We start from the raw sequence: 140,866 nt of genomic DNA, 5'->3' as shown, positions 1-140,866 counted from the left end.
GAAGGAGAGGGTTGGTAATAGGGGAGAAGAGTCACACAAGGCGGGGAAAGCCAGGTAGGTCATTCACACTTAGCTTTTGTCTGGGGGTAGTATAAACCCTCCGGGGGTGGGTAGGTGGGTGGGTGGGTGGGTGGATGGATGGAATGGATGGAATGGATATTTTGAATGACGGACAGACGGATGTTGAGATAAATAGATGGATGTGTTTGCCAGAGCAGTCAAGATCCTTGGTTGCAAACAACTAACCCCAATTGAGGCAGAAAATAAATGTTTGGGACACGGGGTAGTTCACAGACTCTACAAGAAAGATTTGAGCAGAGGAGTGACATGATCTCCCTGACAATGTTGAGCTGTGTGTCTTCCATTTAGCCCTTCAGGTCTCTCCCCACCCTTCTCCACCCGCTCTGTGCCCAGGAGGCTGACCTGTATGGGCCAATTCAATGTTTTTCTTCTCTGGCAGGAGATCAGAGGGAAGGAAGAGTGTGTTGACAAGGTGTTTATCTTCCTGTCCCCTCTCTGCCAGGTCACCACAGGTTGACTGTGTCCCTCTGCCCAAGGCCACAGCTGCTGTCAAGAGAATCTCTTCACACTCCAGATTCCAAAAATTGCTCCCTTCCCTCCTCCCTTCATCCCTTATCTCTTTGTCCCTCTTCCCTTCGTCCCCTCATCCCCTCATCCCTTCATCCCCTCGTCCCTAAGGGTGGTATTATGTCCAGTCCTGGGGCACCATACCATTCCTTTTCCTAAATGCAAGCTACACTTTTGTTAATTGTTCTTCATGAAAACCCCCTCAAATTCCTGCCCCCGTTGACTGATCCATCTTCACATATGTTTGGTGCCTGGTTCAGTGTCTGTTATGTTAAAGGAATGGATGGGCAAGCAGTGGGTGGTTGGATGGATGGATGGATGGATGGAAGGATGTTTTAATGAATAGATGGATATTAGATGTATGGGTGTTTTGGGTGAATGAATGGATGGTGGGGCATGGATATTTAGACGGATAAATGGATGTGAACTTGGAGGGAGGGTCGGGGGGAGACAGAGGGATATGTAAGGGTGGAGTGTTCCAGAGAGAGAAAATATGCATAAAGCAGCTGAGTCAGGAGCTTGTCTAGAGTGGATATTTGGGTGGGTAGATGGATGTTAGATGGATAGATGTTTTGGATGGATGGATGAATGGATGGATGAATGGATGAATGGATGGATGATGGATGATGGATGGGTTTACAGAGCAATCAGGATTCCTGGTTCCAAACAACTCCAATTGAGACTGAAAATATTCGTGATACTGGGTCGTTCACAAAACCTACAAAAATGGAGGCATCTACAGGACTAAGCGGCAGTCTGGACATCAGAGGAGCTCTATTTGGGGGCCACTCTTGGTTCGGCTCATGGCAGACCTGGGGCAAGTCCGTTAGCTCCTCTGGTGCCACAGTTCCTCCCCGAGGCAGAAAACATGGAGGTTAACAATGTGGCTGCTAATCCACAGGCTGGAGTGGAGCTGGGGCCAGAGATCACGGTCATTAAGCCCTGCCTGATGCCAGGATGAAAGGGAGTCTATAAAAGGAATTGAGCTATTAGGGCGGAGGTGGGTCAGGTCCCGCTGCAGGCAGCGGCTGGCGAAGGCCTGGGGGTCCCGCTACATGAAAGTGTCACTGCGCAGGCACGCTGTGATTAATCAGCACTGTCATTAGTCCTCCCATTACCAGCTCGCTGGGCCTTCCCCAGGAGGACGGCTCATAAAAGCCCCCTCCCCACCATAACCTGGAGAAAATCTCAGGCTCATAAAATGGCCCAATCCGTCCACCGTTCAGCCTCCTCTGCACTCGCAGGAGTTGTACGCCCGCCGCATGCCACGCCCTCCTCCATGTGGTATCGCACAGACTCTGTCATCACAGCCCTGAAGGTTCAGGACTGCTGTCCCCTTCCTGACCGATGAGTCAAGGAACTGAGACCCTGGTGATAACGTAGTGGCCGAGACGTGACAGATGCCAGGATCCTGATGTCAGGTCTGAAGGCCTTCCACCTGATGTCAGGTCTGAAGGCCTTCTACCCCTTCTGGGCCTTTCCTCACGCACTGTCTTGGGACCAGGGAAGATTCCTGGGAGGTGGATGAGGTCACTGCCTTGTATGCTCTTTCTTTCCCTCCTGCCCTCCCGAATGGATTCACCGCCTCTGTTTCTCGGAGAAGATTCTGGTTTCCACCAGCTGTAGAGACAGCGTGGCAGGGTTTTACCAACCCTCAGATAGACAGAGCTTCAGAGCGTGTGCGGGGAGAAGCAAGCAAGACGAGTCTTTGTGCAAATTGTAGAAATATTGGGATTCTCTTCCAGCTATGGTTGTCCTCCACTACAAATCCATCTCTCCCTTGTCCCGAGGCTGCCAGGCTGCTGGGGACATTCTACATTAAGAGTCATGCCACCTGGGATTTTATGGGAGACCACCCACATCTGGAGAACCATACCTCAGCCTTCCCATCTGAGGAATGGGAACAGCTCACTTCCTTAAGACCAAGAGCATGAGAAAAAGCTTCTTTCTCATTTAATTCCCCCTCGGTAACTGCATCCAGCCATGGCTTTGGCAATTCATTCGTTCGTTCGTTCATTCATTCAATAAATACTTTTCGAGCACCTACAATGTGCCCAGTTCTGCTCTAGGCCCTAGAGATAAACTCAAGAATAAGACGCAGCTACAGATGATGGATTATGGAATTGTACACCTGAAACCTATATAATGTTATTAACCAAGATCACCCGATAAATTCCATTAGCGGGAGGGAGGAATAAGACAAATCTGTCTGTCTGTAGGCAGCGGGTCCCTAGTTCCTTCAGGTTCCCCAGGAGCTCTGTGGACCCACACGCTGCAGGGCTGTGGTGTGACCAGGTGGAAAACACTTGCACGTCTTGGAGCGCGTTTGAAAAGCAGCAGCGCTCTGTTGCTGTTTTCTGCTTGATTTAATCCAGCTAATGGATCCTGTGTTCCCATCCGCTCGCCAGTATGGTTACACATGGCCCCACAGCTTCCTTGTGACCGACCTCCAGGCATTGTAGGTCCCTGAGCACCATCCTGCTCTCCTATTTCTCCATCGGAAAAATGGGATAATGGACACACACACACACACACACACACACACACACACACGCCTCCCAAGGACAGCATCAGGCTCATGAGACAAAGAGACCAAGGCGCTGAGCTCCCTGAACAAGGTGGGGGCAGGAGCCGAGGGGCCAGCGTGTGGCCGCTGCCTGTGACAATGTGGCTCTCCTTCCTGCTCACAGGAGCCCAGGAAGTCTCAAAGGACAGTGGGCCCCCCCAGGGGGAGGCGTTGGGAAGGGGTGAGGTCCCGGTGTGAGGAATGGAAGGGGCGATGAGCACGCCTTTCCCTCCGGGTCACTGGTTCCAACGCAGCCAGCAGATCTCAACCGAAAGTCCCTGCCATCTGTGCCGTGACCTCAATCCATTTGCTCTCGTGCACATGGTAACTGTGGCCCCGGCGGGCAGGCTGGCACGGACCGCAGCTGAATGTGGGTCATTCCCAAGAGCCCTAAGGGCTGGTCTGGGCCTGGACTGGGGCTTGGGGTAAGCAGGGAAGGACCTGGAACTTTCCACCTAAGACCCTGGCTGTAGGGAAGCAGGGGGCAGGTCTGGTCCATTAGGATGCTTGGCAGGCTCTCTACCATCCCTCTGCCCCAGGCCCCAGCAGTCACACTGTGTAACCCCCCATTCCCAGGAGCAGCCATCGGATAAACCAGAGCAGAGCACAGGGGACACAGGGTCCGTTTCACACGATAATAAAGGCTGTTTATCAAAAAACGACTGTGTGCTCCTTCCCTGTCACCTCATACGTCCTCGGCCCAAATCCGGGAGACATACTCTGATTTTCAACTTACAGATGAGGAAACCGAGGCTCAGAGAGGCGAAGAAATCACCCAAAGCCACACGGCAAGAGGCGGTAGGCCAGGACTGGAACTCAAGAAGCTCTTGATCAGTGGGTACAGGCTGAGATGATGAAAAGGTTCTGGAGATGGATGGAGGTGTGGTTGCATAACAATGTAAATGTACTTGATGTCCCTGAACTGTCCCCTTCAAAACAGTTAAAATGGTAAATCGCGTTACATATATTTTACCAGAATATACTTAATGCATTAAAGCTATCACCAGCCGAAACCAGTTTGGCTCAGTGGTAGAGCGTCAGTCTGCGGACTGAAAGGTCCCAGGTTCGATTCGGGTCAAGGGCATGTACATTGGTTGCGGGCACATCCCCAGTAGGGGTTGTGCAAGAGGTAGCTGGTTGATGTTTCTCTCTCATCGACGTTTCTAGCTCTCTATCTCTGTCCCTTCCTCCTCTCTGTAAAATATCAATAAAGAATATATTTAAAGATATCACCAAAAGGGGGGAAAGTATAAAATGTACATTCCCAAGGAATCAGATGTGATCCTAAACAGCCGGAAACACCCACGGGAGAAGTGGGGGTGTATCCACACAATAGGACACAGCAGGTCCATATGGTAATACAGGAAAGCCTCTTAGGAATATCATTAAGCAGCAAAATAAAAGTGGCTACAGGTTTATAGCTGCAGTATGAATCTAACACACACACACAAGTACCGTTATTTTCTGTTTTTTTTTTTTTGTGTGTGTGTGTGTGTGTGTGTTGTCAGTTGCGCTTGTTTGAAAAACATAAATTTGTTCCAACGTGATTGAGATATTTGGGGACAATGTAAACTGAACCGAATTTTGTGTCTGACCCAGGAACACGGGGTCCACGCCAGATATTGCACCCCGCCAAAGTGACTGCCCAGGAACACCCAAATCACACCCCCCCACAGACACCTGGCGTCGGCCTCGTGCGTGTTGGCAGCTGCACCCAACCACGCCTGGCTTCCACAGCCTGATCCCACGTCACTTCTCCACCACCCATAGAAGTCTGAGCTGCAAGGCTTCGGACGCCGTGCCCATAAGAAAAGCTCAAGCCCTGGCCAGTGTGGCTCAGTGGATAGTCCTGGGTTCGATTCCGGTCAGGGGCATGTACCTTGGTTGCGGGCCCATCCCCAGTAGGAGGTGTGCAGGAGGCGGCTGATCGGTGTTTCTCTCTCATCGATGTTTCTAACTCTATCCCTTCTCCCTTTCTCTCTGTAAAAAAAATCAATCAAATATATTTTAAAAAAAGAAAAAGAAAAGAAAAGTTCAGGACTTTTCCCAGGCCGACCTCCTCCTCCTTCAGAGTGTGTATGCATTTCCTAACGCTTCACGGATGTCGAACGGGCTGTCGTTCTTATCAGGGTCCTGTGTCTCGTAGGTCATTGACCGAGTTTTCCAGGAGCGCCCTGTGGCCCTGACTTTCCCAGAAGCCCCGTTAGTCCCGTGTGGTTCTGCCCAGCTGTGGTTTTAGAAGGGTAAATGCCACGTGACAGCAGAATGGACAGTACACACTTTTTCCCCCCTAAATATACAGGGGTTCGGCAAAAGTAGGTTTACAGTTGTGAGTATGGGAAACAGTTTTTATTTGTATATTTTTCCATACCAATGACCATAAACCTACATTTGCCCTCCCCTGTTTATACATACACACACATTTATGCCTGTGTGTATATGTGAGGATAGAGTCTAAATTGGTAATAATTAATTTATCATAAGGGTGGGGGTTGGAGGAAGGGGTCTTATCTGTAGAGAGTCCGTTGTTTGCAGGGATGTTACTACATTTTTTTAATACACACAAATGTCAAATCATTATGCTATACACCTGAAGCTAATGCCATGTTGTATGTTGCATGTCAGTTGTGCCTCAATCTAAATAACAAGATTTCATTAATTTTATTCATTGTGTAGCTAAATTTTCTATTAAAAAAAATCCATATTTCCATCCTCACGTTTATAGCAACACTACTTACAATAGCCACGAGGTGAGAGCAACCCAAGTGCCCAGCCGTGGGAATGGATGAGCACAGCAGGCAGAGCGCACAGCGGAATACTAGGCAGCCTTTAGACAGACAGAAACCCCATAGCTACTGTGCCTGGATGAGCCCCGGGGACACGTGTTAAGTGAAATAAGCCAGGCACAAAAGGACAAACACTGGAGGATTCTACCAACGTGAGGCACGCAGGAGTCAAATTCATAGAGACAGGAAGTAGAATGGTGATTGACAGGGCCTGGGGGAGGCGGGAACAAGAAGGTGTTCAATGGTTCCAGAGTTTCAGTTCTGCAAGATGAAAGGAGGCCTGGAGGTCTCTGTTTGGTAGTGGTAAGCGTATCGGTGAATATACTTAACACTCCCAAACCTTACACTTGGAAATAAGATGGTGCCAGCCAATAAGGCTCAGTGGTTGAGCATCAACCTATAAACCTGGAGATCACGGTTCAATTCCTGGTCAGGGCACAATGATTCTCTCTCATCACTGATGTTTCTAACTCTCTCTCCCTCTCCCCTCCTCTCTGAAATCAATAGAAAAAAAATTAAAAAAAAAAAAAAGAAGATGGTAAATTTTGTTGCATGCTTTTGTGTGTTTTTTTAACACAATTTTTAAAATTTAAAGGATCCAGAGTAATAAACAAAGATCCCACCTAAAAAGTTATTCTAATAAAGCAACACACACACACAGGCTATCCAGAAAGACATGGGCCGGCTCACTGCCCGCAGCTTCTAGAATGAGGCGTGGGCCCGTGGAGAGAGCGAACACTGGCTGGTCCACTCTGGTCAGTCAGCCTGCACGGCCAGTTGGTTGATTGATTGGCGAAGGCACCGTGCCCCACCAAGAAGCCTAACATGAGACGGGAGTCAGGAGGATGCCATAAATAACACGTTAACGACACGGCTGTTCCGTTGCAGGCCAGGCATCCAGGGCCGGGCTGCGTGGCTTTGTCCCCATGAAACCGGACCCCGCCGGCCTCGCAGAGGTGAAAGGTGCCCAGAAGCCTACGACCCGGGCAGGCAAGCGTGGGGCCCAGGGGCTGCAGGTCAGTGAGCACCCCTAGGCCCTGGCCCATCCGGCGCCCCCAGATGCCCGGGGGGCCTGCCAGCTGCTCGGGGAGGCGGGGATGGAATGGCAGGGCTGCGTGTGTGCGTGCTGCGGGGCGGGAGGCCGGCTTTGGCAGGCCTGCGTGGGAAGCTGGCGTAGCACCTGCCCCTGAGGGTGTGGGAGCAAACCCGCTCTCCCGGGGCCGGAGTGATCCTCAGGCGTGCCCTGGGCCCCGGCCACCGCCTTCCGCAGCGCTCAGAGGCGTGGCCGCGTCCGCCACGCTCCGGAGCAGGGCACGGGTTCCAAGCCCTGTGAGCCGCGGGGAAGGAAAGGCCGTGGCAGCCAGCGGGTCCCTGCCAAGGGCACTGGGAAGCGCCATCTCCTCGCTCAGAAACCCTTTCCGCCTCTTGGCCTGCACGGCTCTCAGCAACCTCAAGACTCAGCTAATGACTCCTTCTCCAGGAAGCCTTCCCGGCATGCTTCTCCATCCTGTGCCCCCCTCCTCATCCCCCATCCCCCACCCCCGCTGTCGAAGAAGCCCTTCCCATTGCATCCCCCGTGCCCAGCCCACGGCCGGGCACAGAGCAGCTGGTGAAAGCAAAATAAGACGGGAAGAAAAAGGAGGCTTCCTGATGCAGAGCCACTGAGCTAAGAGACAAGAGGCAGAGGGTCTTAACCGGAAGGAATCGGAGAGGGACCGAGGGGGCTACCCATTTCTATGCTGCTTATTCTTTTCTTTTCTCTTTTTCTTTTTTCAATTAATTTCTTGATTGATTAAGGTATCACATATTTGTCCTCAACCCCCCATTCCAATCTCCCACCCCCACCCCCACTCATGCTCCCACCCCCCTATTGTCCTTGACCACTGGTTAGGCTCATATGTGTGCACATAAGTCCTTTGATCTCTCCCTTTTATCCCCACCCTCCCTCTGAGGTCCAACAGTCTGACCCATGGCTCCTTATCTCTGGGTCTGTTCTTGTTCATCCGTCTGTTATTCACCATTTCCCCTAGATTGCTCTTTTCTTGAGAATCTTATTAAAATAAAAAAAGGTCAGGACCACTTCCTTCAATGCACACGCTCAGACACACACACAGCCTTCCCAGGGACTTATCCTCATAACGTCAAATGGAGCTGCCACAGGGTCCCGCAGTTCTCCTCCAAGCTGAACCCCCAAGAGAAATGAACAGCTACCCTGTTTCCCCGAAAATAAGACAGTGTCTTATATTAACTTTTTTCTCCCAAAGTTGAGCTAGATCTTATTTTCAGGGGATATCTTATCTTTCCATGCGCTAGGTCTTATTTTCGGAGGATGTCTTATATTCGGGGAAACACGGTACCTCCAATCAAACCTCGCGCATTGGTGTTCACAGCGCACCCCTCACCACAAAGGGGGAAACAGCCCAAACGTCCATCACGGGTGAAGGGTAAACAAAGCCGACCCATCCATACGGGACTCTCACCCAGCCACAGCGAGGAGCACAGACCAGCCGTGCTGTCCGCGGAGGAGCCCTGCAGCATGATGCTCCGTGGATGAAGCCATACACACAAGGCCACACAGTGTGTGTGATGTACATAAGTGACCAGAGCGGGCCAATCCGGAGAGAGAACACTGGTGCGTGGTTGCCGAGGGCTGGAGGCAGAGAATGGGGCCCAACTGCTTAATGGGCACCGGGGTTCCTTTTTGGGGTGACGACTGCTTTGAAACGAGAGAGATGGTGGCTGCACAAGATTGTGAACGTATTACATGCCCCTGACGTGTTTGCTTGAAAATGGCTAATTTCATGTTACGAGAATCTGACCTCAATGAAAAGAAAATCCAAGGAGTTCAAGTTCTTCCCTCGCCCTCTTCCTAGACCCCCACGTGACGACCCAAAGTAGCACCCCTCTTTCCTGTCGCGGTGGGAGAAGGTCCAGGAGGCAGCAGAGAGGTTTCTGCTCTGAGATCTGGAGCGAGAGCCTGGGTCTCCGACTCCCTGTCCAGTGCTCCTTCTGCATCCCTCCGGCACGCTTCTCAGGCCTCGCTCTGCTCCCGCCAGCCGGGTCCCCCTGCCTCAGTTTCTCCACTTACAACACTGGGAGCTTGGGCCAGACATGGCACCTGTATTGTATGATGTACACAGGTCTCTGGCTGAACATTAATGTTTATTCTGATCGTTGTGATTTTAACGCATCCTAGAAAAAGCAAAACCATTAGCAAGTCGACGTGTCAGTGCTAGAGACGCGAGGGGTGTGTGTATCAGGGTTTCCCTCCTCGGTGAATGTCTCGTCCACGCTCCGTTTCCTCTTTAGAACATGTTTGCGTGTGCCACGCCGAAGCCAGAGGCTCGGAGCTGCCTGCCTCCCTTATCGCTGAGAAAACGGATGCGGGCTGCCCTGGGAATAGAAGTCGGCCTGTCCGTGTCACGTGACTCAGCTCCAAGGCAAACAGGAAGAGAAGAATCCCATGGGCGGTGTCCTCCTGGGGACGAGGGGGCGAAGAAGGAACGTAATGAACTGGAGATCGACCTATGAACCTGGAGGTCACGGTTTACTCCCAACCAGGGCTCAGTCCCCAGTGTGGGGTGTGCAGGAGGCAGCCGATGCATGATTCTCTCTCATCATGGATGTTTCTATCTCCCTCCCTCTCCTTCCTCTCTGAGATCAATACAAATATATTTTTAAAAAGAAAAAAGCATGGGCTGCGTGGCAGCTCTGACATCTCTCCTCGCCCAGCTAGTCACGGCCCCGGCCTCAAACGTACCAGCCGGACTGGCAGAGAGGTGGGTGAACACGTAACCGTTACCTCCAACAGCCCGCACTCCACACGGGGGCTGTGGGAGCCCTGGGGCCCATCACAGGCCCTGGGATCCCCCAGGCCTCCAAGGACGCCTTCAATGCCAAGCGCTGGGCTGGCTGCCCTGCTGGGAGGGGCCTGAAGGGAAGATGGTAGGTGTGCCCGCTCTAGGGGAGGTGCCTACCCTCCAGCAGGCCCAAAAAGGTCTTTCGTGAGCGCCCAGGCATACCTCTCCGGTGGCGGAATCTGAGGCCGGGTGACAGGTGGCAGGAGGAGACGTCCATGGGCGGTGGGGGACTTTGCCAACATCGGCCAAGCACACCCCGAGGCAGCTGCCGGCTGGTGCCACATTTGAACAGGCGCACGATTCTGTCCCGGGCGAGCGCATGCTGGGGGTGGTCACGTTCGGCCTGGCTGAGCGGGCTGGAGCTCCCCGCCCTTCCAGAAGTTACCTTGCCACGCACCCCGTCCCCCGAGTTCACCCCACGCTTGACGCAGCGGAAGGCACACAGGCGTCCGGCTCTCTCCTGCCCAGCTGTGTGGCCCGTGCCCCTCGGCTCCGACCTGGGAACCCGCCGTCATGTAAGTCCACGGCAGGTGGCGCACAGTAGGTACTCACAAAGCAGGAACTATTGTTTTAAGGACAATGTGATTCCCTTTCCAACCTACCCCACTGATCGAAGGAGGTGGCGTTTGAAGTGACAACAGACAAAGCCCAACAAAATAGAGAGAGAGAGAGTGTGTGTGTGTGTGTGTGTGTGTGTGTCTCATTCCCCCTGGGCTGGTGGGGAGGGGGATGAGAAATAAAAAAAAATGAGCGTATTGGGGAAGAGAGAAAACTACCCTGTTTTCCTTTTGGTTACTGAGTCAGGCCACGGCACAACTTCCGACGCCGAGTTACAAACCGCAGGCCGAGCGGAGCGGCCGCCTCCTGCCCACGTCGCTTCTCCGTGCTCGTCCCCTCCCCCGCCCCTGACCACAAGCCCTGACACTTCCTGGTGTGGCCTTGGAGTTACCCAGTTTGTCAAGAGGGACTCTGAGGAGGGCGACGTGTGAACAGGCTGTGAGATTTCCCCAAGCAACTGGTCTCCCCATCGCGAATGAAGTTAATCCGGGGGGTTTGTCTTCTCTTTCCCTGCCTCCTGCGAGGCCGCAGGACCACCGAGAGCGGTGGGCACCGGCCAGCAGCCTCCTCCTCAGCAAATAGGGCACCTCCCCCCTCCCCACCCCTCCCACCCTCTCCCACCCTCTCCCACCCTCTCCCGCCCCACCCCGCCACCATGCAACACCAGTAATAAAATTCCCATTTTGCTTCCAGCCGACCATCCAGGGCATGTGCCAGGGTAAATAGATCTCCTTTCTGTGGCTTCCCCCTCCTCCGCCATCTCCGCCTCCCCTCCCATGTTTGGGCTGTTTTGATATGTCATAACATCGTGTCTGTTTATCTGAAATATTTCCCCCTCAAAACGCTTGTTTCTTCAACCCAGCTGACATGTTGATACAGCGCCTGACAGCTGAGTGACTCCGATTGAAATAAAATGTAACGTAAACACATTTGCATAGAGTTTATATACAAGCCCGGGTCTGGGGAAGGAGAGGAAATAAGGAGATTAGAATCGGAATTTCTTATCTCACATCGCCCGGCCTCCGTTTGTTCGGGTCCCTCCCTGCTCTCGGAATGCGCAGGAGTTCAAGGGGGTGACCTGCCAGGGGGGGTTGGAAAAACTTCCTCTACAATTTCTGCCCACGGCCCTCCTCCCCGCTGTGCCTTTGAAGGCCTGAGTGGGTTTCTCCGTTAACTTCTTCTCTGGTGTTCTTTAATTTCCAGTTCTGAGCGCCTTAGCCCGATATACCCAGACACCTGCTCCGTGTGTCTGGGGAGCCCTTCCCCGCTTTGAGACTTTCTCTAAATCAAGCGGGCGGCTCGGAAATTGATCTCTTGGGTTCTTGCAACAGGGGCCTTGCCTGGATTCCTTCTCAGCTGGTCCCGAGCTGGGCTGTCACAACTCAGCGTGTCTCCCAGCTCCCCCGGGGCCTTCGGGAATGGAACTCCATCCAACAACCTCTCATGTTTTCGTGAAGGAATCAAAGTAACACCCAGAGAACCCAGAGACGGCCAAGGCCTCCATCCTGGGCTCACTGAGCCTCCCACAGCCTCCAGACCCCCCTCCGACAGCCCTCTGAGCAGCTGCCATGAGCTGAGCAGACGGAGCTGGCTCTCAAGATGCTCCTCTAGCCAGTGGTTCTCAAAATCCGGTCTCTGGGGCGGCAGCGGCAGCACCACCGGGGAACCTGTCAGACATGCAAATTCCCAGGTCCCACCCAGACCTGACACTTAAAAAACCTGGGGGCATGGAACACAAGAGCTATAGATGGGCCCTGGCTGGGTGGCTCAGTTGATTGAGCATCATCCTACACATCAAAAGGTTGCAGGTTAGACTCCCGGTCAGGGCACATACCTAGGTTGCGGGTTTGATCCCCAGTGGGGGGTGTGCAGGAGGCAGCTGATCGATGTTTCTCTCTCATTGATGTTTCTAACTCTCTATCCCTCTCTCTTCCTTTCTGTAAAAAATCAATAAAATAAAAATAAAAATAAAAATAAAAACGAACCACGGCGCTCAGCGCGAACCACCGAGTCTCAGTAATCCTCTGGGAGCTTTAACCCCGTTACTGTTGGGTCCCGCTCAGACCATGGAGTCCCTGGGGCAGGGCCTGGCACTGGTGGCTCTTAAAGGGCCGTGGAGCTGTCCAGGGGGGCGCTTGTTAAATGCAGATTCTGGTTCAGGGATGGGGGCGGTGAGAAGGGCGATGCTGCTGGTCCGAGGACCGCGCTTTGAGTAGCCAGACGCTGCCCTGCTTCAAGCACAGCCCTTCTCTCGGGGCCCATCTGCCGCTCCCCCCGCCCCCCGCACCCCAAGGAAACAGCACACGGGTCTGACCCACTGCCACCACGCGGGTGCGGGAGCGGCTGTGTGCAGGGAGGTATTTACATGGCCTGTGGAGAAAACGAGTATCAAAGCACAGCATTTGGCTAGAGAAACCCAAAGGCTGCTGAGAGGTAGAGCCAGGCAAATACATTTGCATACAGTTGAGCTGCCACAGTTACAACCCGCCTGAGGGCGGGCAGCGCTGGGCCTGGGGCAGCTGGCCGCTGGTGAATGCAGAGCCTGTTCCACGGAGCCCCCACTTCCCGCCGTCCAGGCTGCTGCTTGTAGGCGGGGCCAGGTGACAGGGCATTACCTGGTGCAAGGGCCTGCCCATTCCCTAGGGACCAGTTTGCACGCAGATGGGCAGCCAAGAACTGGTCATGTAATCCCAGCACTGGCCCGATACCCCACCCCCCTACCCGGGGCAGGTGCTATCACAGCCCCTGTGAGTGAGGGCACATGAGAAAGCAGGAAGGAGGGGTCTCCAGGGCTCCTACACCTACTTCATCCTGGCAGCAAGCAGGCCGTGTACTGTCTCCCCTTCCGGCCTGTCCCCCACGCTGCTCCCGGCCACAGGAGGCCATCCCCAGCACCCCTCTCCTCCTGTGTCAGTCACCACCCTCATCATCCCTACTCCAGCCAGGAACTGAGCACCTGAAATGCACCACAGACCTTGCTAAGGATGTCATGTGAATTAGCTCCCGACATGCCACCAGGTAATTTGGAGCCTTCGTAACAGATCCGGAAGCAGAGACCTGGGGAGGGAGAGGGGCTGGCCACGACCACATCACAAGCGGCACAGCCAGCAGTGAAACCGGGTCGCTCGGACTCAGGAGCCCGTGCTCTTACTATAGCCTCTGAGGGTCCGATCCAAGCATTCCCTCATCCGGGTCTCCCACGGGTCTCCACTCTCAATGCGCAGGCCCTCCCGTATGTCCCCAGAGCTCTGTGGACTCTAGCACAGCGCGTGCTGCACCCCGAGGCTCTGCCCTTGCTGGTCCTTCCATCTGGAACAGAATGCTCTTCCCCATGAGTCTTAGGTCTTCACCTCATGCAAGTCTCTATTAGTTTCCTTTTGCTGCTCTAACTTAGTGCCTAGAAACGACAAAGATTCTTCCTCCTACAGCTCTGAGGTCAGGAGTCTAAACGTGTGGGTCAGGCTGTGCTTCTTCCAGAGGCCGAAGCGGAGGATTTACCTCCCAGCCTTCTCCAGCTTCTAGCGGCTGCCCGCATTCCATGGCTCCGCTCCCCACTTCCCTTGTCCTCACATCTCCTTCTCTGGTCTTGACCCGCCTGTCCCCTTCTTATTAAGGATCTCGTGATTGCACTGATCCATCCAGACAATCCCCCAAATATATATATATATTTTTTAATTTTTTTAATTTTTTTATTTCAGAGAGGAAGGGAGAGAAACATCAATGATGAGAGAAAATCATGGACTGGCTGCCTCCTGCAGTTCCCCTACTAGAGATTGAGTCCCCAACCCGTGCATGTGCCCTGACTGGAAATCGAATCCTGACCTCCTGGTTCACTGGTAGACACCCAACCACTGAGCCATGCCATAACTTAATTGTATCTGCAAAGTCCCTTTTGCCAGGTGAGGCCCCACATTCACAGATTCTAGGGTTAGGTTGTGGAGGCTTCTGGAAGGCCATTATTCTGCCTACCAGCATTTCCTACCTCTGACCCAAACCAGCCTCCTCCTTCCTTCTCTGCCTCTTCACTCCTTCTGTCCCCCACAGCACTTGCTCTCTTTGTCATCCCGCAATTCCTAGTCTATTCACAGTCAATGTCCCTCATGAGAAGAGAATCCATGAAGCAGGGACCTTGTCTCTTGTTCCAACTCCCCCGGGCTTAGAACAATGCAGGCACACAGTAGGTGCTCAATAAAGCTTTGAAAACGAACCATGGTTGATGTCGTCAAGGACTGTCCACCTGCTCTTCACCGGACGTGGGGACCGCAAGGGCAGATTCCTGACCACTGGCTCTGCCCCGCACCCGCCAGCCCCCGGACGAACTGGCAGAGTACCGGCTCGGCGCGCACCGCCCCCACATCGGCAGGCAGAGCCACACACTAAATCCACACAGCTGAGGAGTGTCCCGACACCCCCGGGGCTCCCGAGGGGGGAACTATAAACACGCAGAGGAAAATGGGGTGTTGGTGACGTCACTGCCGCCCTGTGAGTCGGCGCGGGCCATGGTTCCCGGCCCCGGCCCCGAGTTCTTTCCCAGCCTTGTCAAACAGCCCGTGATTTATCCACGTGCCTCTGGTGCATCCGTGGCCAAGCATGTGAGGGGAAGTGAAACCCTTCCAGGAGTGGCAACATGACATGTTTTCGACCCTCAAACTCCTACCAACTGAATTCCACCCACACCCCACGCCGTAGTGGCGCCTTACACCTACCACGGGAGAAAGCCATGTGAGAGGAAGAAACTGAATCTATTTCGTTTCTCTGCTCAGCGCCCTTCTTGTGGGGGTCCCCTTTTCCTGGCATTGTCTCTTACTAGCTGTGTGGCCTCAGGCAAGTTGCTTAACCTCTCTGTGCTTCAGTTTCCTTCCCTGGGGTGTGAGGATAATAAGGGTAACCAACCTCACTGGGCTATTGTGAGGGTGAAGTGACTGGATGCATGTAAAGCTCTGAGCCCGACACAGAATAAGCGCTCCAAGACTGGAGGAACTACGTCACATGTGTCAAACACAAGGCCCGCGGGCCAAATCCAGCCCGCCAGGCCTTGCAATGTGGCCCGCACTGCGCTGTCATCACTGCACTCCGCTGTCAGTTTATGACATTGTCAGTTTATGACTGTTCAGTAAACCATTCGGCCCGTGATTTAGGCTGGATTTTAGATTTTGGCCCCTTCTCTGATTGAGTTCGACACCCCTAAACTACGTGGACGGTTCCCCTCAAGTTAAACATCAAATTACCATAGACCCAGCAAGCCTGTGTTTTTTTTTTTTATTTTAATATATTTTATTGAGTTTTTACAGAGAGGAAGAGAGAGGGATAGAAAGCTAGAAACATCGATGAGAGAGAAACATCGATCAGCTGTCTCCTGCACACCTCCTACTGGGGATGTGCCTGCAACCAAGGTACATGCCCTTGACTGGAACCCAACCTGGGACCTTTCAGTCCACAGGTCGACGCTCTATCCACTGAGCCAAACCAGTTTCGGCAAGTCTACTCTTAGGTAAACACCCCAAAGCAATGGAACTTATGCCCACACGTTGTTATGTGAATGTCCAGAAGAGAATAATTTGCAACAGTCAAAAGCAGAGTCCTCACCAGCTGTGATGGACGTGCAGGGCTAACAACCCAAATGCTCACCAGTGGATGGATAAACAATACGTGGTCTAGCCATACAGTAGAATAGTAGACAGCCATAAGAATACTAATGAAAACTGATGCACTACAGCACGGAGGACCAGAGAAAATGCGATGCTAAGTGCAAGAAGCCAGTCACAAAGTCGTCTATTACACTATTCTATTGGTATGAAATGTTTGAAGTAAGCACATCCATAGAGCCAGAAAGCAGATGAGTGGCCTCCGAGAGCCGCAGGGGGAGAATACGGAGGGGTTGCTATGGGAATGCTTCGGGGAGCAGATGGAGGTAGTGGCACCACACTATGACGTGCTACCTGCCCCTGGATTGTCCTTTCATGACTGTTGCTTTGTTCAAGGTGTTCTTTCAACCCAAGGTTTCTCAGCCTCGGCACTGACATGTGGGGCCAGATCATTCTTTGTTGTGGGGGGTTGTCCCTGTTCGTGGTAGGATGTTTAACGGCATCCCTGACCTCTACCTCCTGGATGCCAACAGGACTCTCCGGACAGTGCCACGTGTTCGTTGGAGGGGCAAACTCTCTCCTGGTTGAGAACCACTAACCTGATTAAAAGTGATCTCGTTGTTTACCTGTAAACACTCCCCTTGGTCCCCTACCTTTTCCAGCCCCTTGCAGTAGGTGACAAGTTCTAGCCAATGAACTGTGGCTGAAAGCTATGTTGATGCAATGAAACGCCCAGGCAAGGTTCCCTAGTCTCTCCCCTCTCCTGTCACAGTGTTCCACCTGTCTATAGGATGGCAACACCTCCCTCAGCCTGAGTCACTGTGTGGAGCAGAGTCCTCAGCAAGCTGCGATGGATGTGCAGGGCTAGCAAGAAGCTACCTTTGGCCCTAGCCAGCTTGGTTCAGTGGATAGAGCGTCGGCCTGTGGACTCAAGGGTCCCAGGTTTGATTCTGGTCAAGGGCACATGCCCGGGTTGTGGGCTTGATGCCCAGGAGAGGGCATACAGGAGGCAGCCAATTAATGATTCTCTCTCATGATTGATGTTTCTCACTCTCACTTATGTTTCTCTTTCTCACTCTCCTGTCTGAAATCATTAAAAAAATAAATAAAAATCTAACTTTGTTGAGTCAAGCTGTTGAGATGTTGAGGTCTGTTTGTTACTGCATCATAACCTAATCTATCCTGAGCCTTAGAAAAACTCCTCTTAATCTTTAAAACCTAACCTAAATCTTGTCTTCTCAAAGAAATGTGTGTGTTTGTTTTTTATCCTCCAGAAAAAGTGACTCTCTCCTCCTTCTGTGTTCTCTATCTTGGAGATACTTCTACTTCAACTTTTATCACAAGAATGCACATCTTTTAGGAGTCCCAGCTTGTCCACACCCTCATCACTGACAACCTGGCGAAAGAGGTGTGTTTATGTTAGTTAATTAGCTAGTTAGTTGTTAATACCATGAAACCCCTCTTCATTAGCCCTTAGCTGTTCAAAATGAGAATAAACCTTTGACCCTTTCTGGATCTATCCATTCTTTCTCCCTGAATCCCGAAACACAGAAACATTGGTCAATCGGTATCAAATGCTGGAAGTGACAGGAGTCCTGTATCGTTGGAGGCGGAGAGGGCACTGGCAACCATTGGATGCCGAACCAGAGAAAACTATGCTTCAAAAAAAAGAAGAAAGAACCAGCTATACAGAGATAAAGAAAGATTAGATACCAGGTGGCCCTAGGGAGACAGAGAAAGTTGCATGGAGCCCTGACTTTCCAGCTGGGCTTTAGAAATCAGAGTTGAGCCCCTGGCCGGGTGGCTCAGTTGGTTGGAGCATCATCCTGTTCACCAAAAGGTAATACCTGGACAGGGCACATTCCCAGGTTGCAGGTTCAATCCCCAATCGAGGAGGCAACTGATCAATGTTTCTCTCCTTTTCTCACTCTCTCAAAAAATTAATAAGAGAAAAATTAACTAAAAATATTTAAGTGGTAGCTTTATGTTATGTATATTTTACTACCTTTTTCAAGCAAACCCACCCACACATGTGCGGTCCTCTGAGCTTCTAGGACCAAATGCTCACACGTGACGCCCCGGCCTGCGGATCACCCAGAGTGAGAGGAAAGGAGCCGAGTGGAGGGAAGGAGCCAAGCGCAGCTCCCTCCCAGGTCGGCCCAGCAGATCCCTGTCCTCCAAGAGCACTCTAGGTTCAGCCAAGCCCCAAACACATTTTGCCTACACATTTTGCCTACAGCACTGCATTCCGGCTGTAATGAAATTACGTGTGTGCGCGCGTGCGCTTCCAGGGGAAGGGAGCAGGATGGTTTTAATTTATTTACACTCAGCAGCGCAGAGCGCAGTAGGGTGGTGGCCGTTTGATATAACTGGCATTTCGCGAGGCCTCAGTTCTCCTTTGGTAAGAAGACACCAAGGTTAGCTCGGACTAAATGAAAGTCTGAGCAGAGAAGGGGCTCCAACCACGGAACTGGCCAAAGGAATGCATTCCCCACCCACGTCGGCATGAAGTAAGGCCCTGGTTCCCGGAACCCAGGAGCTGCCCACCAAATTCAGAAGCTCATGTTCTGCAAAATCAAGCAGCACCGCGGTGAGGAGTGATTTAGGAAGAGAGGAGAGACCTTGGTCAAGCACCTACTAAGTGCAACCTCTCTCTCTCTGGAGCAGTGACCTCCAGTTGGCGACCTCAGGGACCTCCAGTTGGCGACCGCTGCTCTGGAGCCACTTTCATCTTTCCGCTTCCCTCCCCCAGGTGCATTCCCCCTGCCTTTCTCTCTCCTAAGCTCCCAGGACCCTTCTTTTGCCTCTGCAATTTGTCTCCTGAGCCCATGCAGCCCAGCTGGCTCACTTCTCCCATGGCTCACTTCTACCTCTGTGATTTTCTAAATAAATAAAGAACCTACTAGGATGCCTTGAACTTTATACACGGTCTCTCCAGCCAATGCCATCTTTCTGGTGAGAAAACCAGGCTCAAAGAAGCAAACTGACTGGACTAAATTGTTAAGTGGAGCAGATGGGCTTGAATGCAGGTCTGAGGCCAGCACCGATGTTCTTTTAGTTTAACCACCTGTTGCAGTCACTAGAGCTGTGTAACAAATCGCCCTGGAACTTCTGGTGCAATTTATTGTGCTCACAGACTCTAGAAAACCTGGAATTTAGAAAAGACATACGGGGTATTGTAAGCTGAATGGGATGTGTGTGTGCCCTCACCCCCCAAAAAATATGTTGAGCCACTAACCCCCAGTGTCTCACAGTGTGACCAGATTTGGAAATGGGGTCTTTACAGAAGTAAGCGGGTTAAGATGAGGCCCTTGGGGACAGCTAGTCAATGTAGGGTGTCCTTATAAAAAGAGGAAGTTTGAACAGAGACTCAGGCTCAGAGAAGAGAGGAGGGGAGAGACGCAGCAGTCGGGTGTGGCGATGGAAGACGGGAGCGATGGATTCACAGCAGGAACGCCCACGATTCCTGAGAAGCCAGAAGAAGCTGAAGACAGCAGGAAGGATGCTCCCCCCCCCCCCCCCCCCAGGTCTCAGAGGGCGCACGGCCCTGACAACACCTTAATGGTGGAACACTGGCCTCCGGAACTGGGAGTCAACGAAGCACTGCTGTCTTTGCCCCCACACCGGTGGCAGCTGGTTCTGGCTGCCTGGGAACCTCACACACCAACTAGGGCAGAAGCCAAAGACAAAACTGAGGATGAGGGCACCCCGTATCCCGTCAACTCGTCTCTTCTCCTCCGATCTGCTTTAGACTTGCGTTTCTGCGCACAATCTGATGGGAACAGAGGTTTCCATGGCTGCAGAGCCGTTTGCTTTTGCCAGGTGGGGTGAACGCTGCGGTCCCGGAGAAGCAGGACCCACCCGGGGCACACGGTGCCTCAGCAGCCGTCCTAAGAAGAGAACACCAAGGTTCTGGCTGCCACTCCTGCTTCCTGTCCCCTCACCTCCCATTGGGGGTGAAGGCCCAGCCAGCACAGGGGGGGAGCAGGAAACGCCACGTGCTCCCCACAGTGGGCGCACTGTGCATGCCCCCCCGCCAAGCTCCTTTGCCCCCAGCTGGACCCCTGCATTTTGCCAGGGCTCCTGGATGGGAAGGTGGTGCCCTCATTGCATAGAGCACCCAGGCTCCCGGCGGCCGGGCACCAGGTCCGGGCGGCCCTCCCCGCCCTGACCTTCCGGAATACCCTCTCGCAGAGGTGACGGTGGAAGCTGGCAGCGCAGGCCCGGGCCACAGGGTTAGGCCCTGATAACCCCACATCAAAGCCGCTTGTCAGCAGGCCCAGCTGAGAGGCAGCCAAGACAAGCGATGAGGCAGCTTTATCTTCCCACGGCTGGGCCCCAAGAGGGGGAAGGCGGGGAGGCGGGGAGGGGGGGACGCTCTGCGGTTCCCGGAAACTATTTCTGGCCACGGGAGCAGGTGCCTCGGCTCACTCCAGGTCCACCCAGCCCCGCTCCGGCCCTCGCATGAGCCACGCGTGGCTTCCTCTGCTCTGTCATCCACTACTTTCCATTTGTATCTAGACATGCGCGAACAATGAAGATTGCTCTGCTCTCCCCTGAATCATCACCATCTTCTCTCTCTCTCTCTCTCTCTCTCTCTCTCTCTCTCTCTCTCTCTCTCTCTCTCTCTCACACACACACAAAAAAAAAAAAAAAAAAAAAAAACAGCTGGCCTGCAATGCACATGGCTGCCACCTCTCCTCCCATCTTCGCCATCTTTGCCTCCATGCACACAGGCTTCCTCCACCTCCCCTTACACACAAATTCGTCTGCACGTGCTCACACACACACTCACACTCACACCTGCAATTTCCAAACTCAAGAATCCAGAGTCAGCTGCCAACTCCAGCAATGCAGGCCCTCGCCTTCCTGTCCGAGGTTATGAGCTGCGGGGCCGTTTCCACCAGCTGATGCCTGGGCTGCTCCTCCTTGCAAGGTGCTGACTCCTCCATCTGCAGCCGAAGGCAGACCCAGGCCCTGCTCCTATCAGCCGGGCCGCCCACAGCTGCCCGGTTCCAATAGGGTAATTTGTTTAAAATGTATTTGCAATGATTTCAGAGAGGAAGGGAGAGGGAGAGGGAGGGAGAGAAACATCCATGATGAGAGACAATCATTGGCTGCCTCCTGCACGCCCCACACTGGGGATCAAGCCTGGCATGTGCCCTGACCAGGAATCAAACAGTGACCTCCTGGGTCATAGGTCGATGCTCAACCAGTGAGCCACGCCGGCCGGGCTCAGAAGGGTACTTGGAATCCCGTTATCTCAACACTCTTACAAAAGAAAGGAGGGATCTGCCAACCACCCCTCAGCCCCTGATATATTATCTGTGAGATTCCAGAGCCTTCTACACACCGGAAGTTCCAATTTCTCTCTCTGCCCTTGAACTCACAGGCCATCTCTTCACCATGTGTCCAGACTGGGAGCAGGTCAAGGACATGGGTGCCCTTCCCGCCGTGGCCACCTGCAGGCTTCAGGCCTGCAACGGAGGAGGACTGGCCGGGACGCGGAGACGGAGCACGAGGGGAAGAGCCGGAGGCACAGGAAAGGACAAGAGTCCTTACCGAGCCCCACTGGGGGCGGGGCCCCACTTCCCGCCTGTGTGGGAACCATAGGGAGAGGCTGTGGGGCACGCGCTTAGCACTGAGCCAGGCACACGCTGGGCACTCGATGCCTTTCAAATGCATCTCTCTTAACCACCTTCATAACCTCTATGACACATATCCCCATTTTGTAACTGAGCAAAAGGAAGCTCGGAGGGGGTTGGTGCCAACCACCTACCTAATCACAGCCCAGAGCCAGTATCTCCCCGCCTCTCCCCCTGCCCCCGACCCCCCCACCCCCCGGCAAGGTGGCAAGGTGGTTCATCACAGAAAACTGTGGGACATTCTTTTGCTTCCTCCATAGAATAATGCAAAATCCTGGTTGTGGAAGTGTGTTTTGTTCCAGCTTCTTTCAGGCCTGGTAAAATCAAACTTTCTGAGTATAACATCCAATAGGGCTCAGACAGGCCTGACGACCCAACCACTCACGTTATGGATTAAACAACCGGCAGCAAGAACACGGGGCTGAGTAATTTTCCTACCCTCACCAACATTTCTTATCAGCGCCACAGTGTCTCAGTGCTGCTCTGGGAAGACAAACGTCCCTGTATTGGAAAGAATCATAATGCAACTGTGGTCCATCATGATGTCACTACCAGAGGGCGGGCCTATGATCCAAGCTCAGCCAATCAGATATTCCCTCCCAGGCACTGGCATTGGAAGCAAGGAATGGAGGTTTGTAGCTCATTCATGTCCTCACCTAAGTCCTTAAATCCCTGCCACCCAGCTCTCCCGGATCCTATGTGGCTCTTTTCGGAGACTTTGTTCTTCTGTTTCACAAGCTCCCTCATATCCTTCCTTTATAGTCCTTCTCTGCATAAGGTAAAGTCACTTTCTGTTGCTTGAATCAGAAAATGCTAAGTGATGCAGGAAGGCACCCAGCCAAGCTCACCCAGCAAGACACAGGGAGAGACCAGAGCCCACTTCTGGTTCCCAGTCTGTGACTCCCTCTGGGGCCTGGAAGGGTTTAACTGGGCTTAGTTCTTTCTTCCATCCTCTACATCACTTAACAGCTCTAAGCTTTAGGTTCCATGTCTGAAAAATAGGGATATTCAGTCAAAGAACTAAAACGCTGACCTATGAAATTGCAAGTCTTACAGATCAAATAATGGGCAAATATACTGGCAGTATCATATTAGACCTGCCCAGACCCCAATCCCAGTGTGTGGGGAAGAGGCTTTCCCCCACACCGACAAGCAATGCTCCGGACGCCGTTTAACTCAATTCCACCACATCTCCCCGGTACAGCACCGTACCCCACCGGTGGGGGGCTCGGTCCCACAAGTCCGCTCCCCCGCACGCACTTCAGATGCCAGTTGCAAGCCCAGGCTGTGACCTATGCTTCTGCCTAACCAGCCACGTAACAGGGGTTCCAACCACCTCCTACAGCTCAGGATGTCAGTTTCAAGTCCAGGTGGTTACATGTACATCTAACAGAGTGGCTATAAATCAGAGGTTCCCCGGATCCCTCTTCGGGCTTGATTACTTTACTAGAGCAGCTCACAGAACTCGGGAAATCCATGACTTACCAGCTAATTGTAAAAGGATGTCGCTGAGGAGCAGCCAAATGGAAGAGATGCTCAGGGCAAGGTTCGTGGGAAGGGACACAGAGCTTCCATGCCCTCTCCAGGCGCACCCCTCTCCCCAAATTTTCACCCGTTCACCAACCCGGAAGCTCTCCAAACACTCTCCTCATGGGTTTTCACAGACAGAGTTGATTAACTCGTTGGCCATCAGTGAGTCATCTTAATCTCCAGGCCCTCTCCCCTCCCTGCAGGTTGAAACTCAAAGTTGCAACCCTCTAATCACGTAGTTGTCTCCCTTGGCAACCAGTCCCCATCCTCAGGTGCTTCCAAGAGTCACCTCGTTCACATAACAAAAGACACCTTCATGGCTCTCATCACGTAGGAAATTCCAGGGGTTTCAGGCTCTCCTGCCAGACGCAGGGATGAAGACCAAATACACGCTTCTTTCCATAAATCACAGCATCCCAGTCACCACCGGCCCGCCTCGTCTCACGGGGCCCTCATTCTCGGCGGCGGTATGCCCCTCTCTCTCCAAGATCTTACTCAGAGCTTTGGGAAAGTAATAACTCGCATAACTCAAAAGTCCGGGTTGGATTCCAGCCGCAGACAAAGCTGGATCCGTGTACTCAAACGACACCATGGAGAACCCCACACCCCATCTCTCACGTAGTTGACGGGCTCTTCCCCCTCCTGGAGGCAAAGAAGATTCGCAGAAGCTCCAAGCTGACAGCCCCGATCAAAACAGAGTTCCAACCTCTTACCCATCCTATCAACAGTCTGTAGGCCGCCCAGCTTTGGCCAACAGTCAGCATGCCCGGATGGGTCAGGCCTTGGTCATGTTCCCAGCCCAGGCCTTGGGAACGGAGGTTACCCTCACCTTCATTGTATGGACCCAGAGCCAAGGAGGATCAGTTTCCAAAGGGGATGTGGGGTGTGTGCGACACAAAAGTGAGACCCTGAGCAGGAAAACTCCCAGATGTGCACCTTCTACATGACCTGCTGGTCAGCCCCACAGCAGCAGAGTTCAAGGACCTTGGTCACACATACCTGCGTCCAAAGGCTGCCGCCACCGCTTTCGAGACCTTGGGCAAATGGTGACCTCGCTGAATATCAGTTTTCTCATCTGTAAAGTGGGTAGAAAACTAGTATCAGCTTGCAGAAGTATAAAGATTTAGAAAGAATGCAAACATAAGAAGACATCTGTCGCATCGAAGAGGATAAGTACAGTAGATAGTGTTATTTCAAAAAATATCTCAATTCTCAACGTCCATGAATAGTCTAATTCCTGGCTTCCAGAGGGGATCTCTTGGCTTTCTCCCATTTTTTCCTTATTTATGTTGTTTTGCCCTTTTTTTTGTTGAAAACACACACACACACACACACACACACACACACACACACACACACAGTTAAGCCCAACACATGACAGAACGGAGGAGGAAGAGGCAAAGATGCAAGGAGTTCATTTACATGTAACTGCCAGCAACCAGAGACGAGTGTGGTGAGAAATATGCAAAAGGCCTGAAGATGGAAAGGGGACACTGACATTGTCATTTTCCCAGTCACATGGAGACATCTCTTTCAGCCCTAACGACAGGACACACAGCACATCTGTCACAAGTTGTGCAATGTCTCCAAGCAGAAGCCACATAAATCGAGTCTCTGCTCAGTGACAGCACTGGCTGAGGTTGCTGTGGGCTTTGCTCTGGGATTTTTTTCCTTTTCTCTTTCTCACCAAGGCACTCTGTGTTTGTTACTGTCTTTGGGACATTTGTGCCTGTTTCTCCCCTTTTGTTCTTCTTCCCCCAAGAGTTGGCTGCATGTCCATTGTGACGCTCCCAGGGCCCCCCAGGTCCCAGGATGCAGTGTGAGGCCTCCTGCCCAGGCCTGAGGGTCCGCCCTGGATGCTGACTGTCCAAGCAGAGTCTGCTTCTACCCACCGCCCCGTGGCCAATGCCCACCCAGGAAGGCTGTGAGTTAGTGGCCCAGGTGGTATGCGGTTGAGCTGACAGCTAGCGGGTCATGGGCCAAGGGCTGATGGAACCTTTGGCCAGTGAGTGGGAGAGAGAATGGCCCAGTTTGGGGGATGTATTTGGGCCCACCCAGGGGCCTCAGGAGCCTAACTCAGAAGCCCCATCTCTGCTAACTGAGTTGGGAGCTGGTTCTTGGAATTTCTACCCACATCAGTGGGGCCTGAGTGATGGGAACTCAGCATCCCCAGCGGTTCTCGGCTGGACTTACTGATGAAACTCCTCGTGCTGGGACCCAGCTCACCTTCCCACAGACCCCCAGGGGCAGCCCTCCTTCCCGCCTCCCAGGGCAACACCAGCCCCACGGAGAGCAAAGCGTGGAGACGCAAGGGACACACCGAAACCTCGCCTCCTGGGACAGATCGGGAGTTCGAGAGTGGAAAACCTGAAACCACTCAATCCGGGTCACAGACGGAAGCATTCTCCGTGGACAATGGCCACCGTCCATGAGCAAGAGGACCCAGCACCACATTCTGTCTGGAACTTTCCATGCTAGTCCCGGGCAAACCATAAAGAGCTGGCCACTCCAACCAGGAGCCCCACTCGGATTCGTGTCACCATTCTGAATGGTGTCCTTTTACACACTGACCCGTGAGGAGTCCACTTTGTTGGGAAGGAAAGAAAATCAATTTGCCCTATCACGTCTACTCCATCCATCTTTTCCAATGGAAGGGAAATTGGCAGAGCCGTGGTGGTGAGCGTGGGCTCGAAGTCAGACGCAGCGGATTTAAATCCTCGCTCTCCTCTATGAAATGGGAACGTGCCTAATCCGTGCCTCGTACGTAAGAAGGATGGATGGAAAGTGCTGAACACAGTGTCTGGCTGGGAGGAAGAATGCAAAACCATGAGCTGTTATTATTAGAACTTTCCATCTAACCCCGGCTCAACCCAAGTCCTCTTGATCTCCTGCTACTTAGAGCTTTTAATCTATTGGCATTTCCCATTTGATGTAGTTCTTTGAGGAGCTTATGGAATCCCTCCCCCAACAGAGTCCCTTTCGCTGATAAAGCCTATTTACAAAGGTTCCTCTTTGCAAATCTGTAACTGAGAAGATCTGGAAAACCTTTGACCAAAGAGACTAAGGTGGTTGAATATGAAAGAGAAGCATAGCAATCTAGCCTTTCCTCAAGAAGGAATGGGTTAGTCATCTCTAGGGGAAGGGCGTTTTCTAAGATGTTTATTGACAGAGATAATGTACATAAAAGCCTGTGCCCGGCCAGCATGGCTCAGTGGTTGAGCATTGACCTATGAACCACGAGGTCACAGTTCCATTCCCTATCAGGGCACATGCCCAGGTTGTGAGCTCAATCCCTAGTAGAGGGTGTGCAGGAGGCAGCTGATTAATGTTTCTCTCTCATTGATGTTTCCATCTCTCTATCCCTCTCCCTAAAAAAAAATTTTTTAATCAATAAAAACATTTTAAAAAGAAAAAAAAAAAGAACTAGAAACTATCCAGGGTGTCCATCAACAGGAAAAAGGATAAATTGTGGTTTATCCATACAATAAAATACTACCCCTCAATAAAAAAAAAGAGCATAGATGATACTCAAATGCATTATGCTGAGTGAATTACGCCTTAGAAGTATCAAGGTGTGGAACAGGCCAAAGGAATCCAAGGTGGGAAAAATCTGGATATAGGTTGCCTAGGGCTGGGGCAGGTGAAGGGTGTGATGGTGATGGTGATGGTGATGGTGATGGTGATAATGATCTTGATAGGGTTTGGGTAGGACAGGTATTTCAAAAATGTGTCAAAAGTCAAATCATTAAGATGGGTGCATTTCATTGTGTGTACGTTTTTCGCTTTAAAAAATCCTTAAACAAAGACTGAGCTCTAGTTAATGATACACTTGCAGAGGCATTGGTGGATAAGTAGCTGATATGTATGCAGAGGTGTTTGGGGATAAATAACTGATATCTGCAACTTTCAATGCAAGAATGTAGAAAGATAAATGGATGAATGAAGAGAGGTCATTAATGAGTAGCTGTGTGATAAAACAAATAGAACAAAATGTTAAGTATAGCATCCACTCAATAGCCATATGGGTGTTCCATATAGAATTGCTCAACTTTGTATACAGTTAAAACCTTTCATTAAAAAAAAAATGCATTCACATGCAAAGCCGAAGCTCTGGCAAGGTCCATGGGACCTGGCCCCTCTCACACTCCCTCCCCCCCTCTCCCAGCACCGATGAACAGTGCCCTTTTCTATGGTGACCAACAGCTTTCAACCACGTACTTCCAGCCACAGCAACCTCCTCACTCTTCCTCAAACATGCCAGCCATGCTCTGGCCTCTGAGCCTTTCCCCCACATTTCACAGCCTGTGTCACCTCCTGACTCCTCTCTATCACAGCACTTCCTCCCGCCATGCTGCCCCTCGCCTGTTTCAGATGCCACCGTCCTCGATGCGTGAAGATTGTATCCCTGCCGCCGATACCATCTCCGCCTGTTTGTTGCCTATCTCTCCCTCACCCCCATGTACCCTTCTTCCCCCCCCCCATCCCCCGCAGCAATGTGGGCACCTGGCTTTGCCAGCACCTAGAATGGCACCTGGAAGACATAGTTCTCAATCAATACCTGTTCAATAAAGGCATGAATGAGTGAGATACAGACACCAAGGCTGGCTGAGAGCGGGTGGGCGCAGTGCTAAACCATTCACCTCCGTTGTCTCATTTAATCCTCCCCACAGGCTGCCCTCTCCATTGAGAAGATTAAGAGATTTATCCAAAAAGGAGTGTCAGTACCAGGAGAGTCCAACCCAGTTCTTTTGTCTCAAAGACCCAGAATCTTTCCACTCCCACACGGACAGGGCGGGTGTGGGAGGAGGAGGCGAATGGGAGGAAGTGTGTCAGTGCGGCCTCGGGGCTGCCTTTGCCCACACACAGGCCAAATGGGGTGGCCAGCACTACGGGGTTCCCAACTGACAGGCCTTCTACTTCATGGCCACTGTTAATAAACTGCCTTTCCGCCGCAAAGATGACCTGACCCCTGCTCCCCAACATACATCTTTCCTATGTGTTTCCCCTTACACACAGGCTGCATCGATTGACCTTCACAAGGCGTCTTTTTCTTTAAGTGAACATCTTACACATCTCTCCCAAGAACATAATCGTCCATTGGGCAATATTCTCTTAAGTGTTCCACGTGTTCCTTTCTCCACGATTAACTAGTCCACGTCTGACCATCAGGTTCAACACATGAGAAAACAAAGTTTCACCGAAACCAGTTCAGTGGATAAAGCATCGGCCTGCAGACTGAAAGGCCCCAGGTTCGATTCTGGGCAAGAGCATGTACCTTGGTTGTGGGCACATCCCCAGTGGAGGGTATGCAAGAGGCAACTGATCGATGTTTCTCTTTCATCGATATTTCTAACTATCCCTCTCCCTTCCTCTCTGTAAAAAATCAATGAAATATATTTTTTTTTAAAAGAAAAAGTTTCTCAGCCATGAGACAAGACCCAGTAGGCTGTTAAAAGATGACAGAGCTATATTATCTTGGCCAAATATACCCTAATCTTTAAGAAATATTTGCAATTATTACAGGTGATCTGTCAGTGACTGGGTGTTTGAGAAATTCGAAGTGCTTACGCACTGAGCACCTACCGTGTGTCAGGCATTGTCCCAGGCACTAGGGGACAAGGAGCTGGGGCGTGTACTATGTCCCCTGCCTCAGCCACTTCCTGTGTGACCCTGATGGGGTTACTTGGACACTCTGAACCTTAGCTGACCCATCTGAAAAGTGGGGATAATTATGCAATGTGTATAAAAGGTCTAACACAGCTACCAACACACACCAACACAGGAAAACGATGAGAGATCCATGCCGGCATCTCCCTTCCCTCCTCCCTCGCCCTCCAAGGAGACGCTGACACATGCTTGGGTAATTCTGACTTCTAGGCAGACTGGCTTAACTGACCACAGACGACTTAATTCTATGCCTGAGGATGCTCACAGAGGAGGTATTTTTGTCTCCACGTTACCGAGGGCACAACGAAAGGCCAGAGAACAAGTAATCTGGCCAAGAGAGCACAGCTCTTACATCTTAGAAGCTTCCTGAGTCTTGGCTTGCTTATCTTGTGGCCGAGAAAGATGGATTCCAAAGGAGGAAACCCGGGAAGACTGCTTGGAGGAGATGGTAATTTCAAGAGTCTATCAACGCGGTATGAACATTCGTCTTCTCTGAGACTAAACTTAACATCCCACCCGGAGCCTGCATCCTGGAGTCCATAACCCAGAACTTCTTGCCACTTGCTTCCTGGCTTTGGCATTAGCCACAGTGGACCTCCACAGAGATTCGGCCTCTGGACACAAGAAAAAAGTCTCAGCTATGCAAGGACTGCCATCCAAAACCACCCAACCCCGCGCCCCGTTGTCCCCACACCCAACGAGATTCGAGGAAGACTCTGAGAACTCCCTCCCACAGCTTAGTTATGTCAGACTTACATTGTCACTTGGTGACGGGTTTTGGGGGGGTTGGGGTTTGGTTTTGGTTTAAAAAAGGGGGGGGGGGAGGAAACCAGCAACACTGAAGACACTGTGCTCGGGATGGGCAGCTCACCTTGCTAATGGCGTGTTCTGGCTGCTTACGGGTTACGTTTGTTTGGAAAGGGTTTCTCTCCTCTTCCTCCCCGGTCCCGGGGGCCGTGTGCGCGGTGAAAAGGATAGGGCTGGGCGTGTAAGACTTCTCTTTCCCCCTCGGCTGTGTTTATCCACCCAAGAAAGTATTTTAAGTGCTTTGTTTCCATTATGCTATTCTGAGCCCATTACTTGGTGGGGTGATTAAAGATTGCTTTTGGCAAGAGAAGAGAAGAGAAGTGTGTGTTACTCCATGACGGCTAGCCTTTCCCAGGCAGCCTTCAAAGGGCAAAACATAAACACATGGCACACAAAACACATAGCGGCTTGGTAATGGGAGCCCTGGAGAATGTCTGGCCCTTCACCTTCGCCGGCAATCTGAGGCGCCGGGACAGGGGGCCTGAGAGAGCTCTTTCTAGAACATCGTGGAAGCTCCCAACCTCTTGGGGTTCTTCCACCACCCCCCTCGCCTGGGTGTTCCTAGACCCTGTCTTGGGTGCCTGGGGTCTTCCTAAGACATCCCGCCTTCCACGTGGGTTTGGATCCAGCCCTGAACGTGACAGATGAGCTCTCGCTTCCATGGGCTTCCAATCTCCTCCAGCGTGCAGACGGGGCGGGCGGGCGGGCGGGCGGGCGGGCGGGCGGGCAAAAGCCCAGAAGCCTGACTCCACCCTGATAGGTCTCAGGGGGCGGAAAGGGCATGGAGTAGGGACCTGAACTCCTCCCGAGGTCAGGGAGGACTCCCTTGGATGTGCAAATCCGAAAGATAAGCAGGCGCTGGGGAGGGCAAGGTCTAAACAGAGGCAGCAAAGCGGAAGAGCAGGGTGGATTCAGAGGAGGAAGAGAAGGTGGCTGGCTGCGCCCAGAGAACGGGCCAGAGGGGCAGAGAGATAAGCGGGAGGTCAGAGATTAGGGTGCCCCGCCCGCCAATATAACCCATCATAGGCGCTGAACAGGTTCGTGGCCATTGGGATAGAAAGAGGAAGTGTCACTGTAGACCGGAAGGAGCCTGTCCCTGCTTTCTTTTTTCTTTTTGATTAAATGTTGACTATATTACAGATGTCCCCTGCAGAGGCCAGAGTGCGTGGCCAGCCTGACAGATCCCTGCTTTCTTACCTTTTTTTAAAAATTACTTCTGTGAGCCCATGTATTCCTTTTTTTGTTTTAGTTTTGTTATTTCAGAGAGGGAGGGAGAGAGATATATAAACATCAATGATGATAGAGAATCATTGATCCAGCTGCCTCCTGCAACCCAGGCATGTGCCCTGACCAGGGATCGAACCGCAACCTGGTTCAACCACTGAACCACACTGGCTGGGCTGCCTTCTTAATAGCTGAGTGGCCTTGGATAAGACGTTTTTCTGCTGTGAGCCTCCATTTCCTCATCTGTCCAATGGGAAGCGTTGGTCCGACCCCCAGGGACCCCGTGGGACCCCGATGGAACTCAACACCTGTAGCTTCCTTTCTTCTTCCCTATTCTTGTTTCCCTGGGCATCCTGGGAGGCCAGCAGGAAGCCCGTCCACCTATCACTTGCTCACGTGAATGAATGCCCGAGGCCTGTGGGTGCCCCAGACAGGCCAGGGGGCTATTGCTGGCCGGGGTGTGATCCTCTTCCTGGTCCCTCGGGGCACTCAGAGGACACCCTCCTCTCCCGGCCTGTCTCCTGACTGTGGAGCCGAGGAGATAGAGGGGCGAGGTCTTCCGAGCCCAGCATTCTGCTCCCTCCGGGGCTGGGAAGGGCCAGGGTCTAGGAGGGTTGCAGGCTGTTCAGATGCATTTTCCCTGAACGCCCTCCTTCAAGTCAAGGGCCTCTCGGATTCAAAATGGCAGCTGCAAGTTCAGGCACGTCCAGGCGCTTGAAACGTCTAGGAATCCATCTCTTGTGAAGCCAGCGGGGTAGCTTCAGGAGCGCCGACTGCTTGGCGGGCCACGTACTGCCTGCCCCAGGCCCGAGTGCCGCGCCACGCTGGGCGCTGGCGTCCACCCCTCTTCCTGCCATGGGAGAGAGGTCCCCCCGGCTTTGCAGAGCTGACCAGCGGAAGCGGCCAGGGTCTTCCCCAAAGTCTCAGGAACGAAAGGGCGAGCAGCACTGATCCCCCGTTCCTTACTCCCTAACTTTCTTTTTTTTTTATTTTTATTTTAGTGATTTTTTACAGAGAGGAAGAGAGAGGGATAGAGAGTTAGAAACATCGATGAGAGAATCATCGATCAGCTGCCTCTTGCACACCCCCTACTGGGGATGTGCCCGCAACCAAGGTACATGCCCCTGACCACAATCAGTCTGCAGATCAACGCTCTATCCACTGAGCTAAACCGGTTTCGGGCTACTCCTTAACTTTCCTCCTTCCGCCCCCAAACGAGGTAGCCGGGGTCCCAGGGAAGACCGTGGCATGCTCGGTCAGATGAGGACCTCCAGGTGGGGGTGTTCGGTTTCTAGAGACTTCCAGGCGACCAAAGTTAAGCAACATCATCCATCCCAAGGCACTGGGCCGCCCTCATTATAGTTCTGGAAGATGTGATGTCACGATAAGCCCCATTTACTAGGCACTTACTAAGTATTAGACACTGAGCTAAGCGAGGTGTATTTCCTCCTGTGGTAAATTTAAGAACCCTACTGAATGGCTGTTCCCATCATCATCCCATTTCGCAGATGAGGAAACTAAGGCTCAGAGGCTTTACAACCACAGACACATGCAGAGCCAAAGGTGATGTTCCGTCTGGCTGACCCCAAGCTCCCCGTGACCCACACAAGGCCGGCTCAGGTGCCTTCACTTCTTGACAAAGGTCGTTGCTCCAAAGGACTACACCCAAATCCAGTCAAACCCGGCCCCGCCAAACCCTGGGGCCCAGCCCAGGCTTGCACATTCCTCCCCACCCCACCCCTAGGCCTCAGTTTCCCCACCAGTGGAACAGGGAACTGGATTAGACTAGCCCCTCTGTCTAGTTCAAATCCTGACAATTACAATCCAACATCAAAGCCGCAGCCCCCTTGTCCTCACCCCCATCTCAGTCCCGCATCTTCCTTAGGACGTGTCTCCCTTCACATAAAACTGGATGAGGCCCTGGCTGGTGTGGCTCAGTTGGTTGAGCATCATCCCGTTCACCAAAAGGTCGCCAGTTCGATTCCCGGGCAGGGCACATACCCAGGTTCAATCCTGGGTCGGCGTCGGGCATGTGTGGGAGGTGGGAGGCAGCTGATGGATGTTTCTCTCTCACATTGATGGTATAGAAAATAAAATAAAATAAAATGGATGAGGACTTTAACAGACTCACCCTGCTTCTCTTGTTGATTTCAGAAAGGGACGGGGGATATCTGAAGTCACAGGGCGGAGGGCCTGCAGGCTCCTTTCCTTCTGGAAGCCTGGCTCGCTCTTTTCCTGCCTGGAATTCCCCTCCTGGGACCAGCGTCAGAGCCTCGGCCCTGCCATGGTCATCAGAGTTCTGGCCTCCAGGAATTTCACCCCATCTTGACTGGGAGCTTTGGGAAAGGGTAAAAACCCAAATTTTCAGAGCCAGAGAGAGCTGGGTTCAAATCCCAGCACTGCCATAAAGCAGCTGCATTTCCCCTGTCCCTGTGGGAGATACAGTCAACACCGATGAAGGTCCTACTGTGTGTCAGGACCTGTGCTTCAGGGCACAGTACCGGACAGAGAGACACGCTCCCTGCCATGCTGGAGCTTGCTTTCTGGTTGGAAAAGTGGGAAAGGGAAGAAGGTGAGAATACAGGAGGTTTTTCCGTGGTGACTAGAACACGGTAAAAGAACGGGCAACGGTGGGGGACCACGTTTTGATATGGTGGCCAGCAAAGGTCTTCGTAAGGAAAGGGCATCTGAGGAGAGACTTGATCTTGGAGGCCATCATGCGAAGGGCTAGAGAAAGCGCATCCAGGCGGAGGGAGCAGCGAAGGAGCCTGCTGTGCGCCAGGTCAGAGTCTAGGTCAGCGCGGCTGAACGGGGAGAGGAACGCAGGCCGAGGCGGGAGAAGGGCAGAGGCCAGGTCACAGAGGGCTTTGCAGGTCACGGGACAGAGCTAGGGTTTTATTTCAGGACCACGAGAGGCCACTGGAGGATGTTAAGGACCTTCTTTTCTCTTTCTCCCAAAAGCAAACTGTTTTAAGAAACTGTCAAACTCCTCCCAAGTGGCGGTGCCATTTTGCGTCGCGCCCGTTTGTTCCACGTCTTAATCGGCACTTGGGACGGTCAGTCTCCTCCAGTGCAGTCACTGTAAGGTACACAGTGGCATCTCAATAGAGTGTTAATTTTTACTTTCCCCGAGGACCAACTGTTCTGAGTACTTTTTCATGTGTTTTGACTATTCACAAATCCTCCTCCGTGGAGTGTCTGTTCGGATCTTTTGCTCATTTTTAAATTGGCTCATTTGTCAATTTACCCTTGAGTTGTAGGCCTTCTTTTAATATTCTGGGTCCATGTCCTTTTGTCAGAGAAATGATTTACAGGTATTTTCTCCCAGACTATGGCTTGCCTTTTCATTTTCTTAACAGGGTCTTTCAAAGAGCAGGAGTTTTGAATCTTGATAAGAGTCCAATTTATCATTTCTTTGTATTTTCTGCGTTAAGCTTTTTGCCTCCTAATGGGGAAATCAGTGGCTAGTCCTAGTCCACAAAGATCTGCTGGTGTCTTCTCTTATAGTAGTTATATAGCGTCAGCTTAGTGTTTAGGGTTAGCTTATACTGTTTACATTAGGTTTGAAGAATTAAACATACATCTCAGCAATTCCACTCTTAGACATATGCCCAAGGGAGAAAACCGGGTGTCCACCAAAGGCATACCCTGGAATTTTCCTCTCTGTAGTATTCACAATAGGCAAACGCTGGATAAACCTAAACGTCCATCCACTGGTGAATGGGTGTACCGTAGTGCTTCCATCTGATGAAAGCTGCTCATTGGACAAACCACCAATCCACACAACAACATGGTGGATCCCAAAAGCACAGGGTTGGGCCATACATCCAGTTCACGCGAGATGATGCCGTTGAGCGAAACTCTAGAAATCATCTAGAAATAACAGAGAGCAGGTCGTCCGGGGATGGAGTGTGTGGGAGCAGGCGGGCAGGTGACCGAGGAGCAGCAGGAGGAAACGGAAGTCACGGAGGACGTTCTATATCTTGACTGTGCTTGTGGTTATAGGGATGCAAACATTTATCAAACCCATTGAACAGTACATTCGAAATGGATGCATTTTACTTTTTGTAAATTGTGCCTTGATAAAGATGATTTCAAAAAAATAAATAAATAAAAGAGAGAGCATAAGACATGCTTGTAAAAATGGGTCCAGGATGGGGTCCGGAAGGAGAGTTAGCCACTGAGTCTCCCAGTGGGGAGTGAGGATAACGGGCCAGGATGGAGGGAGCATGCTACCCTTAGGTTGTTTGTTATTTTCTCTTTCCTGCCTTGTCCTCCAATGGGCTGGGGGCAGGATCTCATCTGTAGATCAATGGACCACTTCCTCCTCCCCTACTTCTCTGCTGAGTCATCCTTCAGGGTCTTCCTGGGGATCAAAGCTTTGGCTTCCTGCTGGCTGTTACCGACAGCTGACATCCACGCTCAGGAAACGTGTCACGGGGTCCAGGTGATTCTGAGGTCACCGCCACCGGGCTCCTGGCCCTCTCTCCTTTGGTCAAGTCTCTTCCCTTCCTTTCCAAACTTTCTTCCCGACCTGGCGTCCAATGGCAATGGAGGGTGACACCAGAGAGTGAGACACACCTTTTGGTTTCCTAGAGGTGCTCTAACAAGGTGCCACACCCTGGGGATCTTAAAATAGACACGTATTGTCTCCCTGCCCTGGAGACCGGAAGTCAGAAATCAAAGTGACAGCAAGGTTGGTTCTGCCTGGAGGCTCCACGGGCAGATCTGGTCCGGCCTCTCTTCTCTCTTCCGGTGGCTGCTGGCGTGGCTGGCGCTCCTTGGCTTTGTAGCTACATCACTCCGTTCGCTGCTGCTGTCCTCCCGTGGCCTTCTCTCCTGTGTCTGTCCATTTCTGTCTTCTAAGGACACGTCCCTGGATGCGGGCCCCCTGGAGTCCAGTGTAGCCTTCTCTAAACTCACTTGCACCTGCAAAGACCCTGTCTCCAAATAAGGTCACATTCACAGGAATCTGGGTCAGGGCCAGAAGATAACTTTTTGAGGGACACAGTTCAACCCAGTCAAGGGGCCTTATTTTCTTCCTCCGACATCAAGTAATTCCTTCCAAAGGGAAGCTCCCAGGGGCCAGCTGGTGAAGAGAGGAGCGAACTCTGGATTGTGAGTCACGGAGATGTGGGGTTCCATTAGCAAAGCTGCCACTAACCTGCTGTGTGATGCTTAACAGCCCTTGACACCTCTCTGGGACCTCATTTCATCATTTAAAATATTTTTTTAATTTATTTCAGAGACTGGAAGGTAGAGAGAAAAAAAAGAAACATCAATGATGATGTTTCATCATTAATCGGCTGTCTCCTGCATGCCCCCAACCGGGGATGGAGCCCTCAACCCGGGCATGTGCCCTGACCGGGAATCAAACCGTGACCTCCTGCTCCATAGGTTGACGCTCAATCACTGAGCCATACTGGCCGGGCAAGGTTTAAAAATATATATTATGAGAGACTTTTCCAGGACATATCCTAAAGCATAATGCCCCACTTTCTTCTTAAAATAAACAAATCAATCTTTGATTTTGGAATAATTTCAGAATGACAGGAAAGTTGCTAAAATAGCACAAGAATCACCATCTACTCAGCACGCACTTTCTCCTCATGCCATCATCTTGCATTTCCAAGGGCACTGCTCAGAACTAAGAAGCCAGTGTTGGTTCATTGCGATGAATTAAACTCCCCGTTTTATTCCTTTTTCACCCCCTTCTCCGCCCCGTGGAGCACTTTCCCTTTGGGATACACACCCCTTTCTCCCTCTCCCCTGGCCTCTCTCTCAGAAACGGCTGTTGGCTTCTTGCTCTATTCCGCCCACCCGCCTCATTCTGCAGGTTCTGGTTTGTCGGGGGGGCCTCACCTGGTGCGTTTAGTCTTGTAAACGGCCACCCTCCACCCGCTCTTCCTCTTTCTGTTGTAAAGTCTAGTTCACATCATCAGAATGGCCACTGGCACTTCCTGGAAAACTTGGCAGAGCCTTTTACTGTATTTCTAAAAAAGGGCGCCTGTTGTGTGTGTGTGTTTTTTCCAGCCCACCCCCACCCCAAACGTTGTTTGTTCTTTTATGGCTGAGGATATTTATCTCCTGCCTGCTTCAGAAGTTTATGGGCCTGGCTGCCTTTGAAATCCAGGCCAAGGTCAGTAGCCTTTCGGCTGTGATGTCACAGTGTGTTGCCTTGGTTACAGCTATGACATCATCAGACAAAGCTGGGGGCTTAATGGGACGGGGCGGGGGGGGGGGAGGGCTTTGAAACGAACCCTTTCATCTGTGGTCCTCTGGGGGGAAGTTTTGAGAAAACACAAGAAGCTGAAGGAGATAGTTAATAAGATTTACTACCCCCGCCCCCCAAAAAAAACATGCCACAGACCCCAGAGTCAGGCCACAGTCAAAGGCCACAGACTTCTAAATGCGAAAAGCTAAAGGGACAAATGCATTCCTAGGAAGCCACAAGAAACACACACTCACATATGTACGCGCACACGCGAGCACACACACGCATAAGAATCCACCCCAATCATCCAAATTGCCTCTGGATGGAATGTATTTCACGAGGTGTCCCTCGGTCTTTAATCTAATCTAATCTCGCTGGTCTCTCCCCCGGCATAAAAGCAGACAGTACAGGGAGGAATGACGAGCCAGGAGCGCCTGGCTTCATAAAAGGAGGAGAGAGGGAGAACAAAAGCGGGGCGGACACTCTGCAGACAGTTCGTGCCATTACCACGGCATCCTGAAACATGTTCCTCTCTCTTTTGTCCTTAGGGTCAGGAGAAGGGAAGGGGGGAGGGGGGAATGTGCTTTTATTGTGAACATGTGTAAAGGGGACTTGGCCACATAAACCCCGTGCCCACAATCCATACATTTGTGTAATCATTAACGTGAGATCAGAGACGCAGGTTTTGCCAAAAGGCCGCCGTCCGCCTGCGGTGCACCGTGTGGCCCGGCAGCCAGCCTCCGAGCGGAGGGTGCGTGGCCCACGCTCGCTGTAATTAAGCCCCTGTCATCTAGCGGCAGAGCAAGCACCAGGCGGGCTTATACCTCAAACACGGTCTCCAAATGTTCTTTCCTGGCAGATCTTGTAAGGAAACTTTAGGCGGTGGGAATGTCAAGACATCTGTAATTAAATCGCAAAGAAAAGTGGGGGGGAGAGGGGACTGGGGGCCAGTTTTAATTCTGTCTCTCCCTCCGGGAGACCCCACACCACTCTCTCTGACCCATCCCGTGGCCTCGGTCCCCAACCTTGGCACCCCCCTCTGCGAGGGGCTCCAGGAACACTTTGGCGAGGCCAGGAGCCCCTGGGAAAGCTGACTGACTGGAGCGGTGGAGAAGGCGGGAATGGCGGGTCCAGGCGGTCTGGGGCCAGGCCCATGCACGGAAATCAGTGAAATTCAAGGTCGGAATCCTGCCCTATTTTGGGCCTGGCGGTCTTAGGAGGAAAGCAGGATGGAGCGCGGGACCTCGGGGCTGCGTTTCCAAAGACATTCATATTGCAAGGAAAACCAAAGCGAGAAGAGGGAGCTAAGGGGGTCCCTCCGAGCCACAGAGGGGCCACGGGGAGGTGCGTGCTTTCTGGGGCCTGGGTCCCCCCCATCTGGGACCCCCCCATCTGGGTCCCCGCCCCCCATCCTAGGCTGATGCTGGGAGCAGTGTTGTGCCTGCCTCATTTTATGTGTGAGCCCGGGCCTGCCAAGTATGAACATGAGTCTGCCCGCCTGGAGTCCTTGGCGCATCTCGTGTGCAGTGCCTCTCCATGCGTGTGACGCGGTGTGTCTGAGCTTCGTGCCGTGTGTTTCAGAGGCCCCTACGCACTGGCCGCCCCCATGGGGGCATTGATAGCTGCACAGGAACCCCAAAATAGACCAGTTTCTATACGTGATGATGTTCCGTTCCAGCCACCGGCTCTCCTATCTCCCAAATACGGTCCTAGGGTGTTCACCATGCAAAATGCCTCATAGATCTCAGGTCAGCTAGAACCTGGAGACTTTTCTAGAAAGAAAGAGGAGAGGTGGGGAAGGGAGGCAGCAAAGAGGGCCCTTTGGATGGAGCCCCTGCTCCAGGACTCCGACTTACGGTCGATCGGAGGGATCGATCCGGTGTTAGGGGCTGTCACCTCTGCCTGCCCTCCCCCCCACAATCCCCACTCTCTGCCCCGAGTTAACAGTCAAGCACAGATGGAGCCCGCAGGTTCGATTCCCGTCAAGGCACGATGGGAGGCAACGATCAAGGTTTCTCTCTCTCATCAGTGTTTTGTTTTGTTTCGGTTTCTCTCTCCCTTCCTCTCTCTCTAAAAATCAATCAATCAATCAATCAATAAAAAACATTCCTCCTGTGAGGCTTAAACACACACACACACACACAGATGGCCCTGGGCCCCTCCCATCCAGGGACCACAGGCCCAGGCAGGGTAGCAGGGATTCGCAGCGGGGGTTAGGGGGTTGGGGGGTTGGAAGAAGGAGCCTCAAGAGACGCCGACGCCACACGTGTCCCGCCATGTGATGGAGGGACATCAATGCACTTTTCCGGCCCCTGATTGACTTTTTTTTTTTTATTAAATATATTTTATTGATTTTTCACAGAGAGAAAGGAAGAGGGATAGAGAGCTAGAAACGTCGATGAGAGAGAATCATCAACCAGCCGCCTCCTGCACACCCCCTACTGGGATGTGCCGACAACCAATGTACATGCCCTTGACTGGAATCGAACCTGGGACCTTTCAGTCCACAGACCGACGCTCTACCACTGAGCCAAACCAGTTTCGGCCCCTGATTGACTTTTAATCGTGTTTGGAACATTGTGCTCCTCACATACCAGCTGAACTCCCTGTCGCACTCAGAACTGTTTGCATCATCCCCGCCTCTGTCCGCGGAGCCCCAGTTAGTGAGGACGGGAGGGGCGATCTGATCCACAAGGTGCATCCACAGAGCCTGCCCCCCAGGCCCACCGGGGCGTCCCCCCTGCGCCGCCCCTCCCGAGGGTACGCGGGCCTCCAGACGGCCGGGAGGTGGGACCTCAGGCAGATTTAGGTGTGGGCATAGGTTCGGTGCCTACTGTTTGCATGCAGAAGCCAGCCATTCGCCGGCGCTCTGAATGCCAGCACTCACCGGGCACTGAGGCTGCAGGGACGAGGGCTGTCCCGTCTTTAAGCAGCGCACGTGGCGTTTAGTACGTGCCAAGCGCCATTTCGTCCACTTTGTGAAGATTCTCTCAGGGAACCCTCAAAACCACCCTCGGAAGCTGGTCCTGTGATTGCTCCCAGCCTACGAGTGAGGGAATGGACGTGGAACCAGGAAGAGGGGCCTGGCCAAGCGGAGCTGATTCATGAGCAGCAGAGGCGGGACGTGAACTCGAGCCATGGCTGGCAGTGGTTCTCATCGCGGGACACTGGGCAGTGTCTGGAGACATTATTGCTGTCCCAACCCGGGTGTGTGTGTGTGTGTGTGTGGAGGGGGTGCTACTGGCATCTACAGGGAGGAGGCCAAACATACAATACGCGGGGCAGTCCCCAACACAGTATCACCAGCCCCCAAACTCCCTGATTCGGAGACAGAGGAGCTCGGGCTGGGGAACTGATGTCTGACCCCCGTGCCCCAGCCCGGGGATGTGTCCTGGGAACACGCTGAGCCCATGGGAACTCTGGCGAGCACTTTTTAAAAAATTTTTGTTAATCCTCACCCACTGATATATTTTTCTGTTGACATTTTTTTTGGAGAGAATGGAAGAAGGTGGAGGGGACTGAAAGAGAGAAACATCGATGTGAGAGACACATGTCATCGGCCAATTGTCTCCCATTCACACCCCGACGACGACAGCCAAGGATCTAGCCAGCAACCATGGTATGTACCCTTGACCGGAATCGAACCCGCAACCCTTCAGTCCATGGGCGGGTGCTCTAACCATTGAGCCAAACCGGCAGGGCTACAATGGGGTCTTTTAAAAGCACAGATTCACTTCCCTGGGCTCCCGGGAGCTAGATCAGGCCAAAAGTGGCCCCATTTCTGCTGATAAAGTGTAAGCAAAGATCCGCTGGGGCCTGAGGGGGAGGATTTCAAAGTCTTACCAGGCCCAGGCCCTGTGCCGCTCCTCGCTCCTTCCCGTCTGGATGCAGATGTGATGGCTGGAGCCCAGGCAGCCATTCTTGAACACGCAGAAGACAAGCCCTGGAAGAAAATGCCGCCGTGCTAAGAATGGCACAAAAAACACACACACAACAGAGTCCTGATCACCTCCCGGGACAGCTGGACCAGTGTCAGTGGCCGCCGACCTCTGACCTCCCTCGCCTGTGAGAAAAACAAACCCTCTTTGTTTAAAGGACTGTCAGTCCGGCTCCCTGCTACCGGAGGGCTTCCGGGCGGATTCGCAGGCTGGGCGGAGGGAGGGGAGCACCTCCGTGTGATGGGCCGGGGGTGGGACATAAAGATCCCTCCTGATAAAGGGTCGTCAACACCTCCAGTAAGCCAGGGAAGAGCAACTGGAAGCAATCGAGCCGCCCAAGCGCGGGGGGAGCAGCCAGTAAAGCATCCTTATCAGGCAGCTCGGCCTCACCCTACGGAGGGATGGCAGAGACCAGTCTGCGGACACGGCCCAGCCCATGCTGGCTGCTGGGACTCTTTAAAGCAGGTTTATCAGAGGATGTGGAAAGAAATTTCTAGAAAGGCCTTCGGGAAACGGTGGACAGTGGTTGCCGTGGGGCTTTCTGCTGTCTCTGCTCTTGGTGTTCCCTGTATGATGTCCGCAGTTTATCCCTTTTTTCCCCGAATGAAAACTGTCACGATCAGCCCCTGCGACGTAATCTCGTTTTCGCGGAAAAATGCAAACGCCGGCCGGCGTTTGCCGGGAAGATATATGGCCGCGCATGAGGAGTGAGCCCCACGTGGCGGGATTACAGGTGATTTTCATTTTCTCCTCCTGCCTTATCTGCCTTTTCGGCTTTCCTCCGTAATGGATATATATGGCTTGTTTAATTTCTCAAGTTCTGTTTCTGAAGAGCTACTCCTCTCGTTGTGTTTGCCAAAAGCCTCAAAACCTCCCCCGGGGAATGTTTAAATCCGATCAAGATCTCCTTGTCCCGGCAGCCCCGGGCCCGGACGGCTGCGCCGTGGACCCCGGCCTGCGGGAGGGTGTGAAATTAGGCGCCGGTCGCATCCCCGGGCTCTGGTCACTGTCAGCTCCGCGCAGCTGGCAGCCCGCGGGGGCCCCCTCCGCCGCCTCATCCCGCCCCGCTGGTATCGCCTCTAAACCCCGGAGCGGGAGAGAGGGTGATAAGAGGAAAATGCACCCTGTGATACCAGGGATAAGGAATTCTCGAAGATAAATCACGCCGACCCACCCTCCGTGGGACACCTCTTGGAAGGAGAGCCATAAAAACATGGCAGGCCAAAGCATGTGCGGAAGGATGACGGCATGACATAACGACAGAGAAATATACGACCGGCTCAGCAGAGGTGGCTGTCGGGGGGGCGGAGGGGGCGGCAGGCTCAGAGTTCAAGCATGCCCGTAAAGGAATGGCACAGCCAGGGTGCCCCTCGGAGAGAGATCTCCCTCCAAACCCAGCCTGGCCCCGTGCCCCCAGAGGCGGCGGCGGCTCAACTACTTCTGAGAAGCCAGGAATGGAAGGAGGGACCCAGAGGGGTGGATGGAGACACCTTTTCTAACGACTCAAGGCTCAGATCTTCCCCCAGCTTCCCTGTGGCGCCCCCGGGGTCCTGGAAGAGCCAGCCCAGGGAGGGACACTCGTGGCGAAGGAAGCGCCCGGGCTGGGGCAGGAGGGACCTGAGAGGGCCCAGTGCTGCTGTCTCGCAGACCGAGCTCACACACTACCCGGCCTCCGGTTCCCGGGTCACGTCGGGGCCACTGATCAAAAGGACGCAGCTCGCTCCTCCGGCCCAGGGTTCCCTCGGGGGAGGGTTCACAGCCACTGGCTGCGTGGCCGTGTGGCTTCCATTAACCCAGAGGTTGGCGCTTCGGACTTCCCGAAAAGTCGAGCATCCAACGCCGTGAATCACGAGAAACCAGCCCGGTGAGCTTCCTCCGACCGAGCAGAGCCGTGGAACCGGCAAGACAAGCGGCCTGGGTTTGCGTGCCCGTGGATTCCGGCGGCGAGGACTTGGAGCTGGGCGCCATCGCTGCTCCCGGCGCCCTCCAGCCCCCGCCTCTGGGCCGGGCACACCTCTCTCCTTCGTTCCCAAACGGGACGATGCCATGTGGCGGGGTGGGGACTGCAGCCACCGCAGAAGGCACTTTCCAGCCTGAGACCCTCGTACACCCAAGGACTGACAGCACCAAGACCGAGGACGGGTTTGCTCCTCTTGATTCCCAGCCCAGCGCCACGGACACAGATAACCATCAACCCCCTCCCAGCATCCACCAGGGCTCCCATAGACCCTAGACCAGTGGTCGGCAAACCTCGGCTCTCGAGCCACACAGGAGGCTCTTTGGCCCCTTGAGTGTCCTAACGCCACTTCTTCAAAATAGACTCGCCCAGGCTGAAAACAGACTTCTGCGCGTGGGCCACGAAGTTTCACTCGCACTGTCCGTGCGCGCCCGCACATGGTATTTTGTGGAAGGGCCACACTCAAGGGGCCAAAGAGCCGCCTGTGGCTCGAGAGCCGAGGTTTGACGACCGCTGCACTAGACCATCTGAAAAGACTGTGTCTGTGCGCACGTGTCCACAAGCCACCCTCTTGTTTTTTTTTATATTATTATTTTGTATTTATTTTATGGACTTCAGAGAGGAAGGGAGAAGGAGAGGGAGAGAGAGACAGAATCATCAATGATGAGAGAGAATCATTGATCGGGGCTGCCTCCTGCATGCCACCCACCGGGGATCGAGCCAGCCTCCCAGGCATGTGCCCTGACCAGGAATCACACTGTGACCTCCTGATTCATAAGTGAACACTCAGCCACTGAGCCACACTGGCCTGGCCCACTCTTTTATTTTATTACTTTATTTTTTTAAATATATTTTATTGATTTTTTTTTTTTTACAGTGAAGAAGGGAGAGGGATAGAGAATTAGAAATATCGATGAGAGAGAGAGAGACATCGATCAGCTGCCTCCTGCACACCCCTAACGGGAGATGTGTCCACAACCAAAGTACATGCCCTTGACCGGAATCGAACCTGGAACCCTTCAGTCCGCTGGCCAACACTCTACCCACTGAGCCACACCGGCCAGGCGCACCCTTTTATTTTAATACTCAGCTTCTGTGTTGCCCGAAGTTCTGCATGGAAACAAAGAGAGGGTCCTCTGAAACGGAGAAGGAAGCCTCACTTGGAGAAATCAGATCAGTTGGCGGCCGGGCCTGGGTTCAGCGAGAGGCCAGTCTACCCAGAAATGTAAACCAATTCCAGCCAGGGCCAGGTGAGTGCTCACCAGACAGACGGATTGGCCCCTGTCAGCACAACTCGGACGCACACACTGAAGCATGCACCGTGAGCGTGCGCGGCACGCACACACACACACACACACACACACACGTGCACGCACACAGGCGCACACTCATTTTGTGCTTAGCTGTCATAAAACTTAAGACACTTATATGGGGGTGAAAGGTCGGGAGGGGGAAAACATTATTTTCTGTTATTAATTACACCTTATCCGTCCTACATGTGCTGCGCTCGTCTTAGATAAAGTTTCAGTTCCATTTTATTGGGAAGCCTCTGGGAGCATGTAAAGAGGGATTTTGGACGGAGACAAAGGAAATCGCAGAAGTGGCTGGGGTGGGGGTGGCGGAGGGGGAGTGGGGCTCATTCGTTCTCCTGCTCAGAAGCCAAGCGGCTCTCCTTCCAGGCCGGAATCCGCACATTCTTGGGGTAGCGCGCACTGCCAGCGCCACCTGGACCCGGGCCCCACGGCCACGCCGCCCTGAGCGGGCTGTGGGTTTCCTCACCGGGTCTCCGGCTGCCCGCCCCGCCCCGCCCCGGCAGCGGCTGTGGGGACCCCTCTCTCTCGGCGTGCCCACGTCCACAAGAAACGAACACGACTCCCAGCTCACGGAGGCTCCAACATGACAGACAGACAGAAGGCCATCCCACTCGGGGAGGGAACTAGCCAACACCCAGGACGCCAAAACCCGAGGTCCGCCCTGATCTGAGTTGCCCCTGAGCCTCAGTTTCCCCAGTTTGGACACTCGGGGAAAGAGCACCCACAATCACACCGATCTCGGCACCCACGGCCCTGCCAGCAGGGCCGAACTCCGCCTTGACGGCAGCAGGAGAAGGCGCCCTTCCGACAGCTCCGAGATAACACGGTGGGAAGCCATCGGGGCCACGGATCACGGCGCAGATATAATTTACGGTTATTAATATGCTCTGCCCTGTCCTTGCCCGGCCCCCTGGGCTGCCAGGCGAGCCTGTGCTCTGTCACGTGCACCCGAAGACAGCCTGCTTTGTCCCTTCTCTCTCCTTGTTTCTCATCACCCAGCTCCGGTTCTGCAGCGGAGCCTGCAGTCGGTTCTCGGCCGCAGCTCGGGGCCATATATTACCCCCTGTCCGGGGCCGCAATCTGGCTTCTGTCTCCCAGGCACCCTAGCTCGCCATATGCCTTGTGCTCGCTCGCTCGCTCGCTCGCTCGCTCTGGACCAGACACCGGGCTGCGTTTAGCTCGGGGGCCGGCCTGGACGGCGCTCAGCAGCTGCAGCCGGGGTGTTCCCTTCCTCCCACTTCACGTCTGAGAAGACTGACTCTCAGGGAATGCAGCTTGGGGTCTCCCAAGGGTGTCTCCCTCCAAACCACCGGGGTCCCCTGCCTCCTGACCACATAGCGTCGTTCAGCTCACACACAACTGGGGCTCCAGAGTTGGGGCCCTTGGATGAGATGGCCCTGTGGTCTTGGGTCAATGAAGCATCCGCCAACCCTCGTTCTGATTCCAGCCATCATGGGACAGGAGGAGGAAGAGGAGGAGGAGGAGGAGGAGGAGGAGGAGGAGGAGGAGGAGGAGGAGGAGGAGGAGGAGGAAGGGAGGGAAGAAAGAGGCAGCCTACAGTGGGTTGGTTAGTGGGTTGGTCAGTTGGAGTCTCTATCTGCCCATCAGACTGTCTCCTGGGGGTTCGGCCAGGAATCCAGGCCTGGGGGCCCCACGGAGTCCTGCCAGTGACCCAGAGCCCCGGCTCCCTTTGATCCTGCCCCAGCCGCCCGCCCTGACGGAGCCCTGCCTGCAGCCCCATGGCTAACGTGCGGTATCTCCCTATCTCAGAGGCATCCCCAGGGCGCCAGTCCTGCGGGGACTGCGAGGCCTGATGACGCCGATAGGGAAGTCCTCGGGCTGGGGGGTCGGTTCGCGGCATTTCCAGTTTCCTATCTGCGCGCACTTGTTCTCCGGCTCTGGCTCTGCGTCTCCCCGCTGGTGCCCCTGTGCCCTGTGTGTCTGCTCCCTTTGCGGGTGCCGGCTAGTGGGTCTGACCCTCTCCGGCTCCTTTCCTTCGTATTCTGAGTGTGGGTCTCTCTGCTTTTCCTCCTTTCTCGGTCCTAGTCTCTTCTGCTTCTCTCTCTCTCTCTCTCTCTCTCTCTCTCTCTCTCTCTCTCTCTCTCTCTCTCCTGCCCTCCCTCTCATCCTATCTCGGACCCTCAACCTGTCTTCTTCCTCGCCTCTCCATCCTAGCCTTACTCATCTTTCCCTTTCTTTCTTTCTTTCTTTCTTTCTTTCTTTCTTTCTTTCTTTCTTTCTTTTTGGTCTGGGACTCTCTCCCCCTGCCTTCTTTGTTCTCACCTGATTTTCTTTCTCTGTGTCTGTTTCTGGCCAGTGGGGTTCACCTCAGCCCAGAGCCCACCCAGGCACACGGCTCTGCCTGCGTGAACCCATCGGCCGTCTCCACCACCTCCTCTCCATCACCTCCTCTCCACCACCTTCCTTCCATCACCTTCCTTCCACCACCTTCTCTCCACCACCAAGAACGAGCCTGGGGTCACAGAGGACCAAGGTCATTTCAAGTACCTGAGGTGTTGGGAGAGAAACGGCTGCTGAGTGGGGTTCCTGGGAGGGTTGCTCCGTGGGGGGTGAACAGCCTTGCTCGCCCTGAGAACCTTCCAGGCCGGCTAATCAATTCCCAACTCACCATGCCAGCGCGCTGGGCTGCCAAGCCCACACGGGCGGGTTGGCTCTGAGCGGCCATGCTTCCCCGTTACTGCGGCCAAGAATGTCCCTTTGGCTAACCCTGCGCTCCTGTACATTCGGAAACTTAGGACCCAAATGGGTCCATGCACATGGGGGACCAGGTCTCCTGCTACAATGCTGCCCCAGCCCCAAAACACACACACACACACACCTACACACACACACACCCCTACACACACACTACACACACCTACACACACACCTACACACACACACACACACCCCAACACACACCTACACACACACACACACCCCTACACACACCTACACACACACCTACACACACACACACCCCTACACACACACTACACACACCTACACACACACCTACACACACACACACACACACCCCAACACACACCTACACACACACACACCCCTACACACCCCTACACACACCTACACACACACCTACACACACACACCCCTACACACACACACACACACCAACACACATACCAACACACACACCTACACACACCTACACACACACATCCCTACACACACACCCCTACACACACACCTACACACTCCTACACACACACACCCCTACACACACTACACCCCTACACACACACACCTACACACACACCTACACACCTACACACACACCTACACACACACCTACACACACACACCTACACACCCCTACACACACACTACACACACATACACACCCATACACACACACTACACACACCTACACACACACCTACACTCATACACGCACATACACCTACACATACACCCCTACACACCCCTACACACACCCCTACACACACACACCTACGCACACACACACCTACTACACACTCACCTCTACACATACATACACACACACACACACCTACACACACCTACAGACCCAGTGTTACCAAGAGCCCGCCTTTGAGGAGTCACTTTCCTCACCTCCTTTCTCTGTGTTTATACTTCTCAGTGGGCCCGGGGGCCTTATTCATCCTCCTATCAGAAACCAGAAAAGAAGGTTTAGATTTAGGGGTCTTCAAACTACGGCCCGCGGGCCACATGCAGCCCCCAGGGGAGTCTGATCCGGCCCGCCAGGTTTTTTGGGCAGTGAGCGCAGCCGAGGTGTTACAGTAGGAATCAGTAGTTCATATAGTCCGGCCCTCCAGCTCTCTGAGGGACCGTGATCTGGCCCCCACTTTAAAAAGTTTGAGGACCCCTGGTGGAACAACACCTTTTCCAGGTCACCCAGCGGGTGCAGTGGGAGCCCTGCTACCATCTCTGTTTTTTTTTTTTTTTTTTTTTTTGTCTGTTTGCTTGTTAATCCTCAGCCGAGGATGTTTTTTCCGTTGCTTTTCAGGGAGAGTGGAAGGGAGGGGGACAGTGAGAGAGAAACATCGATGCGACAGAGACACATCCATTGGTTGCCTCCTGCATGAGTCCTGACTAGGGGCCGGGGATTAAACGTGCCATCCAAGATACGTGCTGTGAAACAGGAATCGAACCCACAACCCTTCAGTGCACGGGTGATGCTTTAACCATTGAGCAACCGGCCAGGCTGATCTCTCTGTTTCAGAATGTATTTCTCAATTGCTCTTTTCACGGTAGGAAGGGGGCAGGAAACCAGACTGAACGCTTCTTTCTTTCCTCACTTTCCTCCCACTGAACTGCATCAAAACTGCTGTGGTGCTGTTTCCACACTGGCCATTCCCAGCCACTCCGCTTCCAGAACCCAGAGCAGAGCAGAAACGTACGGCTTTTTTTTTTTTTTTTTTTTTTTTTTTTTTTTTTTAAATACTGTTTTCCCCTCTATCTACGGGCGAGAGGCCTTCCGGATATTTAGGTTTCGGAAGGCAAGCTTGGCATCGGCATGGTTTTCTGCCTTATTAAACCTTCCAGAAACTGTATCTCTCTTAAGCATCCGGGGGAGGCTCTCCCTCCACCCCGGCCCCCTCCAGAGGACCCTCTCCAGGGGACCCCCACGCTCCCTCATCCCATCTGCCAGAGGCCGGAGCCAAAACACGTCCCAGGAAGAGCCGGGAAAGGAAGAAGCGGGGCAGGGAGAGAGATGTCTAATCATCCCCCGAAGCTTTGAAAAGTATCCCGAGCAAATCGAGTTTGTCTCAAGCACATCCAGCATCTGACGTCTAATGGGAGCTGACCGGCCTAATGCGCCCCATGCACGGCGGCGTAAAAGGATCCTTCCCCTTTAAGGGCCTGTTGACCGTCGGTGAAGGAGAAAAACAGTTGTTATGATTCAGAAACTCAGGATGAACCCAATTAATCAATGCTGAGATGATTTGAATCATGTGGCAAATGCTTGGTCACCTCTCTGATATCCTATCCCCGGCCCTCCGAAGATGCAGACGTGATTGATGTCACCTGTGACCACCGCGTCTCCAGGCAAGACTACCCCCCCCCCCCAACCCCAAACCCGGCAGACAGAGAAACAAATTAGATCCAAAGCCGGGGGGGATCAGTTTCAGAGGGGACAGGCCCGAGGCTGGGGAGGAGGTGGTCTCTGGGGGGTGCCAGGCCCGGGGAAGACAGAGGCCAGACCCTGTGGGGGCTGGGAGCGGGGGCCGTGGGGATGGGGATGGGGTGGGCGGCCCAGTCTGGAAGGGCTGGGTCGGGCCCTGAGCACGCCCGCTTCTTGGAGACAGGATCTTTTTTTCTTTTTCTTTCGTGTAAAAATAATTGCTGGAGCTTCCCGTGCCTCTTAGGGTTACAGCCAGGCGTGTCTGCGCTGGGCCTGTGCTGGGAGGAAGGGGGTCTGAGAGGGAGAGAGGGGGTGGCAGGGAGTGTTAATCAGAGTTATTTGGACTGCTTTGATCGGCTCTGCCTGTCACTCGCTCACACACACAACACACAGTCACCACACACACACACACACACACACACACACACAGTTTTTACTCAACTCCAAATAGCTCTGGAGTTTACCAACTACACCATGTTCCTGCTGTCTGCTCCTCCTCCCCCTGTCTCCTAATTCATTCTTTCCTCTCTCTCGTGTCTCTTATCTCCCCCTTCCTCTCCTACCACCTTTCTTTCCCCCGTTCATTCCGCTTTAGGAAGAGGGATGGGAGGCTCCCGCCTCCCAGTGTCCGGGAGAGACAAGCCAGAGACGGGGGAGTCCCCAGTTTGGCATCTTCCTCGCCCATCTCCAACGTCTGTGCCGAGTCCCTACACCTATCTTCCGCCCAGAGCACCAGCGCCGACCCTGACTCCTGGGGAGCATGTTCCCCAAGGTTGGCCCTAAGGTGACCCTGCCCCCCAATGAGGTCTCCCGGAGCCATCCTGCCATCAAGCGCCCCCTCCTCCGAAGTCGCTGGACATACAAGACTGCCCAGACCCTATTTGCCTTGTGCAGGCTGCAGCCTAGCAGCCAGCCCCCGGCAGGGTGCCGAGCACACAGTAGGTGCTCTAGACATCTGTCAACACAGTAGGTGCTCTAGACATCTGTCGGAGAACAGAAGGGTGATGCCCACCCTTTCAGTTTGACATCCCCCGACGACTCTGCAAAAACGTGCTCGTTTTAGAAAAGAATTCCAGCTGAAAACGGTTTGGCTCAGTGGTAGAGCGTCGGTCTGCGGACTGAAAGGTCACAGGTTCGATTCCGGTCAAGGGCATGTACCTTGGTTGCGGGCACATCCCCAGTAGGGGGTGTGCAGGAGGCGGCTGGTCGATGTTTCTCTCTCATCGACGTTTCTAGCTCTCTATCTCTCTCCCTTCTTCCTCTCTGTAAAATATCAATTAAAAAATATATATATATATATTTTTTTTTAAAAAAGAAAAGAATCCCACCTCGCCACCTCCCAGAGGGAACGCCAGGCCCACAATGCAGACTCTAGGCCCCAAAGAGGTGGATTCAGTGGCTCGGGGGCGGGGTGGTCAGCAGCCATCCCAAGCGACGTGGACCCACACACGCCTCAGACCACTCTCTGAGAAGCTCTCCCGGGGGCACAGGGAGCCCCCGAAGGTGTGGGCATAAGAGCATGGCTTTATGGGGCTGAGAGACGGTCATGCTGGCTGTCGTCTAGCCCCGTGGTCGGCAAACGGCCGCTCACGAGCCACATGCGGCTCTTTGGCCCCTTGAGTGTGGCTCTTCCACAAAAGACCACCATCTGGGTGAGTCTACGTTGAAGACGCGGTGTTAGAAGAAGTTTAAGTTTAAAAAATGTGGCTCCCAAAAGAAATTTCAATCGTTGTACTGTTGGTATTTGGCTCTGTGGACTAAGGAGTTTGCCGACCAAGGGTCTAGACAAGGAAGTGGCGGGGCCCTGGCGGGTGTGCTCCGTGGTTGCACGTCCTCCTAGGCACCAAAGGGCTGCTGATTCAATTCCCTGACGGGGCGCATGCCCGGGTTGTGGGTTCAATCCCCAGGTGCGTTCGGGAGGCAGATGATCCATGTGTCTCTCTCACACGGACGTTTCTCTCTCTCTCTCTCTCTCTCTCTCTCTCCTTCCCTCTCTCTCTAAAAATCAATACTTTTTTTTTTAATTTAGAAATTTGTAGCCACAAGGTTGGAATGTACCTGGGGACAGTCAATAAAAGGAAAAAAAAAAAAAAAGGCGCCCTTTCCTTGTTATTTCCTCCCCGCTCTGTTCCCCAAAGCCCCTCAGTAGCCCCCCCAAACCTCCAGTTCCAGCAGCAATCCCCACCCCAACCTGCAGGGTCTGCAGGGACGGGGCTCCAGGCTTCTCCCTCCCAGGGCGCTGGAAAGAGCATCTGGCTGGGACCACGGGCCCGGCGGGAGGCATCTGTTTGCCATGTTGGACTCGGTAGTTTTACTCCTGCGCGGCGGTATAACATAAACTATCCTGTTACAGGCCGGCAGGCCGGGCGCAGCTCTCCCCTCTGCCATCCAGCAGCAGGGCGGGCCCCGCCTGCGAGCTGGTGGGCCGGGCGGGCCCCGCGGCAGGCAGAGGGACTGCTCTCCTGGAAAATTCTCCCTGGCCTTGGCCTCCGCAGCTGGAGCCCCCGGGAAGCTCCTGGCTGACCCCTGGAATCTATACCGCTCACCACAGCCACACACACACACACACGCACCCACACACGCACATGCCCAGCTTGTCCGTTTGGGGAGGCTGCGGAGAGGAGCATGCAGAGCTATTTGCTCCCAGGATGTTATAAAGCCATGACCTCTGGTGTCAGCTTGCCCGGCTGTGGGCTCCTGCCGTTCTGTTTGGGGCAGATGCCTCCCCCTCCCCGGGCCCCGTGTCTTCCTGTGTCTCCCTCTGCGCAGTGGGCGTTGCTATCACTCCTCCTGAGTTCCAGGGCTGCTTGGTTTCGGGCACATCCCCAGTAGTGCCCTGAGTCACTGCGGGGCTGGAGGCGCCATGAGGAAGGACCAGCGGGCAGCGGGCAGCAGCAGCAGCGACTGGGTCTGTCACTACCTTCCACCCCAGGATCCCGGGACAAATGCAGAAGAAAATCTACCTCTTTGGGGTAGAGGATGGAATTCCCGGTTTGGAGTAGGACCCAGACAGGCTCCTTCCCTGACTCCCCAAAGAAACAGCGATCGAGGCAGTTCTGAGACATGTGGGGGACAGGACTCGGCCAGCTGCTCCCCACAGCAATGGGGGAAACTGTGAGGGTGCGGGAAAGGGCAGAACCCATATGCTCAGAGGCCTCACCTGACCCCCGTGGAGGGGGTGGGGGCGGGGCTGGACCCCTCAACCACATCACGGACCCTGACTTCGGACAATCCCAAGACAGAAGAGAGCCCTGTGCCCTGGGTGCCACGCCCAGTGCCTGACAACCCTCCTCCTGGCGGCCCCACCTCTGGGGGAAACGGAGAGGCCCCTCACTTTCCTGTTTATCCTTCTACCTCCACTGCCCAGCCTGGCGCTCTGCACGTGACAGAGGCCAAAGGAATGCTGAACGCGTGTGTTTTGACACGTGCGTGCTACAGTGCATGAAGCATGTGTGTGGGCGCACACGCGTGGGTGTCTGCTGCTCTTGCAGGGAGGGGTGTGCGCACATGTGGCGAGGATGCTTGCTTCCTGAGGAGGGTGTGTGACCTTGTGCACACGTGTGTGCATGCGTGAGTGTCCCTGCAGAGCACCCCCTGAGAGTCCCTCTGAGTCCCCCCTGCCCGCTGCAGGCACAGGGATAAAATTTAAAATTGAAGACAGGATGTGCTGGGGTTGGAAGACATGAAACAGCACTTCTAAAAGCCACTTGCTTTAGGAAGGAGACTAACCCCATTGCCAACTGTGGTGAGGGCCCCTTATGCTGAGGTCCGAGGGGCATGTACCTGGCCCAGGACCCATCGGGAGGGGCCAGTCAAGGGGCCTCAGGGCCCTGCCACGTAATGAATTTATACTGAGTCAGTTTTTTGTGTATTGTTGTTTTCTCTCTCTCTCTCCTTCCCTCCCCCCCTTTCCCTCTCTCTCTCTCTCTCTCTCTCTCTCTCACACACACACACACACACACACACACACACACACACGATGTCTTTCTGTCTCTGTATGTATTCTAATCTTCATTTTCTCTTCTATCTTTTAGTTCTCTGGGTCTCTGTGTGTCCATCTCTCTTCTCTCAGCCTGTCTCTGAGTCTCTCCCTGAACCCCCATCTGGGTCTCCCATCTCCCTGCACCCCCCCTCCCGCACCTCCCCCAGCAGCGCCACCACCCAGGCCTGCGGAGCTGGCCTGCGCATCGTCACTCAGCGGCCCTGCCGGCTCCAGCTCCCGCCCCTTTGTTTGCTGCTCCCTCCCCTCCTCTGCCCCCACCCCTCCAGGCCCTGCTTCTCCTCCCCTCCTGCTGGCTGGCCAAACTGGCAGGAAAAATGCACATAGCCAAGGGTACCCAGACCGCTCCTCCTCCCCCACTACCCCACCTCCCCACCTATGGCTGGACAGCCCACCCCTGGGGAAGGAAAAGTTCCAGAAAGTTGGTGGCTGGTTCCTGTCCCTGATCCAAATGGCCTTGACCTAGTCAGAGCCCCTCTCTGGGTCTGGCCGATAATGGCCAGGGCTTCATCGGCCTCTACCTGGAGGGACGGAGGTTTATCCAGCGCGCGGGGGGGGGTGGGGGGGGGACGGGGGGGAGGGGGGCCTGGCCCCCAGGACAGCGGACGGTCCCGCCCACGCCCTGGAGCCGATAAGGGAGCCTTGGGAGTTCTGCAGTGAAAAGGTCACTCCCCCACCCCGAGCCACCAGGAAGGGCGCTATCTCCATAAATCAGCATTTGTGGCATCAGCATTTGCGGGGCACTGACCACAGCAAAGGGACGCCATCAATGCCGGAACAATCCATTTCCTGGGACTCTGGCTTTGGGTGTCCTGGATCCTCTCAAGCCGGGGAGGAGGGGTGCCCCTCGGTGCCAGAGTTCAGCCAGGGAGACGGGCGATAGGAGTTTTCTCGGCTCTGTCACTTGGCCTCTGCACGCTCCCCTCCTCCCCTGCCTCCCTGCCTCCGCCTCTTCACCCGTCTTCCTCTCTGTCTGGGCCCCTTCCGGGCTGAGCAGCCTGGGCAAGTGTCTTCATCTCTCTGATCCCAGGCTTTCTACCGCAAACTGCAACCCCAGTCGCAGTTGCATACAGTAGGAGCTAGAAAAAGTATAGCCCTTAAATAATAGCAATGATAGTAATGAGGAGGAGGAGGAGGAGGAGGGTGGGGAGCATGGGGATGTACCAGCTCCACGGGGGGCTAAAATGAGCACACACGCAGACACGTTGCCCTGGTCTGATGATGCAGGCAAAGCTTGAGATCCTAGAGACCTCGGGACAAGCCTATGACTCCAGCCAAGCCCTTCACCCCCACACCCTCCGCCCCACAGCCATGGATGTGCCCCAGGAAAAGGAAACCTCAGAGGAATCCCAGTAATGGGGGCATAACCCACTCCTCAGGCCAGAGCCCACAGAAGCCGTCCTGGACTGCGATCAAGAAGAGGTACTTTCTCAGTGACCCAGGGAGACCACCGCTCCCTCCCCCTGCTCCCCTACCATCTCCCCCGCCACACACACACACACACACACACACACACACACCCAGGACGGGGTTTGAGGACTGGTCCCACTTGGCTCAGAATCTGCTTTTTGGTTGGGAACTCATGAGCTTCTGAGGACTTTAGCAACCAAATACTCTAACCCCTGTCCCACCGTGACTTTGCAGCTGGAGAAACAGGCCCAGAGAGGCTGGTCACACAGTCAGTTGGGGAGAAAAGGAACAGCGAGGTCTGTGCCAGGCCTCTCAGGCCACGTCCTCCCTGGCTTCTCCTAGCGGCTGCGGCCAGTGCCCTGGCCCGGGCGGGCAGTGGCGAGGCACAGCTCCCCCTGTTCCACTGTGTTGGCCTCCCGGCTGGTGAGGGTCTGGGGTCTCCCAGGCCTCATTTCCCATCTGGAGGGCGGCTGGACCGACTGTGCTGAGTCCTCTCCTTCTGCTTCACTGCTTGTCCCAGAGAAAGCCGGCCGCACTGTCCCCAAACACGCCACGTTTACAGGAACCGAGCCCGCACTCCATGAACTGAGAGCCTCCTCCCTACCAGCTCCGAGACTCCGAGACTCCGGATCCAATGGCTTAACCTCTCTGTGCCTTTTAAATTGGAAGTCCCTACCAGGAGGGTATTAACATAAGAAAAGAGCGATTTATCCTGCATAGCGTATAGTAAAAGCTGCTATTATTATTTTTAACTCACTGACAACACCCAATCTGTGTCCCCCCCCACCTTCAATTTCAAGACCCGCCACCCCAGTCCTACCCCCTGGTCTCCTCCACTGCCTGCTCCGCCCTTGAACGAGGAGGAGGTCCTGTCAGAGACAGAGGGTGCATGTCCCTCGGAGTGCAGACTGGTGCCCCTGGCTAGCCGCCCAGGGCCAAGGCTAAGCACCCCGGTGGCGGCCACCTTTGAAGTCACTGCCTTATGTAACCCCTCTGACCCCCCTCCCATCTTCCTGTTTGTCCCCAGAGCGACCTCGGGAGGAATCAGCAGCCCAGGGTCCAGAAAGCCTGGGGTTTCTTTCCTGAGACTCGGGAGAGAGCTCAGAAAGACTCTCCCTGAGGCATAAATGCTGCTGGTTAGGAGGGCCTGGGCCTGAGTTCGAATCCTGACTCCCTCTCTTCGCTGTGTGACTACTTCTCTGTGCCTCCATTTTCCCATCGGTCATGTGGAAAGTAGGCAATTCATAACTATGGAAGAAATAAAGTGAGTAGATGGCTTGCAACGGTTCTTGGCACATAGGAGGTGCTTAATGAAGGGCAGCTGCTGTACGAACTTAACGTTGTATTAAAGCCGTAAGTAATGGTAATTTTTGTTACGAGCAGTGTTCGTGCAAAATTGGATTTGAATCCCAACAAAGTGGCTGAGGAAACTGACCTCAGTTTCCCTCATCTGTGAAATGGGGATAACAAAACACCTCACTTCCAGGAAGCCAGCTGAGAAGTGAACAAGGCGATCAACGTCATGTGCAGGATGCTTAGCGAGCTTCCTTCCTTGGGGCCCTAATCCATGTGCAACTATCTCTGTTTCCAAGACTGAATGTGAATTAGGGAATGTTACACACACACACACACACACACACACACACACACACTCTTAAACCTATGAGGAGCTGGTGGGGAGGAGAGACAGTGATTTGGATGTTTTGCCTCCCCTCCCCCAACTCCTCCTCCCAATCCGTCTGAAGGCAGCTGGTGAAAGGCTCCAACCCCCCAGAACTCTCGGGGTAACCGCCCCCGCCTCCCTCGCGGGTGTAGACGGAGATCGGAGGGCACCGAGGGAGGAAGAATGTTTGCACAGCCTTCAAACGATTTGGCAGGCCACAAGAGGGAAAAGGCCGCTCCGGGGAGAGTCCAAATGGAAATTACACGGAGGAAGAACGTGCAGATCAGCTCTGAAGCTCATAAAAAAAAAAAAAAAAAAAAAAAAGTGAGGTGACTGAGAAGAACAAACACGCCTCCATTAGGAAAATGGAAAAGTTCGTAAAATGCGCTCTTCAAAGCCTGGCCTGGGGGCACGGGGGCGGGGACGGGCAGTGGCCCCAGGGACCGGCCGCCCGCGAGTCCCAGGGCTGTTCCCATTCTGGCTCTGGAAGGGAGAAACCAGCTCAGCCTCCATCCCCACCACAGGGGAGGCCAGCTTCTCCGCCCTTCCCTCCTTTAAGGAGCTTCCCAGCTGGACACTGGAGAGGCAGAGGCGGGGAGAGGGGTCCCTAAGCCGGGCCTAGGGTTGTAGGGAGGGTGCTCCCAACTGGATGTCGCTGGTAAGAACCCCCCTGAGAGGCAGACAGGGGCTAGCTCATGCTCTCGCTCGGTCCTCCACTGGCGTCTGAGCAACACTTGGGCTTTACTCAAAGAACACGTGCAAACCTGTAGGAGGAGGGGGACAGCTCCCCTCTCCTTCCTCCCTCCCCCCCAAAAATAAAACACCCTCCTCCCTTCCGACTGTCCAGCCATCGCCATCTTTTTCCACTTGGTGGAAAGCTGGTGTCGCCTCCCAGTTGTGGGCAGTAAGACAGACAGACGACGGGCAGGGTACAGAAGGTCGCCGGGTGGAAAGCCCAGGTGTCTAGCAACGGACCATCAGCTGTAGGGTGGGACCTGCCCCTGGGGGCCGTTCCTGCTCCGACCGTGCTGGTCACGCAGTTCAGACCCGGCCCCCGGATCTTCCCCCGTGGAGATAACACCCAGGCCTCCGTGGTGGGTCAGCTCCAGGCCCAGATCAGCACCCAGCCAGCCCCGGCTGAGGCTGACGCCAGGGCCAGCTGCCGGCAATAATGACCCTGCCCTGGGCACGCCAAGCAATCAGCGGACCGTGACGCCGAAAGGGCACCCCTGGAAAGCTGCTGGATATTCTGTAAAGATCACCCCAAATCTCCACCCTTAAAACCCTGAGGATGGAGAAAAAGCAAACAAACAAACAAACCCTTAGGATGCAGGACCCACGGCTCTCTCCCTCCCTAGAGCACAACGGAGCCACGCCCTGTCCCTTCCCGCCCCCCTCCCAGGCTCGTTCCATAAGCTCCAGGGGTCCTTCCTTTATCTCTACACTTGTTTCCGAAGCCCATTTATTCTAGGAATTCCTTTGTCTCTGTGATTTACCAAGGAGATGATCTCTTACAGTTTGGGTCTTGGCTCTGAGTTCCTTCCCAGGCAGACAGCACCCAAGGACCGAGGGTGCTGAGCCCGGGTTTGGTCCGGGGTGCCGCCTACAGCCTCCCCTGGGCACGTGGGGAAGGCCCCACCGTCCAGGGCCCCGCTCGATGCCCTGCGCAGCCCATTAGCGTCACAGACACGCGTGTTGTCGTGAGACAGTCCCCAGACGCTTTGGAGAAGGAGCCGGGCGAGAACCTCTCTCCCCGGGCCGTCCTGGCCCGAGTCACCAGGCGGCCCCCCTCACGGGCATCGTCCCCTCGCCCCCTCCCCGGCGGGACTGACCTGAGCCACGCGGGAAACGGGTCCTGACTCCGAGACGGCGCCCTGGAGGCTGGGCAGGGTGGGGGTTCCCCGGGGCAGGCGGGCAGCCTGGAGAGACGGACCTGGCCCGAACCCAGGGCTCCCAAGGCTCAAGCCGGGCGGGCGGCGCCCTCAGAGCCCTGAATTGGGCCCAGCCCAGGGGTCCTGCCCGCTGAGACATTTGACCTCTGACCCGACACTCTGTAGAGCGGAGGCCAATTCCCCGGATCCTCACTCCCTTCCTCCCACCCCTAGGGAGCCTCCCGCGAGGTCTTGGGCCAGTGTTTCCCCAATTTCTCTCATGACAAGAATCACCTGGTGGAGTTGTTAAAACACAGATTCCTGCCGAGACCGGTTTGGCTCAGTGGATACGTAGGGGTGTCGAACTCAATCAGAGAAGGGGCCAAAATCTAAAATCCAGCCTAAATCGCGGGCCGAATGGTTTACTGAACAGTCATAAACTGACAATGTCATAAACTGACAGCGGAATGCAGTGATGACAGCGTGGTGCGGGCCACATTGCAAGGCCTGGCAGGCTGGATTTGGCCCGCGGGCCTTGTGTTTGACACATGTAGAGCGTCGGCCTGCGGGACTGAAAGGTCCCGGGTTCGATTCCGGTCAAGGGCATGTACCTTGGTTTCGGGCACATCCCCAGTGGTGGTGATGCAAGAGGCAGCTGATCGATGACTCTCTCTCATCGATGTTTCTAACTCTCTATCCCTCTCTCTTTCTCTCTGTAAAAAATCAATAGAATATATTTTTTAAAAAAAAATACTATTTGAAAAATATATACAGATTCCTGAATCCCGACTAAGAAGTGCTAAACTGGAAATTTTTGGGAACATATAGGTAAATATACAATTTTACCTATATGTCCCCAAAAAAATTCCAGTTTAGCACTTCTTAGTTGGGATTCAAGAATCTGTAGTTTAACAACTCCACCAGGTGATTCTCATCCTGAGAGAAGGTTGGGAAACACTGTGACTTGGGCAAAGCCTGGCTGCTAACAGGGGAATGCACACCTGAGCCTCATCCAGACCAGCACCTGAGCCAGCCCTGCAGCACCTTGGGGGGGGGGGCGGGGGAGGCTGCGAAAGCCCCCTTGCCCTCCCTCCTTTCCCCCCTCCAGCTCCGGAGTAGAGGCTCTGGGTGGGGCCATTGAATGTGCATTTCTGGGGGGTCCCTGAGCGTCTTGGAGAGGGGCCATCGGAAGAGAAAGCGCCCCCAGACCAAGGCCTGTCCGGGCGGGTGGGGGCGGCTCCTCTGTCTGCAGCCCCCGCACCCACCACCAGGCTCGGTGCAACGAGCACCTCGTAAATATCTGGGCTTCATCACGACGGTCCCCCGTGTCCACGTTTCCAGATGTTTGGGGGGCGCCTGGCGCTTGTCTGGCTGCAGTAGGAGTCACAGTCCGTTGAGTACCAGCCACGGCCTGGGACGTCAAAACAAAACCCCCCTTTTACTGGATCCCCAGGTGGGGGGTGCCGAACACTGGGACGGAGAGAGAGGAGACGCAGGGCACGTCTTCCATGTGGGAGCCAGGTCTGCCGAGGCTAACCTGGCGCAAACCGTCTTAAAGAAACAGGAAGGGCCCGGCCAGGGTAGCTCAGTGGTTGAGTGTTGACCTATGAACCGGGAGGTCAGGGTTCGATTCCCCGGCAGGGCACATGCCCAGGTTGAGGGCTTGATCCCCAGTGTGGGGCATGCAGGAGGCAGCCAACCGATGATTCTTGCTCGTCATGGATGTTTCTCTCTCTCTCCCTCTCCCTTCCTCTCTGAAATCAATTTTTTTAAAAAAAAAAAACCAGCCAGTAGGGCGTGGCTGGGCTCTCCAGGCAGGTAATGGTGGGAAAGGAAAGGCCCACAGCTTGGAAGGTGCCTCCTACACACCCCTCATGTCCACCTTGGCCAGCCCGTCCGCATTGGGGCGCCTGCGGCCGGGAGAGACCCAGCTCCCCCATGCCATGCTGTTTTCACGAATGTCTCCCCAAACCTTTCTGAAGGCTCCAGAACCCCACACCAGGGTTTAGGGGGCTCAGATTCCGGAGAAGCCTACACTTTTGGGTCAAGAGGGATACCTGTCCAGCCCGTGGGGGTGGGGCGAAGCACCTGGGCAACAGAACACTGTCTCCCAGGCAACACGGGGTGAGGGAAGGGCACCCCGGAGAGCCAAGGGGACCCCCTTCTAGGTGATGGTGGGGCCCAAGCTTCTGTGTTCCAACTGTGACTGTTTCTCGTCCTCGGGTTCTGCGCACTGCTAGGTGTTCCTGGGCCGCGTCGTAAAAGGATTTACAAGACGATGTTAAACTGGCAGTAAAAACAATTACCTTTAATGGCACCTTGGGTGGGTGGCTGGGTGGGTCGAAGGGAGGGCCACTGCCTCCTCCTCCTCCTCTCCTGACCAGGAAGCCAGGTGAGAGCGGGGCCTGCTATCCTGTGGCCCTTTGGGCTCACAGGTTCAAGGTTACATGGAGGCGAGGGCGGGGCCTGAGGCCGGAGAAGGGCTCAGGTCCTAGTGACGCTTCACAGCTGCGCCCTGAACAGGTCCCGTAGCCACTCCCAGACTCTGTGTTCTCCATCAGGGGGGGAATCTATTGGATGGGAATGTGTTTGGTTTTTGGTGTTTTTAAAAATATATATTTTATTGATTTTTTTACAGAGAGGAAGGGAGAAGGATAGAGAGCCAGAAACATCGATGAGATAGAAACATCGACCAGCTGCCTCCTGCACAACCCCCCACTGGGGATGTGCCCGCAATTCATGTACATGCCCTTGACTGGAATCGAACCTGGGACCTTTCAGTCCACAGACCGACGCCCTATCTACTGAGCCAAACCAGTTTTGGCGGGAACATGTTTTTAAAAATCTATGAAGCCCTGGCAGGTTTGTCCCAGTGGCTAGACGAGCATCGGCCCATGGACCGAAGGGTCTCACGTTCAATTCCTGTCAAGGGCACCCAGCTCAGTTGCAGGCTCGATCCCCGGCCCCAGTCCAGGCACAGGAGGGAGGCAACCAACCCATGTGCCTCTCTCCCATCGATGTTTCTCTCTCTGTCTCTCCCCCTCCCTTCCTGTCTAAAAATCAATGGGGAAAAAAAAATATCCTCAGGTGAGGATTAACCAAAAAAAAAAAAAAAATTTCTTTCTATTAAAATGGGAATGTGTAAACAACATTCGGCCTTGTGAGGATTGTAAATGACAGACAGCTTTTTGGAAGTGCTCCCACCGTGCCCGGCACACACATGCATTTGTTATCCGTGTGCGAGTGTGAACGTCTGATGAATGTTCGCTTCTAGAAGGCTCCGGCTCCCCGGGTGTAAAGCGGAGTGGGAAGGCCAGGCTGTTGCCTCCTTGTTCAGAATCGCGGCTCCGCCAGCACCACTTACATGGAGGTTTTTCCTGCTAACATTGACCTGCTTGTCCGGCCGGCGACCTCGGAAGTGACCCCGTGCTCGGGCTGGCTGCAGCCTCGGGCTCTGAAACCAGCCTGGGTCTCTGGAGCTCCCGAAAGGAAATGAGAGCGGCGGGGAGATGGGGGTAGGGTCTCCGCTTGCCGTGGGCCCCGGTCCAGCCCGGAAAGCCCTAATTCTGCAGGTCACCCTGGCCTGGACACAATTAACTGTCCGCGGCAGAGACCTCTGTCCGAGTCTGTGTGTGGCCTCCCAGCCAGCCAGGAGCAGGGGATGCAGGGGACACACACACACACACACACACACATACACACACACCCCGGCCTGCTGCTCCGCTCTGAGCAATCAGTAAGGAAGCAGGAGGAGGCCGAAGTCCTCATCGGTCCATCCTCCTGACCCAGGGGCAGCTCTATGAGCTGCGGCAGAGGCTGGCCCTGCCTGGGACCTGCTGTCCTTCTTGCTAGAACCTCTTTAGCCTCGTCTGTGAGGCCTCAGGCCCTGCCTCTCTCTCTGGTCAGCCCCTGTGGGGGGACGTCACCAGGAACACACTGTGCGTGAAGGTGTTTCCAGAACAGAGTAGCATGGAATCAGCAGACTGAGCTCCAGCCAGTGTGCCTAGTGGTTAGAGCACCGGCCCTCCGACGAAAGGATCTCAGGTTAGATTCTGGTCAGAGGGCAGGCACCTCCGTGGCAGGCTCCATCCCTGGTATCATTCTCCTTGGCACGGATATGTTTAGGAGTCAGCCAGTGGATGATAGGGGGACGGATAGATGGGGCAGTTCTAGGGAAGGTTTCCTTGTTATTAAAAAGTCAAAGAGGAAGAAGTCACCCCTCTTTATTTGGTAACGCTGCTGCATGTGGGTGCGACGCCAGGCACTGCTCAGCCACGTTGTGGCAACGGGGAGAGGTGACCAGAGGACAGAGCCCTTCTGCTGAGAGCGGCAGAGGGGAAAACAGGAAGAACTTATATATTTTTTATGACTTTTCGAACCATCAAACCAACTAACCCTCCTTACTTTTGAGCTCTTGCGGTGTGAAACACGCACACACATGATAACGTCAAGCCCTTGAGTTGGGGTTCGTGCATGATAACAGATGCACCTGTTCTATCCCAGCGAGTGATCCCGACGGGGCGGCTCCCGGGCGGCCTTCGCTAAGCACCCTTGGGCAGGCCGGGCGGAGGGGTGGCTGTCCTCCCACAGCGCCCAGCTCTCTCCTCCCAGGCGTCCAGAGAGATGGCGGGCCTGGCTTCTACTCCAGCCACCGGACTGTTCGCCCAGGTCGGAGAAGACCTGTCTGCTTCCCCCTGATTCTCCTGGAACCCTGGTTCTCGGTCCTCCTAGGAGCCCAGTCTCCCGGATGTGAGCAACCCCCAGCGGCGGGAAGAGGCCTGGCAGAGCTGAGGTGTTCTGATCAGCGGTCCCAGCTGAGCCCAGCCTGTGATGGGCCGGGCCCGCTGCCCTACGTGTGAGTGAACCGCTTCAGGTCGGGTTTGGAGGTTTGCTGGGGATCCGCAGATAACCGGGACAATGGCCTTCACCAGCCTGAGCCTATGTGTGGGCAGGAACACCTGCCCAAGGTCATCCCGGAAATGAATGGGCCACACGCATCGCAGATGGCCAGGCCCGTAGGCACACCGCACGCGAGAGGCTGGAACACGCGGCTGAGGGAGGCTGGGAGCAGGACAGGCACCCGGAGCCAAAACCAGTGTGGCTCAGTGGATAGAGCATCCACCTGTGGACTGAAGGGTCCCGGGTTCGATTCCAGTCAAGGGCATGTACCTTGGTTGCGGGCACATCCCCAGTAGGGGGTGTGCAGGAGGCAGTTGTTCCATGTTTCTCTCTCATCAATGTTTCTAACTCTCTGTCCCTCTCCCTTCCTCTCTGTAAAAAATCAATAAAATATATATATATTTTTTTTAAAAAAGATAGGTGCCCTGAGACTCTCAACACCTGGCCGCCTGCTCCCTCTCACCACACCCCGAGCAACGCACACCAACGCTCCTTCTAGATCTCACGTCCAAAAGGAACCCTAACAACGCACAGAACCTGTCACGATCAACTGTCCCTTCCATTCCCATCCCAGGATTGATTTCCAGAGAGCAAGGCTGCCAACGGCAGGAATAAATCACGGCCGGGCGGGAGGCAAACATTACCCAACGAGAAATAATTTAGCAGAACCCTCTCCCCCTCCCACACGCCGCCCTCCAACCCAATAACAATTCGATTATTCGGCCGCCACTATACATGATGATGAAGCGGCCACAGGGCCTGCTGGGGGGGGAAGGGCTGGGGACGGAGCTGAAGGCGACACAGGACATACTGAGCAACACTGCCCGGAAGCCAGGGGGTGCCGCTCCTCGGGATGTGGGGGAAGAAATCACAGCGATCGCACTCGTGGGCACGGGGTCACACCGTCACTAGAGGCTTTTATACCCGTTGTCACGTCTGACCCTCGGGAAAGGCGAGGATGCGGCTGAGATGCTGTAGTCCAGCCTCCCCGGGCAGACACAGGACGAGGCGCCAGGCAGACCCTCCAGGGGCAGGGGAGGGACCTCCCCATCTGCAAGGAGGAGCTGAGCGGCTCACTGATTCCACGACCACTTGAAAGCTGGTTATGTAAAAGGCACGTGACCAGGTGCTAGAGATACATCCGTGAACAAAATGAGCCAGCATGACCGGGGAGCGTATATGTCAATATGAAGAGACATATAATTTTATTATTATTTTTTTAATATATTTTATTGATTTTTTTCACAGAGAGGAAGGGAGAGGGATAGAGAGTTGGAAACATCAGTGAGAGAGAAACATCAATCAGCTGCCTCCTGCACAGCCCACACAGGGGATGTGCCCGCAACCAAGGTACATGCCCTTGACCGGAATCGAACCTGGGACCCCTCAGTCCGCAGGCTGACGCTCTATCCACTGAGCCAAACCGGTTTCAGCTCTCTCTCTCATCATTGATGTTTCTCTCTCGCTTTCCCTTCCTCTCTGAAATCAATAATATGTGTACATATTTTTTTTAAAAAATAAAATGGCCCTGACCGGTTTGGCTCAGTGGCTAGAGTGTCAGCCTGAGGACTGAAGGGTCCCAAGTTCAATTCCAGTCAAGGGCATGTACCTTGGTTGCGGGCACATCCCCAGTGGGGGGTGTGCAGGAGGCAGCTGATCGATGTTTCTCTCTCATCAATGTTTCTAGCTTTCTATCCCTCTCCCTTCCTCTCTGTAAAAAAAAAAAAAAAAAAAAAAGATATATATATATATCTTTGATATATATATATGATAGAAACGGGAGCGAGGTCAGAGGGGCGAGGAGAGGGGGGTGATTTGGGGACGGGGTGGGCAGCGAAGGCCTCCGTGAGCGAAAGCTTGGAGGGTTGAAGGCCTGAGTGCCGCCCGCAGCCGTGAGGGGAGGAGGGTGTCTGCGGGGGAGACAGCCAGCCGCTGCTGGAGGCTCCGGCTTATCGCTGGCAGCTGGCTCTCTGCTTCCGAGGCTTTGACAGGAGCAGAGACTAGATCCAGGCGTTTGGAGGCGCGGAAGGGATGCGGGAGGCGAAGCCAGTGGGTCCATGGCTCTTGACCAAGGAGCATCCCTCTGGAAGGAGCAAAAACCATGGGCAGGAGCGGGAAGGGAGAGGAGGAGGGAGTCAGGCCAGGGCGGTCGGAGAGCCTTGTTTGGCTGCACTGTCCCGCCATCCAATGCGTCTGTGAAAGAAGCAGCTGCAGTCGCTACATGGCAGAGGGCTCCGTTTAGTAGGTGACCGTCTGAAAACGTATCAGTCATTTTTCTGGGGCTGGGGTGACAGGGGGACTCCCGGGGACTCAAAAGGAGCACAGGGAATTTGGGGGCTGGAGGGATGATGGGAATGTTCTAGATCGCGATAGATCTCGATCCTGGCAGTGGCGACATAATGGCAGGCATTTATCAGCTCACAGAACGCTACACGGAAACAGCTGGATCTTACGGTACCTGAGTTATGTCTCCATTTAAAACAATTCAAGAAAAATGCCAAAGTGGCAGGGAAGAAATAAGTGATGCTTTCGAGGAAGGGTTACGTACCAGATGCAAAGGAGGTGATTGGAAACCCAAAGTTACCCCTTGCCAGCTGAGCGACCTTGAGCGAGTTCACTGATGAGCCTCAGTTTCCCCATCTGTGAAATGGGCATCATGATCCTTATTGCCGCAATCGTGAGATGATATATGCCCAGTGCCTCCCAGGGTGCCTGGCTTACAGGAAGGGTTCCTCCTCCTCCTCCTCCTCCCAGTCTCTTGAAATGGTAAGTTCCACCAGGTACCCCAAACCCTAGAATTTGTATTCCAGTCCTAGGAACTTACAGACAACAAAACGACAGGACCCACCATGGCTGCCACCCGGGGCACCCTCTCAGGTGGCGCCGGCCCTGCTCCAGCCCCTTTCCCAGAGTGGTCTCCTTCATCCCCCCTTCTCCCCCCGATCCTGCCGTGAGGCTGTGAGCCCATCACTGACCTCCGAGCCTGCCTCTCAAGTCCCCGTGGCGTCATGTCACTAAGAAGGCTTCAACTCACGTCCGGGCCCCTCGCAGAGACCCCAGATACGGAGTCCACCCAACAGACGGTCAGGACCGGGGAAGTCCTGGGCTCAGACGCGGGATTCGAGTGGACACTGGACAAAGAGCCTCCTGACGCTGTCGCCATGACGTGTCTACCTCACGGTCCCCATGTGGATGTCCCCAGTGGACTCCCCGTCCTGCAGAGGGGGCAGAGAGGCGTGGTGAACAGACCAGCATCTTTGCTCCCTCTCGCCTACCCTTTTTTTGGTCTTTCTGCTTTTTAATCCTCCCCCAACAGTAGGCTTCCACTGATTTTTAGAGAGAGTGGAAGGGAAGAGGAGACACAGAGAGAAACATCGATGTGAGACAGACACACCATCTGTTGCCTCTCGCATGCATGCTGACCAGGGCCAGGGATAGAGCCTGCAACTGAGGTACGTGTCCTTGACCGGGATTGGACCCTCAACCCTTCAGTCCCCGAGGCCGATGCTCTAACCACTGAGCAGCCAGCCAGGCTCACCTCCTCTGGAGCCACAGGCGGCGCAGGGACCGTGGCTGGCTGTGTTCAGTGCAGAGGGCAGCAGCGCCCCAGCTTCCGGCGGCTTTGCTTCCTTCACCTCAGGCTTGGCGGGCAGTCAGAAAGGGGTTTGCCCCAGCTTGCCGAGACCTGGGGTCCCATCTTGGCCCTGCCGTGTCCTGGGTGAGTGCCCTTGGACACCCGGAATCTCTGTGCCTCGTTTCTCGATCAGCACAGAAGGCATGGGAGCACCTCCCTCCCCGGAATCTGGGAGAGCAAGCACCTGAATGCACCCAGGGCACCTCGCGTGGGAAGGCCTCAGCGAACTGAGAATTTCCCGGTTTCCTGTTCTGTGGGTCTCTGGGTAAGAAGATCCCCTTGTTAGGGCCTTTCTGCTGTTTTCTCTGATACAGAGTCCATCCCAGTGGAGGAAAGAAGGAGATGGAGGAGAATGAGGAGAAGGAGAAGAGAGAAGAGAAGGAGGAGAAGAAGGAGGAGGAGGAAGAGGAGGAGGAGAAGTAGGAGGAGGAGGAGGAGGAGAAAGAGAAGAAGGAGAAGGAGGAGGAGGTGGAGGAGAAGGAGGAGGAGGTGGAGGAGGAAGAGGAGGAGGAGGAGAAGAAGGAGGTTGAAGAGGAGGAGGAGGAGGAGGAGGAGGAGGAGAAGGAGGAGAAGGAGAAGGAGAAGGAGGAAGAGGAGGCAGAGGAGGAGGAGGGGGAGAGGAAAAAGACTGCTCAGTCACTGTGTGTGCTTAATAGGTGTCTGACCTGTTCTAAGTGCTCCCTACGGTCATTCTTATTCAATTCTCATTATAATTTTTCCATTTTACAGGTGAGGAGACAGAGACAGAGAGCGGTGACACAGCCTCCCCAAGGTCCCCCAGCCGGTCGGTAATGACATCAACCCAGGAAGCGAGCACACACAACCTTCAAGCTGAGGCTCTGGACAGAGAGGAGGCCCGAGGGGCCGAGCCGCACACCCTCCAAATTCCTCTCCAAGAGCAGCCGCCGCGCACTTGAGCCTATCGGGGCGCTGACAGGTGGAGAGGGTGTCTGGCCGGGGCCTGGTGAGCACCATGGTTCCAGGAAATGCCCGGGGCACCTATTGACACGCACCCAAGAGTCCCCTTTCTTGGGGAAAAACAGTCTCAAGGTCACTGGATGTGTTCCCCTTAGGAGGGCCTCCAAGAGGACAAGGGCCAAGGTCAAGTCTGTGCTGCTTGGCTGCTTGATCCCACCCCGCACCACACACACACACACACACACACACACACACACGCACACGTGCACGCATGCAAGCACACGCGTGTCCGTGCTCTGCCCGGTGCCAGGAAGGAGACCACCCCTGCTGATACCCCTTGTCCTCTGGCTTCCAACTGGACTCTGCTTACAGGCGGCACTGGCAGCAGACAGGAGGGAGGGCGGGTTGAGAGGTCAGTCCGGGCATCTGCCCCCTACCCCTCCCTGGGACTGGCTCACTGTGACTGTAGCTCCCCGGTCCCCACACTCACTGCCTCCGCCTGCCGCACCTCTGGCCTCCGCCGCCCTCAGGGTGGTGACGGCTGCCGTGTTGCTGGCCCGAGAGCGTTAGCTTCCTTTGCTGAGCCCCTTAACCCGCTTACCCTGAAGAGAGCTCGGTATTAAACTCCTCCAGAGTGAAAGTCTGGCGTGAGTTGGTCTTGCCTGATCTAAAGTCAGAGACGCAACTAGAAAGAAAAGATCCTGGTTTCTAACCAGGTTGGGGCAAAGGTCAAGAAGAAGTTGATGCTGAAATCTGTTTGGCTCAATAGATAGAGCGTCGGCCTGAGGACTGAAAGGTCCCAGGTTCGATTCCGGTCAAGGGCATGTACCTTGGTTGCGGGCACATTCCCAGGGGGGGGGGGGGGGTGCAAGAGGCAGCTGATCCATGATTCTCTCTCATCGATGTTTCTAACTCTTTATCCCTCTCTCTTCCTCTCTGTAAAAAATCAATAAAATATATTTTTTTAAAAAGAAGAAGAAGAAGAAGTTGAAAGGTCTCATGTGGGCTGAGACACCACCTCGCTCCCACTCTCCACACAAGCTCAGGCCTGTGTGAAGAATGGATGTCTGGTCAATGTTCAAATCCGGTCACAGCCTAGCTACGAGGCCATGTAACTCTCCCGAGCCTCAGTTTGCTCATCTGTGCAATGGGAATGATGTCCACCTTCTAGGAGTGTTGTGTGGACAAGGTAGTGGATGGGAAGCAAAACACATAGCACGTAGGCCATATTCGGTGCTCAGTAAATTCTCGTTTTCATCTCTCTTCCACTTCCCTTCTCTAACTTTCCTCTTCCAAATTCCTGTCCTGAACCCAGTAAGTAAGGAGTTAAGAAACAATACAAGAATAACCCTATCAAGATTGCTTCACAGTTCTCAAAGAACTTTCATGGCTGTTATTTCATTTCGTAAGGCAAGTTGAAACTCTTAGAGGTGAAAAGACACAGCCTACATGTGTCTCCTGTCACCTGGTTTGGCTCAGTGGATAGAGCGTTGGCCTGCGGACTGAAAGGTCCCAAGTTCAATTCCGGTCAAGGGCATGTACCTTGGTTCCGGGCACATCCCCAGTGGAGGGTGTGCAGGAGGCAGCTGATCAATGTTCCTCTCTCATCGATGTTCCTAACTCTCTATCACTCTCTCTTCCTCTCTGTAAAAACTCAATAAAATCTATTTAAAGAAAAGAACAGAAAGCATCGCCCTATCCGGTTTGGCTCAGTGGATAGAGCCTCAACCTGTGGACCAGAGGGTCCCAGGTTCGATTCTGATCCGAGGGTTTCGAGCTCGGTCCCCAGTGTGGGGTGTGCAGGAAGCAGCCAATCAATGATTCTCTCTCATCATTCATGTTTCTCTTTCTCTCTCGCTCTCTCTTCCTCTCTGAAATCAATAACAATATCTTAAAAAAACAAAACAAACAAACAAACAACAAAAAAAAAAAACAGAAAGCAGCAGCATTTGGATCAAAAAGCAAGAAAGGTTGAGATTCCTAGAAGCCAGGAAACCCATTATCCTCTGTATCCATTACCGATTGCTCTGAAAGCAACCACCTCGAATAGAGTAGCGCAAAGAACCCTGGGAGATGCCTTCTGGTGGCTGGGCGGCTGCTGGGAGTCTTTGGGGGGAGGTTTCCCAAGACAGCCTCCAGCGTTGGTCTGGAGCCCGGCGGCCTTGCCAGTGGCTGGGCCCGGACGTCACGCATGCCCTCCTCACTCCGCGGTGGGCTGGAGCGTCTGTCCCTGGCACCCGGACCGCGGCAGCGTGAGATCGATACGACCTCTCACGGCCCAGCGGAGGGCACCCAGCGGCATCTCTCCCGGGTCCGTGGGTCACAGCAAGTCACAGGAGGGGAGGCAGACCCTACCCACCTCCTGGTGGACGGTGGGGCAAAAAGGAACGTGGGAGGAACGTTTGCAGCCATTCATTTTTCTTTTTAATATTTTTTTAATGATTTCAGGGAGTGAAGGAGGGAAGGAGGGAGGGAGAGAGAGGGAGAGGGAGAAACATGAATGATGAGAGGGAATCATTGATTCACTGCCTCCTGCACACCCCACACTGGGCATCATCAACCCCGCAACCTGGGCATGTGACCTAACTGGGAACGGAGCCATGAACCTCCTGATTCATAGCTCGATGCTCAACCCCTGAGACACACCGGCTGGGCATTCTGCAGCCATTCTTGGAATGAATCCCTCTCCCTGTGCTCCAGGGCTTAAGGCTTCGCTGCCCCTCGCTGCAGCTCCGGTTGGCTGGAGTGTCTAACGCCAGACACACGCACCTCTGAGGGAAATGAGGTACGCATTACAGTATCTCACACGGACAGCTCAGCCAAGTTCAACCTGCAGGCGAATCCAGGGCCACCATCGTCAAGCCAGGCGTTTCTCCGTTACTCATGGGAGGTGAGGCTTCCGAGCAGGCTCCTGAGTCAGACACCACCGCGCAGTCCCCCTGCACCAGGCTCTCTCCCTTGGTAGATCGGGAAGCCAAGGCCCAGAGAGGCAGAGTGACTTACTCAGATCGCACAGCGGGCGCAGGAAGAAGAGAGCAGAGCCTGCTCCCCGGTGCCTCATCTCTTCCCCTCCCCCGCCTCCGTGGCACTTGCTATTCGGGGAAGCACAGTTCTGACTCTGCTCCTCCCGTCAGAGGTGCCTCGGTTTCCCCACCGGGCCGATGAAGTGGGCCTGCCCGCCCCGCGCCACCCCCCACCTTCCTCCCAGGTGTGCCGTGAGCACTCATGAGTTAACTCGTCGGTGGCGGAGAGCCCGCGGGACCTCTCCGGAGATATAATTACAGAGAATTACCTTCCCGGGCCTGCTGGGAGCACCTCATCGGGGAGTAGGTGAGTAAATTACATCCTGTGGTTCCTTCTCCCTTCCCCGCAGCTGCCTCGCTCTGCCAGAGAAGCGGTCCCCGGTGACGGAGGGATGGAGGCCCTCGGCCAGCCCAGCCTCCCACTGCCGGAGCCTCCCTCCTGTCTCCACAGGCTCCCCGAGCGTCTCCCGGCCTAGACACCCGTCTCCACCGCCTGAGTCACCCATGCGGTACTCCTCCGGGCTCCGCCCAGCCCCAGGTGAGCAGGGTTCTAGGGGGTTAACATCCTCTGCAGAATTCCTGGGTAAATACCATCCAGATTTATTGCCTTTTAATGCCTCCCTTGTGGTTCCATTAGCCTCTCCTGCTGCTGCCTCCATCCTTTTTATCTGACTCCTCCCGGCCCCAACGCCATGGCCCCGGGGTAATGTGTTGTCCCATTAGCTCCTGCACTGAGGTCCCGGCATACAAAGGCGTGGGGCTCCCCTGTGACACCCCACCCCCATCCCACCACTGCTCAGAAGTGTTCACTCAGATCCTCCTTATCCCCCCCGCCCCCAACCCCGGGCTTCTCTTCTCCCCCTTCCATCCCCCCTCTCCCCAGCATCTCCCAGCATCCCCTGGGCTGCCCATCTCTCCTCTCCCGCGTTGGAGAACATCCCCATGGAGCTGTGGGGGATGTGCCCGTTTAAGTTGACCTTGAACTCTGTTGCCTCATCACCTGCCCCCTCCCCAACCCTCTTCCTTTGGTCTCCATTTAGCCACAGCCCGAACCCAACTCTCCGGAGTCCCACAGCAGACCGGGGTGCTCCCTGGGCCAAGCCTCCCGTGACCTGATTGGCCTTCGCTCAGGAACCACGCGTGGATGGCTCAGCCCGGCTTCCCAGAGGCCCCGGCAGACCTGCCCGACGGCGAAGGCCCGCCGTCTGCTGCCAGGCTGCTGACTTGGAATCGGGGCCCGCGTTATGACCTTGGATAAGGTATTCGACCTCTCTGCCGAATGGGGAGTCCACAGGACCAACTTCTTTAGGGAGGAAGGGGGAGGAGGGGGGCCTAGGATGAGACTTATAGACACATCAAGCGTTTAACCCCACTGGCTCGTACCCTCAAACCATTTGCCCCGCACCCTCCATCTTTCTGTGCGCCGTCCCCTCCCTTCCAACCTGGTGAATTCAGCCCCTCTGTGTGGCCCCTCCCCTGTGAAGCATTCCTCCAGGCCTGAGAGTTCGTGTCCTCCCAGTGTCCACGGCTCGGGCCGGCCCCTCTCACAGCAGAGTGTACGCTGCCACACGTCTGGAGGCAGCGTGTGGGCACCGCGGGGCTGCGGCTCCGGCTCCCGGGCTCCCAGGGTTCTCCGCGGTCCCAGCCGGGGGAGCAGGAAAACGCCTGCATGTTTTACACACGTCAATTATTAATAGTTCCACTCCCAGGATGTCCTTCCCCCACTGCCGTCACTGCCGTCAGCGGATGACAGCTTGTGAGCAGGGGCCCTAGGACAGTGAGCAGCAGGCGCCAGCCCCGCGCTCCGCGGATGCTGAGGCCGGAGAGGCTGTCCGGCCATTTGACTCACAGAGTCCGGAGCAGGTGAGTCCGACGCCAGCTATTTGCACAAAACCCACCGCTCGCCTGACAGGCCTGGCCATGACCTTCCAAGCAGTATGACCGGAGGATGCGCTGGCTTTCTGGGCCTGTTGGACCAGGGAGGGCAGCAGCCCTCAGAAGTAGCTTCGGCCGAAACCGGTTTGGCTCAGTGGTAGAGCGTCTGTGGACTGAAAGGTCCCGGGTTCGATTCCAGTCAAGGGCATGTACCTTGGTTGCAGGCACATCCCCAGTAGGGGATGTGCAATAGGCAGCGGGTCGAAGTTTCTCTCTCATCGACTTTTCTAGCTCTCTATCTCTCTCCCTTCCTCTCTGTAAAAAATCAATAAAATATTGAAAGAGGTCTACACCCAAACCCCAGGCTCCTCCAGACACCCCTGAACCTCCTCAGCCTGCAAACATTCCTGAAGGACCCTGGCTTCCCTCAGTCAAGGAAAACATCCATCTTACGGGGAATCAGCCAGAAAAACCTGTTTGCCAGCAACATTTCACCATTTTTCACAAAGACGCAGAAAGACAGGGGCTGTGCGGTGTGAGCAGCCATGAGCCTGGGGAGCTGGGAACACAGTCTGACCCTCTCTGTCCTGTCACCACGGCCGCTCACGGCGGTCTCCGGGGCTCCAGGCTGCACGGGGTTCCCCTCGGACAGAGGGTGCTCACGGGGTCGTATAAGGCCAGCCCGGCAGGACTGAACGTCTGTGAGGCCTGGGTACAAGCTCAAGCCGCTTCCCTCTCGGCAGCCTTTCTGATCGGGCCTGCCGTGTGCTCCTGCCCGGGCCCACCGCCTGCCGCAGCCGCTGCATATGGATTTGAGGCAGCAGGGGAGCGGAGGGCACTGCCCACAGGCCCTTTCCGGGGCTCATTGGAAGCCCCATCCAACATCACAGCACAAGAAACTGGCTCTCCTTGCCCAGGAAGGGCTCAGGGACTCCGCTGGAACCTTCTGGGGCCAATGCTGTTAAGCATGTGGCCCACAATTTTTACCTTTACCTTTTTCTTCTTCTTCTTCTTCTTCTTCTTCTTCTTCTTAAAGAATACCCTTTAACATTTCATGTAATCCTGGTTTGGTGTTGATGAATTCCTTTAATTTTTTTTCTTGTCTGTGAAGCTCTCTATCTGACCTTCAATTCTGAATGATAGCTTTGCTGGGTAGAGTAATCTTGGTTGTAGGTTCTTGTTGTTGAACAACAAAAAGACATCAAATACATACCTACCAACAAGTGAATCTATAAATCAAGTGAATAAAAAATCTGAAGAACAGAATGAACTGGTGAATATAATAGAATCAGGGACATAGAAAGGGAGTGGACTGACAATTCTTAGGGGAAAAGGGGTCTGAAGGGTGTGGGAAGAGATTGGACAAAAATCTTACACCTATGGATGAAGACAGTGGCGGGGGTAAGGGCATGGGGTGGGGTTGGGAATCAGGTGGAAGGGAGTTATGGGAAGGGAGGGGGGAGGAACACCTGTAATAATCTGAACTATAAGATTTATTATAAAACAAACAAACAAACAAACAAAAACACATGGCCCAACAGCTGAGGCTTTCAAGACGCAAATAATTCTAGTCCACTTGCTCGGTCAGGTCTCTGCCGGGAGAGCAGGACCTGCCTGCAGTGAAGGCAAGTCTTGAGGCCCGGCTGCTGGGGTGCTGCATGCACCATTGATGACGGCAAAGGGAAACCAGCTCGTGTTGGGGTAACCTGGCCCCTCTGACTCACAGTCTGCACCGCTGTTGTCTGTAATCTTCCCCCGCCCCTGCCACATGACGCCACGTCCCTGCGGCGTGTCCATTCCGTCTCGCTGAGTCTCTTTTCTCACGAGGACAATTCCTGAAATGTCAGAATAGGAGTGATTAAAAGATATTCCCTGAGCATAAGCTCACAATAAAAATAATCTTTAATTTTAAAAAATAATAATACATGGTGGCATGAATAATAGATTTCAAAAATGAAAGAGAGTGAGGCAACGGTAAAAAAAAAAAATCATTTTTTTAAATATAAATAAATAAGAAGAAAGGGAGTCCAGCTGGTATAGCTCAGTGGTTGAGCATCGACCTATGAACCAGGAGGTCATGGTTCAATTCCTGGACAGGGCACATGCCTAGGTTTTGGGCTCAATCCCCAGGAAGGGGCATGCAAGAGGCAGCCGATCAATGATTCTTTCTCATCATGGATGTTTCTCTCTCTCTCCTTCTCCCTTCTTCTCTGAAATCAATAAAAAAATATTTAAAATATAGTAAGAAGAAAGTGATGCATTTGTAAAATATGTGTGTGTGTGTGTGTGTGTGTGTGTAGACATATCATGTGACTTAAGGATTCACATTGCTGTCTAGCGTCCCTGACAGGGAGAGAGCTATGAGAGAGAAAAACTCTCTGGATCATGCTGGAACTCTTAGGTTGACTCCCTGCACACGTACAACCTCCTCCAGAGGAAACAGCATTGTTTTTTTGTGTGTGGGTTTTTTTTTGTTTTTGTTTTTTTGTTTTTTTAATATATTTTATTGATTTTGTATAGAGAGGAAGGGAGAGAGATAGAAAGCTAGAAACCTCCATGAGAGAGTCATCGATCAGCTGCCTCTTGCACATCCCCTACTGGGGATATGCCCGCAACCAAGGTACATGCCCTTGACCGGAATCGAACCCGGGTCCCTTCAGTCCCCAAGCCGACGCTCTATCCATTGAGCCAAACCGGTCTCGGCAGAAACAACCTTGTTAACTATATGATGGGGAGGAAAGGGATTGTATTAAATGGTGATTAACACTCTTCCATGGATTTCAGATTTAATTATCACAAAAAGAAAAACGTGCCCTTAGCTGGCTTGGCTCAGTGGACAGAGCATCAGCCCTCGGACTGAAGGGTCCCAGGTTCGATTCCGGCCAAGGGCACATGCCTGGGTTTCTGGCTTGATCCCCAGTGGGGGGTGTGCAGGAGGCAACCAATCAATGATTCTTTCTCATCATTCATGTTTCTCTCTCTCTCCTTCTACCTTCCTCTCTGAAATCCATAAAGAAATATATTTTTAAAAAAGAAAAAGAAAAACGTGCTGCTTTGCTTCTTTATTAATGGGTGATGCATCCAAATGTTACAGGATTCCAAATGGTTTACAGTTCGAAGTAGGTTCAGCCACAGGTCTGGTTTCCAAGGTCAGTTCCCCTTAGGAAGCCACTGTGTCCGGTAAATATTTATGTGAAAACAACAGTATTTTTTTTTTAACATGCGTCCGGAGCCTGAGCGTGGGAAGTAGGATGACTAGACTTGTGTATGAAAAGGGGCACCCAGTACACTCACATTCTTGAAGTCCAGCCTGGCAGGGGACAGCTCTCCCTGACCCTCCCCACCAGGGCGAATCCACGCCCAGCCCTGCAGGCATTGACCCCCACTGCTCCCCGCCTTTGGAGGGGTGCCCCCACCCCACCTCGCTCTGGAGCCTGGCACAGGCAGGAAGGGGCCCACCCGGTCTCCCCGCTGGTTCCCGCCCCCCTCTCCCCACTATAAACAAGTGATTAATGCCTTGCAAAAGGGCCCCACACGCCTCCCCCGCAGCGAGCGCCCAGCCAGATCGCCCGCCTTAATTCCGCTGTTAACACTCCTGGGTGCAGGGTTGAGGAGTAAATCCCCTCCGGGGAGAGGCAGACCTGCGGGGAGGCGCTTCCTTTAAAGTCTCTGCGGAGAGATTGGCCTCCTCCGCGTGCTCCGAGGGGCTGAGTCCTTTAAAATTAAAAATGGGGAGAGGAGAGAACTCCCCCTTCCCTAAAGCGGTTCCCAGGTTGTAAACCGCCTCGCCCAGGACCCCCCAGATGGAGGTGGCTTTGGCAGCCTCTTCCTTTCCTTCCCGGGCACCCCTGCACAGACACCTCCCCCCACTCCTTATCAATACGATTTCAGATTCCATAGGTCCCCTTTGCATTTGGCCGGCAGAGGGGCGTCCCCGCTGGTCTCTAGATCGAAGATCATTCTGACCTATGGATGAAGTTGATCACACCCTTCAGGGCCCCTGAGAGAGGGAAGCACTTCACTGCTCCTGTATTTTTCGTTTTAAAAATATATTTCTTCATTGATTTCAGAGAGGAAGGGAGAAGGAGAGAAACATCAGTGATGAGAATCATTGATTGGCTGCCTCCTGCACATCCCCCCACTGGGGATCAAGCTTGCAACCCAGGCATGCGCCCTTGACCGGAATCGAACCTGGGACCCTTCAGTCCGCAGGCTGATGCTCTATCCACTGAGCCAAGCCGGCTAGGGCGCTCCTGTATTTTTCAAGGTTAACCATTCGGTCATCTATAACGCAGAAGAGGTACATAGTTTAGAAACGTGGGAGCATAGAGATATAGGACAGTGCCTACTCAAATATGAAGGGTTTTTTGTTTTATTTTTTTGTTGTTAATGTTTTTATTGATTTTGAGAGGGAGAGGGAGGAGAGGGAGAGAGAAATGTCTATGTGTGAGAGAAAGATTGAATGGCTGCTTCCTGCATGCCCCTCCAGGGATGAAGTCCGAGACCAGGGCACATGCCCTGACGAGGAATCAAACCGGCAATCTTTTGGTGCAGGAGACGACGCCTAACCAACCGAGCCACACCATCCAGGGCTCAGATCTTCATTTTTTAAGGATGTGGGTTCCTCCAAAGGAATTTGGGAGTATTTCAGCTCATAAGTGAAGAAGAAATGAAAGACACAACAGAGTCCATTTTGCAACCCTGTCTGGAGCAATGGATCCACCCAGGAAGCGATCAACAAACCGAGAGAGAGAAAAATCAATGCTGTGCATCTCCAGCGAGAGGGACCCTCCACCATCGGTCAGGGGGCTTCCCCCCAAGAATCCCACCAAGCACGGCTGTCTAAGGCCCCTTCACAGCAAACGCAGGGGACAGAGGTACATCACAAACGACACCCCGGGGATGCAAAGAGCAAGGGTCACCAGGATCCCGTTATTTCCATTTTAAATGTTTTTCAAAAGAAAAAAAAAAAAGTGGGAGGTGCATAAAACACACTGCAGACCCCTTCCTGCACCCTGACTGGAACCAACCAACAGCAATGAAATGATAAAAATCACAGGGACGATCAGAGAACACGGAGTCCCAGCTGGTATTTCGTAAGATTATGCAATCCCTGCTTTGGGGGGGTGGGGGGGGGGGAGGGGAGGGTAATAACAGTATTGTGGTTGTGTTGTTTTTTTTAAATTCCCTCTTATCTCCTGGAGATACACACTGAAGTGTTTACAAGTGAAATGATATGGTGTCTGCCTTTGCGTTTAAACAATCTACTGTGGGTATAAATGAAACAAGCTTGGCCAGGAATTGAATTATTGAAGCCAGCTGGTGGGTATACGGGAATGCGTTCTACCAGTCTCTCTATTTCTTCCCCCCTCTACATTTTTTTTTTTTTTAATGCTGGAAATGTTGTATTAAAACAAAAGTTAGGCCCTGGCCAGTGTGGCTCCGTTGGCTGAACGTTGGCCCTGTGCACCGAAGGGTCACTGGTTGGATTCCCGGTCAGGGCACATGCCTGGGTTACAGGTTTGGTCCCTGGGCCGGATGCATAGGGCATCAACTGATTGATGTTTATCTCTCATGTCAATGTTTTCCCTTTCTCTTCCCCTCTCCCTTCTTCTCTCTCTAAAAACAAACAAACAAATAAATAAATAAATAAACTTTTTTTTTTTTTTTTTTTTTTTAAAGTTTGGAGGCCACTCTTATAGAACACAAAATCAGCAGCCGCCTCACCCCTCCTCTGGATGAAACGCTGCCAAGGGAGAATGAGGAAATCTATTTATCTGGCACCAGCTCTGTGCCAAGCATTAGAATAAATGCTTTCTCATAAAGGATCTCGTCTTTCCTGTTTGGCAACCGCCAGAGGCTGGTATGATTAGCCCCATTTCGTAGATCCGCAAACTGAGGCCCCAAGAGCCAAGTGACTTGCCGGATGGTGCCAGGACAAGGAGGAGAGCCACGGATGAGCTAAGACACCTGACCATTATGATTTTCCCTTTGTGACCTCGGATTCTCCTCTCGGGCCTCAGTCTCCCTCGGTGAAGAGTGACCAGTGGCTCGGGAGGTGAATGTCAGTCTTGGCTCTTCTTTGGCCGCTCCTCCAGGACCTACCCACTCCTTCCTTTCTTCTCTGTCTTCCCAGGGATGTGTCAGACTGCAGGGGTCCTCAAACTTTTTAAAGTGGGGGCCAGGTCACGGTCCCTCAGAGAGCTGGAGGGCCGGACTATATGAACTACTAATTCCTACTGTAACACCTTGGCTGCGCTCACTGCCCAAAAAACCTGGCGGGCAGGATCAGACTCCCCTGGGGGCTGCATGTGGCCCGCGGGCCGTAGTTTGAAGACTCCTGTGTCAGAGGCTTCCCTGGTGTGGAGGAAAGAGAGACTGAATCCTGGGCTCAAATTCTCATTTTACTTTATGCTACCCGAGTGACCTTGGAACCCTTCAGTCTGCAAGCTGACGCTCCATCCACTCAGCCAAACCGGTGAGGGCTATTTTTTTAATATTGTTAGTGCTGCTCTGAGTTTGCAAGCCCACGGCTGATTCTGAGGCAGGATCCATCCATTGCACCAGATTGCCCACGGGGTCCATGGCCCAGAAAGCTGGCAAAGCCCTTCCTGGTGCAGCAAAGGCTGAGCCATGCTGAGACCAAGACAGTAGCAGAGCCCAGGAAACGTGACATCTAAATACAGGAGCCTGCATGTTGCTGGGCTGTTCAAAAGCTCTAGGGGCCCTGGCTGGTTTGGTCCAGTGGTTAGAGTGTCAGCCTGTGGACCAAAGGGCTGTGGGTTTGACTCCTGGTCAAGGGCAGGTACCTTAATCGCAGGTTCCCCGGCTCTGGTGGGAGTGCAGGAGCCAACCAATCGATGTGTCTCTCTCACATCGATGTTTCTCTCTCTCTCTCTCCCCCTCCTCCCTCCCTTCCACTCCCTCTAGAAATCAATGGGGGGAATATCCTTAGGTGAAGATTACAATTTAAAAGAAAAAGCTCTAGGAAAGCATGTTGGTTCCCCCAAATGCCCCAAGGGGTGCGTGTGTGCAGAAACCAGAGGAAGAAAACAATTTCCGTTTCAACTCTTTTGCAGTCTTTCTGAGAAAGTCCAGTCTCCATAGGTGCTGAGCATCCTGAGCCCCTTCTCACCACCTGGAGCTCAGCATTCTGGCCAGAGAGCAAGAGCGGACCTCGGGCCCAGAGCCTGGTAATGTGCCTCTGTGGTCCTGGCTTAGCATTTTGCTGGGGGTTTTGTTGTTGTTTTGTTTTGTTTTGTTTTGTTTTTTTCTATTTCTGGGGAGGGAGACTGAAGTTCAGTTCACACTACATCCCTAAAGGTTTCCTGGCTGTTCTGAAGAAGTGAGTGGGTTACTAAAATACATGTCCAAGCCCTGGCAGGGTTGGCTCAGTGGATGGAGCGTTGGCCTGTGGATTGAAGGATCCCGGGTTCAGTTCCAGTCAAGGGCACATGCCCTGGTTGTGGGCTCAGTACCCAGTGGGGGGCATGCAGGAGGCGGCCGATCAATGATTCTCTCTCATCATTGATGTTTCAATCTCTCCCTCTCTCTTCCTCTCTGCAATCAACTAAAATATATATATTTAAAATATATATATATATATGTGTGTGTGTGTGTGTGTGTGTGTGTGTGTGTGTGTCAAGAAAACCACTGGGAAGGGGAGACGGAGATGTAGAAAACATGAATGTGCCCGACCCCAGTCTCCCCAGCTATTCCCAGTCTCCCCAGCAGGAGAACGGAGGCCGGTGCCTGCTCATTCTCAGGCAAAGCGCCCAGCCTTTCCCCGCGGCCTTCCTGGCGGCTGACGGCCTGTCATCTGCCCCCTCTCAGCCTCCTAGACCTCTGTGGGGCCGGGGGCAGAGAGCAGGGACTCCAAGTCCCCGGCACGGGTGTCAAACATGCCCTCCGAGTGTCCTGGCTCCAGGGTCCCCGTCCTGAAGGGCCAGCTGAGTGGCGCTTTCATCGGCCTCTGAGAGGTGGCAACGAGTCTCAGGCCGGCTTCTGGTGCCGCTGCCCCCGCGCCTGCGGCCGCCAGCGCTGGGAGGACGGGGAGCAGATTCCACAGGCGTCTGGACAGTGTCAGTCGCTCAACTGTCTGCCCTGCCGGCGGGGGCGGGGCGGCCGGTGGCAGAGAGCGGGAACTGGCTGGAGGGGAGTCATGACTCCGGCAGGATTCCTGGGGCCAGACCCAGCTCCTGGGAGGTGGGGAGGGGGAGGGGAGGGGGAGGGGAGCCTCTGTGAGCTGGCTGCAGCCCCCAGCACCCTGCCCTGCCCAGCCCTCATTAGGCAGCGGCACCAAAGGGAGCTAAAAATCAATGATGAGATTTGCCTGACGGAGGAAATGGAGAGGGAGGGGTGGGTGGGCAGAGGGGCCCCCGGCAGCCAGACTGCTCCCTGGGCAGCACTTGAGCACAGCCACGGGGAAGGGGGAGGGGGGTGGGGAGCAGGCCGCGCTTGCCCTCTGGTCCACTTGAAGATTCCTGCTTCAAAACTAACCCTGATGGCTTCCAGACAGGTCGGCACCAAGGGCCGTTTCTGGAGGCTGTGAGTGCTGGCCGGGGCAGCTGTAGGGACAGGTGTAAATCTGTCCCTGCATTCCTCCCCACCCCTCCCGGCTCTCCTCGGCACCTGAAGCAGGTCCATTTATGACGGCAAAGCCCTCCCGGCCTCGGCACTCACGGGGCCGCACGCAGGCGCTGCTCGCGGCTAATGCGGGGCCTGCCCCCGGAGCACATTTTTTAGTGCTTCTTTAAAGCAAGTCCTGTCGCTGTTTGTTAAAGCAAAGCAAACACCAGCCTTTGCAATAACAAGGGAGAGGGGGTGGGGGTTAAAGAAAGGAAGAGAGAGAGAGAGAGAGAGAGAGAGAGAGAGAGAGAGAGGGAGGGAGAGAGAGAGAATTAAGAAAGGGAGAGAAGGAAGGAAGGAAGGAAATCCTTTTATTTGCTACTATTAAAAAATGTCCTTTAAAATACCTTTCTGGGAGGGGCGTGAGGGAGGAGGAGCTGCGGTTTATTTGAACTAGTTGGAGTGATGAACTGGGATCTGAACCAGGCTTCCAGCTCACCCTCCTCCCCATCTCTTCCCAGCCTCCCCGATGGAACAAAGACCTGCTGTCCAGGGAGTGCTCCCCCACCCCTCCCCCACCCCATCCCTCTCCACAGGGAGCAGCTGGGCTGCGATTGCTCAGGCCCTTGCCGTCCAGCCAAGTGCACTCTGGGAATCTGGAGGACTCTGGGGAGTGGACCCTCTTCTCGGCTGGCCGCCTGGGCTCCACCAGCCAGCCCTTCCTTGTGGGTCACAGTGGCTGTCGCTGGGGAAGGAGAGAGGCTTCTAGATGCTGAGCCAGTGGCCAGTGGCATTGGGAGAGCACAGTGTCTTTTTCTGCTCCGACTTCCAGGCTCTCAGTCACACCCCCCCCCCCAGGCTCACCCCAAAGGCCTTAGGGGGGGGGGGTGCTGGAAACCCCTAATGAGTGAACTCATCTCCCACGTAGCTGCTATCTGATGCTTTATATGGTTTTGAAAACCATATTCCCTGAGGCCAGGGCTGCTCTGGGATCGGTCCATGGGAGTGGCTCAGCATGACTTAATGGAGGCGTTTATCCTGCGCTAGGTAACCCTGCCGCACGCTAAGTAACACATCAGGGCAGCCAGCCTGGGTGCTGGCTCTCCATCCCCTGCCTTCCACTGTCTCCTTTCCCGCACTCACTCTCCAGGCCCTTTCCTGTTTCTCACCTTTTTGTTTGCCATCTATTTGCTCGCGTGTTCTCTCTCTCTCTCTCTCTCTCTCTCTCTCTCTCTCTCTCTCCTCTCTCCTACCCGTTTCTCTTTCTGCCTCATTTAGTTTTTGCATTTGATCCTCACTCTCTGCTTATTTTCTTTCCTTTCCACCCCCCCTCACCTCCAACCCCACCTGGGGGTTGTCTCTATGTCTTTCTCTCCTGCTCACTGTCTCTCCGTCACTCCCCTTCATCTGTTCTCTCCTCCATGCCTCTCCCAGCCTCCGCGTACCTCTGTCCCTCTCTCATTGTCTGTCTGTCTGTCCCCTTTTCTCCTTCCTCCCTTCTCTGTATGTGCCCCACCTCTCCCCCCCCCTTCCTGTATTGTCCTCCTTTTCCCTCTCTCCATCTTTCCTTTCTCATCTCTGTCCTTCCCATCACCCCGTCCCTCCCCCCCCCCCACCAGGCTCCCAGGCGGGGAAGGAGCGGTCTGGCTCTCCTCTGGTTCTCAGTGCCCCCAGAGGGCTGCGGGACGGGCACAGTGGGCTCCTGCGGCTGAGGAGGAGATGGGCAGCTGCAGTGGGCTGGGAGAGGGGATGTCAGCCACACAGTTTCTCTGAAAGCCAAGGGGCCTCCAGGCCCCCCACCCCCACCCCCCAGGAGCCTGACATCCCTCAGGCCCTGACCACAGGCAGCCTCCTGGTTTGCATAGCTCATCACTGCAGGGGGCGGGGGGTGGGGGGGAGAAACACCTCTGGCCAGGGACACTGAGGTGCCCAAGATTGTCCCTTCACAGCCTCCGTAGATCTAAGAAACGCCTGCCCCTCACACCAGGACAGGAGCCCACCGGGGGCAGGAAGTCCAGACCTGGTCTCTGAGCTGGGTCCCCAGCTCCGTGCCATGGGGGGGAAAAGAGCTTTCTTGCTGGGCTCGCTGGCCGCGGGAGTCCCTGGGACTCAGGAAAGGGCCAGGGGGCACGAAGCCTTGAGCGAGACGCTTAAGAAAGGAACTCACTGTCCTTTCAACGTGGGGAAAGGGCAAGTAATGGAGCTTTGGTGGAGCTGAGTCAGAACTGGGCAAGGCCGAGAGGGTAGTGCCAGCAGGAAGAGGCTGAATATACTCTCCTGCGTGTACCTGGAAGGGACCGTGTCTATTTAGGCAGAGTGGGCAGACACTCAGCGAGCCTCGGCACGGAGAGTGGAGGCTGCCCAGGCAGCTCGGGAAAAATGAGCACTTACTATGTATGCGCCGGGGAGTTGGGCTCAATTCCATTGGGTTAGGGGGGTCGTTGGGCTCGGCTGAAGTTCCAAGATGCCCTAACCCTTCATCTCTTAGAGCTCAATGGGTGCGCCCACACTCTGCTGGAGGGCACCAAGAGGGAGTCTGCGAGCAGACCAAAGCCAGCAGCTACCCATGCATCACAGGATCCAGCCCTGCACACGCCCCAGCGAGCGGGCACCAGCAGGCTGGGACCTGGCTTGTCCTAGCCTTCAACCCCGCCCCCCCCCCCCCCCCCCGCCAGGCTCTGTGGGTGTCCGTGCGGCCACTCAGCTCCCCGGGCTGTGGGGCGCAATGAGGGGAGACTAGGATGGTGGGGTGGGGCTCCGTTCCTAGTGGGGGGCGCCCATCCCTCCCTCCACACTTGGAAGTGGAAGGAGTCCGTCCGAGGAGAGGGAGGAGGGGAGAGGGAAGGAGGCCGTGGGTCCGGTCTGCACTTGGAGGGGGTCGGAGTCCCGGAGAGGGGGAGGAGGAAGGAGGCCGTGAGTGAGTGCCCTCCTCCTGGCCTCCCTCACACCCAGGGCGTGTGGTCTCGGCACTAACCAGTCCATTCCCCACCCCTCCTCCCTGAACCGCTCTGTCCGTTGCTTTCAGGGCCCGAAAGGAGGGAGGAAACTGAGGCTCTGCAGTTGGCTGTCAGCGCGGGCGGGAAGCTCGCCAAGCTCCAAGCTCCTGCGCGCCAGGCCGGCGGGCGGGCGGCCGAAACCGCGGTCCCGGGCTCCCGCTCCGGGCAGCGGCAGGCGAAGCCAAGAGGCCTGGGCACCTCGGGCCTTTGAGCGGAGCCCAAGTCGGTCAGGCGGGCAGAGGGGGAAAGCAGAGGCCGGTGCCGGCTGCCTCTGGAAAGCCTCGCGCACCCTGCCCTCGGCGGCGGGAGCGGCTACCGGAGCCTCGGGAGGCGGGAGGAGGCCGGGGGGAGGCCGGAGCAGGAAGGGCCCGGACCCCATCGGTGTGCTTCTGCCACGGGTGCCGGTGGGGTGGGGGGCAGACGGACCCTACCTACCTAGCTCCAAGCCTCAAGACGCGGGGTGATGGGCAGGAAGAGGGGGAGAGCCTGAGCCGGTATCCCATGTGCTTCCCGGGAGAGAGGGGGGAAGACCAGTCGGAGGGAGGCCAAAGGGTAAACGGAGCTAGAAAGACGGAGAGCGAGACCCAGTGGAAGAGGAGCATCCCAGAGACACGGGCCTCAGCTCCGAGAGATCCCTGCGACCCTCGTCCTGTCCGTGAACAGGCCAGGCGGAAGGACAAACGCTGCCCCGAGGGGCCCAGGGATGGGCGCCTGCTGCTGCTGAGACCTGGCACTCCCTGCGCTGTGGGAGTCCAGGAAACCACTCCGGTCTCTGCGCCCCGAGTCCCATCCCTCGATCTCAGGGAAGAGCACCGGCGAGTGGCCCCAAAAGGCCTTGGAAGAACTGGGTTTAGATTTGTGCTGTGTCTCACACACCCCCCCCCCCTCCGTCCCCGCTGCACCCCGCTTCTCTCCAGCAGAGCTGCTTGGGAAGCAAATACCTGGATCTTCGCCCTCCCTCCTGGCTGGGTGGGACCTGGAGGCCCCAGGAAGAATGCAAGGCAGGCATACAGCAGGCGCCCAATGATTGCTCGCTCGGGTGCTGCTTAGCTCTGAGTCCCCATCGCATGGGGACACAGGTCTCAGGATGCCAAGATTCCCGAAGCCTTGCATTATCACAGAGGGTTTTCACCGCCCTCAGGAGCCCGGGTCCAGGGTGAGCCCAGGGTGAAGAGCCCCCTCACCCAGGGACACACAGCAGGCTGCGGGGCTCCAGCCACCCCACCCCCCACCCACACCCCCAAGTCCGGCCTTCCCCATTGGCCTGCGCAAGCCACCCAGGCCCGGTCCAGAGGGATGCTTCCCCGGGAGAACAGGAAGAGACACAGCGGGGAGAGGCTTGGAGGACCGGCTGGGAGGAAGCCCCAGCGAGTGTCAGGGAGTCAGACAGGGCCAGGACCGAAAGTGGCGAGGAGAAGCGAGGGGAGGGAAGCAGGGAAGGGAAAGAGAGACTGAGGAAGCGAGAGCCCTCGGGAGCGTGAGCCCGCTGGGGCGCAGGATGCTGGAGCCTGGAGTGGTGCTCCCCACGCCCCACCCGGCCCCAGGGGAGCGCCCGGCGGCCCATTTGGCCTCTGCCAGGCCTCTGGGGCTAGACTCGCTTCTTGACTAATTAACTGGAAGCTGCGTCGCCCCTTCTTTCAGGCCCCAATTAATTCCCCGCGGGCGGCGGGGCGGGGGCCGTGCGGCCAGGCGCCCGCCTGGAGCCCCTTTGTGAAGGGCTGTCTGGACCGTATTGATTCACACTCACACACACACACACACACACACACACCCCTCCCTCTCTCCTTCTTACCAAAAAGAAAAACAAGTCTGGAGAGCCTTGGACTTGCAGAGTTTAACCTTAGACCAGACTCACCACCCCCTACCCCACCCCCCTCCACCCACTGCAGTGGCTCTCAGAGGGGAGGGGCTGTCGGGAAAGGGTTCCTGGGATTTCTCCCCCACAAAGGCGCCAGGTCGCTACTCCCTGGTCCTTCCGAGCCAGGCAATGACCCGGCCAAGCCCTCGGTGGACCCCCAGCGCCGCCAGGCCTGGCCGCCGGACCTCGGATCCGTCTGTGCGCCTCCGTTTCCCCCTCGGACCCTGGAGACCGCGGAGAAGGCGCCCGGGCGGCCCCTCCGTTCGTTTTATTCGATGAGCTGACGCCCAGGGAAAGCTCTCGCAGGCAGCGACCATCCTACCGAGGATCTGACGCAGGTTCTCCCCATCAATAGCATCTCTCTCCCGGCAAACCCACTTCTACACGAGGCCCCTCCGCGCAGGGACCCGGGTGTTGGCTGCCAAGGCCCGGGGGTGGCCGAAGGAAACGTGCTAGTGAGCTTGTGAGCGCTCGGCGGGCCGGGGTACCCAGAGGCTCCCCAGTGGGACTGGAGGCCCCTCCTTCCCCCATCTACCCCCACCTCCTCTCCGTCAGCAAGGACAGTGGCCAGGAGCCAGGAACCCTCCATCTCCAAACCTCGTGGGTGGGACCCAGCGCGGAGCAAAGAGGGCGATTTCCCAGCGTTCCTGGGGAGGACGCATCGATTGGACTGACCTCGCCGCCGTGGGGTCACTGGTCTCCTTCATCGATCAGCCAAACGAAGTCCAGGACACGCACACGTCCAGGGGGAAGGCAGGAAAGCGTCTCTGTGAGGCCGGAGGGCGGCGTGCAGGGGCCCCGCGCGGGCCCCGCTCCCACGCAGCGTTTTGGGGGAAACGAGCTTCTCATCCCACGCGCCACGATTCCATCGGTAGTTCCTTTTTTGGTTCCCCGTTCTGTTTTTAAAACAAAAACCCAACAAACGAGAATTAGTTTATTTGATCAACACACCTTCGAAGACCACGATGCACTCACAGCCCTGGCTTCTCTGCAGTCGCTTTGGGCAACGGACTCTGGGCGAGACCCCCGGGCCACGTGCCCCAACTTCCTGTGAAGAGGGGCAGAGACGTTCGGTCCCGGCCAGGTGTCTGCCCTGAATGGGAGAAACGGACGGGAGAGTCTACAGCCACCTCCTTCAGCACAGTCCCAAGCTCAGGTGTGGAGAAGTCCTTTGCGTCTGGCCGGCCACCTCGCAGGCCGGGTGGGCAGGGCCTTGGGGATTTCCTGGCTCCCGGATGCTGCTGCCTCTTCCAAGAAGTGAAAACCACCCAGCCCCAGCCTCTCCACAGCACACAGAAGAGCTGGGGCTGAGCGGACCTGGCCTGTCCTGCCCCCACAACTTTGACCTTCAGCCCTTTCCCACTCCCTCCTTCCTGGGCCTCTATTTTCTTCATCTTTAAAATGGGAATTATACCATCTTTAAAAAAAAAAAATGCAGCGAAGAACAGGAAGCCTCAAGCCCCACGGCGCTGGTTTACCCATGTGTCTCCAGCTCTTAGCAGGCGACCTGCGCAGAGAAGCCCTCGATCGATATTTGGGGAAGGACCTGGCGGGCGTTTCTATCCCTCACACCAGACGGCTCTTCCCCTCTTCCCGTGACCGCCTTCCCGCTGCCTCCTTTTACACAAGCTGTTTGGCGGGGCAGCTAGTCCGTGTGAGGTTGTTTTTGTTTTTCAAATGCACTTTGGAAGCGGTCACTTGTTTTCAAATGCATGGAGCGCCCCACCCCCTCAGCCTCCCGCTCCCCCTTTCTTCATGCACGTTCCCTCGGTGCTGGGATATTATTCATTGCACACGTAACCATTACCCAGCACTGCGTCCCAGTGGGGGATGTGAGTGCCATCCCTCCAGGAACTTACAAATTAGATGCATCACATTAAACACTCCTACGCAGGCCGTCTATTAACTTCTGTAGTTATGGTTCATCCCCCTCCTCCCGCCCCCCCCCTTTCCTCTCTCCTTCTAGGTAACTTGACGAGATTGCAAAATCTAAGCGCCTGGCAACATAGTAAGTGTTCAATAAACGACACAGTAAGTGTTCAATAAATGACATAGTAACGTGTTCAATAAATGTTGGAGGATTTGTTCTTCTCAGTGCTGCTGCCCGTAGGTCTCACACACATTCACAGACACACTCCCAGGTGAGGACACTGCCAATGTTCAGGGTCCGGTCCCCGAGATCCCCACGTATCCCAACCCCAAGATTCCCAGTTCCAGGCACAGTTCAGCCTGGTGAGGCCAGCCACTCTGATGGGACAGAGCACACCTGAGCCTGGCTGTCCTCTTTCTACACCCCCTCCACACACACACACACACACACACACACACACACCCTCTGGTCCAACTTCCAGATCGGGCGGACTGTGGGTGACTCACCATCACCCCAGCTTCCCCGAAAGCTTGGGGCTGGCTCCTGAGGCCACGGAGGAAGCTCAAAACTGAGGTCCCACCCTGTGCGCCCTCAAAGATCCGCTCTCAGGCCTTGCGGAGCACACACGGAGGACCACTGTCCCCCAGCTTGGTCCCCCCCTTCCCCCCAGTGCCATCCGGTGGCAAGACACCAGGGCATGGTCCGCAGAGGTTCCCGGTTCGGCCAGCTCCTCAGGAGCGAGGTGCAGAGGTTGTCAAGGGGGGAACGTTCCCTTCCTCTGCCCCCCTTCCCCTTCCAGCTCCCCAAACGGGGGAGGGGTGCTTCAGGCCTTCCTATGAGTCTCCCCCGCCCCGCCCCCCCGCCCCACACTGCTCAGGGCTGACTGGGGTTCACCAGGGTTCCATCCACCACCCCCTCTCATGTTTGTGCTGAACAGGATTTTTTTTTTTTAAGGAAAAAAAGAAAGAAAGAAGGAGACAAAATAGTGTTTGCGCCACCCCTGCCTGGAAACGGTCCCGCGGCGGCGCCGAGTTCACCCCGGCGGGGTGACGCTGGCTCTCCCTCCCTTCCACGCGGGCGGGCGTGTCAGGTCCTGCCGGAGCCCTCAGTCTCTACCCGTGACCTTATCCTGGCTGCAGCCCGGCGCCTGCCTCCCCGCCCCTGCCTGCAACCCAGACTGGAACACCCCCCATGACCCACCCCCTGCACCCCCAGGACCGGGGATGGCCACCCCGACCCCAGGGGCACGCGGAATCCTAACCGCAGAGGAAGGGGACCGCTGCTCTTCCTGCACCCGGAATGGTATCGCTAACTCTCTCTCTTTTTTATTTTTTTGAAACGTGACTGTGTACACACGTATGACCTACACTATTGAGCGAGTTAGTGCAAGACTGAAAACGCCGAACAACAGTTTGGGGGAGCCACAGTCTCCGCTTCCCGGGCACCCTGCAGCAGCCGGCAGGCGTGATTGCTCCGGAAGACAAGAGGCTTCGAGCACACTCTGTCTCCCGCTGGTGGCGGGGAGGCTGCGGGAGGTGTGGCTGCAGCTCGGGCTTCAGTGAGATTTCCCTCCCCGCCTCGGACTCCGTGGGGTGGGCATAGGCACACATACACACACACACACATGCCCAGGCCGTGATGCTTCAGGGGAGCGATGGAACAGAGCCTCACAGCTGGACCCACACGCAGCTCAACGAGCTCTCTGCACAGCTCTCTGGTCCTTGGGAAGATCTAAATGGACCTTCTAGAAAGAGTAGGGACCCCTGTCCTGGGAACGCCAGATACGGCTGGCGTAAACATCCGACACCCCGTCTCAAGAAAAGCCCCCGCGCCCCTCACCCAGTCTGTACAACTAATACACTCCGTCCTCATTCAGCTCCAACGTCCCTGTTCCAGAGAAATCTGTCCTGTGTCCCCCTCCCCAAAGAATGCATCACCCACCCTCACCGGGCCTGCCATGGACGCCAACAATTCTCTCGGATTCTGGACAGAGAAACGCAATAGACCAGGATGTCCCAGGGCATATATGTGTGAACGCAGCCACCATATTTTAACTTTCTAATGGGAACATTCTAACTCCGCAGCCCGCTCCGCCCGCCCGTCGGTCCTTTCCTCTCCCCTTCTCTCAGACATTTGGGGGTGGGGGTGGGGGTGATGAAGTCGCTAGGAAAAGGGGGGGGGAATAAAACACGGCCCGGCATTATTTACACCTGCAGACTAGGGATGGCTGGACTCGGTCCCCAATTGGCTTCATTGTAAATCTTTTCCGCATGGTCCCAACCCCTGGGCCGAGGGAGCGCGTCTGGGTTTAATAAGGCGCCCAGCACCCCAGCTGGGCGAATCCCCGCCCCACCCCCACGCCGCTCAGAGGCGATTAGAGCGGCCCTGCACCCCCACCCCACCCCACCCCCCGCCCCAAACCACGCTTGAGGGACCAGAAGACCAGACTCAGACATGTGGGGAACTCATATTTTACCATCTGAAGACAAGAGGAGCGATTTCAAAAGCGGAGGCACCCTCGGAGCCATTGGGGGAGGGGCGCGGGGTGGGGAGAGGGCGCGCCCCGCGGCGCGGCCGGCTCGTCGGAGGGCCGGTGGTAAGCAGAGGCATCCAGGCTGGCAGCGCAGAGCTGACCTGTGCAGAGAACTTGCTGCTCAGAAAACATGTAAAAACACACCCCGGCGGCGGGGGCAGAGGGTGAGCGCGCCCTCCACCCACCCTCGCTTTGCACAAGAAAATCCAATCCTCCCCCGGCCCCGTCCCGCGCGCTCGGAGGAGGCCCTCTCCTCCCGCGGCCGCCGGCCTGGCCCTCGGCGCGGCGGGGAGCGGGAGGCTGCGATCGATGGATGCTGCGAAAGGCGATCGGGCGCGGGGCGGGGGCCGGGGGGTCAGGGGCGGGCGAGGGGCCCCGCACTCCCTCCCCGCGGCCTCGGTTTTCGTTCTCTCAGGCCCGGCCGGCCGCGCTTTCCCCGCTCCCATCCGGGCGCCGCCTCGCCCCGCCCCGGCAGCCGCGGAGGGGAAGCAGGTAACCCGCGCGCGGGGAGCCTGGGCCCGCGGATCGCGGTTTACGGGCCTGATCGCGGCCACGGGGCCGGGCGGGAGGCCCCTCTGCCCCTCCGCGGGCTGGCGCGGCCTTGGGGGGCCAGAGAGGCCCGCCGCCCCGCACCCCCGGCGGGGAGGTAACCCCAAGGAGCCAGCGCCTTCCCGGGCTCCGCGCTCGGGGCGAGGCCTGCAGCCGCTCCGGGGCGCGCCCCGCTTCCGTGTTTGCAACTGGGGTGGGAGGGGGCGGCGGGAGGCCAAGCCCCCGGGCCCAAGACCCCGTGGGGAGGCACTCGTGGGGAGCCCTGAGCTGACGCTGTCCCCCACTCCTTTGTGGGGCCCGAAGTTTTCCTTCTCCGGAGGAAGGAGAGAAGGAGGGCTGTGCCCGGAGCGGAGAGGGCAGGTTCCCAGGTTGGAGAGGCCGCCGGGGTTTCAGGGTTTGGCTCGGAGGGGAAATGCACGGAGGCTCGGACGCCAGCAAAAGCCCCACGCTCGGGAGAGCAGCACTCTCCGCTCCAAATGTTCTGCTTTCTATGTGTGCACGCACCCCTGCCTCCCTCTCTCTCTTCTTCCTCTAGGAGATACATAAAAATGGCAAAAGAAAGAGAATCCTTTCCAGCCCTCCTGGCTTCCAGCCCCAAGCCGGGGGCTTCTCAAGACTTGTGGGACCTCCCAGGCCACTGTCACCCCGACCTGCAGCTCAGGTGGTGGAGGCAGAACGTGCCCCCAGCCCGGGTCACTCCCTGGGTATGTGTTCACGACTCCACTCGGAAGGGTTTGCTGTGTGTTGTTTGCAGGCAGGGATGGCTGGGCTGGGAGCAAGGCAGCTTCCACTTCCAGTCACATTGCCGAGGCCTCTGGTCTTTCCCTGATGGGAGGAGGCGGGAGAGGACAGGTAATTAAGACGGGGGCGGCCCCTCCCCAGGTCTCCCAGCCGCCCCGGTGCAGGGTCAGTGATCACAGAAGGCAGAGGGGAGACAGAGCTGGTTCTTGGCTCCGAATTGTTGTGAGCCCTGCATTAGGCCAGAGAGTTGGCCTGGGCCTGGGGCAGCTGCTCAGGGCAAGCCAGATCTGGAGTCAGGATCCAGAATTCAGAACCCCCAAATCCTAGCCAGGCAGTCAGAGAGACAGGGGAAATCTCAATCTCAATCTCAATCTCTCTCTCTCTCTCCCCACACACTCCTCCTCCCCCAACCGCCACCACCTGTGTCCCAGACCACAAAAGGTTATCTTCCATGCAAGGGAGAAGGGATTTTTATCAGTTTTCAAAATAACCTGGAACTTTCCATGCTAGCACCCCTCCAATCCCGGAAACCCTACACATGAGGTAAGCGGGCAAGCCCCTCCCCAATTCCCCCCCCCCCCCCCCCCCCCCGCTCCCTCCCACTCACACACTTTCTACCGCCATCACTAGCCTCCTCTCTGGGGCTTCTGGGGAGATGAAAGACTCCCCAAGAGTGTTATCTCCTCACCCTGCTGAGTCCGGGAGACTCGAAAATGCTACCTTTGGGAATGCAGGCGGACTGGATGGCTGACAGGGAGGAGCAAGAGGAACTGGAAAGACGCAAGAGGATAAACACACACCACTTGTGTGCCCCCTGCTCCTCATTTGTCTCCGGCCTCCCCTCCCTGCCCTCGCCGCGTCTTTAATTGAAACCCAGTACGGGAAATAGTAATGGATACGGTGCTTGAATGGAGAGAACGTGTCTGTGGCTGCGGGGGGACAGTTAGTTCAGCAGATTTGGACGAGCCGATGTGTCTCTGCCCTGTCAACCTCCCTCACGGTAGCGGCCATTGAATTGGTCATGCCCTTCTCTGTTACAGAGCTCTGCCCCTGCCCTCTGTCCCCGGCTGCTCTCACAGGGCAGGACCCCGGGTGCCCCCACGCCCCTGGCACCTCCCAACACCAGGGATAATGGGAAAAGCAAAAGCTGCAAACCACCCAAGAAAGATACCCCCTCTCCCCCCCCACCCCCCCAGTCTGCAGTTGGGGATGGGACAGAATAGCCTTGAAAAGTATTCTGTCCCCTCGGTCCCACACGCTCAAGTCCTGGGACACATGGCAAAGGATCCACGGACACCCTTACCTGTCTCCACTGAAAGAGGATGTGGAATAAAGAAAAGGTACTGGGCGGTCAGAAGGGCCTGGGGTCCCCCAGTCAGCTCTGGCCTGTGTCCCCGCTGATTCTGGGTCAGATAAGATGAGAGGGAAAATTCCCGATTCAGTGCGGCGGCCGGACTGGGAAACAAACGTCCATGGCATTTTTTAATTTTTTTTTTTCTTAAGGGACTGGGTAAAGCACACAAAGAGAGCATTGAAGATGCAGACGGGTTGGGAATTAGGAAACCACAATTAGATCCTTTTCCTGAGCGGGAGAGAAAGAGGAAAAAACCCCTCCGCAGATGGAGAAGGCACTCCCGCCAGACACACACACACCTCCTCCACCCGGCCCGCCCGCCCGCTTCCCTCCCAATTTATCTAAATCACTAGCCGTGTACCCGTTTGCCCTTTTGAGGGCCCAGCGGCTTTGATGAAAGGTAGGTGCTAATAAGAATAATGCGGAGGGTTTTATTCTTATTAGCACCTACCTTTCATGAGCCCCGGGGGCTGGAGGAGCTGGGGCCACAGGGAGACCCTGGTGCCCTGGGCGGAGGGAGGCTGAGTCTCTAACCCGGGCTCCTTTCTCAAGCTGGGCCTCTCTGGCTGTGACTGCTCCCTTCCTTCACCCACAGCTCCGATGCCCTCGCCCTCCTCAGCCCAGTCTTGAGATGGCACCTGCCCTGGTCCCTGGGAACTAGCATCCCGGTGGGGTGGGCATCGGGGCAGGCTGGCTGCCAGGTTCCATGGGCTGAACCTCACTGGGTTCCCAACCCCCATGTTCCTGCTGGGCGGGAGAGGTGGGGACATGCCAAGAAGCTGCCCCAAGGCCCCCCGCTCTGCCAGTCCTGGGCCTGGCTCTGGGTGTGTGCACAGGGTGGGAGCACCCCGAATTCCCCGGAGCCTGCCCACCCGCCCTGTGGGAACGGCCCCTGCTTCCTGCCCCCTTCCCGTCCGGGCTGCTTGCCCCACAGGCTGCAGGCAGAGGCTCTTTTCTCAGTGCTCCAGCACAGCCCCCTCCAGGCCGCCTGCGGTGCGAGCTGGTCTGCCACCTGTCCCCTCACTGGGTCAGCCCTCAAAAGGGGTCCTGCAGTCCCTCGGCCTCTCCCCGCCATCCTGGGCCCGCCAGGAGCCCGTGAGTCCCCCTTACCCCTCCTCAGGAGACAGATGGGGGATAGGGCCCATGCACCCGACAAAGCTTGGAGACAGCGCCCAAGTGACGCTCACGTGTCCCTCTTCCGAGCCCTGAGCGCTGCAATCACAGCCACAGAAGCTCCCGCCTCCCCGTGGCCACCCCACGCCGGTGACAGTCAGGAGGCGCCCCCCCCACCCCGCATAGCACGGCCCACGTGCGTCCCCAGGGCCTGAATCACCGCTGCCGGCTGGGGACCGGCCGTGGGCTCCTGGGGAGCCACGGGGAGGGGGTGGAGGCCACGTCACCTTGGAGGAAGCACCTGCAGCCATAAATAGGCAGCCACGGAGGCAGATGGCACAGCCTGCCCAGCGCACCCCACGCTGTGCCACCTGCGCCAGGATGCCCGATGCCCTGCTTCCCCCCTGCCTCCTCGGCCTGCTGGCCGTCACCTCTGCCTGCTACTTCCAGAGCTGCCCGCGGGGCGGCAAGAGGGCCACGTTCGACTACGTGGAGATGGGACAGTGCATGACCTGCGGCCCCGAGGACAAGGGGCGCTGCTTTGGGCCCAGCATCTGCTGCGGGGACGAGCTGGGCTGCTTGATGGGCACGCCCGAGACGGAGCGCTGCCTGCATGAGGTCTACCTGCCCACGCCCTGCCGGTCCGGCCACACGCCCTGCGGGGGCGGCGAGATGCGCTGCGCAGCCAAAGGCCTCTGCTGCGATGAAGAGAGCTGCGTGGTGGAGCCCAAGTGCCTGAAGGGCGGGACGCAGCTGGGCAGGGCCTAGGGCCCTCCTGCCTAGGCTGGTGCAGCTGGCGGGACCCCCTGAGCCCACCCTGCCCTGTGGCTACTGAGCCCGGCCTCCGCCCGCCTCCGAGCTCGAAAATAAACCCTTTACAATGCAATAAAAAATAATAAAATAAAATAAAGAAGAATGCGGAGGGTGTGATCTTTTCATTCTGCCTCTGCCAAAGGCCTGTTTATATGTAAAGGAGGATTGATAAGCGTGGCTTAAGTGGATGAGGAAGGGTGCTCCAGAAACAGCAGAACCCAAACTGGTGCCTCAGGGAGCCTCTGCACTCAAAATACCGCCTCCCCGAGCTGGACAACTCCGACAGTTTTCTCTCTCCCACGCGGGATCAATAATTTAGAGGGCTGTCAGGGGGGCAGGGGAATGTCTTACAGGAAAGCCCTGTGCTGCTGGGGCAAGAAGGAGGGTAGGAGCAAGGCCCCAACATGCCCTCCCTCCCTCTGAACTCTTGCCTTTGGAAGAAGAGGGAGAGAGAGGGGTGGGGGTGAGGGGAGATCAGAACACAGGGCCTGAGGTGAGAGCCAGCTCTGGGGGAAAGGGTGGCTTTGGGGACACCAAATGGAGAAGGTGACACTTACAACCTAGACAAAGGGGCCCGGGGCCCGGCCCGTGACTGTCTGTCAGAACACCTTATCGGGCTGGCCAAGGGCGTCAGCGGAAGGAAGGTGTTTGCCCAAACCCCAGTGAAGAGGCACCTCCAGCCTGTCACGGTAACTGGAAAAGATGAGGGAGAGCGAGGCGGGGGCCATTGAGAAACACAGAAAGGCAGGAGGGGACAAGGACGCCAGAGGAAAGAGCTAGGGAGAGGAGAGCGAGGAAGACTAGAAAAGAGAGTGAAGGGAAAATGGGAGGGGGAGGAGGAGAGTTAAAAGCTGGGGGGACAGAGGCAGGCAAGAAGGAGACATGGAAACAAGAACAAGATAGCGGGGAGGGAGAGAAGAGAAACTGGAAGAGGAAGGAAGGCCACAGATGTACAGCCACAAGATCCAGAAAGGAGGTGAACAGAGAGACGGGGACAGAGGGGAGGGAGAGAGGGGAGGGGAGAGGGAAGAGGGGAGAGGGGGAGAGAGAGAGAGAGAGAGAGAGAGAAACAAAAGGTGGGCACCCTGTCTGGTCCAACCAGGAGGCTCTGGGTGGAGGAAAGACAGGGAAGCTGACCCTTGTTCAAAGACCCTGATCCCTGAGCCTCCGGAGTTGGAAGGAGCTAAGCTCTTGAGCCAGCTGGGGTGGGGGTGGGGGTGGGGGTGAAGGACAAGCACAGAAGGATTGAGAACCCCGTGTGGGGAAAGTCGGGGTTTGGGGGAGCACAGCATTGCTTGTGTGGGGAGGAGGTGCTGGCTGCTCCCCCACGGGGCTGCTTCCCTGGGATCCTGGGTGAGAGAAAATTGCGCCCCCCAGTGGGAAATGGAGCGCCCAGGAGAACGGAGGGAGCCCTGGTCAGTTTCCCGGGTATCCCCCTATCCCATGAGCCAGGGTCCCAGGCGCTCGGCGTCTGCCCAGCCCGGCCAGCAACCAGAAAGGCCCTTCTTCTCGGTAAAAGTTTGTGTAGTGACCGGCCCCGCAGGCACCTTCGCAATCAGGCCTCCAGCCCTGCAGCCACACAGGCGCCCTCCTGCCCACGGAGCTCCCGCTGCAGCTTGCCCTCCCCCTGGGGGGGGGGTGGTGGCTGGGAAGAGCCGCCCGGTGGACAGGGATGGACGCTTAAGAGGGAACCAGCGTGTCATCCTCCAGCGCCAGACCTCACACACGCCGAAGGGAATATTTACAGCAAACGTGCCAAAGTAAACGACCCCGCCCACCCCCACCCCTTCCATCTCCCCCGCCCCCCCCCTTTTGGTAAACTTCAAGATAAACACCCCTCGGTCACCAAAGGGTCGGCCTGTCCCTTCTGCAGTCGGAGGCGGCGGGGGAAGGGGGGACCCGGCAGGCAGGCGCGGCCCCGGCCCGGTGGGGGCCAGGCCAGCCTCGCTGCCGCCTCTGAGGCCTGGGTGGCGGGCCGTGGCGTTGGTGGCGCGGGTGTGAGCAGACCACGTCTGTCCTGAGGCTTCGCTGCCTCTCCCCCATGTCAGCGTCTGCCCTCCACACTCTGCCTGCGCCTCACACGCCGAGGGCATGAGCAGAGAGGCAGGGGTTACTGTTATCGCTGACAATCGGGCCTACGAGGAAGTGAAGATCCTTCTTGCAAAAGGCAGGGGGAGCATTTGGAGGACACCAGCCGCTCCCAGAGGACCCACACTTGCCCCCACCCCTACCCCCATCTCCTGCCCTAAAAGGCACCACTTCGCAGACTCTGCGGAGGGCTGCCTCCATCCACATTGCCCGTGTGTCTTTGGGGAGCAAGGAGGCGAGGAGAGAGAGAAGATAGAGGGAAAGAGAGGGAAAGGAGGGGGGTGGGGAGGACCGTGTAGGGCCCGAGCCTGGAGCCTACGCCCGGGCTGCGGGGCGCCAGCCGGTGGGTTCCCCTGGCGGCCAGGCCTGGCACCGGCCGGTCCTCCGGCCTCTGGCCCCGCTGCACTCGGGCGAGCACGGCGGCCACCAGGCCGCTTTTGTTTGTTTGCAAATTAATCACCAGCGCGCGCCGGCGCCAGAGCGGGTTTATCACCCACCGGGAGGGGGGCGCGGCGGCCCCGGGAGACAAAGAGGAGTTCGCACCTTCCCGCTTTTGATCCCCCAGCCGCCCAGGCCTCCCCGCAGAATACGAGCCTCCCGGGGCGAGTCTGGGAGGTCAGTCATAATTGGCGGAAGTTTGCAGACCATTAGCGAGATGTTGACGGTTTTTTTTCGATTCTGAACCCCACCAACTTTCTTCCTCATCTCCCCCTCTCACCCCCTTCACGCCAGCTAGAGTAGGAGGGGGGGTGGGGAGGGGGTCAGGCGACGGGGGTGACCCCAGGGTTAAGTTAGAGCTCTGGGCAAAAGCTCTAGGCCATCGGGGGAGGGGCCGTGAGGGGCAGAAGTGACGTGAGGTCCGCGCTGGGGCCAAAGGCAAATCAGGGAGCTCCCCTCCCTGTCCGTCCGAAGCCGGACTGTCTCCGAGGACCCAGGGGATGTCTCCCCCTGCCTGCCTCTGCACCCCACAGTCACACTGCGGCTGCAGGATTACGTTTTTTTTCCTAATCGGAGCGCGGTTGCAGGCAAAACCCGTTCTCGGGGGGGGGGGGGGTTTGGGGCGCCTCCTGAATGTGCTGGGAAGCTGCCCCCCCTCCCTCTGGTGGCGAGCCATACGGCGGGGGTGGGATCACAAAGCCTGCAGTGACTCAGTGGTTAGTGCAGGCAGCGGGGCGGCCTAGCGGCTAGGGACGCCGGAGGGGTCGTGGCCAGTCACCACCCTGGGCCCACTGCCTCTTCTGTTCTCCAGACCGGTCTTCTGGGCAGAGAGAGACGGCCAGGACGCCGGAGAAAGGCAGATGGAAAGGAAAAGGAAGGGGTGATGAGATGGCGGGCCAGACTGAGCGCGCAGACCCGCCACTCCATTCTCCCTGAGACTTGAGGGGACTCTCCAGGCTGGCACCAAGCACTCTTAACCACTCTTAACCAAGAATGCCAGGCTGGAAAGGCCCCCATGCCGCCCGCCCGGCCACAAAGGAACTGCGTTTCCCCCTCCCCTTGCTCCCCACTTGGGAGTCTGGAGATGGAGGGTGAGGGGGGTGCACAGGGCAGAAAGAGGACGGTGGTGTCCACTCAGAAACACGCACATGTCTGACCCCCTAAGGCCCCGAAACCAGCCCTTTCTCTGTTCCCTAAAACAACAGTCTCCCTCAGACTTCCCTCCAAGCAGGGAAGTGGAAGTGGGGGGCAACTCAGGGCCACCCCCCAGAAGCAGGGAGTGTGGTTTAGGGAATCCTCTGCCCGGCCGGGGCCTGCGGTCACAGTTGGTCACAGTTGTCAATTCGGTGACAAGTTGGACATTTAAGGTCGGTGGGTTGCCTTCCTCCCCCGCACGCCCCCACCGGCCCTGACCTGGAACCACTCTCCAGCCGCCTCTGGGGTGGGGGCATTTCACGGTTTGTTTTACAAATTCACCCCTGACTCCTGGCGAGGAAAACGGAGGCACCCGGAGATCAGGGCGATGCCTGGGGGAGATACGGGCCGGCGCCCCTCCCCCGCCCGCCCGCCCGCCCGCCCCTGCCTCCCGGCTCCGCTGCGCGCTGGCCGCCGCCAGGCCCCAACCTGGCCGGCCCGGCGCCGCGCTCCCCGGGCCCCGATCTCCAGTCTCCCCTCCACCCTCACTCACACACGCGTTCAGGTGGAACCCGAGGAGCCCGAACCCTGACCAAAGGCCGAATCTGGAAGGGCTGCTGCATGCAATTCACACACACACACACACACAAAAAAAACACCCCAGGCGCCTCCCCGGGCGGGGGCTGTGTACGTGTTTGCGTGTGCGTGTTTTCCGCGGGGGGCTCGGTCCCGGGGCGCTGGCGCGTGCCCGCGTACAGAGGTGCCCGGGGCGTGTGGGTCGCCGCACCCGGGTTCGGGCAGGGTAGGTACGGTGCAGAAGGGAGCCCCCGCACGCGCCTGTGCCGAGATCCGGCTGCATCCGAGCGCTCGTGAGTCTCCGATCCCAGATGCAGGGGGAGACGGGCACCGAGACACCCGAGCTCGGGAGCCCTTGGCGCGGCGGCCGCGCGGAGCCTAGCTCCACGTGGGGCCGGAGAGCGCGCCAGCCTGGGGTCCGGGGCGCTCGCCTCCCTGCGGCGGCTGCAGCCGGCTTTGGTGGCGCCCAGCGGCCGAACCGGCAGCTCGCAGGGCTCCGCCGGCCTCCCGGTTCGCCTGGGGCCGGTTAGTATCAGAGGGTCAGCGGGAGAGAGAGAAACAGCCGCGGCGGCGGCGGCGGAGAGGCGAGCCGAGCGCGCGCGCGAGAGGCGAGCGCCCCTGCCCGGCGCCCGGCGTCCTCTCCGCCTTCCCGGCGCGGCTCGCTCCCTGCTCCCTCCTCCCACCCCTTCCTCCCGGGCCCGGCCTCCTTCCTCCCTGGATCCCCGGGCTGGAGGACTGAGGCATTTCAGACTTGGGGCTGAGCGAGAACAGGCGAGAGCGAGCAGCTCTGGGGCTGCGGCGGCGGCGGCGATCTCTGGATCAGCCACCTAGAGGCGGCCCGGGACGCGCGCTCCCCGGCGGCGCCCGCCCCCCGCCCCCCGCCCCCCGCCCCCCGCCCCAGATCATGTTGACATATCCGCGGGACGGGCCGTAGTACCGATGCGGCAGCAGCAGCGACGTTGCCGTTTCCGACACCTTCTTTTTATAACTCGGCCCTCTCCCTCCCAGCACTCGACCTGTGAAAACCACGCCTATGCGGCCACACAATTGGTCCGAAAGCGTCAAAGAGCCAATCAAGAGGCCCCCGGCTCCCCGCGGCCCCGAGCACAGCCCGACCTTCTAGAGCCGCCGAGCAGACGCCCCGGGAATTCTAGAGGCGGCGGAGGGTGGCGAGCAGCTCTGGCCGGCCCGGCTCGCTCCCTCCCTCTCCTCTTCTCCCTCTCCCGCTCCGTCCGTGCCTCTCTCTCTGTCTCTCTCTTTCGATCTCGCCCTCCTTTCTCTTCGCCACCCTCCCCCCCCTCCCTCTCCAGACTCCCTAACCCCGTGCGCGTCTGGACGCAGATTTAGGAAGCGAATTCGCTCACGGTTTTAGGACACGGAAGGCGGGCAGGCGCGGGCGCAGAGGAGCGCGGCCGGATTCGGATTGAAACCCGGACACCCTCCGGAGGAGGCTCGGAGCGGAGGAAGGCGGAGGAGGAGGAGGAGGAGGAGGCGGCGGACGGAAGCCCGTGTGCAGTTTCAAGTTTTGATAGCGCTGCTCGGAGAGGGCTTCTTCGATCAGAGATTTTTTTTTTTTAAGGAGAGAGACTTTTTCCGCTGTCTCGCCGCCGCCGGCGGTTCCAGCTGGGGGTCCGGCGCCTCCTGTGAGGAGGAGGAGGAGGAGGAGAGGGGAAGAGAGAGGAGGGCGGGGGGCGAAGAAGGAGAAGAAAAGACAAAAAAAAAAAAAAGTCTCCGAGGAGGAGGAGGACCGTTCGCGTTTGCAACAAAGACCTGGGGGCTGGGGCGCGCGGCTCCCGGGACCCGGGGCTAAGGGTCCGGTTGGAGCCGAGCAGCCAGCGGGGCTCGGGCGCCCCCGGAACCGGTTCGCAGGTCGGCTTTTTCAACGCGCCCAACGCCAGAACAGGCACCCCGCGACCATGTCTCCCGATCGCTCGCCTCGCCCCCTTTAAAAGCGGCGTTCTCCTCTCCCAAAGACACTGAGACACTGAACACCCTCCCTGCGAGGCGCTTTTGTTGTGATTTTGTTTCCTTTTTTTTTGCCTATTTTTTTTTTTTTGTAAACTATGTGCTGCTGTTAATCCAAACAAAAAACAGCAGCTGCGGACTTGTCCCCGCCGAAGCCCAGCGCCCCGCCCGGAGTGGAGGGACCTCTCCATGAGAGATCCGGTCATCCCTGGGACAAGCATGGCCTACCATCCGTTCCTACCTCACCGGGCGCCGGACTTCGCCATGAGCGCGGTGCTGGGGCACCAGCCGCCCTTCTTCCCCGCGCTGACGCTGCCTCCCAACGGCGCCGCCGCGCTCTCGCTGCCCGGTGCCCTGGCCAAGCCGATCATGGATCAGCTGGTGGGGGCGGCCGAGACGGGCATCCCTTTCTCGTCCCTGGGGCCCCAGGCGCATCTGAGGCCTCTGAAGACCATGGAGCCCGAGGAGGAGGTGGAGGACGACCCCAAGGTGCACCTCGAGGCCAAAGAACTTTGGGATCAGTTCCACAAGCGGGGCACGGAGATGGTCATTACCAAGTCGGGAAGGTAAGCGCGCAGAGGAACCCTCCACAAACTCTTGGAGGGTCTTTCCTCCCTTTCTCTCTCTCTCTGTCCTCCCGGATCAGCGCGTTTGTCAGTCCTGGTGGCTTTGCAGGAAAACTTGGGTGCCCCTGGAGCTGTGCACAGGCGCCCGGGCCTGGCCCGTGGCAGGCAATCTCAGCCTACCTGGGTGTCAGCGGGCGCTGGCGTTCCCTGCCTAACTCTGCAGCCTGGGCTCCGGGCTGGATAGAGTTTTAGGTAGAGCCCAGACTTCTCTGCATCAGTCTCCCTGTTCAAACCTTTCTGGAACCTCCCGCTGGCCTTGTTGATGTTGTGGGTTTTTGTCTGCCTCATTTTGAGCTCAGAGAGAAAAACTTAAAAGCCCCTTTCTTTTGTGTGCGAGCAAGAGGCCTGACACCAGCTTCTCCCGGCTCTTTCTGTCCGCCAGACCGGCCTCCGGGGCCTGAGGGGGCCTGAGCCAGTGGCTGCCGGGCACAGAGGAGTCCCTGGGTTGGTTTGTCCACGCCGCTTCACGTGTCCCTGATCCAAGGGAGAGTTCAGCGGGCGATTCGGGGATCCTTGAGATTATGTTTGCAGACTCCAGGAGCCACTGGGAAGATCTAGACACATGCTTCTGTTTTGTGTGCACATATTCCCAACCCTAATTTTACACAGAGGTCCTTGCCTGAAAATCGCTGATTTTTTTCTTTTTATGGCCTTGAAGTCGATCGAGGCATCCAGTTGAAAGAGTAGAGATAAAACACCCGTTCACGGTGCCTTCAGCCTTCTGACTGTCCAAGTTATAGGAGGCCAAAGTTGGGGACAAAACCCCTGAACCCCAGGAGACGTGTAGCCAGTTTCCCCAGAGAAGTGCTTCCTTCTAAGTCGTGAGGATAGAACCCCAGTCCTTCTGAACCCCAGCACTTCTGGGGAGTAGGCGGTGGTTGGTGGCCCAGGCTGGCCGTTCGGGACCGGCCTGTGCCGAGGGGGAACGGGGTGAGCTCCGTCCGGCAGGCGGGCTGGTTGTAAGGCCCGGGAGTTGCACCCTAAGCCACAAAATTCGGCTTCAGAAGGCGCCCAAGTCCAGTTTCATTTTTCGCCAGCAGCGGGATTGCTGCTCGGAAGAAACTGGAGGTTCATTTCCTTGATCAGGGGAGCCTTTTCTCCCGGACAAGCGGGGGAAAACCCCGGCTTCCACTGGCCGCACTTCTAAAACCCTACCCTGGGTGCGGTACAGCGTTAGACAGACAGGGAAGAGGCAGAGGCAAGAACCTATGCATGCACACGGACAGGGAAACATGTAAAGAAAAGAGGAGACCATGTAGAGAAGTGGAATGCTACCCCTCAACTTGTTTTGAAGTCTCGAGACATTTTAAAGATAAATGAAACTCTGTTGGATACTCCTGCTGCTGCAGCAAGCAGCCGCTCCGCTCTGAAACGTAACCTTGTCCCCGTGCAGTTTAGATTTGATTTCAATATTTCAGGGTACATAGAGAATCCAACCCGAGCGTCCTAGTGACTTCATTTCCCTTTCTCTCCCCACCCCTCTCCTATTGCAGGCGAATGTTTCCCCCCTTTAAAGTAAGGTGTTCTGGGCTGGATAAGAAAGCCAAGTACATTTTGTTGATGGACATTATCGCTGCCGATGACTGTCGATACAAATTCCACAATTCCCGGTGGATGGTGGCGGGTAAGGCTGACCCCGAGATGCCAAAGAGAATGTACATCCACCCGGACAGCCCGGCCACCGGGGAGCAGTGGATGTCCAAAGTGGTCACTTTCCACAAACTGAAACTCACCAACAACATTTCGGACAAGCACGGATTTGTAAGTTTCCTCGATCCTCTCCCTAAAAAAAAATAATAAAAAGTTCTCTTTCTCTGCTCTAGCCCAGGCAGGGTTACCCCCAATCCCCCCTGGCCTGGTAAAAATCGTGAGTTTCTGCTCAGGCTTCTCTTGGCCTCTCTGGGGCCAAAGGTAGGGAACGTGTTGGGTTCGTAGCAGAGTGTGTTTCTCTTCTGAGAAGCGAAGGCCCGGCCGCTCTGAAAGCAGGGCTCCTGTTCTGGGGCACTTGTAGGGCTTGGGCAATGCCTGCCCCGGCCGTGGAAGTTCAAAGCCAATCCTTAGAAACTCGGTATTTTTTTTTTTTTTAAAAAAGCAATGTGTGTGCATCAGGGTTTTCAGATCCTCCTCCTCCTTCTCTTTTGAAATCAGCCATCGTATTTCTTGGGAAGAGTGTGAAAGTTGCATATGGGGAAAGACTTTTTTTTTCCCCTTCTTCTTTTACTCGAAAAAGCATTGGGCTTGAGTGAGAATCAGGTTTTACTAGAAATGAGACGGACCTCCAGAATCAAAATTATGTGTGTGTGTGGTGTGTGTGTGTGTTGGGAGTATATTTATATATTTGGTGGGAGCGTACTTAAGACACGTCCAGAAGAGGCGGATGGCTTGTTAAAAAAGTCAAGCAAAGGACCTTCCGCCCCGGGCCCCTACCCTCCCCAACATTTCCACAAAAATAAACAGCGATAAGCGAGCAATAAGCTGGAAGATTAGGCCCGGGAAGGGGAGGAGGGCCCGGAAATTTTCTTCCGAGCGGCAGGAATTGCATTGGAGGCCCTTGATTTGATTAGAGCATAAATATTCCTCCGCCGAGTCCGGCCGCCCTGGGCTCTAAGTGGATTGGGCTCGTCAATTAGCGAACGCTTAAAGGACTGAATCATTTTTGCAAATTAAAATGCATGTTTGTTTTTTTTTTCTGTCTTTTAAGACTTTGGCCTTCCCAAGCGATCACGCAACGTGGCAGGGGAATTATAGTTTTGGTACTCAGGTAGGCTAGGGTTCAAGGTTCGGATTGAACCTGAGATGGCGAGGGTGGGGGGGACCCGGTGGAAAGCTGAGGAGCAATTCGGATTCTCCAGAAGGTTGCGCTGGTGGAGTGACAAGTGCCCCTGGAGGGGGGCTCAGGCGCGGTGCCCTCCGGTGGGGTAGCTGGTAGCCTGGCAGGGGTCCGAGGGTCCCATCTGTCCTGCTCAGCACCCCCCTTTTCGCTGTGTCTCTCTCCTCCGCCTGCCCCTGCAGACCATCCTCAACTCCATGCACAAATACCAGCCCCGATTTCATATCGTGAGAGCCAATGACATCCTGAAACTCCCGTACAGTACCTTCCGGACCTACTTGTTCCCCGAAACCGAATTCATCGCTGTGACAGCGTACCAGAACGACAAGGTAATCAAAGGCGCTTTTGGGGGGCCCTAAAGGTGAGCCCACTCCTGCCCTTTCAGCTGCTTTGGGGGCGGGCAAGCATTGGGATGGGGGTCCTGCATTTTCTTTTACCATCGGACTGTCCGTGGAGCTTTGGGGAGTGGGGAAAGGGAACCGAAACACCGCAGAGGCAGAAGGAAAAGAAAAGAAAAAAAGAACAGCAGCAGAACAACCACTTGACCAGCTAGGATTCAAGGCGGAGGGACCAGAAACCATGCCAAACTAACTCTGTGTCCGGGAGCAGCTCCCAGGGACCGGGGTCTGGTGCCACCCTCGCTGCCCCACCCCCACCCCCACCCTTGACCCCAGGGCTTTCTCCTGTTTGTCCCGAAGAGGTTTATCCTCTTCCCCTTCAGGGGGAAGGCTCCAGAAACCAGGTTCCCAAAGGAACCCGCTCAGGGTTTGAGGCAGAGGCCATGGGGGATCCTGGGAGGAGGACCCCATGGAAGCCGCGTCTCTTTTCTTAGCCAGAAACCCGCGAGGAGCCGGTCTGGTTTCTATTACCTTCCATGCTGCTGTGTTTTTTATGGCGTGTCGTGTCTGTGCGTGTGTGTGTGTGTGTGTGTGTGTGTGTGTGGAAAAACTTACTCTGATCACAGGGTCATACTAATTGAGTTGTCTGAAGCTGTTGAGAGGAGGTGACCAAAGCCACCACTTCGTTGGAAGTTTGGTTCCCCCCCCCCCCTCTCCCGGGCCCGAGGCCGGGATTAGGAGTGTCCCCAAATGGAACCGCCGGGGCAGCACCTGGTATGCACAGTGATGGTGGCCTGAAGGTCATGGGCACGGAGCACAGAGACGCTTTTAGCAGGCGGTGATTGGGGAAGGGAGAGGGGGCGTTGGGAACTCTTACTCTTCAGCTTCGGAATCCTGGTCCCAGGGAGAGGGCCGCTCCGGGGACAACACCCTGTGTTTTGAATTCGCTGTCACTCCAGGGGGTTCCTCTGGGGCCGGCTGTTCCCCTGTGGAGCTCAGTCTGGGGATTGAGGTATCTCCGCCTCCTGTCCCTGCAGATCTAAGCGCACCCACATTTATCCCAAGGACTGGGATCCAGCCCGGGGGGCCCTTTGCCTCCTCCAGGGACCTCTAGGCCCATTATGATCCCCCAAAGGGAAGGGATTTGGAAGCATTTCACCTCAGCCCACGGAGTGCACTCTCCCTCTCGCCCCAGAGCCCCGGAGCCTGACCTTGTTACTGTAACAATCAATTGTAGCCATTTTTTGATCAGACAAAGCGACCAGGGCCTTCCCTACCTAATGGCCGTGGCAGAAGCATGTAAATGAAAACAAATGCTTCCATGGGTCACCCCGTCCTTTTAGATCTGCAATTGTCCATATTATAACTCCTCCTCGGGCACCCACCCCGTCCAGGAACAAACCATGAAGCCCACTCTGGCATCAGGGTAGCCAAACCCCATAAATCATCGTATTAGATTCACAGAAAAAGGCTGGAGTGTATGGTGTGTGTGTGTGTGTGTGTGTGTGTGTGGTGTGTGGGGCTAAGCAATGTGCCACAGCGTATCTGATGATTAATTGCACGGTATTAAAAAAAAAATGCAAAATGAAAGCATACCTTTCGCATCTACAGGTTGTCTTCCCTTTTGACAATTCTGACAACTTTTCCATTTCTAAGCCCAAGCTGTCAGATTAAAGAAGGAGGCACTTCCCAGGCGGGGTCATTGCAGCTTGGGGTCCTGGTTTGGCCCCAATGGGAGAGTCCCCGGGATTTTAGGGGGGGGGGGAAGAGGGCGCCCTCCACACATCTGCCTGTAACCCCTCACCCTTGCTCTTTAACCTCGCACATCCCAGCGACCTCTCCTGTGGGCAGCCAGACTTCTAGCGAACTGCTAAGTGGAGGGGAAACACTTCAGAACATTCTAGAAAACCAGGCCAACGTGTCTTTCTTGCTTGTGTGTCCTCCTCTAGATAACCCAGTTAAAAATAGACAACAACCCTTTCGCAAAAGGATTCCGGGACACGGGGAATGGCAGGAGAGAGAAAAGGTGAGCTGGGGCAGTTACTTCTCTCTCGGGTCATTTGGAAGAATCACTTCGGTATTCTTCAGCGGTGGGGTGCAGGCCTCTTCAAAGGTGGGGTGCAGGCCCTCTTATCAGGGGAGAGAGGGGAAGGCGGTCATGAACTGCCCTCTGCCACGTGCTTGCTGAAGTCTGTCCACGATTGCTTGCACCACCTACACGTCACCTTCAAGGACCTTAGGCCACCCCGAGGTTCTCTATGGAGAAGACGGACAGGGGTAATCAGTTATACGCGGGTGCCATTAATTCCTAATCCATCGGAGTTACCCATGGACAGGTCCCAGGAAAGAACTCAGCCATCCACAAACATGCTTTGGAATTCTTGCAAATACCAGCAGACAGAACCGAGGCCCCCGGAGCAATCTGGGGGAGCCCCCTCCTTTGCGGGTACAGGGATCATTTTGCATCCAGCAGGCAGCCCGAGAGTCTGTGAAAGGAGCTCTCCCTGCCCCCACCCGCGCTCAAGGAATTTCTAAAATCCAGAAAATTAACCCAAGTTTTTAACCTACCGCCTGAGGGAGGGGCAGGCGCTAAGAAGTGATTTCTAGTGTCTAAACAGGTTTTTTCACCCCCCAATCCAATTCGTAGGAGCGGATCCCAGATAAGTGCAGCGTGAAATAGCCACTTCCTTAGGTCGGCTTTTTGTTTTTAAACCCAATCACAGCCCACGCCCGGGCCCTTTCCCCAAGGAAACCCTGATCTTGAGGGCATGCACCTTAAGCCTGCACGAACCAAGTCACACCCCACCCCCCTGGGCCACCGTCTCCAGCCAGGGAGAGGGTCCAGAACAGTGTGTGGGTCCCCGTGGCTGTCCCCGGGCAGGCAGGGGGCAGAGTGAGTGCCAGGGTGAGGTGTGCCCCTCTGGGGAGAGGGGGAGACGCGGGGATGGACGGTCTGTCCTCACGCCCGGCGTGGGCTTCCGCAGAAAACAGCTCACCCTCCAGTCCATGAGGGTGTACGAGGACCGCCACAAAAAGGACACCGGCACCTCGGACGAGTCCTCCAGCGAGCAGGCGGCCTTCAGCTGCTTCGCCCAGTCCTCCTCCCCGGCCGTCTCCACCGTGGGCACCTCCAACCTCAAAGGTAAGCCGGCCTGGGCACCTGGGTGGCTTCGGGACTCCAGACCGTGGGTGGAGGCCTGGGAGAGTTGGGGGCTGGGGCACCCAGCAGGGAGCTGGCCCCTCAAAACCTGCAGACCTTCCTAGAAGTCCCTGCACAGGAGCCAGCGCTGCGAAGGGGGCCAGGTGTGCCCTCCTTCCTGAGCTGGTATAAGGAGTGCAAGAACCCCTTCCCGCAAACCTCAGTTTGGCTGAGAGGAGGAGGGTGGTGTCTGTATATTCCCTGTTGGTGGGGGCAGCTTAGAAAACATGACTGGACCCCCCCCCAGCCCCCCCTCCCCCTAACACACACTGTTTCCAAACAACTACTGACTCTGCCATCTTTGAACTCCGAAGTCAAAGGTGTTGGGCTGGGGTGGGTGGGGGAGGGAGGCCAGGGTTCTCGGCCACCTGGAAAGGGAAAGGGACCCAGAACACACCCTGGAGGTAGAGCCCCAACCTGTGAGGGGCAGGACCTCTGGGGGTCTGCGTCCCGGAGGGAGGGGAGGGGTCGGCAGGGGACAAGATGGTTCAAATCCCCAGTCGGTTTCCTGTGTTTAAAGAGCAAAGAACTATTTATCTGGAAAGACACACACACGCTCTGGCAGTGGGAAGAGACCTGTTTTTCCGTTTCATCAAATGGGAGTCCTTTATGTCCCTCAATCCATTTAAGCTTTAAACATAAGATCCCTTTGCCTTTTTTTTTTTTTTTCTGGTAGGACACCCACCGAGGGTGTGGTGAAAGCAGAAGGAGCCTCTGGGATTGTCGCGGGGAGAGGGGGGGGGAAGATAGGGGCAGGGTGGGGGGCCGCCCGATACCCTTGGAGGCTCCTCTGGGTGTGTGTGTGAGTTCGTTGTTGCCCCCACCAACCCGATGTCAGGGTTCTCTCCACACAAACCCTCCCCAAAGAATTCACTAATTTGTGGGAGGCCCTGATCAGTCCCCAAACAAAGACCCGGATGGTGGCTAGGAGGTGTTCCCACCGTGAGTCCCTTTTTATTTAAAAAAAAGGAAATTTGCAATTGAAAGGCAAGTCCAGGTAGTCTGATCAGCCCTGGGAGCTCAATCCCTGCCTGTAAAAAAAAAAAAAAAAAAAAAAAATCGTCAAACCCATTACCATTTGAGAGAGGTGTCGATGGGGGGAGGGCCTGGTGGTCCATCTCCATTATCAATCAGCTTATTGAATCTTTCCACTCAAAGTCGCGGGAGTGTCACCACTCCCATTTTGCAGATGAGAAAACTGAGGCAGGAGGGAGGTTAAGGGGCTTGCCGGGTGTTAGTACCCAGCTCGTGAGCAGGCCATCCAGGTGTCCTAACGGGGAGCTGGCTTCCACGGGCCCCGCCTGGCGTGTCCAGACGTAAGGCAGGGGGTCCCACGTTCTCTCGCACCCCCCACCCCCCTCCTTTGGCAGATCTGTGTCCCAGCGAGGGCGAGAGCGACGCCGAGGCCGAGAGCAGAGAGGAGCACGGCCCGGAGGCCTGCGACGCGGCCAAGATCTCCACCACCACGTCGGAGGAGCCGGGCCGCGACAAGGGCAGCCCCGCGGGCAAGGCGCACCTCTTCGCGGCGGCCGAGCCCGGCGGCCGGGCCCGGGACGGCGGGCGGCTGGACAAGGCCTCGCCCGACTCCCGCCACAGCCCGGCCACCATCTCATCCAGCACCCGCGGCCTGGGCGCCGAGGAGCGCCGGAGCCCCGGCCGCGAGGGCCCCGCCACGGCCAAGGCCGAGGAGGCGCGGGCGCTGCCGGCCAAGGAGGCCGCCTTCGCGCCGCTCACAGTGCAGACGGACGCGGCCGCCGCCGCCGCGCACCTGGGCCAGGGCCCCCTGCCCGGCCTCGGCTTCGCCCCCGGCCTGGCCGGCCAGCAGTTCTTCAACGGGCACCCGCTCTTCCTGCACCCCGGCCAGTTCGCCATGGGGGGCGCCTTCTCCAGCATGGCCGCGGGCATGGGGCCCCTGCTGGCCACCGTGTCCGGGGCCTCCACCGGCGTGTCCGGCCTGGACTCCACGGCCATGGCCTCGGCCGCCGCGGCGCAGGGACTGTCGGGGGCGTCGGCGGCCACCCTGCCCTTCCACCTCCAGCAGCACGTCCTGGCCTCGCAGGTATGTATGCTCCCTCCGCCCGCCTCCTCCCCGCCCCTGCCCCGGCCCCCTGGTCTAGCAGCTTCAAAGGAGAGTAATTGCTGGGTGCAAGGTGTATCTCCTGGATGCATCGCCAGCTTACACTGCCCCCCTCCCCCCCCAAAAAAAATACTTAAATTTTTTTCCTAAGGGAAGGGATGTTTCTGGCAGAGTAGGTAGGCAGGTGGTAATAGGAACTGCACACAGCACTTAATTAGTGCCAGGGACTCTCCTGAGTACCTGATCTACTCTGACTGCTGACGTACGGTGATCACCTCCGCTCTATAGACGAGGCCCAGAGAGGCTGAGGAACTTATCCGAGGTCACACAGCGGGTGGCGGGTGGCTCTACCCCAGGCCTTCCGACTCCGGGGCCTTTCCCAGCGCCTGTGATTTTAGCTTCTTCGGCGCTGCAGTCAGAGGAGGAATCAGAGGAGGGAGAGGCCGAGGCCTGGGGAGCGGAAGGGACTCCCCGGGGATGGGAACGGAAGCCCTCCCCCCTCCCCCCTCCCCCCCTCAGCCTCTCCTCCCGTTGGAAGCTTTCCCCCCTGCTCCCGTCCGTCCCGAACGGGCCAGCCTGTTCCCCGAAGGGTTAACGGGGTGGGCACACGTGGGAAATGGCGGGGCTGAGGGGCAGCCTGGCAGCCTCCGTGTGGCGCCGACAGCTGTGCCCGGGGCACGGGGTGGCCCGGGGCAGGCAGGCCCGGCCGCTTGGAAACGCTCTGAACTGGTGGAAAGGTTCCGGGAGGCGCTCTGCACGCCCCGGCCTTGTGTTTTGTCTGAGCACATTTGTCTCCCTTCCCGGAGCCAGGAGGCAGGGCTGGCCTCCTCTCCGCGGGGAGGAGGGGAGGAAGGGACTGAGGGGGGAAAAAAGAAGGGGCTGGTTCCTGGCCTTTCTCAATTCCTGCCCTCTCCTCCGCGGGCCCCTCCTGCAGAGCAGGCCGCGGGGGACCTGAGGGCACAGATGGCACCTCAAGGGGGTGGGGGCACAGAAATGGCCCAGGCCAGGTCCCTGGATTTACACCCTGCTTCTGCCCCTCGCTAGCTCGCCAGTTCCTGTGCCCTGGGGCCTGCCTCGGTTTCTCTGCCTGTCACACCAGCCTATCAGGCTGGGCGACTTCTCCTCTCTGTTTTGTAGCAAACACGGTGTCCCCCTCCTCCTCCTCCCCCTCCCCCCCTCCTCCTCCCCCCCAGTTTTCTTGTGCTCGAGATCTTCCCTGTTAAGTTTGTTTGTTTTCTGGTGTGTGTTGTTTTGTTTTGAAACGTCCAGGGTTGGAGTGGAAGGGTCCGGGAGGGGACCGAGAATGAGAAATAATTATGCCGGATATGGCATGCCCTCTGGTTCATACTCGGCCACCATGGGGGGCAGGGAGGGGGGTAGACTGACCCCAGCCCCATTTGACAGGTGCAACAACTGACCCCGAGCATGTGTATCCGTCCTGTTGGCCGGGCACCCCCGAGGAGCATATTGAAGGCATTAGCTCATTGCATGCCCACAAAGTTCCCGATAGTATATGAATTATTTAATATTTCCCTGTTGTTGTTTCTTAATATGAGAAAGCGGAGGCACACGGAGGGAAGGACCTCCGCCTAGGTGACACAGCTAGGGTGTAGAGCTAGAGAAACAGGTCTAAGAGGCCTCCCCCCTTCTCCATCTCCCCTCCCACCCCCCCAAATCCTCTTAGAGAACCGGGGCTGGCCCACTCCACCGAGGGGTCCCCAGGCGCTGGGGGACGCAGCCCCCAGGCTGGCTGCAGCCCCTCCACGCTGACTCGCTGCCCGCGTTTCTCTTCCCTCCCCAGGGCCTGGCCATGTCGCCCTTCGGAAGCCTGTTCCCTTACCCCTACACGTACATGGCCGCCGCGGCCGCCGCCTCCTCCGCCGCGGCCTCCAGCTCCGTGCACCGCCACCCCTTCCTCAACCTCAACACCATGCGCCCGCGGCTGCGCTACAGCCCCTACTCCATCCCCGTGCCGGTCCCCGACGGCAGCGGCCTGCTGGCCACCGCGCTGCCGCCCATGGCCGCGGGGCCCCTGGACGCCAAGGCGGCCGCCGCCGCCGCCGCGCTGGCCGCCAGCCCCGCCTCGGTGGCCGTGGACTCGGGCTCGGAACTCAACAGCCGCTCCTCCACGCTCTCCTCCAGCTCCGTGTCCCTGTCGCCCAAACTCGGGCCCGAGAAGGAGGCGGCCACCAGCGAACTGCAGAGCATCCAGCGGCTGGTCAGCGGCCTGGAGGCCAAGCCCGACAGGTCCCGCAGCGCCTCCCCCTAGGCCCCTCCGCGGCGGCGCCGGCGCTTCATTCCAGGCCCGTCCCCGGCTGCAGTGCACTTTGTGGGGTGAACCCGACACCCCGGGGCTCGAGGGTGGTGGGGTGAGCTCCCCCGGGGCTTAGTGCAGTGGCCCTGCCTGGGACAGGGTGCCTGCCAGACTCTCCCCCCCCCCCCCCAGAGAATGTGCTAGAAACAAGCCCCGTATGTAATCCGGGAGGCCTGGCGCAGGTTCTGGGGGCTCAGAAACGTCTGTCTGTGGCACGGAGCCCTTGTGGGGGGGAGGGGTGGTGAGTTCAGGCTGGTCTGCCCAGAGCGCCTCCAGGAGGCTGGTCTGGGGGCCTGGGAAGGAAAAGGTGTCGCCATGCCCACTGGGTGGGGGGAATGGAGAGGGAGGGGGTGTTGAAACGTGTCTCTCCCAGTGCAGATTTATATATCTATATATATATATTTTTTTCCTTCACCATGTCCAGTGAAAACAGAAACAAATAAAATTTAAAAAATATATCTTATGTATCTACCGGAGGAGGGACAGATGAGTTACTACGTGAACAGGATTCTGTTTGTGGAAGATGAAAACTTTTTAGGGACGTGCCCATCCTCCGTTCTCGATCCATGACTAAGCAGCGTTGTTTCGGGGTGGGGGTGGGGCGCCCCTCTGCCCGCCTGGTTTAGTCTCTCTTTTAAGGTAATCTGTGTCCTTTTTGATATTGTGATGTTTTTAAGAGCCACTGTAGGTCTCTTCTTGCATGCTCCCACAGCGATGTACTTGTGGTTTTTCCTTTTGGAATGCTTGCTTTTTAGAGGGGAAAGAACACGGCCCCACGCCCCTTACCCCGACTCTCTCCTCTCGTTGGCGGCCGATTTAAAGGGGAAGAGGTGGGGAAGAAACACAGAGAAAAAAAAAAAAAGAGTTTATTTTATCTAAGCTCTCCGTAGCAGGATCCCTGCCTGTCACTCACTCTGGCGGTTCTTTCTCTTTTCCTGTGTATATGCAATAACAAGGTTAAAAAAAAAATAATAAAGAAGAAGCGAGACTATTAGCAAAAGTATTTATGTAATTATTTGATAACTCCTGTAAATAGATGGAATATGAATGCTCGGAAAATTAAACTTTAATTTATTGACACTGTACATAGCTCTGTAAATAGGATCCCCAGCTGTCCAGGTCTGTGTGGATTACTCCTGTAGTCGGTTTTTATTTCAAGGTCACACAGGATTGCTTTTGAAACTAGGAAAAAATCACTTTCTGCACCAACACCAACACACTTTTCAAAACAGTTGTCCGCAAAAAAAAAAAAAAAAAGCAAAAAAAAAAAAAATCTTAAAAAATGTCCAAGTGTGAGAAAAAGTGGTAATTGCGTTTTTCCCACAATTTGGGAGGTGGTGGTAAAACCACTTCCCAGTTCCACCTTCAATTCCTTAAAAATGTAACCCCCCACCTTGTGGTTCTGAGGTTGCTTGGGGGGAGAGGGGGACCCCAGGGTGGGGGCTGCAGAGGCTGTGGCTTGACTTCCTGATTTTCCTCCTGTACCTGTATGTGCTGGTCTCCTATCGTCCAAAGCAAGTGGCATGGACTACTGTCTTCGATATCGATGGTGTTTTTGCATTGGTGCCTCTCTAGAGAGAGGGATTCACAGTTCAAAAGTCAGGTGCTGAGATGGTTTAAAGAGAAAAAAAAATCTCATGAAGGTATATTTTGTGTTATAATCGATGAGTTCTTTGGTTTTCTGTAATCCCCCCTCCCCCCCTTGAAAAACGTCTTGAAATTTCAATAAATTTTTATTGAAATGACTTCTTTGGGCCTGGTTCCTTCCTCGCTTTCTCTTAGGGACCTCGGAGCTTCCTCTCCTGCCCCCCTCTCCCCTCTCCCCTTCGCCTTTAAGTAACTAAGACCGCCCCCACCGAACCCGAAGGAGATGTCACTCAAGCTGCCAAGCTAAAAACAAAAGTCCCTGGCTCCGCAGCCGCCGAGGGAGCCAGCCGCCCCAATCTGAAATCACTTTTCCTTTAAATTAGGGATCGGGACGGGGGACAGGAAGGGGGCTGATTGGAACTGGTTAGGAGAGCCATTTCGGAGACTCCGGTTTTAATGGGGAAAGAATGCTCCCCTCCCTAAGTCCGTGTTTCCCACACAACCCGACCGCAGAGACGCCGGAGGAGGACGGGCGTACATTTTCGTTTCAGCCTTCCTCTCCCTCTCTCCCCCCTCTATCTGGGAACTCCACAAAATGTGCGCAAAAAAGCCTCTCCGAATCTCCCAGCCGGGGCTTGGCCAGGCGGCGAACCCCCCTTCCCCCCATTCCCCCCAGTTGTCAGCGGGTCCCCCCTGCGGTCCCTGGGGTCTCGGATGGGACCAGGCTGACCCAGGCGCCCCAGCCAGGCCAGGCCCCGGGCCGAAGCGGTGCGTGCAGAGCGGCGGCTCTGCTCCCCGGCTCGGCTGGGTCAGGCGAGGGTGTGTGTGTGTGGGGGGGGGGGGGGAAGGGCAGCTCCAGGGCGCATAGTTGACCCCCTCCAAGGGAAAAGTCACCCCGGAGGCCGGCACCCTCCCCCGCCTCTCCCCTCCAAGCCAGCCTCCGGGCGGTTGGAGGAGTTGCCTTTTGAAGTTCAATTTATCTTTGAAACATTTCAATAAAAAACGGTGAGGCAGCCACAAGCTTTTGGTCTCTCCTAACCTTCCCACCCCCAGCTTCGTTTCGGAGTTGTGTGTGTGTGTGTGTGTGTGTGTGTGTGTGTGTGTGTGTGTGGTGGGGTGGAGGGGTGGGGTGGAGGCTGGGGGGGGGGTGGCATGTACGGGAAGGTTCTCCAGGCTTTTCTTGCCCTGAGGGCCATGACGTGAGGGCCCAGCCGGAGCCTGCCTGGCTGCCCCCCTCCCTCTCCCCCTCCCTGGAGCCCGCCAGCCCGGCCCCAAGTCCCTGTCACCTCCTAGCCTCCAGCATGGCCAGCGGGGAGCCCTCCCCGCCTGCATCCTGCGCTGGGGAGGAGATGGGGGTCAGGGCCTTCTGGAGAGGGGAGCAGAGCCCTCTCCGTCCCGCAGCCTCTCCCGCCGCTCTGCTCCCCGGGGCGGGAGGGAAAAGGACCTGGGGTGGGGGCCTTGGGGAGCTGGGGGCCTTGGGGAGACAGCTGCCCCGGGGCCCGGAGGCGCCAGGGCGCGCGCCCCTGGCTGGCCCCGAGGTTGCGCGCGGGGCTGCGCCCCTGGAGGTGCGGGTCGGCCGGGGGCGCCCAAAGGCGCTCTCCCGAGTGGGGAGCGGGGGAGCCAGGGAGCAAACGGTCTCGGCCTCAGCCTGGGAGAGGGAAGGAATGCTTTTCTCTGCCGATCCAGACCCGCAGAAACGCTCACCTCCTCCTCACCCCCCCTTCTCCCCCCCGCGCTCGGACAGTGAGTGCCCCGGCGTGCGTCCAGCCTCTCCCACAGCGGGCAGGGCTTTTTATTTTCTTTTTTTCCAATCTCCTTTGTATCTTATTTGTATATAGCGATGTTAATGAGTAACTCTGGTGGCGCTGACGGACGGGGGTGAATGGCTCGCAATCTCTCCGGGTTTCGCTGCCTATTACTCACCTGGCGCCGGCCGCAATCTCGCCGCCGCGGGCTTTATGGCGGCGGCGGCGGCCGCCGCGGAGGGAGGCCGCGCTCGGAGCCGGCGCCCCGGCCCCGTTCTCCGGGCTTCGAGTGCCACCTATCTGCCTGGCGCACCAGTGCGCCCCGGCGGCGCCTACCGGGCCCCGGAACCCGGGCCACGTCCGTCCCCTTTGCGCTTTGCCCCTTCTCCTCCTCACCAGCCCCCCAGCCTGCGCCTCCTCTCCCGCGGCTCCCCCGCCCCGTCCTGTTCCCCCGGCTTCGGGGGAGAAGCCGCCGTCCGTCCTCTCTTTCCTGAATATCACTTTCACTCCTGCGGGGACCTCAGATGAGAAAACCAGCCCTTCCCGCCCGCCTCCGGGTTTCCAAGGAGCGAAAGGAAATCCAAGGAGGGGACCCCTTTCCCCTAATGTTCTCGCCAAGGGCTTGATTGCTCGCGGTGGAAGTCGCCAGCAGCTCCCCCCCACCTGACCCTGCGGGGTCAGGGGCCACCCCGAGCTCAGGCTGGGGAGATGGATGCAGAGAAAGGGGTCCCCCTCCCTCCCTCCCATAGACACCGCTCCGCTCGGGTTCTACCCCGGACACAGCAGCTGCCCTTTGCCTCGATGCGCTGCCTTGATCACTTTATAACTCTGGGTGGTTGTTTTCTTTTCGTGTTTTTTTTTTTTCCTTCTTCCCACTGACCAAGTCTACAGGGACAAAGGCCACTGCAGGCGGGAGCCGCAGTCCGAGCGGCCCGGTGATGTGTAGATCGAAGGTGACACACACGGGGCCGGCCCGCGCCCCTGGCCCCCGCCCCCGGGGCAGGCGGGCTCCCAGGCGCTCGCGCCCCGGCGTCTGGGACCGGCGGCGGCGGCGGGGGAGGGAGGGAGGGACAGGGGTCGCCTCGGCTGCGCTGGGAGCCGCGGGCGGAGGCGTCCCGGTTCCTGCTGACCTCCCGGCGCTAATTGCTGGGGCCGGAGGGCGCGCCCCGGCGGTGGCAGGGGTCACGACCCCGCGCCCCCCCTCCCGGGCCTGGCTGGCCAGCCCGCGGGGGCCGGGGGTGCGCGCGCGCGTGCATGTGTGTGAGTGCGCACAGAGCCCCCCTCCGCCTCCATCCCGAACCCCGCCGGTGCTTTGTGGCGCGGAGGCCGTGAAAACAGCTCCATCCGAGAAGGAAAACCCTGGTGGTGACCTTTTCCCCCACCACCACCCCGCCGGCAGACAGACAGGCAGCCGCCTCCGGGCTGCCAGTGGCTGGATGGAGACGCTTCAGGTCCCTGCGCTTTCGGCCTCGCCGGTCTCCAAAGCGGACCCCGCAGCCGCCGGCCAAGCGACGGGCGGGCGGGTGGCTGGGGTAGACGCGGGGTCGCGAGCCGCCAGCGGGGTTCACATATTCCTCGCTGTTGCCTCTCCCGCGTGCGTTCGGGGGGCCAGGTACACACAGGTGTCAGGAGGGGGTGCGTGTCTGTGTGTGTCTGTGTGTGTGTGTGTGTGTGTGCGCGCGCGCGCTCCCCATCTGCGGACGTCTCTTCCAATTTGCATTTGGAAGCTCATGCCCAAGACAGTTCCGGATGTCGATGCATTTGGTTGTTTTATAATCAAGATGCGTATAATCAAGACGTATATACGTTGCAGATGTTGGCGTTCAAAGTGCACGTAACAACAATAAAAAGAGCTGGCACGGCAGGGCCGCGCGCGCGTGCGGGGCACTGGGCGGCGGGGCGCCCCGCCAGAGGGGGCTCCCCTGGCTCCTCTGGTTCTCCCCGTTAACCCTTTCCGGCGGGTGCGACCTGTTGTAGGAAGGAGGAGACCGAGGCACGGGACCCGGAGGTCACTTACCCGAGAGCCTTGGAGAAACTGGAGTCAAGGATTCCAGCCGCGGCGGGTTCCAGGGTCCGCCTTAACCGGCTCCCGGTTCAAGGGGAGAGGGCAGGGGAGGTACCTGCAGTGTCCGGGTGCAGAGAAATCTCGGGGTGCGTTTCCGATTTGGGTGTGAGCCTCCTTAGCGTTTCCTTTTTAATTTCTCCTGCCTTCTGCAGGGTACGCGTGAAAGGGAGAGCTTTTATTCCAGCACCCCACGCCGGGTCCCTCTGTCCCCGCCGCCCCGGAACCCTGTGCTCCTTTGTTCCCAAGCGGAGGACACTCACTCGAGGTGGAAGAAGGGAACAAACCCCATTAGAAATGCCTGTGGCCTCAACAAGAAAGAATTATTATTATTCTTTTAAATGCCTGCAGCCATTTAAAATAATATGTTCCTGGGTATCGCCAAGGAGTGGGGATTTCAGCAGCTCCGGCCCCGGGGGCCAGGGCAGGTGAGGCGACCACACGGACCCCAGGTGCCCCCCCTGCCTGGCCCGAGAGCTGTGGGTGTCTGGGCTTTTCTCCGTGGGCCTGGGACCCGCCCCCGCCCCCCAGCCCCCAGCATTGGCTGTGGGAAGGCCTGGGACCGATGGTGGGGGTCTCAGCCGCGCAGGGTCCTGCCTCCAGGTGCTAAGGAAGTTCAGTTTGGCCTCTTTCTCTGCAGCTGGGAGCCCAGGGCTCGGCTACTGGGAGACAGTTTCCGCTGAGAAGTGGGAGAAGGGGTGCAGATCCCGCCCCCCCCCCTAAGAAACAGGGTGCCTGGCTCTGTGACGGCCTTGCCCAGGCTCCCAGCCCCGCACCACCCTTGTAGGCCCTGGCGCCTAGAGAGAGCAGGCCGGCTCTGGCTGCAGGCTGGGCCGGGTGAAACAGCACGTGGCTTGGGTAAGGAGTCGGAGAACCCTCTTTTCTGCTCCGGAGATGCTCCTTAGGGCTTTTTGCGTGGAGGCTGGGGTGAAGCCAGGGGCCTGTTTCTTAGGCTGCAGTCCCTGCATGGGGCGAGGGCAGCTCAGTGAGGGGCACGGGTCCCGTCCCACTCGCCAGCTCCCCAGACCCGTCCTAGTCCAACGAGTCTGGTCAGCCGGTCTGTTTGCGCTTTTGAAATGCGATCCTCCTGCCACTTGGGTTTCCTCCTAATGACCGGAGCTCTGGTTTCGGGTTGGGGAGAGGGTGGCTTCCCCAGGCCCCCGCCAGCCCCCGCCAGCCCCCGCCTTGGGGATTCTCCTGCCCCTGCGAGGGGTGGGGGGACCAGGAGGGCAGGCCCCCTACCCCTTCAAGGCCCCCAAAGCGCCAAGGACACCCCAGCACAGACCTGACACTCGTGCGTGCGCGTGAGTTTCCTTCCTGCCATTTTTGCATGTGGCCGTCCCACCCCAGTCCCAGCGCCGGCATCTTGGACGCAACTTCTTCTGCTTGTTATGCGGGGACCAGGCGCCCTTCGCGGCTGCAGTGGCCCCAGGGGGGCACCAGCTGTCTGAGTCACCTCCACTCCCACCCCCACCCCCATCCCCACCCCCAACCCTCCCGCACCAGGGCACAGAGCCGAGGCGTGAGCTCTGGCTGAGAACGTGTCTGCCCCACAGGGCACCCATCACCCAACCCACCCCAAGCCTTCTCCCTGGCGCCCACTCTCGGGCATTCTCCAGGGTGAGGGCTCTTGACCGGAGCTGAAGTTCGTGGATTTTTAGAAATCACACACAGAGTTTGTTACTGTGCGTATATGAGGGTGGGGGCGGGGGGGGGGGGACACCACAATTATCCTCAGGTTCTCAGCCAAGTGTGAGCCCAACCAAATTAAGAGCCACTCACACTGCTCTGAAGACCAAAAGAAAAGGGGGAGGGGAGTTTAGGGTGGTCCGGGGACTTTTGTCTTGGCAGGTCGCCTTCAGCTGTAGGTACCGGCCCCTTTGGTCTGTGTCTCTCTCCCCTTCTTCTCCAAGGACACTTGTTTCTTCGCGTGTTTTCTCATCTAAGCCTCCAGACTCCAAAGGCCTCAGGCGTCGCCTAATTAGCTGACTAATTAATGATGTTAACTTATTAACCGAATGATTAGGGACCGTCATTATCACCCCCGATGAATCCCGCGGTCACTTCCCGGTGCCCGAGCCGCCCCCACGGGATGGTCCGGGCTCGTGAAAGGAAGAAGGCGCTTTGCATAAAACAATTCCCTTTCGCGGCGCCCCTCCCCACTCAGCACCTAGGTGAGGGGAGCTGCCGAGGAGTCGCCTATGGGGGCCCACGTCGGGGTGACCCCGAGCTGCTGAAGCCCCTCAAAGCCACCTCCACCCCCGGGGGACACGGCGAGAAAGGCAGGAGGTCCCGTCTGTGTTCAGATCGCAGGGCTTCGGCGTTTCACTAAAGACACACCTGGTGGGCGGGGGACCCCGGATTTTGGAAGACAGATGTGTCCGTGTTGGAGGGGGAACGTTGGGGTTTTTTGGGGTCCCCTAAGCCTTCTCCTCGGGGCAAAGATCAGCCCTGTGAAAGCAGGCACCTCTGTCAATGCAGCCATTCCCGCCCTCGCCCCTGCCCAGCAAAGCCTAGGACACAGTGTGCGAGGGGGATGGGTGTGGAGGCCCGGGGACCCCTGCCCTGCAAGGCGGAGTGCGGGGCGGGTGCGTTTATAAACGCCGTCTTCCCAGCGACCTGGCGTCCCTCGTTCCTTTCACTTTTTATTCAGGCAGACAGTTCACACGCACACAAACAGCCTGGGCCCCACGAAACCTTCCGGGGGAGGGACTCGCCCCCCTTCCCCCTCTCGGAGGAAACAGGATGTGCCAGGGAGCCCCTCACCACCCAAGTCCGGCCCAGAAACCCCTCCTGGTCGCCGGGATGGGTTCTTCCTGGTGCCAAGGCAAGATGGATTCCAAGCAAGATGCTGGGAGTGCAGGCTCAGCCCTCCTCGCAGGCCCCCGGGCCCCCGGAATCCACCTCCCCCAGCCTCCATTCCGAACTTGCCCCTGGGGCTTGCTCACAGGCACATCACAAAAAAAAGTGTGGGTGCTGAGGCCGGCGTGTGGGGACAGCCTGTGTCTGCTCTGGGGGCACCTTTTCTCTGTCTGCGATCCACAGGCCATTTCTGCGCTGTCTTTTTTTTTTTTTTTTTTTGGTGCATCCTGGTTTCTGAGTTGGAGCAGAAACCTGAGATGAAAGAACTCAAAGGGAAGAGGGAACTACAGTCGATTAACACTAACTCTTGGTTCATCCTGGGGCGGGTGGGCAGGAGGGGGGGAGGGGAGGGTGGATAGGTGCTTGTGTGTGTGTGGGAGGGGAGATTCAAGCTACCTGTTTTCCAGAGCTCTGGAAAGGGAGGATAGTGAATACAATTAAAAGCTAGGCTCCAACCCGGCTCCCGAGCCCTCGCTTCGCTGTTCCTTTGCTGCCATCTGCTGGTTCTATGGGGAAATGCATGGGGCCTTTCCCAAGACTTGGTGAAGCTGGTCACTCCCTCATCCATCCATTATTCACCCATCCATCCGTCCATCCATTCATCCATCCGTCCATCCATCCATCCATCCATCCATCCGTTCATCCATCCGTTCATTCAGTCAGCCATTCAGCAACTAGTCCTCGCGGAGAGAGACTCTCTGTTCTGGAGATTTGCATTCCGGTGAGCCTGAAAGTGAGGTGTCAGAGGAGAGAGCCACGCCCAGCCTGCCACCCGTTTGTATGTGGCCTGTAAGCTAGGAAAGTTTTTTAAAAAAAATATTTTTAAATAATTGGGGGAGGGGGAGTCAAAAGAGGAATACTTAGTGACATGCAAAAACGACTTAATATCCACCTTTTAGAGTTCATATTGGAAACCGGCTCCACCTGTGATGCCAGAGTGCATTGCTTTGTTTTATTTTGTTGCTGTTAACCCTCGCCTAAGGATATTTTTTCCCATTGATTTTTAGAGAGTGGGAGGGAGAGGGAGAGACAGAGAGAGAAACATGGATGTGAGAAAGACATCAGTTGGTTCCCTCCTGCACCGGCCTGGACTCCGACCCTGACTCCAACCCCCCCCCCCCCCCCAGGGCCAAGGATTGAGCCTGCAACCAAGGTACCTGCGCTTGACTGGAATCGAGCCTGAGACCCTTCAGTCCTCGCTCTATCCACCGAGCAAAATGGGCTACATCTAGAGTGCATTGCTTTGACAGAAACTAAATGACTTATAGAATCAGAAATGTTTCTTATCTGGCTTTCGCAGAGAAAGTTTGCTGACCCCACGTCTAAAGGAAGGGGTGGCTACTACGCCCATTTTTCTTTTTCTTTTTAAAAAAAATATATTTTATGGATTTTTCACAGAGAGGGATAGAGAGTTAGAAACATCGATGTGAGGGAATCATCGATCAGCTGCCTCTTGCACACCCCATACAGGGGATGTGCCCGCAACCAAGGTACATGCCTCTGACCGGAATTGAACCTGGGACCTTTCAGTCCGCAGGCTGACGCTCTATCCACTGAGCCAAACCGGTTTTGGTGACTACGCCCATTTTTCAAAAAGGAAAAATTAACCTACAAATTGCAAGAATGTATGAAGTCTAGTTTCTGTTTCACTGGGGGAGGAGGCAAAAAAAATTAAAAGAAATATATATATCAGGAGCCCAGTCACTTGAAGACTGGGCTCCAATAGGGTTACATGAAGCTAAACATAATTATTTAAAAGTTGCTTTGAGTTGAAACCTGCTTGGCTCAATGGATAGAGCTTCGGACTGCGGACTGAAAGGTCCCGGGTTCGATTCCGGTCAAGGGCATGTGCCTTGGTTGCGGGCACATCCCCAGTAGGGGGTGTGCAAGAGGCAGCTGATCGATGATTCTCTCTCATCGATGTTTCTATCTCTCTGTCCCTCTCTCTTCCTCTCTGTAAAAAAAAAATCAATAAAATATATTTTAAAAAATAAATAAATAAAAGTTGCTTTGAAATAGAAGTGAGCTACAGCCGGTGAAGACATCCAGCACTTAGTAGGTCCTCAATACAATAGCCATCCAGCCACAGAGGTCCCCTGCAGGATCTTGGCGACAAGGTGCTGGTTACCATGGAAGAGCAGGCAGTTTCCACTGGAAATGGCTCCGCCCGGGTTTCCAAAGAGCAGACTGTGGAGTCGCTGGGAGGCGGAGGGCGGCCGCCTGTGCAGCCTCAAGGTGAACGGGCTTTGTCTCCCATCCCGCTCTCTCTCCCTCCCGGGCGCAGCAGCCGCGTGCCCGAGCCCCGGACAAAGCCGCTTCTGCCCTGAATGACTTTTTCTGTGATTTGCTTTTCTTGTGGCTGAATGGGGGAGAAGGAAGGTCACGTTGGTTCCTTTCTAATGCTTGCAGCCGTTCCTCACACAAAGGGCTGCCCCAACTTTCTTTTCTCTCTCTCTTTTCCTACCCCGGGCGCCCTTGGCTGGCTTGGGGGTCGGGGAGGAGAGGGAGGCCTGGGGAAGGTGTGCAGCCCAGGGGTCGCTATCCGGGCAGGGCGGGCTGGGCTTCATCACCCCCGTGTCCTTTGGCTCACACAGCCCGGCCTCCCTCTCAGCTTGGGCCTCTGTGAGAGCCGCCTCATTTGTCCTTTTTTGAAACCCTGGGGTTCCCAGAATCCCGCTCCGAGCCCCAGAGAGAGTGGAGGCAATTACGCAGATAATTTAGGTAAACGTCCGGGCTGGGCTGAGAGTGTTTTAACTTCCCCGTCTGGATTATTGGGAGTAATTGCTTCCACTCCTCCTCCTCCTCCTCCTCCTCCTCCTCCTCCTCCTCCTCCTCCTCTTCCTCCTCCTCCTCCTCCTCCTCCCCGTGCCGGGGGACAGCCGCTCTCCCCTGACGGCGCTGTTTGTTTTGTCCCCGGGAACAAGGCCGGGAGCTCGGAGAAAGGGCCAGAACAAAACCCCCGGGGGAGAGGCGGCAGGGCCGGCTCTGGAGGGCCCGGCGCTCTGTGCACGAGGTCAATAACCTTTGTGTTTCCATCAAAACCCCATCCGGGAGGCACGCTCAGCCCCAGCTGTTCCGCTCCCGGCCTGCGAAACATCAAAGTGGCACAGCACGTGGGGAGCGCGGGCGAGGGCGGGCTGCAGCTGGAACGCAAATAGAGGCACAATGGCCAGGAAGCGGGCCGGGAGGCAGCCCCGCGTTCCGTGTCCTCCCAGCTGCACACCGGCTCTGCCCCGCCTTGTGTGTGTGTGTGTGTGTGTGTGTACGCGCGCACACGGCGCGCAGTCAAACAGAGAGGCAGATCAAGGAGGATTTTTGTTTTTAAATCCTCACCTGAGGATGTTTGTCCATTGATTTTTAGAGAGAGGAAGGGAGAGGAGGAGACAGAGAGAGAAACATCGATGTGAGAGAGGCACATCCCATTGGTGGTCTCCCGCATATGCCCCGACTCGGGTAGGAAGGCTGCAATCCAGGTACGTGCCCTTGACCGGAATCGAACCCGGAATCCTTCAGTTCATGGGCCGACATTCTATCCACTGAGCCAAATGGGTTAGGGCAAGGAGGATTTAAAAAAAAAAAAAATTGATTTCAGAGAGGAAGGGAGAGTGAGAAAGAGAGAGAAACATCAAGGATGAGAGAGAACCATTGATCAGCTGCCTCCTGCACACCCCCCCTTCCCCCCACTGGGGATGGAGCCCGCAACCCGGGCAGGTGCCTTGACCAGGAATCCAACCGTGACCTCCTGGTTCACAGGTCGAAGCTGGCTGAGCAAGGAGGGTTGTTTGTTTGTTTGTTTTAAAGTCAATCCTTTTTTTTTTTTTTTTTTAAATATGTTTTATTGATTTTCCACAGAGAGGAAGGGAGAGGGAATAGAGAGCTAGAAACGTCGATGAAACAGAAACATTGACCAGCTGCCTCCTGCACACCCCCCACCGGGGATGTGCCCACAACCAAGATACATGCATGCCCTTGACCGGAATCAAACTTGGGACCTTTCAGTCCGCAGACTGATGCTCTATCCACTGAGCCAAACCGGTTTCGGCATGGGTTGTTTGTTTTTTAACGGAAAATGAGTCTTGGCTCCCCGCCTCTCCCCTCACAGCCCTGCTTCCAGTTTGCTGTGAGCTCTGTGACCCCGGGGAAGAGCTGCGGCCCCTGGAGCCTTCACGCCCCTCCTCTTAAAGCCGGGCTGCTAACGACGCCGGCTTTATAGAGTTCCCGGGAGATCATATAGATCGGCACGGAGCCCCGGGCCTGGCAGCGGCCCGTCCGAGGCACGCCGGCTCTATCGTCACCGACGGGGTCTGAGGTCCCGTCTGCTCAAACGGACGCCATCGCACGGGTTTCCAGAAACAAGGCAACCCTCCCCGGACCTCCCAGCCGGTTCTTTCCTGGCCGGTACGCACGGCGGCCAAACAGGAAAGCCGGTGCCCCGCCGACGCCAAACAATGGGAAATCCATGCATTAAAGTTTTATAGACTGCGGGAGCTGGTTCCACAGGAGCGGCTCCGGAGCCAGCCGAACAAACCGGTGTCCGGTGACACGGGTAGAACCAGGAGCCCCGGGGACAGGGGGGGCTCGCCTCTGTTCTTGTTTGTTTATGGCCCCTGGCTCACGCCAGCCGGGCAGCAGGGGGTGGCAGGCTGGGGCCATGACCGGAGAAAAGGAAACGGAGGCCCAGGGCCAAGGTTTCATTCATGTCAGGACCCGAAGGCACGTTAGAGCCAGAGAACTCGCCGTTTGGTAACGACAAAACCAGCTCCGCAGAGCAGGCAGAAAGGATGCAGCGGCGGAGGGCAAATCCGAGTATTTGCAGCGTCCGTAAAAACCAGACGGGGGTGCGGTACCCCGACTGCACACGGGATGCACCCAGGGAGCTTGTAAAGGCTCCGAGCACCTGAGCTGCTTGAATCAGAGTTTGGGAGGCAGGCCCTGGCCTCAGTACCGCTTCAGCAACTCCCCACGTGGTTCCAAAGAACAGGGAAATCATGCGGAGCTATTGATCAGCCTCCATGGGCTCAGTCTCATGGGTGAGTCATGATTAGGAGTGAACCTCTCCCCCCCCCCCCCCCCACGAATATTTTCTCCTTTTTGAGTCAAAAGAGGCTTTGAAAAAAAAAAAAAACAACAAGAAGGAAACCCTAGTTGGATTGGCTCAGTGGGTAGAGCATTGGCCTGCGAACTGAAGGGTCCTGGGTTTGATTATGGTTGAGGGTGCATGCCCGGGTTTCGGGCTTGATGCCCAGTAGGGGGTGTGCAAGAGGCAGCCGATCAGTAATTCTCTCTCATCATTGATGTTTCCATCTTTCTCTTCCTCTCTCAAATCAATAAAAAAAATAATCTATACTAATAAAAGGGTAATATGCTCATTAGACTGAACATCTTCTGGACGACCTTCCGGACAAAGATATGTTGATGGGGCCAAGGCAGAGGAGGTTAGAGGGGATCAGGCAGGCAGGGGAGAGCAGTTAGGGGCATCAGGCCAGCAGGGGAGAGCACTTAGGGGATCAAGCTGGCAGGCAGGTGAGTGGTTAGGAGCCAGAGGTCCTGAGGAGTCCCAGATTGGAGAGAGTGCAGGCCGAGCTGAGGGGACCCAGCTCGGAATTTCATGCACTGGGCCTCTAGCATATAGAGAAAGGAACAAGAAGGAAGACATGGGACCCCTCGCCCTAAAATGTGGGTGGTTAGGTTCTTCCTTAGAGTCTAGCTCCAGTGGGTCCTGGTGCCCTGGGATTGTGTTCAGAATTTGCTGAGGTGTGTAGATATGCATTTTCCCACAAGGTGCATGGTTTTCCTCAAATTCTCAAAGTAAACGGATGGACAGCCACTGCTGTCATGGCCAACACTGCTCCAAGTCATGGCCTTCTCTTTGATTCTCCTGGCTCCCATGGACCCTGGTGCCCAGGCCTCCTTGAAGCCTCTTTCTTTCCTGGGGTCCTCTGGTCCTCGTCCTGGATCTCTTCCTGTCTTCCGACTCAGTGCACTTGTAGGTCTCCCTCTTTGCCCATCCCCTCCAGGATGCAGCCTCTTGGTCTCTATCTTCAGACCTCTTCTATTCCAATATAGACATTCTGCTGGTCCCCAGGGCTCTCTATTCATCCCCATGTTGGCAATTTCAGGATTGGACCCTCTCGGCACAAATCTTTCTCATGAGCTCCAGGTCCCCCCCCCCCCCCCGCCCCCCCAGCACATGCCCTCACCCCCCTACTGTCTGGGTCCGTTAGTTATGCTTATACACATGCATACAAGTCCTTTGGTTGACCTCTTACCCACCCCACCACACACACACCCTCCCCTGCCTTCCCTCTTAGGTTGGACGGTAGTACTACTGTTCAATGCTTCTGTGTCTCTGGGTCTATTTTTGTTCATCAGTTTATGTTGTTCATTTTATTCCACAAATGAGTGAGATCATGTGATATTTATTTTTTTCCAGCTGGCTTATTTCCCTTAACCATAATGCTCTCCAGGTCTATCCATGCTGTTGCAAATGATAGGAGTTCCTTCCTTTTCACAGCAGCATAGTATTCCACTGTGTAGATATACCACAGTTTTTTAATCTACTCATCTGCTGGTGGGCACTTAGGCTGTATCCAAATCTTAGCTATGGTGAGTGGTGCTGCTATGAACATAGGGGTGCATATACCCTTTCTGATTGGTGTTTCTGATTTCTTGGGATATATTCCTAGAATTGGGATCACTGGGTTGAATGGGAGTTCCATTTTTAATTTTTTGAGGAAACTCCAAACTGTTCTCCACAGTGGCTGCACAAGTCTGCATTCCCACCAGCAGTGCACGAGGGTTCCTTTTTCTCCGCATCCTCGCCAGCACTTGTCCTTTGTTGATTTGCTGGCGGTAGCCATTCTGACAGGGGTGAGATACAGTGCATTTCTGATGGACATGCCTGGCTTCAGGTTCGCAGTGTGACTTGCCCTTTGTGCGTATGCATTAAAAATGCTGACCCTAGGGCCCCACCCACAGCTCCCGAGTCAGAATTCCTTCAGAGGGATCCCGAGGACCCCAATTTGAAAATCTAAACCAGTGGTCGGCAAACTGCGGCTCTTGAGCCACATGCGGCTCTTTGACCCCTTGAGTTTTTAGCAAAGGCCAGCTTAGGAGTACCCTAATTAAGTTAATAACAATGTACCTACCTACATAGTTTAAGTTTTAAAAAATTGGCTCTCAAAAGAAATTTCAATCGTTGTACTGCTGGCTTTGTTGACTAATGAGTTTGCACACCACTGCTCTAAACTGATTAATGCCGAAACCGGTTTGGCTCAGTGGATAGAGCATCAGCCTGCAGACTCAAGGGTCCCAGGTTCGATCCCAGTCAAGGGCATGTACCTTGGCTGCAGGCACATCCCCAGTGGGGGTGTGCAAGAGACAGCTGATTGATGATTCTCTCTCATTGATGTTTCTCTCTATCCCTCTCTCTTCCTTTCTGTAAAAAATCAATAAAATATATTTAAAAAAATAAAAAATAAATTTAAAAAAAAACCTGTGATTAAGTTGAAGGTTACAGTGGAGGCTGGGTGGATCATGCAGTCTGCAATGCAACTGCTCAGCGATGCAAGGGCACAAGCCGCCGTAGGCAGCACGTGGACGAAGAGGCATGGCTGTGACCCAACAAGATCTAATCTGTTGGCGCTGAAGTTAAAATTAAATCTCCTATAATGTTTACCTGTCACGAGATTGTACTCCAGTTTTGACTTTTTCCAGCCGTCAAGAGAAAAATGTAAGGACCGTTCTCAGCTCCTGGGCCACTGGAACCAGGCTGCGGGTGGCGAGGGGCCCACTCGAGAGCCGCAGTTTGCCGACCACTGGTTTAGATGTCATCCCCTGCTCTGGAAGAATCCACACGTGGAGGACGGAATGAGCTCTTCTCTGGTAACATTCCAGAGGCATGATCACAGCCCTGGGAGGTAGCCTTACGTGAAGGTATGTCAGCAGGAATGGAATTGTGGGTACTTTTAGAGGTTTGGGGCTGAATTGTGCCTTTCTAAGATTCACTTGTTGAAGCTCTTAAGCCCAGGACCTTAGAATGTGACTGTATTTGGAGATCCGGTCTCTGAAGAGATGATTCCGTTAAAATGAAGTCATCAGCGTGGGTCTTATTCCAACAGAACTGGCTTTTTATAAGAAGAGGGGACGGGCCCTAGCTGGTTTGGCTCAGTGGGTAGTGTCAGCCTGGTGGACTGAAGGGTCCCATGTTCCATTCGGGGGAACATACCCGGGGTTTTGGGCTTGATCCCTAGTGGGGAGCATGCAGGAAGCAGCCGATTAATGGTTCTTTCTCATTATTGATGTTCCTATCTCTCTCTCCCTATCCCTTCCTCTCTGAAATATATATATATGTTTTTTATATATAATTTTTAAAAACATACTTCATTGACTTTTTTTTACAGAGAGAAAGGGAGAGGGATAGAGAAAAACATCAATGAAAGAGAAACATCGATCAGCTGCCTCCTGCACACCCCCTCTGGGGATGTGCCTGCAACCAAGGCACATGCCCTTGACTGGTATCGAACCTGGGACCCTTGAGTCTGCAGGCCAATGCTCTATCCACTGAGCCAAACCAGTCAGGGATATATATATATTTTAAAGAGGAGATTGGGACACAGACACACACACAGAGGGATGACATGGGAGGACATGGGAGAAGATGGACTTCTATGAGCCAAGAAGAGAGGCCTCAGGGGAAACCAACCCTGCCAACTCCTTGATCTTGGACTTCTGTCCCCAAAGCCATGAGGCAGGGGTCCTCAAACTTTTTAAAGTGGGGGCCAGATCACGGTCCCTCAGAGAGCTGGAGGGCCGGACTATATGAACTACTAATTCCTACTGTAACACCTCGGCTGCTCTCACTGCCCAAAAAACCTGGCGGGCCGGATCAGACTCCTCTGCGGGCCGCATGTGGCCCGCGGGCCGTAGTTTGAAGACCCCTGCCATGAGGCAACAAACTTCTATCATTTAAGCCCCGGGGTCTGTGGTCCTTGGTTTTGACAGCCCTCCGGACGGAATGCAGGAGGCGCTGGCTGTACTTGTCACACAGTGTCAGCCTCCTTCCTCCCAGTGACAGTGAGCAGGCCGAGCACCTTTCTTTTCTCGGTGGGAAGATGGAAAGGTGGAGGGCGAGACTGATCGTCCAAACGCACACGGGTGAGAAGTAGATAAAATTCCAGAGCCCCTAGACTGCTCTGCATCCCTGTGTCCATCTGCGGCGTGACCCCACAGGACCCCCGTGTCCCTCCGGGAAAACAGGACACGCCATGGCACGTCTCGGGCAGGAGAAACCCGTTGGGGGGAACAGAGGTCATATGTCGGAGTCACGAGACTACTGTGTGCTGAGCACCGGGGAGGGAGCATCCGGCAAGCCCCTTCCCTTCCTGGGATCCTCAGCTTCCTGCGCTGTGAAATGGGTACATTGGGCACGGGGCATGCCCACGGCCCTTGGCAACAGTAAGAGTTAAGGGCAAGCGTCTCTCTCACCCACTTCACTCGGCTGCTGCTTCTAGAAGATTCCTTATGTTCAGTGGCCCACGCTGGTCGCAGCCACGGAGCTGCTGTGTCTAATTGGCGGAAAAGGCACGAGACTTATTTAAAAAAAAAAAATTAATTTCTTGCCGAAACCGGTTTGGCTCAGTGGATAGAGCGTCGGCCTGTGGACTGAGGGGCCCCGGGTTCGATTCCGGTCAAGGGCATGTACCTTGGTTGCGGGCACATCCCCAGTAGGGGGTGTGCAAGAGGCAGCTGATCGATGACTCTCTCTCATCCATGTTTCTAACTCTCTCTCTCTCTCCCTTCCTCTCTGTAAAAAATCAATAAAATGTATTTTTTTTTAAATTATTTTTTTTATTGATTACTCGCAGGGGTCTTCAAACTTTTTAAAGTGGGGGCCAGATCACGGTCCCTCAGAGAGCTGGAGGGCCGGACTACAGTATATGAACTACTAATCCCTACTGTAACACCTTGGCTGCGCTCACTGCCCAAAAAACCTGGCGGGCAGGATCAGACTCCCCTGGGGGCTGCATGTGGCCCGCGGGCCGTAGTTTGAAGACCCCTGGAAGGTATCACATATTTGTCCTCAACCCCCCCATTCCAATCCCGCCCCCACGAGACTTCGGGGAAGAAAAGGAAGGCCCCCGTTTATAGGAGCCCCATAAGCTCGTCCGCTCTTTCCTCCGGACTTCAAACACACCCCTGTCCCCCTTCCTTCCCGGCACGGCGCTCCTTTTACGAGCCCAGAAGGGACGACAGAGTCCCTCCCTGGACCGGAATGCCGGCCGCTTTGTTGTCCGGCTCTGGGGTCGGCGCCCACACGCACGCGGGGCTGTCTCCCTCCGGCAGGAGGTTTAACGAGTTTCCGTCTCCGTCTCTGTGGTGGGTGCTTCCTCCGCCCACACCCTCTGGCCCCCACGCGTGGACCCGAGACCAATCCACCCGCTCTGGACTGGCCTTCCGCTAACGGGGAGGGAGGAGGCTCCAGGGGCAGACTCCGGGAGGCCGCGGCCGGCAGGGCCGTGTCACAGCCTCCGAGAAGGGCCTTGTTCGTCCCCTGAGAGTCAGAGAGGCTGGCTGGGCGGGAGGAGGGTGAGAAAGCGCTGCCATTGTCCCCACTGGGAGGCCCCGGGGTCCCTGTGAGCACCCTGCCCGCAGGGGGGTCTTGAACACCCAGATCCCACCTTCGGAGGCTCCTGGAAGGCAAGTGGGTGAAAGTGTGCACACGCCATACCAGGCCCCTCCAGAGGGGGCGGTGTGGGGAGGGCTCAGACGGAGCATCCAGAAGCTCCCACACTGTTCACTCTTTTTATTTATTTTTATTTTTTTCTTTAATATATTTTATTGATTTTGTACAGAGAGGAAGGGAGAGAGACAGAGAGTTAGAAACATCGATGAGGGAGAGTCATCGATCAGCTGCCTCTTGCACACCCCCTACTGGGGATGTGCCTGCAACCAAGGTACATGCCCTTGACCGGAATCGAACCCGGGACCCTTCAGTCCTCAAGCTGACGCAATATCCATTGAGCTAAACCGGTTTCGGCTATTTTTATTTTTAATATATTTTATTGATTGTTTACAGAGAGGATGGGAGAAGGATAGAGTCAGAAACATCGATGATAGAGGACCATCGATCAGCTGCCTCCTGGATGTGCCCGCAACCAAGGTCCATGCCCGTGACCGGAATCGAACTTGGGACCTTTCAGTCCACAGGCTGATGCTCTATCCACGGATCCAAACCGGTCAGGGCCACACTGTTCACTTTTTTTTTTTTTTTTAAATGGCCACTCTGTTTTGGGAAGGTCCCCTCACCCCCTTGAAATCTCAGGATATGACGATACCATGTTCTGAACAGAAATGGCTCAGTTATGCAAGATGCGATCTGCATTGTTAGTCCCCTCACCCCTCACCCCTCAAGCCAGCCTAACATCAGTGAAGGCAGGACCCCTGGGCTGAGGGAGGGGTGTAGAGGGTACATTCCTGGGGGTGGGGAGGCCAAGGTGGGATCAAAAATCTTACTCTGTGTGTACAGCACAGACCTGTGTTTGTCCCGCACGCACATAAAGACACGAGGTGTTTGAAGTCACAATACTTGTGGTGCTACCGTGTTTCCCCGAAAATAAGACATCCTCCGAAAATAAGACCTACTTACAGGTTTCCTTCTGAGTGAAATATAAGGCATCCCCCCCGAAAATAAGGCCCCCTCCCCCCTAGGCTAAACATTAGAGATTTGGTCCACTGATTCTGAAAGAAATGGAGTCACAAGAAATTCACCAGGAAATTCAGGAATTGGATTGTGATGATGATGTTCCAGGAGATGATGACGTGATTGTCATTGAATAAATGAGTAAATTCTTGATCCTGTAGGATTCGCAGTTTGTCTGGTTTGTGTTGACAACTACCGTACTACCTTACCGTATACAGGTAATAAATTTCCTTTATTTTAATTTAACAATAAACGTGTACCGTATTCTTCTTCATGGAAAAATAAGACATCCCCTGAAAATAAGACCTAGCGCATCTTTGGGAGCAAAAATTAATATGAGACACTGTCTTATTTTCGGGGAAACAGGGTAGCATCCCCATTAGGGAAAAGGTGTCTAAAAGGGCTCCTTCCCTGTGAGAAACACTGGCTCAGAGTGGATAGGTTCGGTCAGAGGGTCTGCATTGGAAACCGAGCCTCTTAGCTTTCCAGCTGTGTGTCCTTGGGCCAGTTACTTAACCTCTCTGAGCTCCGCGTGCTTCCACGTAGCGTGGAGACTGTGCTACCACCATATCTGCGGGTGGAAATTCGCCTTGTTGCATTCAAGGCGGCTGGAACAGCATCGGGCCGCGCGCGAACGTCTGCTCGCCGTTGGCTGCCTTCATCGTTAGGAACCTGAAACATCGGCGTGGTCGCTCTCTGTGCCCGGGGGTTTGCATGTAAGACTGTGCTGGCTGGACCCACTAGCCCCGTGGTCGGCAAACTGCTGCTCTCGAACCACATGCGGTTCTTTGGCCCCTGGAGTGTGTGGCTCTTCCACAAAAACACCATTGCCTGGGCGAGTCTAGTGTTGAAGAAGTGGCGTGAGAAGAAGTTTACGTTTTAAACAATGGGCCCTCCAAAGAGATTTCGATCGTTGTGCTGTTGATATTTGGCTCTGCGGGCTCATGAGTTTGCCGACCACTGGCCTAGCCTCGCATCCCAGGCGCTCAGCGCTCAGGCCTCCGCCAAGAGCTGGGGAAGTTGCCGCAGTGCCTGCCCCGAGGGCCACCGGCCACACTCTGACCAGCCGTCTTATTTAAGGTGACCAGACTTATTTAAGGTGACCGTTTGGGACTTTTTTAAAACGCCGAGTGAGCCGGGACAAATGGTTAAAAATCGGGACTGTCCCGCCCAAAGCGGGACGTCTGGTCACCTTAGTCTTGTTCCTCACGCCCACCAGCACGTTGGCTGTCACCAGCCCCATCCTTCGGAAATTCCCACCATGTTTCCAGCCCATATTCTGGCGAAGCTCTGGAGCCGCTCTCAGTTGCGATGAGAATCTTCCAGAACCTTCTACGGTCCTCGGGGAGGGCCAAGGGCTGAGTCCCTCTGAAATTCTCGCCTGGGAGCATCCTTCTTCCTCCGGCAGAATCCCCGCTGTGCAGACAGGGATCGGCCTGGGGGACTTAGGTGACATCCTTGGGCCACACGGCAAATGAGATGCGAACCCCGACTTCCCCGACGCCCACAGCCACCTGCAAATCAAGCAGGAAACCAAGGGGAAGAGGCCTCCCTGTGCTGACAGCAGGGGCTCGGAGAGGCCCAGGGGAAGCTCGCTGGCCCCGCCAGGCCCCCTCCCCCGCCACACACACACACACACACACACACACACACACTGTAACAGGACAAGATGCAGTTACCGCCAAAACCGGTTTGGCTCAGTGGATAGAGAGTCGGTCTGCGGGCTGAAAGGTCCCAGGTTCGATTCCGGTCAAGGGCATGTACCTTGGTTGCGGGCACATCCCCAATAGGGGGTGTGCAAGAGGCAGCTGGTCGATGTTTCTCTCTCATCGACGTTTCTAGCTCTCTATCCCTCTCCCTTCCTCTCTGTAAAAAAAAAAAAATCAATAAAATATATTAAAAAAAAAAAAAAAGACGCAGTTACCTAGTAAGTCTCTGCCCTGAGGCAGCGTGAGCACCTGGACAGCAAACCACCGCCTTTCCCACGCGGGTTTGCAGGAGAGAAGCGGGTCCTTTCCAATGGAAACCTAAGTCCATCTGTCGGTGTGGCTCCCGCGTCGCTCCCAGGAAGAGCTGCCACAGGCCGGCCGGGGGCATTGGGAGAAAGGGCTCCACCTATTTTACATGAAAACCTTCTTACAGCCTCCGCTCCGAGCCTCGTGCTCTTTGGGGCGGGCAATCGTAACCCGTTGCTTCCTGAGCTGTGGGTGGCTGTTCCCCGCTCAGCCCTGGGGGAGGCGCCCCGCCCAGCACAGGCCCAGGCCTGGCCTCCCGGTCTGTCCAGGGAGGCCCCAAGCTCTTCTGCCCAGCACGCCCCCCAAAATGCAGCCCGTGGCCTCTGCCCACCCTCCCGTCGGAGGCCCCTCTCCAGGGTCGTGGGCCCTGGTTTCTGTCGGGCTGGAACTCGAGCCCCAGCCCCTTTCCTTGCCCTTGAAGTTCTCCTCCTGCAATCAGGCCCCCCCCCGCCCCCGATCTGGCCCCGGCAACCGATAGCGAGGGAAGGACAGAGGCCAGGGGGCTGCTCTGAGGACCGAGGCGGACAGGGAGCCCAGGAGGACGCGTCATTGAGGCAGCCCCACGCCCCCACTGCTCCCGGGACCCCCTTTTTTCCTCCATAAATCCCTCATGATGTCCCCCTTAGCTCGCCGATTCATTCCTTCGCCATCCATTCCCAGAGGTGGGCTGGCAGGCGGTGAGTGAGGGGAGCATGTTCTAAAGCAGGGGTCTTCAAACTATGGCCCGCGGGCCACATGCGGCCCGCAGAGGAGTCTGATCCAGCCCGCCAGGTTTTTTGGGCAGTGAGCGCAGCCGAGGTGTTACAGTAGGGATTAGTAGTTCATATAGTCCGGCCCTCCAGCTCTCTGAGGGACCGTGATCTGGCCCCCACTTTAAAAAGTTTGAGGACCCCTGTTCTAAAGGTTTCTGACCCTGACCCCAAGCTGACCTGCCAGGGTCACCCCGGAGAGCGCCCCTGGCCACGTCTCCCCCTTCCTCCCCTTTTCCTCCTCCCCGAGCCTCCCCCGGCCTCCCCTGCCCCCCCCCCCCCCCCCCCCCCCGCCGGCCTGGGAAAGGGCTTCCTCAGGGAATTGGGGCTGAAGATGGCTGTCTCTGCAAGGAGGGGACAGCCAGACGCCGCTGGGTCTGACGCCCAGCCCGGAGGGGACGGAGGGGACACTTCCTCCATTTCTTAGAGAAACAGAGAGAGGGGCCTCGGGAGCCCCTCCCGCCAGCCCTGCGGGGATCCGTGGGTCCCTAATGTACCCACGTGCCTGCCGTGTGCCTCCAGGAAGCTCCAGAAGAGGAGAGAACAAGCGTCTGTGTGTTCATCCTTCTTGTCTCCGGAGCGGAGCGCTCAACCCACCCCCAGGTCTGGTGATCCCAGGAGTGGACTCCACAGGACCCTAAGGAAAGGGCTGCAGAGGGGAGCCTGGGGGAATACGGAATTTGGGGGACACGGGCCTTTTGAAGGACATGCTTTGGAAAATCTGGAATATGGAGAAATATAAGGAGTCCCCTCAGCCCAGCCTGCACCCTCTCTAATCAGGGAACCCTTGAAGGATGTCTGTAGGTGCAACCCCGGGGATCAGGCCTAAACTGGCAGTCAGACAACCCTCTCACAATCCTGGGCCACTGGCTCCTAATCACTCACTTGCCTGCCTATCTGGTCACCCCTAACTGCCCCCCCTTGCTGGCCTGATTGCCCCTCATTACCTCTGTGTGCCAGGCTGATCGCCCCTAACTGCCCCCCACCCCCAGCCAGCCTGGTCAGCCCTTTCTTCCCCCCCTGCCAGCCTAATTGCCCCTGCTGGCCTGGTTGCCCCCAACTGCCCTCAACCCCACTGGCCTGCTTACCCCACGCAGCCTGCTGTTCAGTCGTTTGGTCATCCCTCACTAACCTTCCTGCTGGCCTGGTAATAGGCAGCCATCTTGTGAGGGCATGAGGGTTAATTTGCATATCACATCTTTATTAGATTGGATGTGTATATACACATGTTTCTGAAACCCTGTCCAACTGTTCTCACCACTTGGCACTGTTCACATAAAAACATTCAAGCCTGTAAAGAATTTTTGTGAGTTTGTTTGAGCCAAACTGTCGAATTGCTGGGAAGCAGAACCTCAACAGACTGAGATAAAGCTCCGGAGGATGGCAGGTTACATCTATATTTATGCACTAGAGGCCCATCCACTACACCCTCAGGGGTCACAGGTCAGGAACCCATGCTTCCTTTTAGGATTGCATCCCCTCCCCACCCCCTAACTGTTTAGAGAGCACCTACTACGTGCCAGACAGAGACCGGGCCACGTGCCGGGACCTAATGGTGAACTGTTAGAATGTCCCCTGCTGCCCAGCCAGTGGCCGAGGTTGACCTATGAACCAGGAGGTCAGGGTTCAATTCCTGGTCAGGGCACAGGCCTGGGTTGCAGGCCCGATCCCCAGTGTGGGGTGTGCCAGAGGCAGCCGATGGATGTTTCTACTCATCATTAGTATTTCTATCTCTCTCTCTCCCTCTTCCTTCCTCTCTGAAATCAATTTTAAAAAATATGTTTAAAAATATATTTTTTAAAAAATAAACTAAACCGACACCGGTTTGGTTCAATGGATAGAGCATCAGTCTGCAGACTGAAAGGTTCTGCAGGTTCGATTCCGGTCAAGGGCATGTACCTTGGTTGTGGGTACATCCCCAGTAGGGGTGTGCAGGAGGCAGCTGGTCGATGTTTCTCTCTCATCGATGTTTCTAGCTCTCTATCCCTCTCTCTTATTATTACTCAATAGAATGTTTCCCGTGTTGCCAGGGAGATCTCACAGTCATCATTTTCCTCATTATGTAACAGCCTACTCCCTTATATAATAACTAATTAACACATGGGCTGTGGTGAGAAGTGAATTAATGTAAGAAGTGAGCTTGGGACAGGGTTTTTGGCACACACTGATGGCTCAGTCCATGACATGATTTTAACTTTATCCTCACAACCAGGCGTCTGAGGGAGGTATTACTATCCCCCTCATTTTACGGAGGAGAAAACGAAGGCACAGAGAGGTCAGGCCACTTGTCCCGGATCACACCGCAGGGAAGGAGTGAAGTCCAAGAACCGTGCGGTGAGTGAGTCACCTCTGACCTCTTGGGTCTTATGGTCCCCCTCCGGCCTCGGGGCAAGTCTGCTTACAGGATGGAGCGCGTAGCCTTTGATGTGCCAGTCCCGTTTGTTCGCCCGGCTGGTCAGAAAAGGATGCTGTGATTTATTTGTGTAGTTCCTGGCTCCAGAGGCCGCTGGAGATGAGAGAGATTAGCCACTTCGTTCCATTGTTGGGCACGAGTATTGTCCTCCAAGGTCAGGGCCCTGAGGCCCACCCCAAAGATTTATGACCTCCGGCGACACATGTAAACCGGGAATCCAACTCTTCATCTCTAAAATGGGTACCTTCTCCCCAGAGGGGGCGGCACTGGTGCCAACGGGATGCAATCTACCTGCGTGCGGACCCCCATCCCGCCCTGTCCATCCACCCAGCACCCCAAGTTCAAGTCCATGGCCCAGAAACTCCATCCCTGCCTCCCTTCTGACCTTCCATAGTAACCCACTGGCCTCCCTCTTCTCCAGGAGCACATCATACACTTGTCCTGGGAACTGAAGATAACACTCTCCAGTTTTTGTTTTAATAAATCTTTATTGCTCAGATTATTACAATTGTTTCTCCTCCCTCCCACCCAATAGCTCTCCTTCACCTGGTCCCCACTCCACCCTCTGCCCTTATCACCTCCCCTCTCCCCTCATCCATAGGTATATGACTTTTGTCCAGTCTCTTCCAGCACCCCCCACACAGACACCCCTTTCCCCCTGAGAATTATCAATCCCCTCCCATTCTACGCCCCTGATTCTATTAATTACATTCATGAGGATTGAGTGATGAGACTTATTTGAATCGCTGTGCGTTGCCCATAGCGACGGCTCAAAATAAATGCATAACGGCTGGTCCTTATTTTTGTGGTTGTTAGCCAGCGTCAGCGACACGTCCCACTAGTTAGAGAGCTAACCTAACTGATCCCACCTGCTGAGATCTGTTGTCCGGCAGATGTCTTCTCGGACAATTTCCAAAACACCGGCTACCCAACAGCAGTTAAGTCCCACCCTAGTGGTCGGCACACTGCGGCTCGGAGTGTGGCTCTTCCACAAAACACCACGTGCAGGCGTGCACGGACAGTGCGATTGAAACTTTGTGGCCCATGCACAGAAGTCGGTTTTCAGCTCTCGAAAGAAATTTCAATCGTTGCACCGTTGCTATTTGGCTCCGTTGACTAATGAGTTTTGCCGACCACTGTCCCACTCCATTCCGGTTGGGGGAGAGCTTTCTGGTGTAGAAAAGGAACTCCCGGGATGGTGGAGGAGGAGCTGAACAGGCCGCCGAAGGTGAAATGCTAACGGAGGCCACCAGATGGCGCTCCGGAGAGGCCTGGCTGGAATCAAGTCCCAGGGACAACTTTCCCTTCCTGGAGAAATACCATCCTGTGGGGGTCCTGGGGCCCCCTGAACCTCCCGGTGTCTCTGGACCTCCGAACCTGGAGATCCCCGGGAGATAATCCAGACCCACTTTCTGATTTCCCCCCTGACATGCACCTTCAGGGCCCTGATCATCTATCTGATTTGGTTGCTGTCTGAGTTCCCATGGGGAGGGGGCGTGTGCAGAGAGGCCTCAGATAACTCACCTCGCCCCTCACAGATGTTGCAAAGACAAAGTCGAGGTTGAGTCCAAGAACCCAAACCCACAGCGGGTGACGCGGGGCCGGGAAGGCAGGCCCCGACGGCTCTCGCTTGGGTGTTCCCGGATTCCCGCTGATAAGGGGCGGCCGAGCCTCTCCGCAGCCTGCACAGCCCATCAGGCAGGCGCTGGGCATCTTCCAGAACTTTCCAGCGTCATTATGCTTTCCCAACAGCCTGCCAGGGCTGGTAGGCAATGCTCTGACTAGGAGAGGAGGACACCGAGGCTCCGAGTGGTTAAGGAACGTGTATGTCCAAGGCGCCGAAGTGATGGACACACACACCCAGAATCTCAGGGCTGATGGGTTTCAATGTCTGGCCTGCCGTTCTCTGTGTGACCCCCTGTGCTTTATTTTATTTTATCATATTTTTAATATATTTTATTGATTTTTTACAGAGAGGAAGGGAGAGGGATAGAGAGCTAGAAACATCAACCAGCTGCCTCCTGCACAGCCCCTATTGTGGATGTGCCTGTAACCAAGGTACATGCCCTTGACCGGAATCGAACCTGCGACCTTTCGGTCCTCAGGCCGACACTCTATCCACTGAGCCAAACCGGTTTCGGCCCGTCCTGTATTTTAAACCTGCGACTGGAAACCAGGGTGTTCAGGCAAGACTTCCAGTGGTGAAGTGCTCAGGCCCCAGGCTGCTGGTGGGGACAAGGACTCAGGGACTGTGGTCTCCACGGCTCCTTACACACTGACGGGTGCGGAGAGGCGGGAGCGCTGGGGAGGTTTGCAGGACAAGGCCCCGGAGGCCCACGTGCTCACATTGGACAAATACGAGGTCAGAACCACCGAGAAGTCACTGCTTGGATGCAGATCCCTCCTCCACACCATACGTCCACACCCGACGAGAAGAACCTCTCCATTTGTCCTTTTTTTTCTTAATTTATTTTTGTATTTTGTTGATTTTTTTTTTTTTTTTTTTTTTTTTTTTTTTTTTTTTTTTTACGGAGAGCAAGGGAGAGGGATAGAGTGTTTGAAACATGGATGAGAGAGAAACATCCATCAGCTGCCTCTGTACACCTCCCACTGGGAATGTGCCCACAACCAAGGTACATGCCCTTGACCAGAATCAGACCCGGGACCATTCTGTCTGCAGGCCAACGCTCTATCCACTGAGCTAAATCAGCCAGGGCTTCTTAATGTTTTTATTGAATTTTAGAGAGGAAGGGAGAGGGAGAGAGGGATAGAAACATCCATGATGAAAGAGAACCGCCTCCCGCACGCCCCTAGTGGGGATTGAGCCCGTCACCGAGGCACGTAACCTGACCAGGAATCGAACCAGTGACCTCTTGGTTCAGGGGCCGGGGCTCCTGGAGCCACACTGGCCGGACACGAGAACTGCTCCTCGATTGAGCTGACTCTTGAGGTCCCTGCTCTCCTGCCTTTTCCAGACGCTCTAGGTCCACCGAGGGGGGTCCCTCTTCCCGCTGATGAGTTGTGTTCTCTCATCATGGATGTTTCTATCTGTACTCCTTCCATATGTAACCTCTGAGTTCCAGGCTGTGC

General features: G+C 55.9%; 2 protein-coding genes and 1 long non-coding RNA gene across 5 annotated transcripts; 2 read left to right on the top strand and 1 right to left on the bottom strand.

Moving 5' to 3' along the window:
* Positions 1 to 73,931: 73,931 nt before the first annotated feature.
* Positions 73,932 to 99,510, bottom strand: LOC311613926. 2 transcript variants are annotated; one of them, XR_014793554.1, is made up of 3 exons: positions 99,271 to 99,510; positions 86,760 to 86,980; positions 73,932 to 74,497 (listed from the first exon to the last, which is right to left on the bottom strand). It is a non-coding gene; the product is annotated as an uncharacterized lncRNA (long non-coding RNA). The 2 variants fall into 2 exon arrangements; XR_014793555.1 differs by lacking the exon at positions 99,271 to 99,510 and adding an exon at positions 87,060 to 87,445.
* LOC311613395 (vasopressin-neurophysin 2-copeptin-like) lies at positions 94,626 to 95,012 on the top strand (the record flags this gene model as incomplete). The annotated part of the gene is made up of 1 exon (XM_084867279.1): positions 94,626 to 95,012. One exon carries the CDS (start codon positions 94,626 to 94,628, stop codon positions 95,010 to 95,012), a length of 387 nt encoding a protein of 128 aa, XP_084723405.1.
* A 528-nt stretch (positions 99,511 to 100,038) lies between the features above and the next one.
* TBX3 (T-box transcription factor 3) lies at positions 100,039 to 114,388 on the top strand. 2 transcript variants are annotated; one of them, XM_084868297.1, is made up of 8 exons: positions 100,039 to 101,824; positions 103,378 to 103,645; positions 104,586 to 104,645; positions 104,897 to 105,043; positions 107,002 to 107,078; positions 108,037 to 108,194; positions 109,622 to 110,310; positions 112,130 to 114,388. In XM_084868297.1, exons 1-8 carry the CDS (start codon positions 101,448 to 101,450, stop codon positions 112,595 to 112,597), a joined length of 2,244 nt encoding a protein of 747 aa, XP_084724423.1. In that variant the 5' UTR covers positions 100,039 to 101,447; the 3' UTR covers positions 112,598 to 114,388. The 2 variants fall into 2 exon arrangements, with proteins under 2 accessions (XP_084724423.1, XP_084724424.1); XM_084868298.1 differs by lacking the exon at positions 104,586 to 104,645.
* The last annotated feature ends 26,478 nt before the right edge of the window (positions 114,389 to 140,866 follow it).

Source organism: Pipistrellus hanaki (genome assembly GCF_964339955.1).
Source record: "Pipistrellus hanaki genome assembly, chromosome: 19".
Taxonomy (NCBI): Eukaryota; Metazoa; Chordata; class Mammalia; order Chiroptera; family Vespertilionidae; genus Pipistrellus; species Pipistrellus hanaki.
The sequence above is the reverse complement of the archived record's forward strand: the minus strand, read 5'-3'. Positions and strand labels throughout refer to the sequence as shown.

Bases quoted from the DNA above. Each gene is read 5' to 3' on its own strand.
- TBX3 (XM_084868297.1), top strand. From the start codon at position 101,448: ATGAGAGATCCGGTCATCCCTGGGACAAGCATGGCCTACCATCCGTTC. The intron at 104,646-104,896 runs GTAGGCTAGGGT...CTGCCCCTGCAG, and splicing joins ATTATAGTTTTGGTACTCAG to ACCATCCTCAACTCCATGCA. The intron at 107,079-108,036 runs GTGAGCTGGGGC...GGGCTTCCGCAG, and splicing joins AATGGCAGGAGAGAGAAAAG to AAAACAGCTCACCCTCCAGT.